At 49.5% G+C, this 140,664-nt stretch overlaps 4 protein-coding genes across 4 annotated transcripts; 3 read left to right on the top strand and 1 right to left on the bottom strand.

Annotated features, from left to right (window-relative positions):
* Nucleotides 1–24,959: 24,959 nt before the first annotated feature.
* Nucleotides 24,960–59,441, bottom strand: ANAPC1 (anaphase promoting complex subunit 1). The gene is made up of 47 exons (XM_075707237.1): nt 59,229–59,441; nt 58,899–59,060; nt 58,682–58,733; nt 58,379–58,482; nt 57,888–57,970; nt 56,667–56,740; nt 56,233–56,378; nt 55,460–55,680; nt 54,614–54,823; nt 53,877–53,972; nt 53,319–53,409; nt 53,135–53,200; nt 52,120–52,257; nt 51,645–51,785; nt 51,201–51,261; nt 50,480–50,667; nt 49,556–49,630; nt 48,277–48,542; nt 47,201–47,292; nt 46,232–46,380; nt 44,505–44,583; nt 44,361–44,397; nt 44,175–44,245; nt 43,870–44,048; nt 40,791–41,017; nt 39,422–39,540; nt 38,655–38,926; nt 37,585–37,819; nt 36,293–36,384; nt 35,991–36,125; nt 35,745–35,827; nt 35,511–35,589; nt 34,805–34,879; nt 34,047–34,123; nt 33,721–33,811; nt 33,581–33,634; nt 33,086–33,279; nt 32,605–32,691; nt 31,964–32,081; nt 30,880–30,957; nt 30,377–30,444; nt 28,611–28,749; nt 28,133–28,219; nt 27,454–27,549; nt 26,907–27,105; nt 26,303–26,437; nt 24,960–25,284 (listed from the first exon to the last, which is right to left on the bottom strand). Exons 1-47 carry the CDS (start codon nt 59,439–59,441, stop codon nt 25,169–25,171), a joined length of 5,850 nt encoding a protein of 1,949 aa, XP_075563352.1. The 3' UTR covers nt 24,960–25,168.
* Nucleotides 59,442–66,776: 7,335 nt separating this feature from the next.
* MERTK (MER proto-oncogene, tyrosine kinase) lies at nt 66,777–90,348 on the top strand. The gene is given in 20 exon segments (XM_075707640.1): nt 66,777–66,846; nt 70,503–70,866; nt 71,161–71,261; nt 71,510–71,683; nt 73,346–73,432; nt 74,119–74,234; nt 76,699–76,882; nt 77,188–77,339; nt 81,192–81,345; nt 81,698–81,851; nt 83,245–83,330; nt 83,438–83,533; nt 84,390–84,470; nt 84,754–84,846; nt 84,990–85,108; nt 86,395–86,504; nt 86,708–86,867; nt 87,256–87,392; nt 89,867–89,900; nt 89,902–90,348. Coding segments are annotated over 20 exon segments (2,919 nt in total).
* A 4,464-nt stretch (nt 90,349–94,812) lies between these two features.
* Nucleotides 94,813–99,984, top strand: FBLN7 (fibulin 7). Its single transcript, XM_075707641.1, has 8 exons — nt 94,813–94,899; nt 96,261–96,420; nt 96,982–97,152; nt 97,791–97,916; nt 98,015–98,152; nt 98,242–98,379; nt 99,279–99,417; nt 99,612–99,984. The coding sequence occupies exons 1-8, from the start codon at nt 94,813–94,815 to the stop codon at nt 99,982–99,984; spliced, it is 1,332 nt and encodes a 443-aa protein (XP_075563756.1).
* An 8,355-nt stretch (nt 99,985–108,339) lies between these two features.
* Nucleotides 108,340–139,586, top strand: ZC3H6 (zinc finger CCCH-type containing 6). The gene is made up of 12 exons (XM_075707244.1): nt 108,340–108,698; nt 120,896–121,076; nt 122,420–122,545; nt 123,563–123,818; nt 125,806–125,927; nt 128,447–128,563; nt 130,071–130,182; nt 132,774–132,883; nt 133,678–133,931; nt 134,554–135,074; nt 135,348–135,587; nt 137,161–139,586. The coding sequence occupies exons 1-12, from the start codon at nt 108,607–108,609 to the stop codon at nt 138,660–138,662; spliced, it is 3,633 nt and encodes a 1,210-aa protein (XP_075563359.1). The 5' UTR covers nt 108,340–108,606; the 3' UTR covers nt 138,663–139,586.
* The last annotated feature ends 1,078 nt before the right edge of the window (nt 139,587–140,664 follow it).

Here is a 140,664-nt window from a genome sequence, read left to right as displayed (position 1 = left end):
CTCTGCGGCGTGATTAAACACCCCGTCGGCCGCAGTAATATTTGCCGCTCGGCGAAGGGGAGCATTAAACCCCACTTGTAAGATTGAGAAAAAGAAAAAAAATCATTTTAGTTTGACTCATGCGGAAAGAGTGAAACACAGAGAGTTGCCCTGAAATTGGGCTACGCACCAGGCTTTTACTACACCATTTGCCACACGTGAAGAAACCAGAATATTGGACAATTTCAGCCACGAATTTGGCAGCATTTCTAGGCAGCCGTGGGCTGCAGGCTCTCCCCCTGCAAACGCACGCGGTTTTGCTGCCGCTTGAGCATCCTTTGGGCAGCCGGGCGAAAGAAGATGGGGGGAAAAAAAAAAAAAAAAAATAGAATTTGTGGTCTGATTTTGCTCCGTCATAATTTTTCAAATGATGCTCGGTCTGTTCGGGGAGGATCGCCTCCTACCTTGGTGAGAGATGGGTTTTACCCGGTGCCGATAAAATGGTAGCAGCTGGCTTGAAAATGAAACCCACCTGGAAAATCATATGGGGACTTTCAGGTGGGTTTGGCAATTTGCCTCTCTGAAAATTAATAAAAAAAAAAAAAAAAAATTAATAAACAAGCCCCAGGAGGAATTTTTGGGGCTCGTCACTGCGATGTGCTGGGTGAAACCTAAGCCTGGAGAGCAGAAAATGGGAGTTTTCTGTGCCCTGGCCCCCAGCAAGGAGGGCTCCCGAGGGAAATCCCATCCCTGCTCCGGCAGCATGACCGGGAGAAGCGATTCCCTTTTGGGCTGCATCCCGCCCGGACGCTCCCGGCATCCCTGGCGCATCGCCCGGCTCAGCCTCTTGCCGCCGCCTGAGCCAGGAGATGCCAATCTTTTCATCAAAGCTCGCTGAAAACAAAACTGAGAAACAGCTTGTGGTTTGACAAGAATGTATTTACATAAAAATATATATTTTAGAAAACCTTCGGGGACGGTGAGAGAAGGCGCTCGCGGTGTTTGTGAGGTCCCTGACATTTAAGCGAGGCTCGCCGAGCGTGGCGGCCTCACGTGTTACCCACGCCGAGCCCCACGCGGGAGCCGCCGCCAAAGCTCCTCCTCGGGCCCGGCTTCAATTTCGAAATATTCTGCCTATCTCCCCATCGCACCCCTGGCCAGGCGGGACAAACAGGGGCCATCAGCCGGAGCAAGGAACGAACTCCCGGGCATGCAGGAGATAAGGGAGCCTCATCCATTTCCTTACATTCCAGCCCCAAAAGCCAGGCACAGCTGAAGAAAAAAAAAAACAAAAAAACCCCCAAAAAACCTGCTGCATTTTTTGTGGCTGCTCCCCTTCTTTGCTCATTCGCTCGGCACCGCGACGGTACACGTCCAATACAAGCGTACGTGTATTTATTCGCGAGGCTTGCATTTGCTTGCAAGGTTTGTGTTGATTTGCAATATTGTATTGATTTGCGAGGCGTGGATTTGTCTGCAGTGCTTGGATTTGTCTGCAATACCTGGAGTCATTTGCAATGCCTGCATTTGCGATGCTTGTATTTGTCTGCGATGCTTGTATTTGTCTGCGATGCTTGTATTTGTTTGCAGTGCTCGTATTTGTTTGCAGTGCTCGTATTTATTTGCAATGCTTGTATTTATTTGCAGTGCTTGTATTTATTTGCAGTGCTCGTATTTATTTGCAATGCTTGTATTTATTTGCAGTGCTTGTATTTATTTGCAGTGCTTGTATTTATTTGCAATGCTTGTATTTGTTTGCAGCGCTTGTATTTGCAGTGCTTGTATTTGCTTGTGATGCTTGAATTTGTTTGCGATGCTTGTATTTGTTTGCGATGCTTGTATTTGTTTGCGATGCTTGTATTTGTTCGCAATGCTTGAATTTGTTTGCAATGCTTGAATTTGCTTGCGATGCTTGCCTTTATGTGCAATGCTTGCCTCGGTGTGCAATGCTTGCCTCGGTGTGCAATGCTTGCATGTATTTGCAAGGCTTGTATTTGTCTGCAATGCATGTATGTGCTTGCGCGCACCCAATTCTTTGCTTTCCAAAAAAAAAAAAGAAGAAGGTGAGAAGGTATTGCCTGATTCCAGCTGCTGCCCGTGCCATGCCTGCTGCCGCCCGGCCCTCGTAGCGTGGGGAGCACCGGCGAGCGCCCTGCCCTGGCTCTACAGCCCGGTGGTTTCTTTCGGCAAGCCTATTCCCTCTTTTCTGAGTCATTCTGAGATCACTCGACATCTCGAGCACAGAGGTGGCGAAAATACGCTTTTAGAGCACAAATCGACGCCGGCAGAGTCGCCCTGCGTGGCGGCACGCGCCGGGCACCCCTTTGCCGCCTGCCGCCACGGGCTCCCCGCCAAGCAGGCGCTGGGGTCTCCCCCCACCCCGGCAAACGCCCGCCGAACAGCGCCGAGCTCAAGGAAATACAAAAAAAATCAGCTTTGAGAGCCTCCCGTCGAGCAGCACCTCCGAGGGCCTGGCGTGCCAAGGGCCCTCGAGACATGCAGCCGCAGCTTTGGGCTCAGTGGCACCCCTCCTGCACCCCCGACACCCCTCCTGCACCCCCAGCACCCCTCTTGCACCCCCGGCACCCCTCCTGCACCCCTTGGCACCCCTCCTGCACCCCTGACACCCCTCCCACAGCCCTGGCACCCCCCACTGCACCCCCGGCATCCCTCCCGCAGCCCTGGCACCCCCCCTGCAGTCCCAGCACCACTCCTGCACCCCCGACACCCCTCCTGCACCCCCAGCACCCCTCCCGTACCCCCTACACCCCTCCTGTGCCCCCTGCACCCCTCCTGCACCCCTGACACCCCTCCTGCACCCCTCAGCATCCCTCCTGCACCCCCAGCATCCCTCCCGCAGCCCTGGCACCACCACTGCACCCCCAGCACCCCTCCTGCACCACTGACACCCCTCCTGCACCCCCGGCATCCCTCCCACAGCCTTGGCACCCCTCCTGCACCCCCGGCACCCCTTCTGCACCCCCGACACTCCCCCTGCACCCCTGGCATCCCTCCTGCACCCCCAGCACCCCTCCTGCACCCCCGACACCCTTCCTGCACCCCCGGCATCCCTCCCGCAGCCCTGGCACCCCCCCTGCAGTCCCAGCACCCCTCCTGCACCCCTGACACCCTTCCTGCACCCCCGGCACCCCTCCTGTGCCCCCAGCACCCCTCCTGCAACCCCGGCACCCCTAGCACCCCTCCTGCACCCCCAGCACTCCTCCCGCACCCCTCAGCACCCCTCCTGCGCCCCCAGCACCCCTCCCACGCCCCCAGCACCCCTCCTGCGCCCCCAGCACCGCTCCTGCACCCCTCAGCACCCCTCCTGCACCCCCAGCACCCCTCCCGTGCGCCCAGCACCCCTCCTGCACCCCCAGCACCCTTCCTGCGCCCCCGGCACCCCTCCTGCACCCCTTGGCACCCCCATTGCACCCCCAGCACCCCTCCTGCACCCCCGGCATCCCTCCTGCACCCCCAGCACCCCTCCCGTGCGCCCAGCACCCCTCCTGCACCCCCAGCACCCTTCCTGCGCCCCCAGCACCCCTCCCGCACCCCCAGCACCCCTCCTGCGCCCCCAGCACCCCTCCTGCGCCCCCAGCACCCTTCCTGCGCCCCCAGCACCCCTCCCGCACCCCCAGCACCCCTCCTGCGCCCCCAGCACCCCTCCTGCACCCCCAGCACCCTTCCTGCGCCCCCGGCACCCCTCCCGCGCCCCCAGCATCCCTCCTACACCCCCAGCACCCCTCCTGCACCCCCAGCACCCCTCCTGTGCCCCCAGCACCCCTCCTGTGCCCCGTCCCAGCGCGGGGACGCGCTCCCCGTCCCAAAGGGCCGGCAGCCTGCCCCAGCCGGGAGCTTTCGGGAAGCGGGCGACGATGCTGCCGGGAGCCGCTGGGCCCCGGGCCCTTTCGGGGGCACTTTGGGGCAGTGGGCGGGGGGACCCCCGTTGCCGCCATCATCGCCGCCGATGCCTCCGCCTCGGCGAGGCACCGGCGGCGATGATGATGATGATGGGCGCGGCGATAAGGGGCGCGAGCAGCCGCCTCCCCACTGCTCTGTCTGAGAACGTCGCGGCGGTGACTCGGCTCTGGTGGGCGTTTGGGATGCCGAGCCCGGGGGAAACTGGCCCGAAACGCTCGCTTGAGCCAAGGCTATGCAAATAAATGGTATAGTAGGCTAAACCCTCCCACCCGGGGTCAAACCGCAGCCCGTTATAGAGCAGCGCCGGCAGGCGTGCGCCGCGCTGGGCCCCGCTCCCCAAAAGCGGCGCCTTCCCCACCGCGCGGCCAAAGCGGGAGCGGGGCCATAGCGGAAAAGGGGGAGCCTGGAAAATGCGCCCTCCCCAAACCCCCCGCTGCCAGCGCTGCTCTGCAGCCCTCCCTTGCTTCAGCTCCCCGCAAAAAAAGCGCTTGCTCAGCACTTCTGCTTAGCTGCTGGAAGCTACGAGTGACTTCTGCCAGCTGGGGAGCGGGGCTCCCCGGGCGCTTCCCACCCCTTTCGGTTATCGGCGCAGGATAACGTCGCTGCCGGCACAAAAACCCTTGCAGCGAGCCAGCCGAAACCGCGTCGCCATCGATTTTTTCCCAGCGGAGCGCCGCGGCGGCGCGCGAGCGTTAACGGCGGCGCAGCTCCCGCGGGCCGAGCGTTTCCATCCCCGCCGCTCCCGTCCCCGCAAAGGGGGGATGGCAACTCCCGCGAAAGCACCCACTCGGTCTCACCGGGGTGCCAAGCACGCTGGTGACCCCCCCGTCCCCCTCCCTCTCTTGCCGGACGTCGAAAAGGCGCCGGGGATTGGGAGATGTCAGGAGCAGAAAGCAGAGCTGCCGCTGGCGGGCACAGGGGACGCGCGGGGGGGGGCGGCCGGCGAGAGCACCGGTGAGCAACCAAACCTCGCCATGCTGCCTGTGCCCAACAGACCGCTGAGCCCTAACGAATCACAGAGCCATCGACTCGCTGAGGCCGGAAAAGACCTTGAGGAGCATCCAGTCCAACCGTTGACCCAACACTGCCAAACAGTCCAAGTGTTGACCCAATACTACCAAACAGTCCAACTGTTGACCCAACACTACCAAACAGTCCAACTGTTGACCCAACACTACCAAACAGTCCAAGTGTTGACCCAACACTGCCAAACAGTCCAACCATTGACGCAACACTACCAAACAGTCCAACCGTTGACCCAACACTGCCAAACAGTCCAACCATTGACGCAACACTACCAAACAGTCCAACCGTTGACCCAACACTGCCAAACAGTCCAACCATTGACGCAACACTACCAAACAGTCCAAGTGTTGACCCAATACTGCCAAACAGTCCAACCGTTGACCCAACACTACCAAACAGTCCAACCGTTGACCCAACACTGCCAAACAGTCCAACCATTGACGCAACACTACCAAACAGTCCAACCGTTGACCCAACACTGCCAAACAGTCCAACCATTGACGCAACACTACCAAACAGTCCAACCGTTGACCCAACACTGCCAAACAGTCCAACCATTGACGCAACACTACCAAACAGTCCAACCGTTGACCCAACACTGCCAAACAGTCCAACCATTGACGCAACACTACCAAACAGTCCAAGTGTTGACCCAATACTGCCAAACAGTCCAACCGTTGACCCAACACTACCAAACAGTCCAACCGTTGACCCAACACTGCCAAACAGTCCAACCGTTGACGCAACACTGCCAAACAGTCCAACCGTTGACCCAACACTGCCAAACAGTCCAACCGTTGACGCAACACTACCAAACAGTCCAACCGTTGACCCAACACTGCCAAACAGTCCAACCGTTGACGCAACACTGCCAAACCGTCCAACTGTTGACCCAACACTGCCAAACAGTCCAACCATGAACCCAACGCCGCCAACTCCACCACTAAACCCATTCAGGGGAGAGCAGCAATTTATGTTTCCTGGCTTGGTGGCTGGATTATTTTTAATGAAAGTAAAAACTAGGAATCATTAAGGTTGGAAAGGATCTCCAAGATCATCAGTCCAACCATCAACCCAACACCCCCATGCCCACTAAACCATGTCCCAAAGTGCCACGCCTGCCCATTTGTTGAACTCTTCCAGGGATGGGGACTCGCCCACCTCTCTGGGCAGCCTGTTCCAATGCTTGACCACTCTTTCCATGAAGAAATTTCTCCCAATATCATAGAATCATAGAATAGTTGAGGTTGGAAAAGCCCTTTAAGATCATCCAGTCCAACCATTAACCTACACTACCAAGTCTACTCTAAGCCAATCAAGGGCAGACCAGACTGAACCATGTCCCCAAGTGCCACCTCTGCCCGTTTTTTGAACACTTCCAGGGATGGGGACTCCCCCACTTCTCTGGGCAGCCTGTTCCAATGCTTGACCACCCTTTCCGTAAAGAAATTTTTCCTAATATCCAACCTAAACCTCCCCTGGCGCAGCTTGAGCCCATTTCCTCTTGTCCTACCACTTGTTCCGTGGGAGATGTCGCCGTCAAGGCCTCGGCACTGCGGGCGCGCGGCGCGGTTGCTGCTGGGTCGGGGCGCAATCGGTGAAAAGCCCCTACGGAGAGGAGCGCCCGGTTGGCACCCGCGAGCCGGCACCGCAGCGCGGCGGCCGACGCACACGCCGCTGCTGGCGGCTCATCCGGGCGCGCCCAGCCTTCCTGTTTCCCAGTTTTACTCCCGTTTTACCGGCCGCAACGGCGAAGCCGAGGTTGGACCCAGGGCAGGTTTCGGGGGGCTCGGCTGCCGGGCGCGCTCCGTGCTTCCCAGCCCGGCCGGGGCTGCGGCGGGAGCGGGCGGCTCCTTCCCACTGCAGCGGGCGAATGCGGAAAATAAGGAGAATGTTGGAAATAGTGAAGGTAGGTTGAAAAGGTTGAAAATATTAAAAAATATTTTAAATGTTAAAAATGTCAAAAATGTTGAAAATGCTGAAAAATGTTGAAAAGACGGAAAATATTTAAAATATTTAAAATTTTTTTTTTAAAATTTTAAATTATGAAAATGGCGAAAATATTGAAGGTATTGGGGAGGCTGGAGTTGCTGCTGGTGCGCGGCTCAGCTGCTGCGCGGGGAGCGAGCGGCTCCTTCCTGCTGCTGCAATGGGCAAATAATGGAAACACTGAAAAATACTGAAAATAGTAAAGATATGTTGAAAATATTAATAATATCTTAAACGATGGCAGTGGTGAAAATGGTGAAAATATTGAAAACATTAAAAATGTTTAAATACTTAAAATGATGACAGTGGTGAAATTGATGAAAATACTGAAAATATGTAAAATATTTTAAATATTTTAAATGATGGCAATGGTGAAAATGGTGAAACTGTTGACAATATTGAAAATGCTGAAATATTAAAAATATTTAAAATGCTTTAACTGATGACAATAGTGAAAATGGTGAAAATACTGAGATATTAAAAGTATTTTAAACATTTTAAATGGTGAAAATGGTGAAAATACTGAAATATTAAAAAGTTTTAAAATATTTTAAATGATGACAGTGGTGAAAATAATATTTAAAATATTTAAAATGATGAGAATGGTGAAAATGTTGACAATCTAGAAAATACTGAAAATATTTTAAATCTTTTAAATGATCAAAATGGTGAAAAGATTGAAAAGATTGAAAGTATTTAAGATGAAGTAGTGAAAATAGTGAAAATGTTGAGAATTTTGAAAATAGTAAAAATACTAAAAATATTTTAAATTATGAAAATGGTGAGAAAGGTGAAAATACTGAAAACACTAAAAATATTTCAAATGATGAAAATGGTGAGAAAAGTGAAAATACTGAAAATATTTAAAATACCTTAAATGGTGAAAATATTGAAAATAATGAAACCTTAAAATATTTTAAATATTTAAAATTATGAAAATGGTGAGAATGGGGAAAATACCGAAAATATTTAAAATATCTTAGATGGTGAAAATGGTGAAAGTATTGAAAATAATGAAACATTAAAATATTTTAAATATTTAAAATTATGAAAATGGTGAGAATGGTGAGAATGGGGAAAATACTGAAAATATTTAAAATATCTTAAATGGCGAAAATGGTGAAAGTATTGAAAATAATGAAACATTAAAATATTTTAAATATTTAAAATTATGAAAATGGTGAGAATGGTGAGAATGGGGAAAATACCGAAAATATTTAAAATATCTTAAATGGTGAAAATGGTGAAAATTTTGGAAAATAATGGAACAGTAAAATATTTTAAATATTTAAAATTATGCAAATGGTGAGAATGGGGAAAATACCGAAAATATTTAAAATATATTAGATGGTGAAAATATTGAAAATAATGAACCATTAAAATATTTTAAATATTTAAAATGATGAAAATGGTGAGAATGGGGAAAAAAATGCTGAAAATATTTAAAATATCTTAAATGGTGCAAATGGTGAAAAGGCTGCAGAAAAGGCTGGAAACGGAGCAGACGCCGGCGCTGCGCCGCGCGCTCCCTGCGCGGCCGTGGCGGGGGGGGCGCGGAGCCGCGCGGAGCCGCGCGCTCAGCCCGCGCCGGGCCGTTCCCGCCCGAGCAGCGCCCCCTGCAGGCCCGCGGCGGGAACTGCCCCGCGCAGAGCGCGCGGCTCCGCGCCGCGCCCAGCGCCCGCGGGGAACCCGGGCGGCCCCGCGCCGCTCCGCGGCCACGTCAGCCCCTGCGTAAAAAAAGCATCGCCAAAAGAACCCTGTTGTGGAAAAATCATTGCCAAAACAATCCTTTTTTTAAAAAAAAATCATTGCCAAAATAATCCTTTTTCTTAAAATCATTGTCAAAATAATCTTTTTTTTAAAAAAAAGCATTGCCAAAATAATCCTTTTTCTTAAAATCATTGCCAAAATAATCCCTTTTAAAAAAAAATCATTGTCAAATTAATCTTTTTTAAAAAAAATCATTGCCAAAATAATCCTTTTTCTTAAAATCATTGCCAAAATAATCCCTTTTAAAAAAAAATCATTGTCAAATTAATCTTTTTTAAAAAAAATCATTGCCAAAATAACCCTTTTTCTTAAAATCATTGTCAAAATAATCTTTTTTTTAAAAAAAAGCATTGCCAAAATAATCCTTTTTCTTAAAATCATTGCCAAAATAATCACTTTAAAAAAAAAAATCATTGTCAAATTAATTTTTTTTTAAAAAAATCATTGCCAAAATAATCCTTTTTCTTAAAATCATTGTCAAAATAATCTTTTTTTTAAAAAAAAGCATTGCCAAAATAATCCTTTTTCTTAAAGTCATTGCCAAAATAATCCCTTTTAAAAAAAAATCATTGTCAAATTAATCTTTTTAAAAAAAAATCATTGCCAAAATAATCCTTTTTCTTAAAATCATTGCCAAAATAATCCCTTTAAAAAAAAAAATCATTGTCAAATTAATCTTTTTAAAAAAAAATCATTGCCAAAATAATCCTTTTTCTTAAAATCATTGTCAAAATAATCTTTTTTTTAAAAAAAAGCATTGCCAAAATAATCCTTTTTCTTAAAGTCATTGCCAAAATAATCCCTTTTAAAAAAAATCATTGTCAAATTAATCTTTTTTAAAAAAAATCATTGCCAAAATAATCCTTTTTCTTAAAATCATTGCCAAAATAATCCCTTTAAAAAAAAAAATCATTGTCAAATTAATCTTTTTTAAAAAAAATCATTGCCAAAATAATCCTTTTTCTTAAAATCATTGTCAAAATCCTTTTTTTTTAAAAAAAAAATCATTGACAAAATAATCCTTTTTAAAAAAAAAATCATTGTCAACATAATCCTTTTTAAAAAAAATCATTGACAAAATAATCCCTTTTTAAAAAAAAATTGTCAAAATAATCCCTTTTTTAAAAAAATAATTGTCAAAATAATCCTTTTTTTAAAAAAAATCATTGCCAAAATATTCCTTTTTAAAAATAATTGTGAAAATAATAATTTTTAAGAAAAATAATTGTCAAAATAATCCTTTCTGTAAAAATCATTGTCAAAAGAATCCTTTTTTTTAAACCATTGTCAAAATAATCTGTTTTTAAAAAATCATTGTCAAAATCATCCTTTTTTTCTAATATCATTGTCAAAACAGTCCTTTTTCTTTCAAAATCACTGTCAAAATAACCCTTTTTTTCCCAAGTAATTGTCAAAATAATCCTTTTTTTTAAAGCATTGTCAAAAGAATCCTTTTTTTTTACATAACTGTCAAAATAATCCTTTTTTTAAAAAAAAATCATTGTCCAAACCACCTTTTTTTTCCCGCTAACCCCCCCCCTCAGTGCTCGCCCCCGTCCCACGGCCACGCGCGGAGCCCAGCACCGCCCGGCCGCGTAATTCCCACCGGCTGCGTAATTAATTCCCACCGGCTGCGTAATTCCCACCAGCTGTGTAATTAATTCCCACCGGCTGCGTAATTCCCGCCGGCTGCGTAATTCCCGCTGGACGCATAATTCCCACCGGCCACATAATTCCCACCGGCCGCGTAATTCCCACTGGCTGCATAATTCCCACTGGCCACGTAATTCCCACCGGCCGTGTAATCCCCGCCAGCCGTCTAATTCCCACCGGCCGCGTAATTCCAGCCGCATAATCCCCGCCGGACGCGCAATTCCCGCTGGCCGCGTAATTCCCGCCGAGCCCTTCGCCCAGCGCAGCCGCCCGCTGCCCGAAGCCCCGATTCCCGCGGGAGAAAACAGCTGGAGGCGGCGTGGGGGCGAGCAGCACGGATGGGGGGAAAAAAAGAGGGGGGAAAAAAAAAAAAGGGAAATTAAAATCCGGCAGGCTGAGGCGAACGAGGGACATGCAGCCAAAGGCGCTTCGCTGCATTCCCCACCGTATAGAAATCGATATAATTGGAAAATACGCGCATCAGAATATATGTGCATCAGAAAACGTGTGCATTAGGAAATGTGTGCATCAGGAAATATGTGCATAAGGAAAAATGTGCATCAGAAAATATGTGCATAAGGAAAAATGTGCATCAGAAAACATGTGCATAAGGAAAAATGTGCATCAGAAAATACGCACGGAAGGAAAAATGTGCATCAGAAAATATGTGCATAAGGAAATACGTGCATCAGGAAAAATGTGCATAAGGAAATGTGTGCATCAGGAAATATGTGCATAAGGAAAAATGTGCATCAGAAAATATGTGCATAAGGAAATTGGTGCATCAGGAAAAATGTGCATAAGGAAATGTGTGCATAAGGAAATACGTGCATCAGAAAATACGTGCATCAGGAAAAATGTGCATAAGGAAATATGTGCATCAGAAAATATGTGCATCAGCAAATACATGCATCAGGAAAAATGTGCATAAGGAGATATGTGCATAAGGAAATGTGTGCATCAGGAAATATGTGCATCAGAAAATATGTGCATCAGAAAATATGTGCATAAGGAAAAATGTGCATCAGAAAATATGCACAGAAGGAAAAATGTGCATCAGAAAATATGTGCATAAGGAAATACGTGCATCAGAAAATACGTGCATCAGGAAAAATGTGCATAAGGAAATATGTGCATCAGAAAATATGTGCATAAGGAAATACGTGCATCAGGAAAAATGTGCATAAGGAAATGTGTGCATAAGGAAATGTGTGCATCAGGAAATATGTGCATAAGGAAATATGTGCATCAGGAAAAATGTGCATAAGGAAATACGTGCATCAGAAAATACGTGCATCAGGAAAAATGTGCATAAGGAAATATGTGCATCAGAAAACACGCGCATCAGAAAATACTCCCATCGGAACATTTTTTTATATAAATATATGAAAATGAAGGGAACCATCCAGGTATCGATCCGAAAACGCAGGGAATCAGCCAGCACAGCGCGCTGTTGCAAACAGGCTTCCCAGCCTGTGCAAATTCCCCCAAAAAGCAACAAATCTCCTGCAGGAAAAGCCAGATTTGATGCTGCGAGTCCCTCCGTCCTTCCCTGTTTTGGGATTAAGGAGCGGGGAGGCTGCGGGACCCGTCTCTGGCTGGCAGACGGATGAGCAGCCGGAGCTGGACGGGCTTTGCCGAGTCACGTGCAGCGTGCGCCTGCTTTTTTATTTTCACGAGCGATAATGAAAGCAAGAAAAGCGCTTTGGGGCTTTTGCAAAGCTCTGCCGCCGGCTTGCTTCGGGAACGACTTGCTGCGACGCTTTGGGAATTCCTATCCCAAATAGGACATTTGCAAAGTCCGCTTCTTCCCCCTGCCTAAACCTGCCAGCGGCAACTGGTGCAAAAAAAAAAAAACCCGATGTATTTTGTGCTTTGCTTTACCAAGCATCCCCAAAAATCCCCAGCCCTGCTTGCAAACGGCGATTTCTGCCGCCGGGGAAGACGACGCGCTTAAAAAGTAGCTTGGGCTCGCCGCTTTTCGAACGAGCCGCTGCGACTGCGGTGTCCCGGTTTTTCTAGCGAGCAAATTTCTGACGCAGCGACTGTCGCTGCGACGAATGCCAATTTTGCTCCGTTTAAACCCAAATACTCTGAGTGGGAATGGAAGTATTGATGCCCCTTAGATACCAGGTCACGAGGTCTGCCGCGTTCGTGGCTGATGAATGCGAGTTTCGGCAATACGGCATGAACCACTATTATGAAAACATGGAAAATTTTCTACATGGGTAGAAAAAAAAAAAAACCCCGTATTTCGCAATTGCTCAGAGCAGCGCAACAGTCAGGGGACAGCCCAGCCTTATTCTAACGCTGCGTGTGCAGTGCAAGAGCCCAGTGAGTTCGGGGAGGGGCACTTGTCCTGGTTTCGGCTGGGATAGAGTTCATTTTCTTCCCAGCAGCAGGCACAGTGCTGTGGTTTGGATTTAGGATGGGAATAATGCTGATCACACGCTGATGGTTTAGTTGTTGCTCAGCGCTGCTTATGCCAGGCAAGGACTTTCCAGCTTCCCATGCTCTGCCAGGGGCACAAGGAGCTGGGAGGGGGCACAGCCAGGAGAGTTGATCCCAACTGCCCCAAGGGCTGTTCCATACCATACGGCATCATGGGCAGTATGGAAACTGGGGGGGTTGGCCGGGGAGCAGCGATCGCTGCTGGGAACTGGCTGGGCATCGGTCGGCGGGTGGGGAGCAATTGCATTGGGCATCGCTTGCTTTGTATATTATTATTGCTATTATTATTATATTGTTACTATTATCATTACTATTTTACTTTATCTCAATTATTAACCTGTTCTTCTCTCACCCCAGGAGTGTTTCTCACTCTCACCCCTCCGATTCTCTCCCCCATCCCACCGGGGCGGGGGGATTCCGCGAGCGGCTGCGTGGTGCCGAGCCGCTCCCGGGGGCTGCACCCCGACAGCACTGCACGCCGGGATTTGGTCCCAAGTGGCAAATATTTAAAAAAAAAAAAAAAGAAAAAAAATTTCCAAAAATCTGGCAGGCCCCGAAGTGCTGGAAAGCCACACGGCGCGCCCCTTCCCAAGCGGAGCGCCCCGGGAAGGCCAGCGCGGCGCTGGGGGGCGAGCGGCTGGGTGGGCGCGGGGCTGCAGCCGCCCCCCTTCCCGCCCGGCTGCCTCCCGCCTGCTGGCGGCCGTGTGGGCAGGGGTGCAAGGCAGCGCGTTGGCGGGGGCCGGGCTGGAGCGCCGCTTCGACGCTCGCTCGGGGAGAAATCCCCACCTACGGCGAGCATTAGTTTCGCTTTCGAGGCGCGGCAAACGGCGGGGTGCCAGCTCTGCCCTCCGCCGCCGTGCCGCGGGGCGACAGGCGAAGGGATGGGTGCCAGGCCCCCGGCAGAGGCGGGCAGCGGCCGTGCCGGGGGTGCGCTATGGCGCACGCCGGGGGTGCACTATGGCACGTGCCGGGGGCGCGTGTCGGCACGTATGGGCGCAGGCAGGCTGTTTCCAGCCGGATGCGCTCCCTGCATCCCTGCGCGGCTCCCGGTGATGCTCCCCGGCACGGCTTCGCTGCCTTTACTGATGGTGACAACGCCAGAGGAGAGGGGAGCGGGGCGAGCCGTCGCCCGGCGCTGGGAACGGCGATATAAACCCCGCCGTACGGATTTGGCATCCTTGGAGGTACCCAAACCGGGGCTGGATACGGCCCTGAGCCCCCCGGCTCCGCTGGGAGCGGGCAGGGAGGCAGCCGCAGCCGGGGCTGCCCGTGTCTTCATCTCAAGACTCGATACCCTGGCTCGGTTTAATCCTTCGGCTCGTCTCAGTTCTTTAAACCAATTTCCCTCTAAGTTCTCACGAAGGAACAGTTCCTGTTTTTTCCGCCTCGGCCATGACCGTGCTTTTTTTCTGCCCAGCCCTCGTCCCCGCAGCTCCCCCGGGCGCCTCCGCTACAGCCCCACGGGAAACCCAGGGATTTAAAAAATACTCAGCTTCGCTCTAATTCAGAGCTTTTTTTTTTTTCTTTTTTTAAATTCCCCATGAGCTGAAATTCCCAAGAAATGCTGGGTTTGGATACCTGGCATCACCGACCCGCGCCCAGCCCCGGCGCCGCGGCGTGACTCGGGTGCTGGAGACCACGGCCGGAGCCGTACCCCGATTCTTTCACCCCAGAGGCGAGGGACGGGGAAGCCGAAAGCCGGACCCGTCGCTTTAGTCCCACAGGCGCCATTAACCCCTTTTGTCAGCACAACGCAACCGCCGTGCTCAGGCTTCAAAGTGGGTTTTGTGGTTGGTTGAAGGGCGCCGTGATTAACACGCGCCTGGGTTCAAAAATCATTTTTCTTCCTCTGCCACACAGGCACGGGGACACCCGCGTGCTTCCCGGTGAGACAAAACCGGGGCCACCCAAAGGCCACGGGGATGGGCACCCCCAACTTGCACCCGTGCCTGGGCGCGGGCGCCTCCAGCCCCGGGTTGCTTCTCCGCAGGAGGACCAGAGGAGAGTGGGGAAGGGGCAAAAGTTGATGCCCCCGTGAGATGCCGCATCCCCGCATGGCCTTGCACGGCAGCACCGGCAGCACCAGCAGTACCAGCAGCAGCACCAGTGCCAGCAGTACCAGCAGCAGCAGCAGCACCAGTGCCAGCAGTACCAGCAGCAGCAGCTGCACCAGCAGCAGCAGCACCAGTACCAGCAGCAGCAGCAGCAGCACCAGCACCAGCAGCTGCACCAGCAGCAGCAGCACCAGTACCAGCAGCAGCAGCAGCAGCACCAGCACCAGCACCAGCAGTGCCAGCAGTACCAGCAGCAGCAGCTGCACCAGCAGCAGCAGCACCAGTACCAGCAGCAGCAGCAGCACCAGCAGCACTAGTGCCAGCAGCACCAGCAGCACCAGCAGCACCAGCAGCACCAGCGCCAGCAGCGCCAGCAGCGCCAGCAGCACCAGCAGCACCAGCAGCACCAGTGCCAGCAGCACCAGCAGCACCAGCAGCACCAGCAGCAGCACCAGGAGGAGGGATGGCAGCAGCAGCAGAAGAGCATCCCGGGGCACCGCTCTCCCCTCTCCTGCCGCAGCCACCCTTGCTGCTGACTCATTTTTGGCCAACGAGCCCACGCGAGGCGCAGAACCTCCCGCCTCCCCGCCGCTCCGTGGGGTTTTTCCTTTCATCTTCTTTGTCGAACGGACACCAAGTTACCAAAAACCCTCGTCACGTGGCCCGCAATACAGCAGCCCTGCTTTCATTTACTGGAACTGCACAGCCTCGAAAAAACACAAGTTTCCAGCAGACGAGCCACGCTGCTGATGCTCTCAGAGGGCCCTCCCCGGCCCTGGGGCTTCGAAGGTAAGGAGCTCCTGCGCGGGTGCTTTCCCGGCCCGGGTGGTCCCCGCCGGCTCGGTGCCTTGCGGGGTGCACCGCACACCCCAAATGACCCATCCCGAAGCCGTGCTGCCCATCCCATGGAGACACTCACCCGAACCGAGACACTCACCCGAACCGCGGCTCCTTCCCTGCATCCTCCGGAAGCCGACGCCTGCGACAGGGAGAGAAAATATCAGAAGCTGGGTATGTTTTCATGGGAATGGGTTAAAAAAAACCCCCAAAAACCTAAAAGCGCTGGCTGCAGGGGCACAAATGTCACTTATTTCCCACCATTAAGCGATGATGAGTGAGATAATTGGGAGGGGGAAAAAAAACCCCACCCCAAACCCCGCCTGGGTCTCTGCTGCCAGCGGGACAGCCGTGCTCCTGACTCACCGCCGCTGCCTCCTCCAGCGCCCGCGCCGCAGGTTTCGGAGCACCACCAGCCAGCCTGGCTTAATGACACCTCACGGGGGGGAAAACAGCCTTTTTCTTTCATTTCTGCCGGTTGAAAAACCTCTTCTGCTGCTTCTGTTTCAGCAAAGGGCCAGGGAATCACCTATGGAGGAAGGAGATGGTCGTTAGCAGGAACGGCAACGCCGGGTGCAGGACCGGAGCGGGGCCCCACGCGTGGATTTTTTGCCTCCAGGTTTACGCCGGCGCGGATTTGTGCCGGCAGGGTGGAAATCGGCCGGGGTTTCGTGCCAGCTCGGATGCGGGCGCCCGGGGCAGGATGCTCAACGGCGGGGGCTTTGCCCCAGGGATTCATCCCTTCGCTTCCCGGGCTTCCCCTTTTACGGGTGTTTAATGACAAGGGTTTAATATCAGCCTCTCTGCTATTAAACCTGCGCAGTTCCTGCTTGGATGCCGTTAATGCTTAAATATGAAGCGTTGATGGAAGTAACGGGGGGAATGGCGGGGAAAGAGAGGAAAGCTGGGCTTTAGCGTCCTTCCCTGGGCTGCGAGAGCGCTCCGTACTGGGAAAAGGGCAGCGCCTGTCCTTCGGGAAGGTAAAAAGTCCAGCGGCCAGGGAAAATTGCAGCCCCTTCAAGTGCAGAATCTCACTTTGCCCCGAGGCCGGGGTATCGGCATCCCCTCTCGGCGCAGAGCCCCTCGCTTCCCGGGCGCGGGTGCATCCTCCCCTCCCAAACCCCACGCACCCCGGTTTCCGACGCCGGCAGGGAAAACCACCCGCGGATCCCCTGCACCTCTGGGACCGCAACAAATCCATCCGACGTCCTACCTGGCCTCTCCTCGCCGCAGCTCCCGGCCCGGGATGTGCCGGCGGGTTTATACGGCCCCGTCACCCCCACTGAGACGCAGGGAAGGGAGCGTTTCCCACGACCCACGGTGCTCCCGCTTCCCCCGAAGCAGCCGGCTACACCCATCGGGAAAGGCTCGGGGTTTTTTTTCTCATCGGAAAGGGCCTTTGCTGGGAAAGGTCTTGTTTCCCAGGGCTTGCAGCCAAACCCACGGGGACTGTGGCGGCAGCAGGGGGCTGGGGAAGGGATGAGATGCAGGCACCAAAATCCACCGTCCTCGGGGAGGTGGGAAGGCTCTTCCAGCGGCCGCCGGCTCTCCGGTCTTTCAGCCGGGCGATGCATCCAAAGCTCTCAGGCACCTGGATGCTCTTCCAGCCTGCCTGCTGGGAAGCGTTCTGGTTTTTTTCCCACCTCGTCCCCATCGGATGGGCTAAAAAAAGCCGCGACCTCCCTGCAAACCTCGTGGGAAAGGCTGCTGGCTGTGACACGGGCGACAGAAAGCGTCCCCATTCCCTAGGGAACAGCTCCGGCAAGCACCCAGCTGGGATCCTCCCCCACTCCGAGCCCTTTCCCTCCCCAGCCAAGGGACCCTTTCCCTCTGTCCCGCTGCGGGGCAGTGGCTGTCACCCTGCTTGTGTCCCCCGCCCCGGCTTTTCGCCCTCAATTTCTGTTTTGCATGATTTCGGCGAGGTCAGGAGCACGGTTCTCATGTGTTTCAAGAAAATGAACTGACCCGAAAATGGCTTACCGGCAGGTTTTTGCTCCCTGATTCAGCTCGAGTTCAGAGATGAGTCAAGCGGCGGCGAGCAGCCCCAGGAGAGGGTAACGCGGAGGCCGCTTTAATCAGCCTTTCGCAAATTCATGCTATTTAAAAAACAGGTTTACAACACCGGAGCGGCTGCAGCAGCGGCTCGGATCAGACAGGGTTTGGCAACGCCGGGCGCCCCGGGGCTGCGGCAGCCTCGCCGGGGCTCCTCCCGAGCATCCCAGGGAGCATCCACCACACCGGTCCCTCGACGCCTCGGCATCGGTGGCGGATTTAACCCTTCCAGCGCCCTTACCGCCAGCTCCTAACCTCAGCTTCACCGCCGCTCGCTCGCCGCCGGCCGTGCCCGCAGGAGCCGCCGCGGGGACGGCCGCCGGCTGATGCTCCGGCTTAGCTGATGGGCGCAAGTGCCTGCAGGCCAGGGAATATTAAAAAAAAAAGCACCAAAACACCAGCCCCTTCGTGTTCTCATCCGCAGCTTTCACTGATTTCTCATACGAGAAGCAAAAGTCACCCACACTGAGATGTCGGCAACCGCTCCGTAGAAGGCTGGCTGCGGTGATGATGCTTATTGCAATATGTAGAGGGAATTCGGGGGTTAATTACATATATTTCTACACATTGCCCCGTGGTGTTTTGAACTGCTCCATCCCTGCGGACCCCTCGGGCCGGTTCACGCCCCACCACCGAGCCTTGCACTCCTCACGCGTGAATTTATCCGCACTAAAGCGCCGGCTCCCGCTCTCACCGGCAGCTTTTGGCTTTTCCCAGCCCCAAAGGGCTGGGGCAGCCGGCGGGCGCTGCACGAGCAGAGCGGGAAGGGGGCGAGGGGCCGGCGCACGATCCCTCCTCCCTAAATATTGCCGTACGCGGCCGCAGGAGCCCGGCGCTGGAAGCGGCGTGTGGTTTCGCGGCCACCGTGGCTGGGCCTCGAGGGGTCACAAGCCCCCAAACGAACCCAGGAGTGGCGGAGGTCTGGAGGCGTCGAAGCCCGACACCGGCTGCCTGGCAGCAGCAGTGGCTGTGCTGCGGCCCCTCGCGCTTGGGTATCGCCCCGAAATCAAGGTGGTCCTCCTTATCCAGCGCTCCCCGGGGACATCCCCGGAGCTCGTGCCGGTGGGAAATGTCCTACCTGGAGGGAGGATGGCGGAAGAAATCACCCCACGAGCATCCCAGGGGCGGGAGGAGGAGGAGGAGGAGGAGGAGGGCTGGCACATGCGCACGTGGTGAGAAAACACTCGTCCCGCTCCCCTCCCACCTCCTTCCCCCGCAAATATTGCAACAAAACCGGAAAAATGTGCTGGCAGGCGTTAGCGTCTCCCTGGAAAAAGCTGCTTTGCTGGCCCAGCTTCAAAATCCAGTTCACCAGAACCCCCCGAACCTCTCCAGCGCGCGGCTGCGAGCTCTGTGGAAAGCCAGAGTTTTCTGCAGAAAGGGGGTTGCGGGAGCTTTTTTTGGTAAATTTTTGTCACGGTCAAAAATCCAATTTTCCTGCTAAAAATAAAATATGAAGCCCCAAAGGAGTGGAAAGTATTCCAGCTGGGCCCAGGGCAGTGCGGGGAGTAGCATCAGCAACGCCAGCTGCTCAGGGAAACTGCTGGATTCACAGAGCTTCAGCCCTCACAGTGCCGTGGGTCTGGGTGGGAATAAAAAAAAAAAAATAGCTAGAGAGGAAAATCTGAAAAAAGAAATAAACCTGGAAATGCTGCCTTGGCTTCATTTTTCTGCTAAACCCTGTTGCCACGGAGCAGGATGCCGGGGGAGCGTGGGGTGAAGGTGCCTTTGCGGAAGCAGCAGCAAGAGATTTGGGTTTCCTTTTTATTCTGGGCACTGGTTGTGCCTGTTTTTTGGAGCACGGCGCCCTGCGGATAAAGTCTTTTGAGTCAGATTTTTCCCGGTGGGACGGAGCAGCCGGCGGCCTCCCAGGGGATGCTCGGTCCCTGCCGCTGCCGCGCCCCGGGGAGACGCAGGTCCCAAGGGACCACGTGCCACGAGATGCCACCGCCTGCATCACCCGTGGGGGTTCAGCTGCAGAAATCAATACGGGCGAAAGCAACGACCCCGAAATGTCCCAGCAGCCGTACGGGACGGCCGGGATCCCGCAGGACGGCCGATTCGCTGGCCATGCAGGCACCTGCCTTCCCACGGAGCAAAAAAATAAGTCGCTAAGTCACAGCAAAACCATGAAAGCAAAACCACAGAGCCCCAAAGCGCCTCTGAGTCACTCCCCCGGCCGCCGCCGCGGCCCCACAGCCCTCCAAAACTCGCCGCCACCTGCAGCCGGCCCCAAACTGCTGAGCCGCCCTCGGCCCACCGGCGCGGTGCGCGGCAGGCTGCCGTATGGGTGCTGGCAGCATCGTCCGGGAGGAAAAGCCCCTCGGCCTGAGCAGGCAGGGGTGCAGGCAGCGGCGGCGAGGGGCAGCGGGCAGAGCGGCGGTGGCCAGCTCGACATCCTCCGCCGAGCCAAAACCGAGCCGGCAGCCCCCGCTTGCCGGCACCGCTTTGCAGCCGAAACACTTCCTTCCCCTCTTTCCTGTAAAATCAGCCGTATTTTTTATTGTTATTATTTTAAATTGTGAAAAATACTCAATTGAAATGAGAATGGAGATGAAACATTCACAGAAAGTGCTACCGGGATTAGTCACCGCTTGTAATATCTCTATTTACATGAGTCACGAATTGGCCGCGCGGCTCTTAAATTAAATCCCCGCTGGGTTTTCGATTTTTGGGCTGTCCTCAGGAGACCTTTTGGTAACTTTTCTCCGGTTCTGAGCAGAGCCGGCAGCTGCCTCCCAGCACGTGTGCTTACCGAAACACCGGCAGCGGCTGCAAAGGTCTTTGCCGTGCGATTACGCGGCGGCCGCGGCCGGAGGCGATGCTCGGAGGGCAGGATTTGCCCCCTCTACCCGAGGCATTTCCCCGCTTGTGCTGGCAATGGGAAGAGGGAGAGCGGCGGTAGGCACCGAGGGGGCGATGGACGGTGGGATGCAGCCGGGGGACGGCGGGGGCCAAGCCGGTGGCAGCGGGCCCCAGGGGTGGCGGTGCCGACAGAGGTCACTGTTGCCGAAAAACTGCGCGCCCCAGCCGAAAAAGGGAACTTGGTGGGGCAGGCAGCCATGGGGCAGGCCCGGTTTTGAACAGGCGCTGCGCTCCAGCGGCCACAGGGGACCCCCGTCCCCAAGCGCTGGCGGCAAAGCCCCGGGGCGAGGCGTGGGAGCAGCGGCGTGGTCCCTGGGATGGGCTGGAGAAGCCACGCTCGCCCGTCCCGGCCACATCGGGGACCTCCGAGGGCACCGATGGGCTGAGATGAAAAGCAAAAAAAAAAATAACGAGGAGGAAAGGAAACGGTGTCTCGTGGGGCTGGAGGGGGAACGCGCTGCCATGGGACGTCCCCGAGGCCGAAAGCGGAGCAAGGGATGGGGCAGGAGGGGGAACCCGGGGTCCGCAGGTGCCCCTCGGGCTGCTAAACCCCTCGCGGAGCCGCTTGCTCGCAGGAGGAGCTGTCAGGAAACACGAGCAGAGCCCGAGCAAGCAGGGTTTGGGATGAGCCGGGTGGATGCGTTTGCTTCCCATGGCGGCAAATGGCCGGTCCCGGCCGGCGGGACCCCCGGGAGCAGCAGCAAGGAGACCTCGCTTGCTGCTTTTCCTCGCCCAAAACCCAAGAGAGGGCACGCAAAGAGCTTGCGAGCGCGGCGTAAAAATAAAACCCCAGAAAGTGACTAAGCACTCTGGGTACCGAGGCATGACGCCAGAGGAGCCCGGCCTCCGTCGCCAGCTGCGCCGGGCTCCTGCTGGGAGCTGCCGCCCACGGTTATCCCGGCCCGGCGTGGGAGGGGGAACCCCAGGGGTGCTGCTGGTGGGCGGCAGAGAAGCCTCCCCGTCCCCTCTCCCCCCGTCTCCGCGCCCGAGCAGAGCTGCTGCCCTCCGCAAATCCCCGCGAGGGGTCGAGGAGCCCGGCTCCCACCTGCGACCGGAGCACGGGGTCCCGGGACACCCCCCCCCCCCCCCAACTCCAGGCTGGGGCTTGCTGGGGGGGCTGGCCAGGTCCCCTCGCCAGCGGGGTGCTCGCCCACCGGCAGCGGGGGCACGGCCGCATTTGCAAGGGAGCTGGGGGAGACGCTGGGCACGGCGCCACGGGAGGGGATGCCGCGGGGGGACCCCTCTGAGCCACGCGGATCGGGGGTCCCCGTGTGCCGAGCCTGCCCCCGCCTCACCCCCCCAGACCCCCCCCCCAACCCCACCGCGGCCAGGGCTCCCCCAAGCAGATCCCCGACCCCGAGCCGGGGGCACCACGCGCTCCACGGACGCTCAGGGACCCGCAGCGGGGCGAGGCAAAGCCCAAAAACCCAAGCAGCAGCCAGCGCTCGCCGTCTGAACGTGCAAAATTTAAAACGTGCACCCCGCGCCGAGGGCAGGCAGCCCAGCCCCAAGCAACACACACCGCAGCGCGAGGAGCGTAAGGCATTGCAAAATTTACCGCATGCGTGTGTATATATATATATATAAAATGTGTGTGTGTATATATATATATATATATAATTTTTTCTTTTTTTTTGCAATTTGCAATTCGCAGCTGGCAGCTAAAGTAACCAGAGTTTTAAACCGCTCGCAAAGCCTCGCCCGCAGCAGCAAATAGCACCTTACCCTGGCGTGGCGGGGGAGCCCGGGGCCTTGGCAGCCCTCCGGGGCCGGAGGGAGCGCGCGGGCTCCACGTGGGGCCCGGGGAGCGAGGCTGGCATTCGTAACGGGCGCCAGGCACCCCGAGCCGAAACTCCCCCGCCGCTCTACCCAGATCATTGGTCCAGGTTGCAGCGGCGGCTGCTTTCAAATTCTGTTAAACCTTAAAAAGGAAACAGGAAGCCTCTCTCGACTTCATGCAGCTCGAGAGGCTCGCACACACGCACACCCACACGCTCGCCTTCCTACCCCCCGAGGCTGAAGCCATGGCAGGCGGGGTGCTGCCGAGGCGGTAGATCCGTGCCCTGGGCACGCTCCGGGCATCGGGGCCGGACCTCCGAGCATCCCAACCCCGGCTGCGCGGGGAGATGCTTCCTCCGGCCCCGGAGAAGCTGCGCTTTGCACCTCCTGGCAGGGGGCTCGCTGAAAGCCCGCTTTGCTTTTTCATTTCGTTCGCAGTCAAACGCGGCGAATCTTCCAGCTTGCCGAGGCACCGGGCAGCGTCAGGCACGCGACGGAGCCCGGACCACGCGCCTCAGGCTCGTTGTCCAAAACTCCTCTGACCACGTGCCTCAGGCGCAGGCTCGTTGTCCAAAACTCCTCCGAATGTCGGACAAAACCTCTTTTATCTAGCAGGAGAGTGACGAGCATTAGCACACCTTGGGTTCAGGGGTCTCAGCTTTTCACTCAATATCCAGCATTTGCGCTGTCTGCTCTTCTCTTCCCCCCCACAGCAGGCACAGGGCAAAAAAGTAACGGAGATAAACCTGTGCCATTCCTTCCCTGTCTGTGGTAGGGGCTAAAAATCATTCATCCTCAGAAAAGTCAGGGTGGAGAGCTGGGGGAAAAAGCACCGTTTCATTGCTTTTGGCAAGCGAGCGCTTACTGCTTCACATTTCCCCAATTTAGAAGGAAGAAAGCAACTTCCCCAAGCTGCACCGAGGGAGGAGGTACGCATGCCCCCGAGCCGGCACAAGCCGCTGTCCCAGGGGAAGGAACGGCCAGGAGCGCACGGCCAGCCCTCATGGCTCTGCGTGGAAAACCCCACTTCTGCCACACTTCTGTGCTAAGGGGTTTATTTAATTCGCATAAAGAAGGTACGCTGGAGGAGGCGATTTTTGAGTTGTTGTTTTTTTTTTTTAAAAGACTAAACCCCGCTGTCTCTGCACCGCAGCGTGTTCCCTCTCCCTTCCAAAAATCTCCAGTGCAGACCCTTGCCCCCGGGATGGAGGCATCTCCTGTGCGCTCCGTGCAGGAACTTCCCTCAGGACACATCTGATTTCCTCTCGCCCTCCGCTCACTTCCCATCGCCAAGGCGGGAAGCCGCGCTACCCACAAAGGGGACAGCTCAGGGGGCTGGCAGCCGAGCTACAGCTGCAAAGCAGCTGCCTTGAGCTCTTTGTCCGTCCTGTTGGTTAAAGGCTTAACCTCCCCTGAAACAAAACGCTGACTTTCCTCTGTGGGTGCCCAAGGAAATTAGATCAACTTCCTAACAGCCTAAAAAAAAGGGGGAGGGAGGTAAGATGTAAGAACACAGTTGCAACTCAGGTCCTTGCTTCAGTACATCTTAAACCACTGAAAACCTTGGTTAATACACGTCAGATGTCATCTTTTTAGTAACATTTAGAAGGTTTGTACAATTTTTCTACTTTCGCTTTCTTCATGATCACTCCTAGTTGTCTTCCTCCATCCTTATGTCCCCTCCCTAAAACCCTTCGGCTCCCCTGCTTGAGGGTTTGGAAAAAAAGGGGAGCAAGATCAGCACAAGTCCCCACAGAGTAAGATTGAATTTGAAACTTCAGAATAAGCAGAGTCCAACAGCTTGGCTCTGGCTGTTTTTCTAGTAGCAACCATTCAACCTCTGGCTGCTTTTATTGGAGTAACTCCACCTGTTTTATGAAAAATTAAGTGCCTGGCCTGCCCAGAACAAATATGGAGCCAGCCACGCTCCGAGCTCGGTGCTCTGGGGAAACACATACGGCATCGTAGCAGAGATGAAGGAAACACAAACGAATGCCCAATTATTTAAATTGTCTGTAAGTAGTTTCAGTTCTTGCCCAGACATAACGTAACATAGTGGAGGCAGGTGTTTTCTCAGCAGCCACTGACTAATTGCAGAACAAAGACTAGAAAAGAAAAGGGGGAAAAAAAAAAAAAAAAAGATGTAAACAGTGCAGTAGTATGTCACGGATGAGACTGAGCAGAGCAATTTATACTTACAGAGTGTGGATGCTTATGGAAGAGATACACAGTAGCCTTTATGAGACCAAAAAAAAAAAATGTATTGCATGAATGAGACTGAAAGATCATGCCAGTTCTTGAAAAGCGTACTTGGCACGGTGCAAGCGGCATGGCAGGTGGCTTGCTTTCCCTTCCAGCCTGAGACCCAAGAGGAAAAGCAAGTTTGGCATCTTCTGGGCTGCCTATCGCCCAAGATCTACAGTACCTCGTGGAAGCCGATGAAGATATGTCGCAAGCAAAGAAGTTATACAAACAAACAAATTGTATGGTCCCCAGCCAAGGTCTTTTCAGAATTCACCATAAAAGACATATTTGTAAACAATCTTTAGTTACAAAAGTAAATTTATTATTAGTTCGCTTTTACATTTTTTTTTTTTTTTTTTAAATTCATTGTAACAATTTATAAATAACTCCTGGTCATAGCCACTGCATCCGGGGACAGGTTTGAAGTTTACGTCGTTTGAGAAGTTACAAAATCAAGTACATTTTACCTGTATGTTTTTGAAAAGCGTGAAACAACACACAGCTGGCTCTGCCATTCAGTAATGGCACGCAAAACAAATGCCGCAGACCTACAGCACCATGGACTGTGGATTTCTAAGCAACAGAGGAGCCAGCCTTAGCAACGCACGAACCGGCATATTCAACTGCTTGAACTTCAAAAGCAGCTCAGAGAAGTTGGTGCTTCCTAAAGAGATTAAAGAAAGAAGATGAGCACGTATTTGGTGTAACACTGGCCCAATAAAAGAACTGTCAACAGAGGAAGGGGAGTCAGCCAGAGTCATCTGGAGATGTGCTCACTGCTGCTCGTTTTGTTGCAACACCGGTTAAAAAGTAAGTTTTTATAAAACAGAGTTCGAAGAAATCCCAAATTCAATTAACATGGCAGGAAATCCCAGAATAGAGGCATGTAACTGGTAGAGAGGACACGAAAACCCAGGATTTCCATAAAGCCCTTTTGACCTGAGCAGATGCTCAGGCACCTGGCTGGAAAATGTCCAAGCCTGTATGCTGAGGGTGCCATCGCCTGCACGGGACGCCTGGGCCGGGGGCTGTGGCCTCTGCAAAGCCTTCAGCAAGAGATTCCTCTCACCGCTGAGGTGGTGACATTCATGTCACACCCCTAAGCAAGCCACAGAGTTCCCCAAATCGAAGTCCAGCTGCATTTCTTTTGCAACCGGAGAAACCTTAGGCAAATAGAGGAGGACTGGTATAACCCCAGGTTGGGCTGACAACATCAAGAGAAAAGCTGCCTAGTGAAAGGGCCCAGAATTTCCCTGGATCCCAAATCAGATTACTGCTGGAAACCTAGAAGAGCAGGTGATCGCTCCGACTAGGTACTTAGAGGAGAGATATTTAAGGATGTTTGGGACACAGTTAGCCCAACAAAAAGAACACTCTTCCTCGTCACAGCCCATCTTACCTGGTCCTGCTGCCTGCGAGAACATTGTTACCTGCAGGTCAGGGAAAAGCTAAGACTTTTTTTATATAGGCTAATTCTGGCTTCTTTAGTCCTGCATAAAGTTTCTACCTTTTCTGTCCAGACTCGAGACAATTAACAAAGAATAAAAATCGATGGAACAGCTTTCAGAGGAAATGCAGGCTGTCACACAATTTGCAGGATATATTCCTTTCGGTATGCAAGGCCAAACCCGGGAGCGTGCGTCCGCGCAAGTCCAGAGTGGTGTCCTGCACTCCAGTCTTACCTTCCAAGCCTCCAGCTGCCAGCTGCCCCGGCGTCGGGACAGAGTGGTAAATAAGGAAGCAAGCCAGCATGCTCAGTTGCGATTCCTCCGTGGGCTGCCCGCTTAGGTAGGAATGCAGCGAGACATCTCCTCCAGCTGCAATACACAAAACCCTCTGATGAAATTTAGAGAGCATTTGTGGGACGAAACAGAAAGGCAAGACAATGGTATTTCCACAGAAAAAGCCCGCTGAAAAGAGAGTCTCCATCTCCCCAGAGATGGGTTAGGGGTTTGTTTGCGAGCCTTCTTCATTCTGCTCTGGTCACCCCTTGCTTTTGCTCCTAGAAAATTCTCCCGGTGCAATATTAGGAAAGAATTTTCTCTGGGAAACATGATCTTCCACGTTAACTAAACTTCCCACCAATATAGGCAAACATAGTTCTTCAGTGAATGTTTCACACCAAACACACTAAACTGAAACAAGCTGGTTTATGCTAACATGCAAGTGCCTTCCCTGCAGTTACCATTTTTTCAGTACTTTTGAGGCTAAAGTCAACCCAAATCGGTAAGACAAGAACGCTGAACTGCGATCATGCCTGCAGGATTAAAATTATCTTCTCTATACCTTGAAGCCACTGATCCAAAGTGTTATCAATAGTGCACTTCATCACAGGCAGAAATTCAGAGTTCATGAAGAGTCCTCTGTTTGGATTCCTGCTCATCCTCTCCTGGTGACTTCTGGAACTGAAAAATTCTAACACCAGCTTTATCTGCCACAGCTCAAATGTCTCGGACATCTCTCTTCTTTCTAATCTCCTCACAGCCTAACAGAAGGGAAATACAAAGTGACTGTGAGAATGTGAACTGGAGGAGGAAAGAAATGTTGCCGTCATAAACATTCAGTAAATGAATCCTAAACTCCCCCTTGCCACGGGCTGCCCTTCTGAGCACCTACTGAGAAAAACTGCTGGCTAATGTTTCTGGTGTAGCTTCAGTTTTCATTATTTTCCAATTCGCTTTTAAAATCTCTGCTATCTCCCTGTAAGCTCCATAATACGTCTCCCCTTCTTCCTTTCTGTCTTCTACAGAAATCACACGTAACGAACAATACTCTTATGCCAAAGCGTAGCTTTAAAAAAAGGGGGGGGGGGGAAAAAAAGTGTTTACTCCACCTGATCTATTGCTATGTATGTGGGCAGCATCTCTGGATTTTCTTGGGTAACACACTCATAAAGAATTGAGGAGAAAAGATCCAGGATTTCCTGTTTCTGATAAAAGACACATGTTTAACAAAGCACACATGCTAGATACAACTTATTTACAGTTCTTGCATTGCTCGCATTTCCTTCCATTAAAGTTAACCCATGCACTGACATTACATAAATTAGCAATAGCTAACAACGCTACACAGCTTGCTTTCGTCCTGGGCTTACTAAAACTAGGCATAATGTGGCTATATTTTACTCCCCCCCACCCCCCCAAGTTATCTTGTGCAGAGAAATACGGTGCAAAACACCCTAACCCTTCTGCACTGACTTCACCTAAATGCTTCAGGACACCAAACAGGGCTCTCAGTATTTGTTAAACACATTCTGCAATGAGTACAACTGGTGTAGACAACTAGCAGCAACTGTGATGTAACCAGTGGGGAAAACAAACAAACAATCAAACCCAACAAAAACTATAGGGTCAACACTGGTTTACACCTCTGTATTACAAAACATCCCTTAGAATATTCCCTCTCCCCACTACTTGAAGGACTGAATTCTGCTCCTCAGTTTAACATCGGATTTTCCCACCTTTTATTCATGCAAGCAAGAAACCACGCTCATCCACATCTAGGCACCATACCTGGCCCATGTTCACCGTTGGTTTGCAAAAATAATCAGCGAATGAAAACAGAGCAGGATCAGAAGTAAAAGCTGAAATTGCTTCTGGCTAAAAAACAGATTAAAACACACTCTTGAAGTGAACTGTTTGGTTTTACTGCACGAGCGTAGTAGTAATTTATACCCAACCCTTCCTTCCCCAGCACACGAGCGAGAAAATCGTAACCTACATAAAGCACATCATGGGCAAAACATGTCCAACGCTTCTGTCTGCCCACGACAAACGTACAGTCACATAGCTGCTCTTAGCTCAAGCTCATTGCATGCCCTGTGAAAGCCACCAGACTTCCTTTCCCTCAAGCAAAGCAAGTAACTTCAGTACTCATGACCATGTGGCAGACCTAGGTACTGGAAATAAGTAACACAGCACAACCTGCTGTGCTTCCCTCAGCCTTTCTAGAGGCAGCATTTCTGGCAGGAAACCAGTTTGGGAGCGATACCTTGAATGCCCGAGCTTCAGAGTTCTGGTGAGTAACAGTCTGTGCTAAGAGACTGCGCCAGCCCATCGGGTCCTCCTTGTAGGAGAGCTGCCCAGCTCTCAGCTTCACGTACAAGACGCCACCCTTGGAAAGAATTGATCTGAAATAACAACACCCGTGCTTACTTTAAATTGATACGTCTACATAATGAGGAGGACCTGTAAAGGAAATGTGAACTCCAGCAGCTCATATATGGGCAATAATCCCATTTAGGCTTTGTCCTGATTATTTAAACCCTGCCCCGCTTGCATATATGTAAGTCTTGGTATCTTCAGGGCAGGCTGCTATCACACATGATGTGATGGCAGGCAACGGTGAAAAAAAGGGGCGAGCCCTACAGATATGAGGAATATAACTTCCTGAAGCCATTGCAGGTTCTTGTTAGACTCTTCAAGGATGAGCTCCCAGCACCAAGGAAAACCATGCAAATTGGCATCCACAGCTTTAAAGGCGTGCTGTGATGGTCCTTTCTCCACGTAAGGGGAAAAAAACCCAACCAACCAACAAAACCCCGCTATTCCTGACCAAGCCTACAAATAGAAGCGTGCAGCAGTTTGAAGTTACACTACTGCAAAGCAGCTGCATGTTTACCTCATTTAGAGTATCAGTTGTGCCATTAACTGCAGGCACTGGGCATCCTTAAAATAACTAAATTATCTGTATTGAAACTAACTGCTTAGCATAACAACACAGCAGCAGCTTGCATGTAGTAAGATAGGGAAAATTATTTCTCACACGTGCATTTATCTCCAGAACAATGCCCGCCAGGTCCCCACCATTTTAAAGGGCTGGGGACAAGGTGGTGTGACATGAGAGCTGACAGATTCAAAGCATCTGGAGACCCAGAGAACGGGCAAGTCCCAAAGGCAGCGAGTTCCTCAGTCACCCACGCTGGTTTCTGCTGCAGCAGCACAGGAAGGCTCTTTTGGACAAACAAGTGCTCGAAGTGTGGTAAAGGCTCAACCCAGAAGGACAAAGGCGGCTTCTGCCAGCTCTGGTGCAGCAGATGAATCAGTACGTGCCTCCTGATCCGGAGGAGGCTGCGCTCACCCCCGGTTGTTATCTTTAAAGGCACGGACCAATACAGATGCTGCATTGCAGCGCCCAATTTAAAGTAACTAGAAAAACCGTGTTCCTGATGAAAGATGCAGCTGGCTGCTTCTCTACTACTCACAGCAGCAAGTTACACTGCAGGCTGCTAAGCACGAAGATGAGAATGATTTTACCCACAGATTATGTATTCCGGTAAGATTTCTGTTTTTCACAGTTGCCCAACGGAGAGTTAAAATGCAGTAAGCAGTACTTTGTATACTTCACGTAACATGAGAAAAATAGTATTTCACAAAGCAGTAACAGTTAGCTAACTACTGTATCAACAGTCTGGGAAACATGACATCACAGCAACTCAAAACTGAACTAAAACCATGAGTTTAAGATGGTTTCTGGTACTGCTCAATCCCGCTGCCAATATCTGCGGTTTTTACTATCAGGTTTTCCCCTGCCCTGTTTTTGCATGAATTATTCACATCAACAGGTGAAACCAACTACGCAGTTTCTTTCTTCACCCTAAAGTGCTGTCAAATGCACAACAGTGAACCGATCAAAACCAGACTTCTTTCCAAACCGTAGGTGTTACAAATAGAGGAGGTTTTAAAAAAAAATTAAAAAAAAAAAAACCCTACTACTACAAGGTCATTATTCAGTTAGGCATTATAAAGAATACTTACTTTAGATGATTCGTTCCCTTGCTTAAATCTATTAATAATTCCCAGTACCGTGGTCCCTTCACTCTGATCTGTCAATGTAAGCATTTTTATTACTAGATATAACCAGAATCATAAAATTAAGAGTTTTCTACATAAGCCTACAGGTCTCTCTGGGCCCTTAAAAGGGCACATGCCCTTTGATAGTGCTCCCCACCCTGAAAACTCAGGAAGAGCACCTGGCTTTGGCTCTCCTACAGTGAAGCTTTCTGGCACAGGGAACTCCCTGTTACATTGGATCTTGAAAGCGTTATGATCAAGACCAAAGAGAAGCATGTGGCATAATTTAACATGTGCTCCATAGTGACACACTGATCTTCGGAGCCATTACTAGGGGACAGCGTTGTCCAGAGTCTGGCTAAAGCTGGACAGGGAATCAAAGAGAAGGCGCTAAGTCTCTGTTCATGCACTGTTTGTGCCACAAACCGGGTGATTAAATTCCTCATTAAAATGGAGACTTCCTTTACCTGCTTCAGTAAGTGAAGCTCTGGAAGAAGCGTAGGTGCCATCAGTTCCTCGGTGGCTTCTGCATACCATTGCGTGCCCTTCAAAATGCCCCCAGTATTCACATATTAGTAAAGCTCATTTTTGTGCAAAAAGAAAGAAAATGTGCATCTCATTTATAACAACTCAATTGGCAGAAGTCAGTCAGTTTCTGTTCCTGAGTTCTGAGTAAATACATGACTTCGCATTGCCTTTAATGTCAGGAAACAAAAGCCTAAATTAAAGGTATATTTCCCATGGATGTATCAACACATAACATTGTGTGAGTCAGGCACACTTCAACTGAAATCTGAAGATTTGAGAAGTAAACTGTATTATGAACATACAGAACTCTTTGCCAAAACCCCAAGGGATCCATGCTGCAACTCTTCTCCCCTGAAATCCCAAGAACCCTTTCTTTAGTCCTTTCATGAGCATCACCTGTCTCACCTAAACCTGTAAAAAAATCAATCCCGCAGAACGGACCCTTCCCCAAAAGACACATAATGCCACCAAGCCAGGAAACATGAAATTACTACTCTACCCTTAATTGCTTTAGTGGTGGACTTGGCAGTGTTAGGTTAATGGTTGGACTGGATCATCTTAAAGGTCTTTTCCAACCTAAACGATTCTATGATTCTAATGCAAGCACCCAGGAGAAACACTAAGTTGCCTGTTTCAGCAGAATTAGGAGAAGGCTTTTAAAACCAGAGATGGTTCCAACCGCCTCTGTGCCTTTGAAAGGCTGCCTTCTTCAGGAAGAGGACAACTACGACCCTGGGTCAGCCACCACACACCTGACTGTTTGAAGACTTTGTGGTGCCTGTTACTTGTCCTGTATTCCGCTCGCAAGGCGACATCAAAGCACATGCAAGGTGTGAGTGGGCTGAGCGCAACCCTTCAATTATTTGCGTAGAATTTGGCTTGTCTCTACCACAACTTGAAAACAAACCCAAGGCTGCTGGCCACAACAATGAAAATAGCATGCCTTTGGTATATCAGAGCCTTCAGCTGTCTCCCACACCTTCTCAAAGGCCTTCGCTCCCTATTGCCGCCCAGACACATTACCTTGTACGTAACCTCTATCAGCGCGTAACAAGGAGTGTTTGAATCCACATCGACGGGCGTTAAGAGCCTTGGTTCTGCCGCCAGCACGTACAAGTGACGCAGAGCCTGAAGGTGGTACCTGTGCGCGGGAATAAGGAATTCAGCACTGTGTAGTGCAGGCAGGGAATAACCCCCCAAATACCAAACTACACACGGCTCAATAACCAAACACAGCTGTTGGTTAAGCTAAAGAGAAAGTTGTAGTAATTTAGTAGGTTTTATATTGCTTTAACACGTACGTGTCAGCTAACAGAACAGGACTTCATGAATCATAGCTAAAACTGATTAAGGGCCGTAAACAGACAAATCTTGCATTAAAAAAAAAATATTTTCTGCTGAGCAAATTGGAACAGTCAAGCCACAGGAACACAGCGTAGAGCCTCAGGAAACCTGCTTGCATTTCCTCACTGATCAAAGATCACTACCATCATCCTATATCTTCATTTATTTCTTCTATTTTTCACTTCCCTTTTTCTTTTGAAAACCTAAAAAAAAATTATTTGCAGAGTACCCAGGTAAAAATTCTAGATCATTTGCCTCTAGATAACCTCTTTTGTAAGATGATTTAGCTCAAGGAAATACGAACCCTAGCAAACCCTTACCGATTGTCCGTGCTGTGAACAGGGAAGTGAGGGTACAGAGCACAAAGGAGAGCAGCAATTGAAGAATTGGAAGTGCTCAGTGAGTATCTGCAGAAAAACATTATCTATTAGTTTCAGTGCTAATAAAGGCTGGCCACTAGCAAAGGTGTTCAAAATATTTTGGTGTCCCAGGGAAGAGAAGGACAGTAGCAATGTGCATACAAGCAAGGAATTTACAAACGTGTTCCTACAGCAGTCAAAATAAACATGTAGCAGTAGGAAATAAACACAAGCCAAAAACATTCCTATGGCATTCAAGTAATGCAGTATCTAGAAAACAACAGAACTTTCCTTTGCAATAGAAAACATCTTTATGCATCCATATGTTATTAAAAAATTAAAAAAAAAAAACAAAAACCAACCCAGTTAAATTGCACATTGCTCCAGCTTTTGCAGGAGAGGTGAAAGAAGAAAAATTCTGCCTTTGGGAATGGCAAATTACCTTCCTCCCCCCAGGAAGAGAAGCCCCAAAGCCATGTGGTGAGCCAGGTGGAACCCATAGTTCATCTCTCCGCCCGTCTTCTTGTGCATGAAACGACAAAGCTGAAGGACTTTCAGGTTTCCAGAGCCAGCCATCACCATCGCGAGAGACAGCAGCAAGACGCTCAAGCATGTTTCGAGATTATAGTGACCTGTCTTCAAGTAGAATAGGGAAGGCATTATTACACTTCTGTGGTCAAATGCACACTTCTGGTGGGTCTAATGCGCTGCTTTCTACCCCAGAGTTCGAAAACCACATTCCACAGAAAGGAGAGCGGAGAACCAGCAAAGTCCTCAACAAAAATGATTCACAGCCCTGCCACATTCTATAAACGGTCTGTAATACAGAAAAGTAAAAGGGATGTTTTTGTTTCCATTAAGGTTTTGGTGAGGGTGATCAAAGTACACTACACCACAAAGCCTCCTTTTCACTGAGGGAAAACTAGAAAGAACTTACTATTGAAGCTGTCGGTGCTGACAAACACTTCAGGAAATCTGTTGCATATTTGTACTGGAAAGAAAAGAAACGCATACTAAATATAGATACAAAAGTTACAGCTCTATGGAGATTGAAGGGAAAAAATAAAAACCTCTTACCAAGCACTTAAATGCTGCCAGATTTTCTGAACCAGCAAATCGAAATCCCAGTGACAAACACGCTCCAGCAATGATGTAGACATGAGCTTGCCTAATAAGCAACATAAACAGGAAATGACTAAATATTTCTCTTTTCCTCACCTGAATATGCATCACAAACTCCTTTATAATTAAAAAAGGGGAAAACTGAAAAGACAGACTTATCCTTTACAGAAAACGGAGAAGAAAATTCCGTAAATATCAAGGGAGAGATTTTTTTTGCATGCTGATATCTCTATAGAGAGTTCAGCTGCATTTTTCAGAAGAATTTTTTACACATTACTTACGCTAGTGTTTCTAAACTCAGGTCTTCAGACGAAGGCAGCTCTGTTGCATGAAGAGATATACTGTTCTCTCTTATGATCTACAAAAAGTGTTAAGAGATAGAAAAATCAATCAGGGGAAACATTAATTAACTGAAACTCCAGGCATTGAGGGTTTGTAAGTGATACAAAACAGGTCTGTTTCACAGGCATAAGAGCTGTTTTTCCTTCCACATGCTACTGCTCCATCGTACTTCTGATCCAAAAGGGACACGTTTCCACGCTCCTGGATCTGGTCCCTTAGAGATATCCAAAACAATGGCAAGACTGTGTCAGAAGCACGATGTTACTGTATGTACTCAAATATGAGAGAAAACAGAACGTGATGAGACCTCAAGAGGCTGTGTAGTCCATCAGCATCCTGTATTGCTGATAGGTATCTAAGTTATTTGTAATGCTCAGCTGAAACCTCCTTGCAGCAATTTTGCACCTGGCTTCTTGCTCGGTCAACGTGGAAGAAAGTTTAATCCCTTTCTCTCTCCGGCACCATTTTATGTCTTGAACAGTTGCATCCCTCCTCAATCCTCTCCTCTCTAGCGTGATGGGATGGGAGTCCCCACTGCTCCTAACAGTTCAGGAATCCAATGCAACCATCACCTCTGTGAACACGATTCAACATACATTTTCTTGTGCAGCTCATGTGACTAAGGAAATGCTCGCGTGCAGAACAATCCAGTGAGACGTAACATTGGGAAGTAAGCACATTAAGTGTAAATACCTACTTGAGGCACGTTGCTATTAACCCACTTGGAATTGGGCAAGATGTCATCCCACAAAATCAGGCATCGTGCCAAGGTCTAAAAAAAAGTGAGAAAGCCAAAACATAAGGAAGAAACAAAACCCGACACAAACATCAGTGGTATTTTTTAAATGTACTAAATACGTCCAGAAATGCAGACAATCCAGCTACCCACTAGCCGCTTCTCCAGTTTCTCAGCCTTCATATCAGAAATGACAAAATAGCTTTTATTTTAAGAGATGCAAATTCTGCTCGCAGAAAGAAGAACCACAGAATACAGACCTTGCAAGGTCTGTATCTTTAGCTGGTAAACTGAGATGAAAATTCATTATGTACTTAAAACAGATGCTGAGGCCTAACTTGTTTTTTACCTGTGAAATTAATTTGGGAGAAGCTATAAAAATTTACCTAAACATTTAATTTAACATTCCACATAAAATGTACCATTCAAATATTTCTCACTAGATTTTGTCTCTAGTGCTGCACGACAAGCAAGCTGCCTTACTACAAGTAGAAACTGTTTGAAGGTATGAGTTTGGCTGGCAAGCAAGAGGGTTACCAGCTATCTAAAGGATGATGCGCGATAGGCATGTGGGCTGGATTAAAAATTTAAAAAAAAAAAAATTCAAATAAGATGCATTTTTAGTATCATTAAATAGATGGAGAAAAGAAACAAAAGAAAATCTTACCCTCAATAAAAGGAACTCTGGTTTTACAAAGTCCAGCAAATACATGGTATCCGGTGCTTGAAGCCAGTCAGCAATAGATCTGCAGAGCACAGTAAAGGAACGGGGTTTCCAGATCTTATTTCAGCAATGCACAAAATTGAATAAGCCACCCAAAGCAGAGCTGACATTACAGCAGTTTAAACTGCTATCACAAGTTACTGCAAAATGCCTGAGCAATTCCAAAGGTAATAATACCTGTTATTAGTCTTTAGGTAGATCATAGCAAGTGCAAGTGTGGCGCCCGGACAAGTAACATCCACATTTATGGTGTCTCCCTCCTGTGAAAACACAACGCGTACTGTCAGAGCAGCTGACTAGGAAGGCAACAGCCTGTAGCGATGATGCGTAGAGGCAAAGTCACTCGGTGCATCGGGACACACACCTCTCAGACTTCTAACTACTGCTATTTTCAGCTTAAGTGAGCAAAAAATCAACACGTACCTTGATTTGATAACTGGGAGACTTGTGCTTCTCTCTGTGCATTCCTGCTTGGAACCGCCTGTGACCCCCAACCATGTACTGGTAAAGCTGCTCAGGAACGTTGAGGTCTGACATGCCTATCAAATTACTGCCGTGCTAAGGAATGAAGAGGAGAAGAAATAATATGGCAGTGCCTTCCTGTATGAGGAAAAAAAAAATGCTTTCGGCCAAAGACAGTTGGGAGTCAAGGATGAAACAGCTCTTATTACCAATATATAACGATTCCTCTACTAATTGCAGCTGAAACGAAGAGAGGCACTTACCCCTAGGCAAACCATGCCTAAGGCTAGCCCAGATGCAAGGGAATAGGACTCTCTGTCTGTGCAGTACTCCATTTCTGGTCCAGGGGGACGGCCTGGAGAAAAACAAAACAGTGAAATTAATCTTTTAAAATTCCAGCTAGTAAACATTGTTCAATTAAGCATTATGTTTCTAGGGATATGAGGGAAAAAAAAAATCGGTCCCTTCTTAAAGTCAAGAAAGTTCTCAATGGAATTACAAACAATTGTCAGTTAACCCATCCATCACCAAACCCCTCCAGAAGCAGTATATAGTGCTAAACGATACGGTTGGAGTTCAGAGAGACAGTGAAAATGCCATGTTACAACTGTGCATACTTAAAGACATCTGAACCTATCCAAATGCTGTCAGCAGAGTTCAAAAGCTGTTGCTAGAAAAAAATTGCACATACCAAAATTACCAGAAACCTAACAGATACAATTTCACCCTTAAAATTTATCCCATTCTCTATTTAATAATCCATACAGCCTCTTCTAACTAAAGTTACATATAAACATGAGTAAGAACTCAATAAAATCAGAACTATGCACAGAACGAGGCCACAATTCAGATCAGAAATTTACTGTTCGGAATCAGCTCTTAAAGACTACTGTTTAGAAAGCCTTAAACAAAATTCGAACAGGAGAATTTAGGACATGATGGCTGCACTTCCACCAACCTAGCGAGCCAAAAAGACTGTCCTTGCAAGAGGAAAGCATTTTTCCCCACCCAGTGCCTTCATCTCTGGTTTTTACGGTGGCAGCTACCTCATGGACAGACATGAGAAACAACAAATGTCTGAGAAACAAGAAATGTCTGGGAAGCATCAGATGCATTGGGTATACAGCATGCAACAGATCTGCTCAAAAGCTGTAGAGGGTCAGGATCTCTGCAGACACGGCATCCGGGTCAGGAGGAACGTACAGTTACAGCAGTCCTTTTACCGAGCAGCTGGCAACCCTAAAAGTCCCCGACCAGCTCTCATAAGACAAAATTTCCAGATGGAAAAAGTATCTAGGTCCAGCAATGATGCTGCTACGTTTCTTCTACTAAATTAAATGATTGTTCTACGCTATACAAACACACAGTTCACAGTAACTTCTGTTCCTCTGAAAACAGAAGATGAGGTTTGGAAAATGAGAGGTGAATACTGTGGTGGGAGATGTACAGTTAAAAGAAGCGTTAAAATTCTCAGCTCCCTGATGCATTGTGCAAATCATTCACACGTCGTGACTCTCCCAGCCCATGTCCCATTTTCTCCAGTGTCAGCACCTACCGATTTCAGCTAGCAGAACCTCAGCTGTGTGCCTGTGAGCGGTGCCCTGATAGACAAGGCCTATTCCTATCACGGCAGCCACCTGCACGTTGTGGGGGACATCCAGCTCTGTTGAAGTTGGTGGCAGGAGGGCAGGTATGTGGATGCTCAGGAGGCGCGTAATGGCCATATCCATTGTGCCCAACTTGGCAGCAGAAACGCCGAGCAGCAGTCCAATACTTGTCATCTCATGGCCCTGAGAAAGGAAACACGTGTCAGCGGTCAAAGAAAGTGGCCGTGTTCAGAAAAGGAAAGACACTTCTAATACAATATATTCTATGTTCTCAAATATAGACAGCAGCTAAACTTCTTCGATCCGTCTCTTCAGGAAAATGAACACTAGCTGTTAGGGGTGTAAAGGTTATTTCCCAAATGTATGATCTTACTGCAGAGGCAGACTTCAATCCAAACAGAAATTCGACAATGAAATACTAAGCATGGTTACAATGTAGATGTTTAGTTTCCAAAAAACACCCCACAACACATTTGGGTTGTTCTAAAAACAAAACCTGAAGTTTTTGCTTTAAAAGGATCTTCTCTATCTCCTTGGTAGCTCTTTATTAATCCCTCCCCCAACACCACATGTATCGTTTCCTGGTGTTTAAGTTTCAAAATAATTATGTCTTCACAACTTCTTACAATTTAAGGTGAGATTTCAAGAGCGCATATGATTTTCAGCCTTTTAATGCAAAGTCCATAAAATCTTGAGTCCCTAGCTCTAACTCTGTAATGCAAAGATTAACAAGAACTTTATGGCAGAAATTGAGCAGAAGTAATTCAGAGCATTCACCTATCCCAATGAGCTGTGCACAACATGGAAAGATTTAGTGATAAAACTGCTGAAAAATCTTTTAAACAGAAATAAAGTCCTGCACTACTAATGTTAACGAAGCAACTCTGATACTCTCCCACGCTAGGAAACTTCCAATTCAGTGTTTCAAAGAAATCTGCTGACTTTTCTTTCTTGTTTTGTTTAAAGAATTCAAGTCCTACAAATATTTTTCTCTGTTGCCTGTGAAAGAAGGCCTCACCTTTGTTAGGTAGTCATGTATGTTGAGCGTGGCGAGTTTCGTGAGATGCCCGTTGAGACCCAGAGCCATGAGGAAGCCTGCATATTCATTTGCTAATTCAGCAATTTTGGGCTTGTTATAGACAATCCAAGCAGAGTCTATCTGTGAAGCAGGCGCTATCTTCAGGCCAGCAGCTACCCCGTTGTGAAAACTGGCCCAGCAAGCCATGTTAGGAGGCACATCGATGTTCCCGCTGTTCAGATCAACAGTGGTGTTCCTAGGAGGAGCACGGCCTGCCCATGACAAAATCATTAAAAGCAATTAGGTGAATCCAAACCACTTCAGAAACAGCTCTCAACTCAGCAGGGTGCCAAGTGAACAAACTCTGACAGCACGCTAGGTAACATTTCCGATCTGAAGACAGCCTTGGGTATCTTCAGGCACATCAGAAGACAGAAGCACAGCATAGTAGGTAAACCAGCGATGTGGACTATCTGTGACCTGTACGACACCAACACTGATCAGCTGCGTGCCCTTAGGCAATTTGTTTCACTTCTCTCTGCTTCTCAGAACGCACCTGATATAAGGTCTCAGTGTTAGATAGTAACAGCAGCCTAATAACAAGCAGCTAGTAGGTGACAGATTCAAAACAAAAAGAGCTATTTCTTCACAAAAAGCACACTTAAGCCATGGAACTCTTTGCAGGGAGACACAGAAGATGCTATAAAAGTTACGAGAGGTTCAGAAAGAAACTGGCTAACAACCGAAAGAAACCCTGACCAACGTACCAGTTAGATTCAGCTTTGGGATGGGCAACTGCTCTGTTGGAACAGGATGATACGAGAACAAAGTGAACATTCCTCGTCCAACAGGTAGTGCCATGGTTCGCTGGCACAGCTGTAACAGCCTGTTGAGACGACAGAAAAAACAAGCCCATTGCTTAATACAGAAAATTCTTCCAAATACATGATATAAAATGAACCTACAGACAACAGGCACTGGACAGACCATTTTTTCCAGACTATGAGATAGCATGATGTCTTTCCTTTTTTCTTTTTTTTTTTAGTAGGCTAAACTTTTGAACCAAATCTTTGGTCCTTACAAGATTAATCTCAAAGATATACTCCAGCTGACATCTTGTTGAAACTTGTCTCTTTCCCTTAAAGCTAGGTGCTAGTTAAAGAAATCTGTGCTACAGACAATTTAGCAGCCATATCAGAAACAACATGAAAGGAGAAAGCAAAACAAAGTTGATTGCCGTATGGGATCTTGCTATGACTAGTGATCACATCTAGTAATAACCTGTGTACAGAACTAATAACGTGCTTCCAAGAATGCTGACCACAATTCTCTATGATCTACTCTGGAAACACTTTCTAGACTTGTTAGATTACTCAGCTTGTTAGGTCAGACAATAATTTGATGCATTCCTTTAGCTTCCTACTGCTGTAGAGTGTTTTGCATGTTAATGATGTTCTGAAGTCTGTTTTTTTCTTCTGTTTTTTAAAGAAGATACTTCTGACACCCCCAAAATAAGTGAATAAAGAAGCAGGATGGGGACAATTGCGAGGCCACTAGGCATATAATGGCTCCAATAGGAGGTTTTGAAAGAGAGGGATGGAACAGTGAATTTGCTTTCTGTAGAATTAATTAGGTCCCCTGACCCAAGCCTTGCTTAGACCTAAGATCAGCCCTAAACAAAGGGCTCTCCAGTTTTAGGCAGGGGATGGATGATGCTTTGCTCTCTACAGAGGCATTTTCTCTACAAAGTAGGTCCTACTTGTATTTCATGCTTTTTAGGTGGGGGCATGGAGGGAAAGCTACAATCTGATTTCAAACCATAACTGATCTCAACGTGCTGTTTGGGGTTCAAACTAACAATCTTTCCCATATGCTGGTCCAATCCGGAGAGCCCTCCAACTCAAATACAGCAGGGTTTTAATGCACACTGAGCTTCAAAGACTTGGATTATGAAATCCAACACTCTTCTGCGTGTCCTTCACTTGGGCCTGCCTACTTGAATGTTCAGTTCAGACTCAAACACATTGCACTGTTTGGTTAGACATACTGAACTTTAAGCCACCAAAAACTTTCAAACTATTTTTCACCTGAGTGAAATGCTAACGAAATACTGCTAGAAAGGGAGAGAGTTTTTACCGGTTTTCTTTCTCTTCTATGTATTCGTGGTCACTAGCTTCTGGCATCTGCACCACATTGACACGTACAGGACGGGCACTCTGAAGGAGTCTGCGTACTTCCTGCACTCTCAAATCCTCGCTCCATATTAGCGACATCACTTCCTCATTCATATCATTCATGCCATCCTCATCCTCTTCCGATTCGGTTCCAGAGGGAATATCGGAGGACAGCACCGGGCCCACAGACTGCAGGGGAAAGAGAGAAGTCGTTCCCAGCAGTGCACGTGGATATTGCTAACTCTCAGAAAGCCAGCAAATACCAGCACCACAACCTGGATGCACTCAGCACAATTACTTGCACTGAGATGGGCCTGTGAATAGAACGGACTGAGATTCCTGCAATCATGAATGACACCGTTCACCCACTCCTTACATTCATTTAGAAGGCCGCGAGGAGTTTGAGCATTGTAACCAACTATTTCTGCACACCTAAATGAGATAACTAACTATCAAGAGAGGAGGAGATGACATCTCATGTATGTCAAAGGTGTAGCAAAGGCTGTTGAGCAAAGACTAACAAGCAGGAGCTTGACAAGGCAACATACGAAATAGTTATCTTTCTTTCAAAACTATTTCTTGTTTCAGAGCAGTAGTAGGAAAGGGCTTTCCCCTCCCTGCCTACACAATTGTCTATGACAGCTATGAAGACATAGGTGTTTTTTTAATTCAAGTTCAGCAGTGAAAAACAGAAACCTAGATGAGCATTTCGATGTATATTAAAATGGAGGTTAAACTCCGGAAGGCACAGACACAGTCCCCTGGTGACAACCTGCTTTTAGAAGTGCCACTACCCTCAACCCAATCAGAGCTGCTGTTCTGCATATTCTGTTCAGGAACCTGCTTTATTGTTCTAATCACTGATGTTTTCATGAATTAGGGCTTTAATCTAGATTCCCCCCTACAACAACCTTGGAAAAACTAAGCTACCTATTCAAATAAACAATCAGCCTGCACAGCAGTAAATTCCAAATGTTTGTTGCTGTCAGCCAACCTAGGTTTCGCCACAGTACCAAAACGTTTTTTGAATTTGCACACCAGAGCTACATGACCAGAAAAATACCGAAGCATTTCATTGCTGAGAAGCACTGTGGAATGGGATGGGCAACTGCTCTGTTGGAACAGGATGATACGAGAACAAAGTGAACATTCCTCGTCCAACAGGTAGTGCCATGGTTCGCTGGCACAGCTGTAACAGCCTGTTGAGACGACAGAAAAAACAAGCCCATTGCTTAATACAGAATCTGGCCCTCTTTTTATGCCAGATTTACAAAATCCTCCTTTAACGCTCTGTCCTCCCCTGTCTATTCACATCACACAAGCAATGCACAGGACCACCAACAAGAATAGTAAGGTCAGGATGCAACAGAGGATGCCCACGGTCTGCTTGCTCTACACTTGCTTCAGACAAGGCTGTCACTCTGCATGAAGCATGGTTCATTTTATTATTATGGAGTTCTGCAGAAATAAGCTTTCCTGCAGAACATACCATTTCCTTTTGGTCTGAAAAAATAATTTGGACATTGACTCTAAGGTGATATTGCTCTTTCTTTTCCCTCTTTCACAAATGAGGGATTAATTTTAAAAATAACAAGGCAAGTGGTGACAAATATTGGTATAAATCTAGGAGCAAAACACCCCATGCCTCCCTCTAAACTGGTCATTTTTCCTGTTCTATACCTCAGAATTTCAGCAAGCTGAAAGATACAGAATCACACAGACTAGCTCGAACACAGGGTCTTCCTAAGGCTCATTGGTAACACATGACACCAGAAGTGCAAGTAAATTAACAGCTGATGAATGAAAACCAATTTCTTCTGATAAATACGCACTAAATCTCAATACATAACTGCACCACCCATATAGCCAGCGTCCGTTTTGAAACAGGAAACTCCACCCTGCCCTCCTGAGAAATGACAAACAATTTGGTGTTTGAAGATCACTTTGTCCTTTTAAGGAAACATATATTCGAGGCATTGTTATAAAGTAAGTGATAAAATCAAATTTATCATCATTTTAAGATTCAGCACTGTTAGAGTTGGGCAAAACTTCACCAGCAGAAAATAAAATGGGTTTTTAATGAGTGGTGGGACATGGGATTTGAACATGTAGTTCGGTTACTTTTCTGCTAAATGAATTAACTTTTTTGATATGCAGTTAGTCGTGAAGCCTCTGTTCTAAAAAACTGGAATAATCTTAATATAACTTCCAAAGCTATGACAGCGAAAAGGATCTTGACCAAGATGTACTTGAGACTACAAATCCCTCTTCCTGACTTCTGAAAAGGCTACAGACAATCTGCTACTATTGGGTGCTTTTATGCATGCCACCAGCCAGCTTTCAAGAAGAGTTTTGGCTTCCAGAGCATCTTCAACAAAAGACACTTAAGTGAGCTACAACTCTATGAGATGCTAGTGATTCCCACCATCAGAAGAAAATGCTTAAGAGAAAAGACACCACATGCTTTTTTTCATTTTACTTCAGGATACAAATAACTAAACCCTCTTGGGGGGGGGGGGGGGGGGGGGGGGAGAAAAAGAAAAAAAATGAAACGTGTATTTCGGAAAGCAATCCAGTTCTTCCAGAGGAGAGGGAGATACCAGCTATGCCAATCCCAGAAGGAGCCAGACTGACAAATATGCACTTCGTTCTCCCTGTGCCATTGATGTCTTAATGGCAGAGTCTCTGGACAGAGTACCAAAACCTCTCCAACACCTCTCAAAGGTGCAGTCATTTCAGACAGGAGGAGGACTCAGAGGCAATCAAATAGCTTTGCAGGCAAAGCTTTCAAGCACCATGCCTAAATTAAGTTTAAAATCTGTTTTATATTGACAGTTTCCACAGCTATGCATGTACTCTTCCTGTGCCGGATGCTGGTTTTTATACTGAAACCCTCATATGCATGTAAACCCTGTGTTGCCCTCAATCTTGACTTCTGCACCTTCTGATGCCCTGAGCATCAGCAGATGGTGGGGAAGTTTCTGTTCAGAGTGCTCTGCCCAATACCCAGTATCGTGAAATCTATTTATGCCCATACTCACAGATTTACCCTTCTGCAGGTTCCCTTCACAGGCCTGTTTGGACAGATCCTGGCGCCCAATCAAGAGACAAACCGCTTCTGGCCAGTCTGAGGCAGGCTGCTCTCGGCAGTAATATATTGCATCTCTAATAGGAAGAGCTACACCAAAGGGGAGAGACTCCAGATCTCTTAAGGTGAAACCTTAAAATTAATGAGGAAAAAACCAACTCGTATCAAAACTAGATAAAGTGTATTTCATATTATGCAAGCACAAGATTATTACTTAGGATTGTTACCATTTTGCACAATGATAAAAGCTGCTCTTACCAACATTAGTCATCCAAATAACTAACTTTTCAGCCAGGCTGGAAACAGATGTGCTGTGTCTGAAACTGCATCTGTAAAACAAAGGGAAATAAAGGAGGAGCCAATAAAAGCTAGTCCAAAAGTCAGCAAAAAGTCAAACACTCAAGAGTTTAAAATAATACTAAAAAAAAAAAAAAACCACCATACCGATTGTCTTCCTGTTCTATTTGCTGTTTTCGTTGCCCTAGGAAAGACAAGGCCACATTACTTCCACATTCTCCAAGCAAAAGGACAGCACATAACAAGCACAAGGCACTAGGAGATACTATGATGGCACCAAAGCATCGTTACCTGATGTAATCTTGTACAAATAATGGGAGGCTTCGTTAGATACGGCGCTCTCATCGCCAAGTATATACAGAGCCACACTCTGGATAGGAAAGAGACACCATAATACAAAGTCACTTAGCGTGCAGCTATTGCTATCCTGCCTCCCAAAATAGGCAGACGATAACTGTAATAACTTAATCAGTGGGACAGGTTTATTATGAAAACATTGTTAGTAAAAGGAGATTGAAACAACTGAAGCAAGTAACAAACTCTTATGCTTTAGATTTTTATCTTGAAGTTTGGAAAAACTAAGTCCTGAAACAGTTAACTCAATTTTCCCTAATAATTCTTTCAAAGGTAAAAAGAGAAGATCTTCTAAACAGAAAAACATGTTCCTAGTATATTTCCCATGTTTCTCACATTTCATTTAATTTCTCTTGCAAAACACACACGTCTCCTACAGACACTATTTTTCACTCAGTTTTCTCCACATCTTGAATACTGGCTACTTTGTGAGGGCTCCAAGTGAAAAGTTGGTGAAAAGTTGTTCCCCGTTCAAAGCAAGGTCCACTTCAGCTATCTAGCCAGCAAAATCAAAGTGATCTATTTACTTTTTGATACCCACAGACAAGCTGGCACGCCAAAGGCAAAAAATCACAGGTACAAATCTTTTGCCTTCTCCATCAAGATCTTCCGGTAAGATACACTGCCAACACGCCAGCTCTGACCTCCGCAGAGGTAAGTCACGCAGAGGTAGGAGAAAGGACGGAGTTGGATGGACAGACAGATGATAGCCCAAAGGAAAGGCTGCAGTTCTTCAGAGCTTGAATGCAGAGGCAAGTTTTAAGTGAAAGCATCAGCACTTTAAACAGTCTCAGTGCTGCTGCTTCAACCCTCCACACTCTGAAGCAGAGGACAGGCTGACTCCTGGCAGCTCATATCGGAGACTCTGCAACTAATCTTGCATCAGAGCAGAGCCTCTCCTCCCTGTTTTGCTCTTCAGCCACCCCAGGCTCAACACCTCTGCTCCAAACCCTCTACTGGCAGGTTTTCTCTGTAAATGCTTTGCGAATAAGCCAGCGAGGCTGACCAGGAGATAACATCGGCACTTGTAACTACTCATGCGACTAAATATTTATGTTGACGCATGCCCAAGAAGAAAGCCGGGAAATTCTCACTCACAAAATACAGTTAACTTTGAGTTACATTATTACTTTGCACATGCCACTACTGCAAACCACAAAAAAAAACATAAGCAGTGAAGCATAGGCTACTCACTCTGCACTCACGAGCTTTCCTTCCCAACCTCAAATACCTCCTCCCACCTGCTAAAACCCATCCACACCCTTCAGTAATATTGAAGTAATAAAAGAGAAGACTCACAGGGATTTCTCTCTGCTAAATACATATTACACTCCTTGTGGAGAGGCTGCCACTGCAGTTTACTATATTGCAGGGATACTCAAGAGAATTTCATGCAGACAAATGAGGTCTACTTAGTATGAAGCAGCAACGCCTGGAGATGCTTAAGTCTCCGAAGAGTAGAGCTACAGCAGAGTTATTTATCACAGGCTTGATACCCCTCCAGCATGCCCCCACTGCTCCGCGCAGTACGATTAAACCCTCTGTTATTTGACTTGCCATTGGGGGTGCTTCACTCGCAGGAAATTAAGCAGCTGGGGCAAACCCTGGCCACAGTGCTGCTATGCTGACAGAATAAAACATATCCTTTTTACAAAAGTACGTACCAGTACTACCAGTTTGCTCCTTTCACAGATTCCTGGTAAGTAAGGATAAGGCTGCACTCCTTCGCCCTTCAGACAGGAACTCAGCCACTGAAAGATACTTGGAGGCTCAGCAGAAAAAAATGAGGGATGGTGCATGAAACCTGTTTGGACTGAATCATAGGAACAGCAATGGCACTGAGTTCATAGCAAATGCACAAAAATTCTCCACTATTCCCAAAGCAAGCCCTACAGTACTACTTCTGTTTTACTACAAACAAAGTATTTTCCCAAAATGTTGCAGATCGCATCTCCCTCCTCTTCCAGTCTTGGAATTCAACAACAATAAATTGCTTAAGTGAGAGGACAGCCTAACCTCTTGGCCTTTCCTGACCACAAACATGAGTAGCAAAGCCTGACCAATACTGTAAGATTTTTTTTTTTTTTTTTTTTTTTGTCAGGAGAAACAGTAGCATATCTTAGCATAACTAGCAAATTTCAGCTGCTAGGACACTAAACAGGTGCACAAACATTATATGACCTTATTTTAACTTTAAGGTTTGTGCTTTTAGCTCTGATTTAGTTGTTATGAACTATAAGCCACGAGCCTGGCAGCCTAGCACTACTTTCCACAAGAGAGGCACATTTCACTACCGGGCTTTTCCACCGTTGTCTGCTAAGATTTCTCAGCCAGCCTGAGCTGGGAGTTTGCCAAGATGAAGACATCGTTCCCTCCCAAATTCTTGTTCTGTGGAGTGTCTCGTGAGGCACCGGACTGGAGGCACCAGCTCATGACTATACTGTGCTAATTTCACCCCAGTCTTCTTAGGAAGCTATTAAAAACACGACAACCTCAGCACTGTGAGCAGTTTTGTGTATTGGGGTTAAGCCCCGACCAGCTTTAAAGAGAAGAGTTAGCAATGTGCTCAGTATTAGAGATAATTTGCAAGTCGTCATCACCGAATATGCAGCTTCACATAGCCTTAAACTCACCTTGATCAATTATGCAAGTCTGTCTGGAGGTTTTTACAAGGGCTGGATAGTCTCTGTAGTAATAATCTATATAAGCTTCAAGTTTTAAGTCTCTAGAATGAGAGAGATTTGAATCACATTAGAGGGGAAAAAAACCCCACCCAACCTTTCTGCATTTCCGTGACATTTTCTGTTGATTTTTTGGAATGTTTGTTTATGCACTAGATATAAGGAGGGAAGTCTGACTTTCTTAACTAAGGCTGTTTATGGGCATTGCCCCTTCCCTAAGCAGCAAATCTGTATGTATGTTTAATTTTCCCCGAGTATGCTTCTCTTGAGCTGTCATTCTGCTTTGTCCCACACCTCCACCACCGCCTAAGGTGTGACCACCATCACTACAGTTTCCTCTAAATTCCAATTGTTAAAGCTAGATAACCTGCTGACATGAACGTGTACAACAGCTGCCAGCCTCAAAAGACACACAATCTTTCGTTTCAGACTTGCTTGTTGGCATGACAGAATAGAGGACAGGCCAACCTCTTCAGCACTAGGGACTGGACGCCACTTCTGGGAACCATTTAGCTGGCCAGCCATAGTAGATGCTACTGGGGAAGAACCTACAGCCATAGAAAAAGTTTGGTAGAAATAGCAAAGAGAACTCAGGGAGACGTTACTGGACCTTTAACTTGAACACTGTATCTATCTATCTACATGCATGCAATGCAACTTGAAGGCGGCTGTGGAAGACACGAAGATGCAGTCACTGGCTGCAGTGAAGACGACACAACAAACAAGAATATCCGACAGATCTCATGAGCTGAGCTGTGACAATGCAGTAGAGAAAAAACACAAGCTGCAGCATCTAAGATTTGTCAATCACACTGATGTCGGGATGTGGCCAGAACCATGTAAGAGATTTGCTACAGCAAATATCTTTAAGCACAATAAGGTTTTAAACATTCATTCATTTTCTTCAAATACATGAAAAGTCTGCTCCACTTTGGGCAATCCCCAAATTCCCCACAAAAATAATACAAACGCATCCTCAAGAGACACTGCAAGATCTGTAATATCTGCAATTTGTCAGTTGGGCATACCTGGCCAGCTGAACCAGAAGAACAACAAGCGAACGGATTCCTTCTCCCATTAGACTATTCAGCTTGAGCTCCTCGTAGATGAGGTGAAGAACAAAGAAAATAGCAGGAATATGGGTGAAAAGGAGGGTTGAGGAATCCAAACTAAGGCTCTGTGAAAAGTCATCCTTCGGAGCCGAAACTTCCAGAGGGTCCAGTCGCAAAGCTTTGGCAACAGGATGAGACTCAAAATTCCTATGGTAATCAGAGCTCAAGAGATATTCCCAGTCCTAGACCAAACGAACAGGAAAGAGGCAGAGGTTCCACAGTGAACATAACCTTCCAGCAAGAGAACTCCAAAGCACTGTTACAGAGGTTTCCCCCCCTCCCTTAAACCAATACAAATGTGATTGTTGCAAGGTAAATGTGCTGCACAAACCCTGCAAGCCACAGAGATCCAACTGTTACCTTTCATCCTTACCCTCCCACCCCCATCGTGCATAAAAGAATCAAAGCTTTGTATTTAAGAGAACAAGGCAAAAGAAAGCTGAGAGCACCTTCTCTGCACCAGTATTCTGTGCACGAGACTTCACAGAGTATTGATGCAATTCACGGAATGCTCCCAGCCTTCTTTGTACCTCCCCTACCAAAGCACATCAGGCATTAGAACCTGACCTTTGTTCCATGTAGGCTGTAGTCCATAACCCCACGGGCTCTCAGCCCACAAAAAGCTAACAGCACGACTGGACCACCAGAGCTTGTAAAGCCTCTTATGATGGGATGACAGTAAGCCTCATCCACTTTACTGTTTGACCATGTGAATACTTCCTACTCCTGTCTAGGCAAAACCCAGAATCAATCTTAAACCCTAACCCTTTGGTGAAAATCAGCATGTTCAGTCAAGTATATAATTTGATGCTCCTAACGTGCTAAAGGTGCTGAGTAGCCATGGGAGTGAGACAACTTCATTTTCAAAGGATGAAGCATCTAGGAGAGATCTGACTGTGTCAGAAGGCTGTCTGGGATTGCTTTGTGATCCATTAAATTAATTCCTGCGTCCAACCTACTTCTCTGGAAGTGAGAACCCTGAGAAGCAAGGTCATGTGATGCAGCCACTGCACAGGGCAAAATAACTTTCCTTCCCCCAAAGGCTTGTAATCTCAGATGAGCTCAGATGAAATGCACTGCTCAGAGGGCATTTCCTCCGGTTTGCCTTTAAAAAAAAAAAAACAAACCCAAACCCAAACCAACCAAACAACCCCCCCTCCAAGGCTCTTATTTATAAAAGAAAACCATTTCTTACTTCATCTGACCCTGTTTCTGATGGTCTAGCCTTCTTTGGAGCAATAACTGGTGAAAGTGATCCTTCAAAATCAAGCTGCAAGAAATAAAAAGATCAGAAGCAGCTCAGTATTGAAATTCCCAACGTTGCATAAGTGAATCACCAATCATAACATCTGAATCCAAACCAAGCATTACAAGACATTGCTTTAAGTACTTCTATACTTTGCTTTCATATAAAACATATACTGCAATTAGATTATTCTATACACAGCTAGTTATTCTAGCGTACAGTGCATGATTTCAGTTTGACTGCCTAACATCTGGTATTTGCTAGGACAGAGGAAATACTGTGGATGAGCTAATGCTGGTAATGTAGAAATACTGTAACTGCTTTTACATCAGTTGTTGTGATGTGCACATATCCTTGCTGGCTTTTTCTTCCCCTACAAGCACTGCAAACATACTTGCTAGCAGGAAACCCGCTTACAGAGAACTCCAAATACATTTAGTAAAATAGTTGGAAAAAAAAAAAAATAGAACTTTAAACATGATGATTCAAAAACTACACAGAAAATCCTCTTTAGGAAACAGGAATCTGAGTTGTAACCTGCATTTCTAGTGAAAACAGGCTTAATATGGATTAGGCGAATCAAATCCTTAATGCATCAGTGTTAGACATGAACTGGAGTAAAATCTTCATAATCTATTTTTATTTGACCAAGATAGTTGGCGGTAAGTACCTTATCAATGTATTTCATGATAAACACAGACTAAAGCGTACACCTGAAATTTAGAAAGACAGAATTGATTTGATGGCATCTTGTGATTTAAGACAAGATAGGTTGTATCTCTGACTTCAGTGTCTCTCTAACCATTTTGAACCTTGAAGAATTATCAGTAGCGTTAACGTAAGCTAGGCAAACAAACATGTAAGATTGCTTACATGACGTGTCCAGGACAGTCTCTCTGTGTTGTAACCCATCATATTCATGAGACATGTTACAAATAAATTCCATTCTGAGTGATAGCTTGGTCCTCCTGGGGCATTATAAGCATTGTACCACTTGACAAGCATCTGTACCGCTATCTCCTTGGGCAGGATAGCTTTGATGCCCTGCAGACATCTTTTCACTGTTGGGGGAAAACAAACAAACAAATTTAGGTGTGCTTTCCATCTTACCTGCTGGTACTTCTTCCAATCAGTGCTATAAATCTTTACAGTTCTCGGACCTCCTTTTAACTCTCTGGCAACTCTTTCAATAAAAGCCACACACCACACAACCTCCAACAGCTGTTCCTTTAGTCCAGGTTAAGCACAGCCCCTCTAATTCACCACACAAAGGGGAAAAAATTTCCTTTTTACTCATTACTGAAACCACCTTGTGTCTGAACTGGCATCTCAGCCCTTCCTCAAGCAAGAACATACACAACAGTAGAGAGCAAAGGAACCTAAACAACAAAGGAAGTTTTAAGAGTGCAGCAGGTGAAGCACTAAAAGCAACAGAGCACACCTAAATAAATGGTAGCAGCTCTGGAAGATAAGTGAATAGAGCTTGGAATATATGGTACTGAATCATTACAGTCTAAGCTATACATAAACTACTCAAAAAACGAATGCTCGAAAATTATGGAACGTATTTCATGTGATGGATTCTGAATCATACCTAGTTCCGAAGTGGCGATTTCAGGAATTGTAATCCGAACCATTGTATTATTGCTGAGTTCCTAAAAAGGATAAAAAAAGGTAAGAGTCAAATTATGAAATGCATAAAGTAGAGCGAGGATCCTTTTCTATCAACTCAGAACTCATTTATGGATTAAGCATATTCCTAGTCCCTGGCTATTTGCTACACTAGAGATTTGCAACCTCAGATACTAGCTCCATGAAACGCTTGAAATAGATCTTGAGCTGAATCACTTGAGGGAATCAATCAAATTCTGTGACTTCTAGAGTATTCTACAGAGAGAAAAATGTGGAGCCACCAATGCAGCTGTGATATTTTGCTGTTGATCAGGAGCTGCTAGCAATGTCTCACTATGCAGTAGAAGCAAACTTGACCATCGCTTTGCTACCAAAGCATTGACTCAAATTACAGGATAATACCTACTAAAGTTACTCTGTTGTGGACAGGATCTCTCAGAGCATGAATGAAAGTCCCAAGCTGCTGAAAAGTACAGTCTTCAACATAAGTTGAGTCATGAAGTTTGGAAGAATCCCTTAGCTCTGGAACTGGTGACAAAAGCACACCCTGAAAAGTGGTAAAAATGATTAATTCGAATTGTTTGAATAAAAGGATCTGAGCAAAGGACAGCTAAAATTGCCATTCTTAATATACTAGTAAGGATTTTGAACACAACTATAAATATCTTCCCAACCTCTGCCTCAGACATTTTACAGAAATCATAAATAAATTAATAGGGCAGCACTAAACAGAACTTATTTAAACACTGTTTATTCAGGGGTTTTATAGAAGAAAAAGAAAAGATTTAGCTCCAAAAGATACCTTTAAAGTTAAAATCAACTAATCATTTGAAGCTGTTACCACTAAACCCTTTCCAAGGCAGGACTTATTTTCTTCTTACCTCTTCCAGGGGCCCCAGATGCTTGTTCAAAGGCTTGGATGGAGTGCTGACACTATCCAAGGGAGTACTCGGCCGAGGCATTTGGTTGGACATTGTCAGGGATGGAGCAGGCAGCCCAGGAATAAAAACCTTCCCCACCTTTTTGTGAACAATATATAGGAAAACAAATAGTTGGTTTTCATGCCTATGCTTCCATATACAGACATCATCAGGTTTTAAAATCTTAAAGGAAAAGTTTTAAGGAAAGTGGGCATGTACTTAAACTAAAATCTCTTGAAGAGATTAAAGATTACTTCATGTACTTTCTTCAGATGACAACACACTGAAAAAACTACCATATAAGGGCAGTATTGTACATTATTGCTACAAGTCTACTCCCACTGGGCTTCACTGAGAAAGCTCTACTTTCAGAAAGTATACTTTTTTTAACATACATATGTGCGTGTATATATACAGACACACACACAAACACGTGCATACACACACACATGTACAAATTGCACTGTCCAAGATTTCTGCATACACAGAGAGAACACAGTGCATCTCTACAGAATTTAAGAAAAAGTTTTGATTATCATGTCCATCCTAATAACAGCCCTCTGTAAAGCAAAACAATTTGACATCTAAAACTATCTGGCATGCTAGAGAGAAGCTTGAAAGTTTTTTGTTCAGGAACAATTCTTATTTTCCATATTCTTGAAGTTTTCTTTCTTTGAAAGCATTTTATTACTTTATACTTTACTATCACTGAAAATAAGCTCAAGAGATTATTTGATTTTACCACAAGGTGCCACTGATTCTTCAGAACCACCTTTTCAACACTGCACGTAAACTACACTTGGTACGTTAGCACAGAGCCACTTTTCCCAAGCAAGTCCCACGCAAGCAGCAGTCTACGGGAAGCTTAAAATGATACCTTGTAAGGTATGATGCACACAGGATCCCTCTGTACAGCCCAGTTTGTAATCAAAGATTCAAATGTTTATTTTGGGATAGGAAAACTGCTGCTACTTACCCGAACCACGCCAGAATAAAGCACTAGATTTCCACTGCCTTCCAGAACCAGCAGCGTATCAATGCCCTGCAAGAATCAAGCAGAATACTCAGCTTCTTGTATTTAAGTAAAGAGACAACAGTTGGACAACACAAGTGACAAAACAGGATACTCCACAGTTAAAAGTCCATTCAGAGGTACATACCTGCACTGGAGCTGCATCCTTTGCTTGAATATTGGTAACAGAACCAAAGATCAGCTGCGACTTATCGTTGCTCTCTTGAAATTTTACACACCTAGAGATTTGAGAAATAAACAGGACACATAAAGGACTGTCCTATCTGTGCTTACAGAAAGAAGATAGAAAATTAAAACTGTGTTGCACGGTGCAGTCAGTTTTGTTGTGGTATATCTGGTTGCTTCCTCCTTCCTTCACTTGTTTTGCCCTGCTAGTCAACTTATTTTTACTCTACTAGTCTAACAAAAACCCCCAACGTACTTCTAAAGGGTAAAGATGAGGATAAATAAGAATCCCGTTCAAATTACAGTGAATGTTCTCTCGCAACCTCATTGTTATTTAAATAGCCCAAATCATCTATGTCACCATAGTTAAAAACATGTCATACGAGAGCCAGTGACGTACCACATGTTGTCATAACAGATTCCACTAGCTGGAGGAATAAGTATGTTAAAACCCACATCTAGCTTGTAATTTCTAGAGTGCTCCTCTTTGTTCACTTGTCCCCAAGACAGGGATGCTCACCGCAGCTGGAGCTGGGATTCCACCAAAAAGCACAAGAACTTCTGCCCACAAAGGTCAGTGGTAATAAACACTTTTGATGCTTGGGAATTCTTCTCTCTGTAAAAGAGACACAATGATCAGCACACTGTTTGGTCTACCATAAAAATATTGGTGAAGGAAAACACAGTGTCCACAAGCTGTAAGGTCACACTGGACTTCAATTAGCAGTGCACCAAGTTGCCAGAATGCACCAGTCTCAGCTTCAGTCATTACTCTCAAAATCGATTTTCTAGCACTCCAACCTTCACATTCCCCACTTTTTGGCTTGCAGAGCACATGCTATTTGGCTTTGTTCTCCTGTTCAATCTGAGGTTTTATGCTGTGGTTTGCCCTTTTGATGGTAACACAGAAAGAGACACTCCCCCTGGAAGATCAAAGAAACCCCAAACGACCCCAAAGCAATGACCAGGTTAGAACCTACTTTGTTTTACAGATATCATTAAACCATTCCCCACCTCAGAGGGCTACAGATAACACAGCAGGTAAAACTGTTCCAAGCGCCCAATTCCCTTTTCAAGAGAGCTGCACGCTTAGTGGGCATCATTTTCCAAAAAAATTAGGAAGTGCAGGTCCACACATCTATTTTAAGGCAGCACCATTTACAGAAAGCACACACCAAAATAAACTGTTCTTTTATTTCCCCCGCCCACCCCCAATGGAAATCCAGAACTTCTCACATCCCAACACAAGCACCTAACCTCATGTTTGTGACTGTTTCTGTCCACAGGTGATCTATACACAGCTCAGGAACAATTGGTTCGGTTTCTGGAATAAGGAAGGAATCACTGGAAGTGCTGTTTGGAGAATGGGTAATACTGTGCCTCTTCGGTGACTGAGCATTACTGGAAAAGTTGAACCTCTGCACCCCCGAGAAAGAATGCACTCCCAGGGCAGGAGAATGAGAGCGGCTGCAAGCAAAGACATAAGACACCATTGAAGAGTGGATTTACAAAGTCAGATACAGAACTCCTGCTAAGCCAGGGAGTTCATACACTGGTAGAGACTTTAAAAAACAACACACAACCAACACCACCCTAAACCAGTAGCTAGTTCAGTATTAGCTTCCTTTAGCAGTACACCCTAGCACAGGAAAATATTAATTACTCTCCAGTCTTCTGTCAGAATCAAATAGGTGAGATTTCAAAAGCAAGAAAACTAACATTTTAAGTTGCGTGGTCCATTCCATCAAAAATCTCTCCCAACCTGTTCCCTCTAAATATGACTTCCTTTAGAAAAGCTAACTGAAAACACTCCCGAGACTCAAAAGACCTGCAGACAGTCCCCGACTCCACTACAGACTGACAGAACAGCCTCTTTGGCTCCTGCACACCCATTACCCGCTTGTGCTACAGGGACGCTAGCACACCACGTGTCACAAGGGCCTTCTCCAAGAGGGCTTTCAGATGCTGTAACAGAGGAGACACCTTAGATGGACAGACTTTTTTAACAGTAGAGAAAGACAGACAGCAATTCCAGATGTGCGTCCTATTCCATAGCTCGTATTCTTTGGTAAGGTCTGTCTACGCATCATGTTCAGCACCCACCTCAAAGCAGCCATGTTGGAGATAGAGGGCGAGCGGGACTGCATGCTGGGCGATGACACCGATCTGCTCTGGCTGTGGATAGACGAGTAGTTCTGGAAAGGTGAGCCCACAGGAGAGTCTCCTTTTGAGAGGCTTCTGAGATGAGCTGTCAAAGAGCTGCTAGTGGCCACGTGCTGCGGTGTGCCCATCTGCTCAGAGAACTTCAGCACCGTGTTCTGCTCCTGGGAGACAAAACAGAGCTGTCTATGCACAAAGAGCACATGGGCAATAACAGCCAGGAAGACGCTCAGATAGCTTGTTTCATCAATTAGGTGTTAAAAAAATTAACGCTTAGGTAGGTGGTCAGCCTAAGAATTCATTCCTACCAACCATGCTCTCTCCCTCAGTCACAGAAACCACTCCTATGGTTTTCAGGGCACTAAGTTGTTTGTCACTTTTCTTACAGAACGCAGCAGTTTAAGTAGAGTCAAAACCTTCCAGTACAACGTAAGAAATATCATAAGCATGGTATACTTTGTGACCATCACCATCATGTGATCTCCCTGACTGTGGTACAGGCAAATACCTGAAAGAAACTATTTAAAAAACAAAAAACCAAAAACAAAACCAAAAAAACCCCCACCAAACAAAAAACCCCACACCAACAAACATCTTACTCTTACAAATAAAATAAATCACAAATACCAGGCATTTCTATCACACACAGCCATAAGGGCATGTAAACACACACAAAAAAATTTTATAATTATATTTAGTTGATAATGAATTTGTACCTCTGGCTTTACTCTCCGAAGAGCCCAAACAGTATGTAAACTCTGCACAGTATCATATGTCATCACAATGGAAGGTTCAGCGTTGAGAAACACAATCCTCAAGGTGTAATCAGCAACGTACTGCACTCTAGCAGAACCAAACACGCCTGCTAAAGAAGTGGTTAACATCAGTTAAGGAGAAAGGATCATTTCTACAGCAGAGTTATCAGTTACAGGGTTAGCATTTACCCTCTTTCTTCCACGATTTGCATGATTTGTGTTTCTTTCCTGAACAGTTTTCCTGTTCATGAAGCAGCTAAAACGCCCCGCTTCTGAATTCTTGAAAGAGTGATTATTTGCAAATTTTGTAATACAGAAAACAATCAAGTGACACGTTAAGCATTTGATACCATACTGATGGACTCTGAATGATACATCTAAAGATGTAACCTTACCTCCGGACTTACAGACAAGAGGTGTTATCTCATCTAATGGGTGTAGCATGCTGAACATAGTAGGCAAAGGTTCTCTAGAAAGAAACCAAACAAAGCACGCTCAAAAACCACATGCTAACAAGCATAACTGTTCTCTCTTGTAGCTGGTACGTGTGCTGCGATCCCAAAGCTGCTCATCAGACCTTAACAAATCAGAGCCTGAAATCTAACAGTAGAGACATATATTCTGTTCACAGAAGCTTGCTGGATTAACTGAGCAGAGTCAAAGGCTGGTGTATCAAAGAGGATGATTAGGTTCTTGTTTTACATCTTGGAGCACTTGAGAATGACCCCACCTGGTGGCCACAGGACAGGCTTTGGCTGGCCCGAGTGAACAGAGCTGGCACCGGCTAAATCAGGAGGAGGAAGAGCAGGAAGAGGAGAAAGCCCTTAACCCAGACTCAGCTTAAGAGTTTAGGTTCCACAGCTCCCAGGTCCCAGACGAGCAGCCAGCTATCAGGTCATTTGTATCCACCACAGAGCAGCAATCAAGCCACCCATCTGTGGTGGCAGCAGCAAAAAGGAAGAATTTTCACAGAAGGCCAGCCTGAGTAGGGTCAATCATGATTTTTGCAATGTACCCTCTTGAAGATTTTCAGGACCTCTGTTTCTAATCCCAACTCTTCCGAGGGCTAGACAGTCACAAGGGCCTGGAAAGGACACATAAAGCCCAAGAGAGAGCAAGTGGCTGTATTAAAGCTGCTCATCAGCACACCATCCAACTCCTTACTCTGCTTCTCAGCTGTACGCCCAACCACAGAGCACAGGACATACGATCCTCACCAAACAGGTAACAGGGTGCTCCACACATTAAAGCATCCTGCAGCTGAGAGAAAATGCCTCAATGACAACCCCTCAGTGAATCTTCCAGTCGTCCATCACAGCCTGGAACCAATTCGCAGGACTAACCTTAAGGAAATCAGGCTAGTAACACACAGATCGTGCCTCCCACATCCTATTCCCAGGATCACCACTCCCAACTAGTTCTTAACACAGTATCAGAGGAATATCGTGATTGTCAGCATTCAGCCCCTTCCTGCTATTTCCTGATGTTTCACCTGATTTCACCTGTCCCTGCCATGAACACACAGATCCTTTCATTACTGCTCTTCAATTCTTGCACTGCTGTATTAGATTAGCAAACAGTCTGTAACGAAACAATCAAAGCCACTCATTACGTACCTGGGTGGACTTGGAGGTACTTCATGTGAAGAACTGCTGCGCTCAAATAACAAACCATATTTTGTTGGCCAGACATTTGCGACCTATAAAAAAATTACAAATAGATCTATGACCAAAAAAAAAAAAATCAAGTACTTACTATATTGATTATGTTTCACATTTGAGTAGCTCGCTATAGGAAAATAAGATGTTCAGGCCTTTTCTTGAGAAGAAAAGGGTAACGTAAATCGGAGCAGGTTCTCAGACTACAAAGCAGTCATACCCATACTTTCCCACATCACACAGCCAGCTGCCACTGCTTCCAGAAGTATTCAATGCCCTAACCACACAGCTGCACTTTCATCAGCTTTGTCGCTTTCACCCACAGAGCAAAGAACTCCAGCAGCCACCACCAGCAGTGTTTTACACACGCCGCCCCACCCCAACGTAGCATGCAACCAGATAACAAGCCCATTTGTGGATAAAAAAAAAAAAAAAAGTTCAGCACTTACCTGAAAAGGTAAAGCAGCAATGTAATCCTTTCCCTCTATGCTATGCACATTTATACAGGAATTCTGCAATATGCAGATACATTTTTCTACTATTTCATCACTGCCTGAAACCGGGGAAAAAAACAAAAACAAACCGCCACATAGTAAAGTTTCTCTCTTTCCTTAGACATCCTCTATATACAAAATATAAATTTGAGAGGGGGTGGCTGTCATGGTATGGCAAGTCTTGATGACTAAATTTATCATGCCAAGAGAGCTGAGCTCAAAACATCTGTGTGGCATTACAGTAAGCAGGAAACTTACCGTCAGCTTTTTCAGATTTTTCCTGGGGTATAGTGAAGTCGCACCACAAGGCCTAAAACCAAATACCATGTAATTATTTCTGGAGAACGTTGATGCTGCTACGCAATCTCATCTTTCTGTATTTCCCAAAATAACCCCACCTCAGAACACTGCTTGAAAACAGCCAGCGAGTATTTTTTAGCTGACGTGCATTCATTCAGCCACCACCTTTCCATACCTGCAGAACAGGGCTGTCGACAGTGAAAGCCTTATAAACGGTAGACGCTTGGTTTTTACTTCCTTTGCTCCAGATAACCATATTGCTGGCCACGTACAGCTCTTCATCGTAGTCCACTTCTTCCCCGACATCACTGACGCCTTTCCTCAACTGCCAGCTTTCCTGAAAACCGATATTTTTGGGGGTTTTGTTTTTTTGCTTAAGGAAAAGTTACAAGACCTGCCGGTGCCGTCACGACAGCCGGCCATAGCTCAGCAGTCACGGCTTGGCCAATTTATTTCGGAAGGCAGAAAGCCAGGCCAAGGCCCCCGCACCCTCGCCGCCTCCTACCCGCTGCCGCTCGTGGATCGTCACCTCCCGGAGGGACCCCACCAGGCCGGCCGCCCCGTCGGAGGAGCAGAGCTCGGAGGCGGGCTGCAGCCGCCTCAGCTGGAGGGTGAGGGCGCTGGGATGGCGCCGGCAGTGCTCGCGGCCCCGGGGGGCGAACTCCTGCAGGTCGCCGGCCGCAATCATCGTCGCCCTCTCGTCAGAGTGGTCCGACATGGGGGCCCGATATCCTCATTATTTCTGGGACGGACGCACACCCGTCCGCGACCGGGCGCTCCGGCTACCCGCGCCGCCCGGGGCGAGGGGGCAACGCGGGAAGCGGCAGCGCGGCTGGGGCGAGCGCGGAGGCCGGCGGCTCCTCACACGGGCGCGGCCATCTTGTCGCTCCCGCCCTGCCCCGCGGCGCCGCGCGGGGGCCGCCGGGAGGGAAATGGCGGCCGCGCAGGGGCACAGGGCGGCGTCTCCTGAGGGGAATCCTCCCCAAAATGCCGGTTTGGGGCGGCACGGTCACGTTGGTCTGTAAAACAGAAGCGCGTTAAAATCCAGGGCCTGGGCAGCAGAGCGCTTTGCGTGCCGCTGCTGCCGCAGCCCCCTGCGCGCCCCTCCCTTTCCCTCCACCCGAGGCAACTTTCCTGGTGAACTTGGGCCTGTCTCGCCCCTGACGAGCCGAACTGTGGCTCTGCGCCTTCTGACTGCGGCCCGCAAACAGCCAAAGGCCTGGCCTGTAAATTTTTGTGGCCTTGTGGTTCAGCCCCCGGCAGCAGCTCAGCACCACGCAGCTGCTCGCGGAATCCCCTTGCCCTGGTGGGATGGGGGAGAGAATCGGAGGGGTGAGAGTGAGAAACACTCCTGGGGTGAGATAAGAACAGGTTAATAATTGAAACAAAGTAAAATTGTAATGACAACAATACAATAATGATGATAATAATAATAATATACAGAGCAAGTGATGCCCAATGCAGTTGCTCACCACTTGCCGACCGATGCCCAGCCAGTTCCCAGCAGCGATCGCTGCTCCCCGGCCAACCCCCCCAGTTTCCATACTGCCCATGACGCCGTATGGTATGGAACAGCCCTTGGGGCAGTTGGGATCAACTCTCCTGGCTGTGCCCCCTCCCAGCTTCTTGTGCCCCTGGCAGAGCATGGGAAGCTGGAAAGTCCTTGCCTGGCATAAGCAGTGCTGAGCAACAACTAAACCATCAGCGTGTTATCAACGTTCTTCTGCTACTAAATCCAAAACACAGCACTGTGCCTGCTACTAGGAAGAAAATTAACTCTACCCCAGCCGAAACCAGGACAGGCCTGCAACAACCCACCACCTCACAGCCAGGCCTGCATTTCGGCAGTTCAATATTTTAACAGCTTCTACACTTGCTGCTTCAATGTCCTGAATGGCTGCAGGGACAGCCTGCCACGCTGGTAAAGGCTAAGGCTGAGGGTGCCGAAAGCTTCGCAGCTGCATCTCTGACAACCAGCGCTAGGTGTCAGGCAGTTAGCCTGGCTTTTCTGATGAGAACCGCCGGATTTTGCCAAAGGAACGACGCCTCGACGTGCATTTCTATATAATCAAACGTCACCCATGTGTAATCGTGCCATTTGGGTTCCAGCATCCTGCCTTGGTTGTGGTGTCGCAGCAAAACGTGCAGAATCAGTCCTCTGGGACGTACGCAGCTGCCAAAACCTGGTGGGACAATCAGATTATTTTTATTCTTTTAAGAGCAAGTTTCACTGATGAGATCAGCACCGTGCTGGTAATCTGCCCATCTTGCAGGCGCCGTAGCACACACAGGCATGGAGGTGTTGACAGCGAGCAAGCTTATTCTGTGGTCTTTTCAACTGTTTGTACGTTGCAAAATGAGCTCTTTTCTTTACCTCTCACCTCTGTAATTGCTCACCTAAGCAAGAGGGTGTTGCTGGCTACAGATCACAGCCAGTTACTAGCTTTCAGCATAGCCCTGTTCCTGCCGCAGCGTACTTTCTCTATTTGTGTCCAAGTAGCATACCAGAAAATGCCTTTTTTTTTTTTTTTAATTAGCACCTGTGGTGTGAAACACAAAAGGAGCCTGTGTTTGTCTGACAGGCAATAATAACAGAACAAAACCTGTATAAAGTACCCTGATGGGAACTGGAAGGGTAGTGCATTCTGAGGAGGATGATTTTTTTTTCCAAGGTATTAGAGTCACATGAGAAATCAAAGGAGGAGGGAGAAGCTGGCGAAGAATTGAAAATGTATTTGAAACCATGGTTCCGGCGAGTGGTTTGGGGAATCCTTGGTTCCAGTCCTGACAACAAGCACTGTTGTTTTCTCAGAAACGAGAAGCAGCCTGCTGGGGAAAGCCAGGTTTAGGAGAAGCAAGAATTCACTGAGCTGCAGAGTGCTTTCAAATTGTACCGCAGCTCCTGGCAGGAAGACAACCGGAAGAAATGGTAGCCTGGATCTACAGATCCAGCCAGGAACCAAATTTCCATATGGAGACAAATGGGGGTATTTACACAAATAAGACTGTGAAATACAAACAGCAATTTTGTGGGCAAGTAAGAATGCCCAGGGCTCAAAACAAGGAAGGTTCAAGCCAGCATCCAACCTTTGGAGATGGCTTTTTCTGCTTTTGCAAAATAATTTGCAGACCAGGAGAAATTGTCCTAGGGAGAAACAGCTGAGCCAAGGGACAGAATGTGCCCGGTAAGAGACGTAGCATGTCCCATGTGCCCAAAGAAAGCAGCACAAGGAAAAAAGGCATTTTGGTAGCACCACAAAATGTTCAGTTTTCCCTGCAAATTGTTTGCGAGCTGCATCCTATGACCGGGGGATAAAGTTTAACGCAAACGGGCCTTCTGCCTTGAGCTAAAAACATGTTGCCAAAAGAGTTTGGCATTTAAAAGAACAGGAGCCCCTGCAAACAAAAATAAAAATAGACATAAAGAGGAAGCAGAAATAAAAGAAGAGGTTTAGCAAAATGAAAATAAAAATACAGAAATAGCAAAGGGGGAAAAAAAAAATCTCAGCAGAGAGCAGCCCAAAGCCAGATTGCCGAGTGCCATTTCTGCTAAATGGGCCGATTTCACACAAATTACATTGCTTCCCAAGTCTTGTGAAGAAACGGTGTCAACACTCTGAAGTGAAACTGCAAAAAACCTAAAGGGTCAGGTTCAGGCCCTAGCCTGGCACCGCGGCGCTCCGGGGTGCCTCCAAGAGCACCTAAAGAAAGCTGAGAATACCTGTGGAGCTGCTGCTGTTATCGGAAGGGGTTGATAACTTCTCGCACAGGCAGGAGAAGCTGGTGCTGATAAAGATGGACACCTTTGCGCTCAGGAAGGCGCTCTCGCGGAGGGGAGAGGTGGGTGCTCCCTCCAGCGCGGTCTGTGCTGCGCTACGGCACCTGGAGAGCTGCGAGCACGACCGCTTTAGCTGCTTCAGGGTCGGGTCCTGGCGCTCAGACGGAGGAGACGGGCAGCCGTTGTTTCCGATGAAAGGTTCTCCCTTCGTTTCGGTCCTCCTTCCTTTGACATCAGTTTTTTTTTTCCTCTCCCACTGCCCTGTGAGGGCTGCGAGGTATTTCTAGGGCCAAATGCCGGCTGATGCCCAGCCCCAGGCAGCGAGAGCAAGGGATGCTCCTTGGGGAGACCTTATGACTCCGGCCACGCATGTACTTTGGGACCAAAACAACATGAGCTGTTTGTGTGCAGACCCCAGCAACTGTTGAGTTTGGGCTCTGAGGTATGGAAATAGGTAATCTGCTCGGAGGAAGGCCGTCGAGGCTGCTCCCGAGCCTATATTCCTGTGCCGTTGGAAGGAGACCGAGGATGGCAGTATGCCGGGCAAGGTGGAAGCGGCACATCACCAACCCAAGAGCAGCCAACGTGGTCCGGCTGTCTCCTGCCGGCTGCTTCCAGATCTTTCCTATCACAAAGCTGGCCTGAGAGTTTCTCCTCTGGTTTCTCCTCTCCCTGGTTCTTCCTCCACCTCCATGCACCAGCCTCTTCCTCACATCAAGCTGTGCTCAAATGAACTGCAACAAACCCTACTGAGCTGGAGACTACTTTACACCAGCACTGAGCAGAAACCAACCTACTGTAAAGAAATGACCCACATTTGGGGATTTTAGAGAGCTGCTTAAATCCTCTTTACGTGCCCACGTGTTCTCATTGTTTATTTTTTTCCCCCCTCTTTCGTAGAAATTGCACCTGCTTCCTCGCCCCGTGTTAGTGGGGCAATTATATGCCACTGTCCTGATGCGAGGGGCTGTTTCCACTCTGCAGCCCACAAAGTCCAAAGGCCTTTCCATTGCTTTGTTCCCAAAAATCGCAAAGCCAGCAGCAACGGGGAACGGAGCCAGATGAAAGCGCACCCGTGCGGCAAAGGCTGACCGCAAATGACAGCCTCGTGTCAAGAGCCAGCCTGGAAAGACAGAGGGACAAATGCCTGTCCCCCGGTCTCCTCCTACTCGCTGACTGACGTTGGATGCACGGGGAATGCACTCAAAATCTGGAGAAAAAGTGGCGCTGCTGGAGCTGCAGGGAAGGCGCTGGCTCTTAGGCACCGCCGAAGATGCTCAGTCTTCTTGCAGCAGCTTTAGTACATTTTTCTTCTCCCCTTTAATCTGGGCCTCTAGCGACACGTGCCCTTCCTTAGCTGCTGATCACTTCAAGATGCGAGACGCTGGTCTGGAGCGAAAGAGGCGGCGAGGGGGGAAATTCAATCTCTGTCACCAGGGCCTGAGAATATGCGGTGAATAAGCAGCTTTGCGAGTCAAAGAAGTCTGGGAGTGATTTGTTCTTTTTTTCATTGAACTTAAGACATTTTTTTTTCTTCCCAGTTGGAAAAGATTTCCAAACGGATTTCATATGGTTCTTTTCTTTCTAACAGCCTGAGAAGTGCACTGCCCTTCCCAGCTCTCATTATAAATTATACACAAACAGAAATGATCAGCTTCAACACAGAGCTGTCTTCTTGCTCCATCTCTGTTCCCATGGTGCTTACCTTGTGCTAATCGGACAAAATTTACATTTTTTTTCCTAACTTCAAGGCTTTGGGAAGACTACAGCAGGCTGCTGGGGAAAAAACTTACACTTGTGTCGTAGTTTCAGAGAATTTTGTGTGTGGGGAGCAGACTGGTTGCAGCAGAGAAATATACTGAGTCACATTCAAGTCAGACTGGCTGCTGGTTCCCCAGATCCCAGTCCCTTCCCATTTGCGGTGGGGGAAACGCTGATGGCCTCAATATGGCTCGCTCGCAAACCTCCTCAAGCACGGCCAGCGTTTGGGACAGGTTCTGAATACCCAGATACTCCTTCGTTTCCTTCCCGCGCCATCAGGAGACGCGTTCTGTTTCACTCCTTACATGAAACGGCTCGTGCTGCACGTTGGTTTCACTCGTGTCTTCCTCCTTTTCTCATTCTGCCTCGGTTTTGTCTCTGTCCCCTCTTGTCCTGCTGTCCTGGACCAGGCAAAGGAGGAGCGGTGCTTTCGGCACACCGTGCCCTTCCTCACCTGCAACACAGGGTCCTGTATCTGGTCCCCGGGGCAGCAGCAGTGTCCCCAACTTCTCGGTGTGGGGCTCCACAGGGAGGCTGGGGGGAAAGGAGCTGGTCCCCAGAACATGCAAACACAGCCCTAAAAGACCTTCCTGGAGATAAATCCAGCCACCCTGCATAAAGAATCACAGAATCATTTAGGTTGGAAAAGACCTTTAAGCTCATCCAGTCCAACCGTTAACCTAACACTGCCAAGTCCACCACTAAACCAATTCAGGGGAGAGTAATAATTAATTTCATGTTTCCTGGCTTGGTGGCTGGATTATTTTTAATGAAAGTAAAAACTAGGAATCATTAAGATTGGAAAGGATCTCTAAGATCATCAGTCCAACCGTCACCCCAACACCCCCATGCCCACTAAACCATGTCCCAAAGTGCCACCTCTGCCTGTTTTTTGAACCCCTCCAGGGATGGTGACTCCCCCACCTCTCTGGGCAGCCTCTTCCAATGCTTGACCACCCTTTCTGTTAAAAAATTTCTCCTAATATCCAATCTAAACCTCCCCTGATGCAACTTGAGGCCATTTCCTCTTGTCCGATCGCTTGTTACTTGGGAGAAGAGACCAACACCCCCCTCCCTGCCCCCTCCTGTCAGGAGCTGCAGAGTGATCAGGTCTCCCCTCAGCCTCCTCTTCTCCAGGCTGAACACCCCCAGCTCCCTCAGCCGCTCCCCACCAGCCCTGTGCTCCAGACCCTTCCCCAGCTCCGTTGCCCTTCTCTGGACACGCTCCAGCACCCCAATGTCCTTCTTGCATTGAGGGGCCCAAAACTGGACACAGTATTCCAGGTGCGGCCTCCCCAGTGCTGGGTACAGGGGCACAATCACCTCCCTGCTCCTGCTGGCCACACTATTCCTGACACAAGCCAGGATGCTCTTGGCCACCTTGGCCACCTGGGCACACTGCTGGCTCATGTTCAGCCACTGTCAACCAGCAGCCCCAGGTCCTTTCCAGCCAGGCAGCTTTCCAGCCACTCTTCCCCAAGCCTGGAGCGTTGCATGGGGTTGTTGTGACCCAAGAGCGGGACCCGGCACTTGTTGAACCTCATGGAATTGGCCTCGACCCATCGATCCAGCCTGTCCAGATCCCTCTGCAGAGCCTTCCTCCCCTCAGGCAGATCAACTGTCCTGGTTTCGGCTGGGATAGAGTTAATTTTCTTCCTAGTGGCAGGCACAGTGCTGTGTTTTGGATTCAGTAGGAGAAGAACGTTGATAACACGCTGATGGTTTAGTTGTTGCTCAGTGCTGCTTATGCCAGTCAAGGACTTTCCAGCTTCCCCTGCTCTGCCAGGGGCACAAGGAGCTGGGAGGGGGCACAGCCAGGAGAGTTGATCCCAACTGCCCCAAGGGCCATTCCATACCATACGGCGTCATGGGCAGTATGGAAACTGGGGGGGTTGGCCGGGGAGCAGCGATCGCTGCTGGGAACTGGCTGGGCATCGGTCGGCGGGTGGGGAGCAATTGCATTGGGCATCGCTTGCTTTGGATATTATTATTGCTATGGATATTATTATTGCTATTATTATTATATTGTTACTATTATCATTACTATTTTACTTTGTTTCAATTATTAACCTGTTCTTATCCCAGCCCAGGAGTGTTTCTCACTCTCACCCTTCCGATTCTCTCCCCCATCCCAGCAAGGCGGGGGGATTCCGCGAGCGGCTGCGTGGTGCCGAGCTGCTCCCGGGGGCTGCACCCCGACATCACCGCTCCTGCCCAACTTGGCGTTGTCTTAGGGCGCGCTCGATCCCCTCGTCCGGGTTTTGGTAAGGATATTCATCCAACACGACCGGCCCCAACCCGGGGCGCTGGCGAACACCCCCCCCGTGACCGCTCGCCCACCGGATTTGGCTCCGGCAGCCGGTTTGGCCCCCCGCCGGGACCCCCCCCCCCGCCTCCCCGGGGCCCGGCCCCGTTCGCGGCCCCGCGTCCCGCCGCTGCCCGCTCCCCGCCCCCGGGGCGGGGCGCTGAGGGCAGCCGAGGAGCGGCGGAGCGGAGCGGGGCCGGTACCGGGCGATGGGCGGCGGGCGATGGGCGCTGCTGTGGGCGCTGCTGGCGGCCCTGCGCCCGCCCCGCGGCGGGGCCGGTGAGTCGGGGGGGGGGGGGGCGGCCGGTTTTGGGGGCATTTGCGCTGCCGGGTGCCGGTGGGAGCCTTTGCCCCGCCGGCGTTTTTAGCTGCCGGGGCTGTTTCACCCCGCCGACGGGCGGGGTGTTGCAATGGGGCACCCCGGTGCCCCCCGCCGCGACCCTCCGCTGCTCGCCGGGCCTGCAGAGCTGGGAAGCTCCGCAGGGATTTCGCTGCGGGTCCCTAGCAGCAGCGCATCTCCGCCAGCCCCGGAGAGAGCGGATTGCGCTCTCCTGGCACGCAGCTGTGCCTCTGGAGCGTGGTCGGTGTCCCCAGAGCTCGGCTGCGTGATGTGCCTCTGCTTGCCGCCTTGCCGCGACCAAAAACTGCGACAGATCTGCGATTGAGCCCGTTGAGCTGCGTCCCGGCGCTGGGGAAAGCAACCAAAAAAACCAAACACCGTGGTTTGGGGCACAGGGATGTGCTTTGCGGTGCTGTCACTCCGCTGGCTTTTCAGCTCTGCCTGCTTAGTTGCCTGCAGAAAGACATGCAAAGAGGCAAAAGTAGTCCTGGGATTTAAAATGTGCCGTCATCAGGGCTGCCCAACACGGGCCGTGAGCTCCTGGGGTTTTACAGCCCGTGCCCAGGGATGCTGGGGGGTCTCGGAGTCAGTGTGCGGATGGGGTTCAGCAGGGAAGGCAGGAATGCCGGTGTTTGCTTTGGGCAGGGAGGAGTGAAAAGTCTTGGCTCTGTGGCAGCGGGAATCTGCAGTGAGGGGTAATCGCTGCAGATTTAACCAGGAGTCCTGGGCTGGTTTATACAAAAGGTGTTTGAACCCCAAGAATCTCTTTGGAAACCAGGTGTGGCCCTTGGGGAAATTCACTTCTGACAGCTCCAGGGGATGGGGAGGAGGGAAACGCCGCAAGCAGGGGCTCTTCATTCCTCCTGCCCTGTCCGGGAGCGAAGATACGCTCAACAAGTGCCTGCGCAGAAAGCTGTTGTCAGCAGGTGAATTACTTCCAGTAATGGGAAATCCAGGGCTGGGGACGTAGGGAGCTTTTTGGCAGACCTGGGTGTTTTCTAATACCTTCCTTGCTGGGACTGCAGCAGAACGATGCACTGTTTCGGTCCTGGGGTGTGCAACTCCCTGCTTTTTGCTTCTCATCCGTAATAAAGCGTCTCGCCTCTAATAGCAGGCAAGACTCTCTTGTTAAAACTCCCTTCTCCGGGCGAGTAACGGAGAAGGCGCGCGGGACCCGCCGGGCTGCGCCGTCAGGTCCGTCTTTGCTAGCGCTTTAGTTTTGCTGTGATCCCAGGTGTTTCAAGAGAGCGGCGGTGTGCTTGCAAGTGGATTTATTTCCACGCCAGCTTTTCCCTCAGGCCAAGCTGCGGTAAGCGAGGGGAGCTGCTCCGGTGCGGCAGGCACCCACACAGGCACGCCGGCTTTCAGCTCCTCGGCGCTAGCGTGGGCTTTTAGAGCCAGCCTAAGCAAATTGCTCTGGAGACGGGTAAGGGGTGTCCTGCCACACAGGGCGAATCCCTTCGAAGACGCCGTGAAGATATCTGCAGCCCAAACAGCTGGGGATGGAAGGGGTACCGAAAGGCAGCGCTAGATATGAGAAATTCCGGTTGTCACATGAGTCAGAGAGGAAAGTATTTCATCCCTGGGCCAGCAAACACCTCTTTCCACTTAATCAGTATAGAAAACGAGGCTAAGATCCTCTTTGCTCTTTGCTTTTTAACTTGAAGCAGCCCAGGGTGAGCTTGCAGGTGAGCAGAAATCATCCCGGACCAGGCGGAACGCTTGCCAAAGGCAAGGAGCGCAGGCGTGCATCCATGTCCTCCCCGGGCAGGGGTCCCCCCCCGGGGGAGCTGCTCCGGCCAGAGCCGAAAAACTTCGAAATGCAGCATGAAAACAACTCTTTGAGGTTGGATTCTGCCAGGCAACGAGTGGCTCCAGCCTGGGTAACCTCCGGGAAGAGCAGGGCAGGGAAGGGGGTTTGGGGTCTCTCGCTTGTTTGCGTTTGGCAAATCTTTTTTTTTTGAGCTGCGTGGCTGTTTGGGAGCTGGTGAGCCGGCCCGCAAGTCCGTGGCAGTCGGCTGCGTTTTGCAGCAGTCACATGGCCTTTGTTTGTGTTGGGATGGTAAAGCTTAGGAAGCAGGTTGGAAAAGCTTAGGGTCCCGTTTTGTTTGTTTTTTTTTTTTTTCTAAAAGGGAAACCCATTGTTTTGTGTGAGAGCCAGGGAGAGCCTTGCGCTTTTCTCCGCACCGCCAGACCGGGCAGAACTTAAAAACCCTGCTCATATTTCTGTCTAGAAGTAGCATTTCTCGAGGGTTAAAAATAGTGAGCAATTTAGCAAAGGAATATATTCAGCCTCAAAATTAGGTTGTGTTTCTTGGCTTTCGGGAAAGCACACCAGGCTCATGCCCCATTACTCACGATAGTAATGACATAGCTCTAAAAACTTGTTGTTTGATATTTGAGGACTAAGACCTACCTCAAAACTAACTCAGCTGAACCCCGGCTAAATAAAAAGGTCATGCTTTCTACCTGCGGTATTATCTTTTATATTGTGAATAGGAATTTTTTTTTATTATTTTTATTTTTTTTTTGGAAGAGGCAAGTTTATTTAGCTGAAATTCCTGTCTGGCACGACGCCTTTGCTTGCTGAAAGCAGCAAGGGAGATTTACCGCTCCACTTGGGATTTCTGTATGCCTGTGAAAGCCTCAGGAAGCTCAGAAACAGTTTGGTAAAGGCGTCTACTTGCGGTATATTGTCTAGATCTTATCTCTTCAAAAATATACAGTTTTATCTTGGGGGAATTGCTTTACATGGAGGTGCTCTTCATCTTGCTCGTGGCTGGGGTGGGAAGTTCTGGGAAGGAGGGAGAAAACACCATTACAGGACTGGGTATGTTAAGTGATTTGTTGATGGGGACACGAAACCCTCGGAAAGAACTGGTAAATAGCCTTCCCTTGGGAAAAGTGTCTGGGAAAAGACCCTGGGAGAACAACACTAAACAGCAGCTGGCTCCTACACACAGTCTGAAGGCATTTCTTCATCCATCTGCAGCTGTTTTCCCGAGAAAAGCAGCTTGGTGGAGGCACTTAGCTTAGCAAAAGTGTTTGTGGTTGACTCAGAGAGCATCTCCCTCTTTCGGAGCAGCGAACCCTGTCCTGGGAAGGGAGCAGCGTCACCAGTGAAGAGCCCAAAATCGGAGACATCCCCGCCAGGGACTCTTGCTCTGCCCCAGCTGAAAATGCTTGAGATGAGGCCCCGAAAGGGGTTCACCGGAGTAAAGTCCCAAATTCCTTCTGCCCAGGGATCCTTTTATATTCCGCTCCCAGGGCTGCGATGCAGGAGAAATAGCTCCTGCCTCTCTGCCCTGCCGAAACAGAAGCAGCCGAGCCCTTTCTTTAGCCTGGGCTGCCCTAGTTTGTTTTAAAAAGGTTTTTTTTTGGAGGTGCTGCTTGTACACAGTCAGTCTTGGGGCAGCCCCCAGCTCCGTGTTTCCTCCTCAGGGCTCTTATGAGAGGTCTCCTAGAGATTTTGAATTTTTCGAGCATCTGTAAATGAACCACCCTTAATTATTAAAGGCAGGGGTGTGGCTTTGCAGGGTTTTGGAAGGGGGCACTTGCTGGCTGGTGGTAGCAAACCTGAGTTTTTCTCTTGCAGATGGTGCTGACCAAAATCGAGATCCGAGGCCGTACCTGCTGGCAGAGTCCCACCGCTCCGAGCGAAGCGTGGCCGCTGTTGGTCACTGGCCTCACCGGAGCACAGAGCAGCCCCGGGAGGAGCCCTCCACCAGCTCTCTAGGACAGATTAAATTTAACCCCACGGTGCGACACGTGGTGATTAATGAGCACAAGGATGTCACGTTTAATTGCTCCATCAAAGTACCTCAGCTGCTGTTCAGGACGGACGCCCCAGGCATTTCCTTGTGGAAGGACGGGAGGGAGCTGCACGTGCTGGACCACATCTCCACCAGCCACTTCGAGATCTCCGATGGGGAGGAGGTGGCAATGACCTCCACCTTCAGGTAATTGGTGCCATCCTTCCTGGAGGGATGCCCTGAGCGTTGGCTCCCAGGGAGAGATGGGAGCCCAGATGGCTAGCAGGAGCTTGGGACTGGGACTAGGACGGGCGGACGCTCCCTAGCCCCCAAAGCCCGGCTCTGCAAGCCCAGCTTCTGCTTGGCGTGTGCTGTGGGGTGGTTGGCACCGATTGAAACTCACCCCCAGGCTGGCAGTATCGCCGTGTCCTCCTGCGGGAGCTGTGTGCGGGGCAAGGCTCCCCGCCAGAATCCTGACGTGGTCTCTGTTCTCTCTGGCAGGATCCGTGCCGCCCAGCGCTCGGATAACGGCTCCTACGCCTGCAAACTCAAGATCTCTGGCGTGGAGGTGGTGTCAGATCCCATCTTGGTGCAGCTGGAAGGTGAGCTGGAGGAGGGCTAGGGCGGAGGTGCCGGAGGTGTGGAGCGTTGTGCCCTGGCTGAGTGACAGCCCCGGGGACTGTGATCTGGGACCTGCGAGCTGTCCTCCAGAAATGGGGAATTCCTGGATGGGAAGGGGCTTGTTGCTGGAGCTGGGCACAGCCCCGGGCAGGACAGGTTGGGGTTGTTGATATAGGGCTGTGTTTCCAAGCTCTCTGAATCTCTCGCTCCTCTGACTGTGTCCGTGCAGGGCTCCCACACTTCATCCGTCAGCCCGAGAAGCTGAACGTCACCAAGAACAGTCCCTTCAACCTCACGTGCCAAGCCGTGGGGCCGCCGGAGCCTGTGGAAATCTACTGGTTTCGCAACAACGTCCAAATCAATGAGAAGCCCTACATCTCCCCGTCAGTCCTGACCGTGCCGGGTGAGCCATGCAGCGTCCTTGCCGCGGCCAGCTGGGACACCAATCTGTGGCTACCAGGAAGGGCAGGGTGGGAAGGCGTCTCGTGCCATCTCCCAGCCTGTCCCCTTGGCCTCGCACCTTCTGTTAGGCAGGGGCTGCGTTCCCGGGCGCCGTGGCGAGGCCGTTGCAGCCTGCTTGGTCTTCGTGTGGCACTGTGCCTTGCTGATGCTTGGCTGGAAAGCTCAGCACAGATAAATTTCCCAGGAGGTTAGGCAGAAAATATGGCCGTTAAATTGCATACAGTGAGACGTGGGGGTCCGGCTTTGCAAAAGAGGTACCACAGAGGTACCAGTTTGCAAAAATGACTCCCGGTCTGTTACTGCTCCATCCTCAGCGCTGGGAGCACGGCTCTGCCCACCACCTCTTGTGCTGCTTGTTCGGCATTCCCAGGGACCACTCTACCAGGAATGATCTGGGGGCAGGAACCCCCATCCGAACCCCTCTGGCTGCTGCCAGAAATTTCTTCCTCGGAAGAGGCAGGACACTCAAACCGCTCTTTTCTAAGCAAGAAGTGGATTTTTCCTCTAGCCTGTGGCCGTGCCAACAAGTGCACTGCTGCTCCTACGGGCTGCCTTCCTGGTGGTCCCCTCTTAATTTCTCTGGAAGACCTTGGGTTGGCCCCTGCAGCGTGTCTCCCTGCCAGCCTGCTGGAGCACAGGGAGAAAAGTCCTTCATGTAACATAAAGCCCATGATGGTTTTGCTGCAGAGGCAAAAGAGAGGAAGGATTTCTTGACTTGCTCATGGGGAGAAGGCCACTAGCTAATCAGCAGCCAGACTATAACTGACTCGTCTTGGCATCCAAAGGCAAGCTTTAAAAGGCAGTGAAAGCCGGAAGGAGTGACTCATTCCTCTTGGATGTTCTTGCATCCCGCTGGCACACGCTAGGTCGGGTCATTCAAACAGTCCCCTCTCCCGGCCCAGGAGCACTGAGAGGCACCGCTGCTGGTGGGAGCAAACGCTCGGCATGCCCAGCGCACCGTGGCGAGCCCTTCGCTTTGCAGCAGCAGCAAGCAACGTGCCCAGGAGGGAGAGCCCGGCACCTCCGGTCAAGTCCTTTGCATGAGACAAAAATCCTGCGCGCTGTTGCTGCCCGGGGTCATCTCACACAGGCCATGCCAACACCCCAGGGAAAACAAGCAGCCGTCCGCACTTGGGTATTTCCGTGGCCCCCAAAAGCAGTCATTCTCCATTATCAGCTGGGAGATTTCAGCAATCTTCGAAAAGCAATAGTCATCTGATTCAAGCCATGGTGGTGGGCTCTTCTGCTTTCTGCTTTTCCCTTTTTGAACGCAAACCAAATGCTTACTCAGGAGGTTGTGCAACGGTGCCGGAGAAGCGTACAGTCCTGCCCGCTGTACCGCGTCTTGCACCGACGGCACGCTCGTGCTCGCGGCGTGGAAGGTGGGTGAGCTGGGTCACCCCTGAGCGGTCAGCGCAGAAATGCCGCCAAGGGAAGCGATGAGTGCAAAAATAAAAGGTCTTTTGTGCCGCTGGAAAAAAATAAAGCGACAGTGCAGGAAAGGAAGCTGCCAGCGTTTTCTGTGAGCCGCGGGCGGAGAATTGGTGTGAATTGAGTGTTTTGTGCAGCTCCGGTGAACAGGTCCTTGTTTTTCCCCCTGCAGGTCTTAACGAAACGGCGCTGTTCAGCTGCGAGGCTCACAACAGTAAAGGGCTGACCGCGTCCAACCCGGGGCAGGTCAACGTGAAAGGTAAGCGGCAACTTGATGCTTGCTTTACCTGTTGCCTACACATGTCCAAGCAGGAGCTGTCCTCATCTCCACCCTTCCCAGCAGTCATTCTGCATGAGCTGAAGGAGATGTTTTTAGGACTCCCGTACTTATTTTTCCTCATTTTAAACCTGTATTTAAAATCAAGTGGGACTCATGTAGTAGCACGGTCACCTGGTGCGGTTCTGTCATCCCGGTATTGCTGCTGTGGGAGGAAGCACCAAAAAGCACATTTGAAAGGAGAACTGTCAGCCCCGGAGCAGGTTTCGGAAGGGCTGTATCACTCTTTTCCTTCCTTCACAACCAGGGCGGTGCTCGCAATTTTCCATAGGAAACGGTGGAAATTCTCGACATTCCTGACTGGAGCCACTCCGGCAATGTGAGGAAGGTGTTCCCCAAAATATGTCGTTGCCTCTAAGCAGCCCAGAGAGCTCACAAATATAGAACGTGATGAAAATAGTCCCGCAAATGACTTTTTTCTGCTTCCCTGCCCAGTGGTCTGAAGCATCCGCGGTACGCTGATAGAGGATGCCACCGCAGCTGCAGCCGGGGCGGTACTTGGGGTTCTTGCACGGTCGCTCTGAGCCCCGGGAGCTGCCTGCGGGAAGCCGGACGTGCCACGTTTGTGCTTAGGCCTCCAGCTGACTGCCCTTGGCTTTTCCCTGCAGGAATACCATCTGCACCCACCAGCCTGCATGTCCTCAACCGAACAGCCCACAGTATCGTGATATCTTGGGTGCCGGGCTTTGATGCATTCTCTGCCTTGAACAGCTGCAGTGTCCAGGTAAGCATCCATAACCCCCCTTTTTTCCCTGCAGCCTCCCCTCACACGGATGCTCTGAGGCAGGTGAAAATCCGTGTCGTCTGGCATGAGCCGCGTGGATTCGACCAGACTTGGTTTGAGTAAATTGAGCTGGACTTTCCCAGCGGCTTTGAAAGGGGAAGCGTCCCACCCGTACCGCCCTGCAGTCTGGGTGGCTGGGGAATTTGTGTGGTGTGATGTTGAGGAGCCCGAGTTGAGCAGCGAGCAGAGTTCCCAGGCTCTGGAGCAGCCGGAGCACCGCCGAGGTGGCCAGGAGGCTTGCAAGGAGCTGCTGGAGGCTAGCTTGGCGGTGTCCGCTCACAAAGAGCGGCTTTGCTCTGCCCGCTGCGAGGGGGGAAGGTCGGTGGAAGGGATCCCGCAGAGAAGCCGACGCGGGGAGCATGAAGCGGGCTTTTATCCCGGGAGTGGTGTGGTTGAGTTGGGGCAGAAACAAGGGGCGATGGGAACAGGCGAGTCGCCTGCTTGGAAGAGCCCATCTGGGCTCCTGCCTCTGAAGCGTGCGGGAGTGAGCTGCGAGAATCTCTCCCCTCAGGTGAGACAGTCAGGTTGTCGTGTCTCTTCATGGAGAAATGCTCCAAGTAGCTCTTTGGGAGACTTTGCAAGCCTTGAGTTGCTGCAGGCGCATGCCTGTCCCTACTTTTACCTCCTAGTCAAACACTTCCCAACCAAGCAGCCTTCCCACTGGGGTTTGGAGGTGGAGGTTTCTCTCGACTCCCTGCTCCTTGCAAGCACTGGGAAGGAGCTGAGGGGTTGCCTATCTCCTGGGCAAGTCAGGGAATGCCGTCTCCGTGGGTACAGCCCTGCAAGTAGTTTCCACCTGCTCTGTCTGTTTAATGTTGCTGGGTTTCACAGTTCAAACCCATCGCTTGCTCTCTTGTGGATATGTTTTTTATACTGGCTAATCTATACTCCGGCTGAGATAATGCGTGGAGAAAGGCGATGTTTGAAGCCAGGTAAAAGTGAAAGGAGTTACAGGGAGGAAAGGTACGAGAGCTAATATTAGCACCGCGTCCACTGCTGCCTTCCAGCTGGAGCTTGGGAAGCGGGGTGGAGAGCCAAGGAATTTCCTATGACTTAACGTTCACGGACTGTCATTAGGAAATAGCCCTTCAACTTGGAAAACAAGACGTGATTTCTGGCAAAAACACAGCTGTGACTAAGCCTTTTTGCTCCTGTCCCCTTTGATAATCCCCTCGCTTGGGTAGCGTGGCCCACCGACCAAGTGACTCATTTCTGAGCACGCTGGTGCTTAAAAGGCAAGCTGTTGCTGTCACACCTGCCAAGTTCAAAGTGTTTAAGTGTTTTTTTTTAAAAACACATCAATTTGATGGACTCTCTCCAGAAGACAAGTTGAGGATCGAGACAGCTGAGCTGGGCTCTATGCTCAGGAGAACAGCCAGTCCCAGCGGTGCTTTCAGGAGCGGCTTGCACGTTCGTCTGATGGCTGCTCACCTCCCTCAAAGCATCTAGCGATGGCTTGGGGACCTTCTCAGCTCTCTGTGAGGCTGAAGGCTATTCTCTTTCATTTTCGTTGGAAAATACTGCTGGTGTTGATGCTGAGACCGTCCTGAGCATCCTGGGCTACCCAGGGGGGTACTCTGTCGCTTAAGCAGAAGGGCGGGTCGTCTGCCACCCCAAAACCATGCATGGAGTCTTTTGAGAGGACTGTATGACTTTCTGCTTGTGGTTCACGCTGAAACGCGTCCTGTGGGTTGTCTTCCGAGTTAACTGTCTCGTTCGTACTGGCGGCCCTCGTTCTTGCTCTTCCCTCTTTCCTTCCACCGTCCTGGCCTGGGCCACTCCCGCGGTGCTTCCCATGAAATGCACTTTCCAGAGAGCTGCAGGGGCTGTGCGGGTGCTCAATAGCCAGCCCTTTGGGGAGAGAGCAATTTCTCTTTGTGTAAAAAGCGTGGCTTGTTTTTAGTACATTGAATTCATCCACGCTGCTAAATGTAATGCTGGAGCCTGACGAGGTCTGTGATTAGTCCTGCAACATCTGATGGCGATGAGTCCTGTGGTCTAATGATGTGTTGCACGAGAAAGGACTTTTCCTTTGTTTGTTTGAAACTCGCTGCCTGGTAATGTTATTGGATGCTCCTTTTGCTCCATGCCACGAGAATGAGCAAATCATCCCTCCCTCCTCCTTTCCGCAGCAATGGCAATTTCACACATCTCTGCCATGTCCCCGCTGCAGCTCTTTCTTCTCCGCGTGTGTTGGAGCCCTCGCCCTGGGCCCCGTGAACGGCCTGCCGTCAGCTTTCCGCTCGGCAGAGACCAGCCAGCATGCAGGAACAAGGCCCTGCCGGTATTTGGATGGGAGGCAGGGCTCGGGATCCTGTTTACAGATGTAAAATTCCTGCCACACGTCTCACCCTGCAGGTTGTTGCTGACTAATCCCTGTTTGTGAACTGATTTTTCAATTAAGGTCAAGGAAGCTGTTCCACGAAGCAATGTCTCACTTCTGCTTTTCAACACCTCGGTGCCTCCCCATGTGTATCACATCCAGCAGCTGGGGCCCATGGCGGACTATAACATCCGCGTTTCCTGCAGGAATGAAATTGGCTGGTCGGCGTTTAGCCCCTGGATAACCACCAGCACCACCGAAGGAGGTAGGAAATGAGTACTGAAGACTGAGGAGGGTTTCCCTGCCTTGATTGCGCAGCCGTGCTTTGTGCAGGACTCTCTGGATGAGATGCTGGTCCGGAGTCATGGTTGCTTATGGGTGGGACATCTCGACTCTGTTGATTGGGGAAAGGAAATTTACCCACGGGTGGTCACCTGCTGGAAATATTAAAGGCTGTAGGAAATACTGTGTGCTTTCTGGTTGAGCTACAGCTCATTTTCCATCAGCCTACCGTGCCCCTGCACCCATCCACCCAGCTCCCCTCACCTTTTTTCTCTTTGATTCCTGCAGCTCCAACCACCCCGCCACTGAACGTCACGGTGTCATTCAATGAATCCAGCTCGTCCCTGGAGATCCGATGGATGAAGCCGCCCCTGGGGAGGATCCACGGGGAACTGCAGGGCTATCACATCTGGTACAGGTGGCAGGACTCCAAGGGGTTGGTAAGTCACTGGGGAAACAGGGAAGAATGGCTAAAGCCTAGGAAAAATCCTGGCAGGCTTCAAGCAGGGATGTCCAGTTTGGTCTTGGTGCTTCCATACAGAATCATAGAATCATCGAATCGTTTAGGTTGGAAAAGCCCTTTAAGATCATCCAGTCCAACCATTAACCTACACTACCAAGTCCACTACTAAACCAATTCAGGGTACAGTAATAATTAATTTCATGTTTCCTGACTTGGTGGCTGGATTATTCTTTAATGAAAGTAAAAACTAGGAATCGTTAAGGTTGGAAAGGATCTCTAAGATCATCAGTCCAACCATCAACCCAACACCCCCATGCCCACTAAACCATGTCCCAAAGTGCCACCTCTGCCCGTTTTTTGAACCCCTCCAGGGATGGTGACTCCCCCACCTCTCTGGGCAGCCTGTTCCAATGCTTGAATATATTCTTTCTGAGCTTATTTGTCTGCTGCCTTGTGCTTTCATCTGGGCTTTTTTGATACAAGTGGTCTCTCTCTCGTGTGTTTATGTAACTCACAGTAATGCCCTAAGTCAGTAATATTGGGAAGAAGCAGTTCTGCTTGAAGGAGACAAGAGGTTTGCTACTGCAGCTCTTATTCTCTAAAATAGAAGCGAGATACTCTTCCTGGTGTTGACAGTCTTTGCTATGGCCTTTGGAGTGGCAGTCAAGGTTTGGCACTTTCAGCAATGGAGTCAGTTGTAAGGTGTTTGGAAGAATTTCTTCCCTGGGTTTTGAGTCGTTCCTTACTCAGATGGGATTTATTCCGTGCATTAACTCGTCTGCAAACCCATGGCACAGAGTTTCATAGCTCCAGGAACGTTTTGGGGCCGGGGGCCTGTCCATGAGCCTATGAAGTCATCTGGCACAACCTTGCTTACCTTTCCCAGGATTTGGGAAGTAGCCTTCAGGAATTTGCTAGGGCGAGGTTGGCCTGACCTCTCGGGCAGGCCTGGCTCATCTCAGCTACTGGGCCAAAGAGCATCCCCTCCAGGCTCTGCCAGTGGTCGAGGAGCCTCGGGATAATTGCGCAGATGTATCCAGCTGTCGCCTCTGCCCTGTGGTTTTGCCTTCCTCTGTCCCGGGCTGAAAGCACAGAGAGGCACCGAGGGCCTGAACCCGGTGTGGAAAAAGTGACTCACACCCTATTTTTTGTAGGATGCTGCATTTTCTGTTCTCCTTTTGCGCGTCTGAAAAAGAGCATGTATAGATCCAGACCAAATGAAGTCAGGGAAACAATAGTATGGTCTTGTGACTAGCACGGAAAAAAAAAAAATGCTGACATATTTGTCATCTCTCAAGCGGAAAGCAAAAAACAGGACTTGCCCTTTAAGCCCTGGGAGACTATATTTTGTTGTTGTTGTTGTTGTTTTTTATAAATTTCCCCAGTCAAATGCTTATGGGGTGAAATTTCTGCTTGGGTTCCTGGTCAGTAACTGTTCTCATTAACGCTGGCTTTCAGGAGGCTCAAAAAACCCCTCAAGTGGGGAGCGAGTTGAGGTGGGAGGTCGCTGTGCGAGGGACCTCGGCTCTTTGGGGACCGAAGGAACCAGTTGTGTTTGCTGCTGATGTGTTTCATCAGCCTCCAGGTTTTATAGAAGGCAAAACGCGTCAGAGGCAGCCGAGGGCAGGCTTGATTGGGGAATTTTTATGAGGGCTGTCGCAGAATCGAGAGGCACGGGAACGGCTTGAGCTTGCGCCGTAACCTTTCTGCAGAGCACCGTGGGCTGGTGCGGTGCCCGGTTCTCCCACGCGCCCCCGAGGATCTCCCGAGCCGACGGACAGGCAGCCTGAAGCACAAGAGCAGCGTGCTTGCTGTCGACTGGAGCTCTGACTTCTCAGAAAGAAAGTCTCTGAGTTTTGGCCCTGGACGGGCTAAATATGAAAAGTCCCAAAATAACCATTGGTTTAACAACCCCACCACGATAAAGGCGTATTTCTGTGTCAGCAGGGCCACCTGCAGGCCTCTTCTTCTCCACAACGAGCTTAAAAACTGTTTGAAAAACTTCAAAAAGTTGGTTTATTTTATTCTTAAACCAGCAGTTCTTGTTTGAGCCAAGGCTGACGGAACTGGGACGTGAAGAAATTCCTCAACTACCGCAACGCTCATAAAAAGCCATTAACTTTGGTAGTTCTGTCCTGCCAGAACGGCTGTCTGCTTTGCCAATGCGCTCATGCTCTCCACGCTCTGTTTGATATCAGCTGGGCTCTGTCCTCAGATGACACAGCAGAGCCGCCTGCGATACGAAAGGATCCGGGTGCGTTTTTGGGCTGGCGGTAGGGAAAGGCTCTGGTGTGAGTTCGTGCCGAAGGATGCCGTGAACGCGGGGCGGGAGGGAAACGGGTGCGGGAGCGGAGGCAGCAGCGGGTATCAGCTCATGCCGCTGCCCGATGGCACAAACACGCTCCTGGGACTGAGGCATGTTTCACATCCATTTCTGCGGCTTTTTTATGACTGTGAGCAGAAACCCCTTCCCTCTGAGCGGCTCCAATTTCCTCCTCCTTGCCCACCGATCCCCCTCGGCTGCTGCTCTTGCTCGGCCGCGTGACATTCAGCCAGGGTAAGGAGCTGGGCTCTGCCGGCCGCAGCAGCCTGCCAGATGTTTTGGACGCCACTGGGCAGCTGTTTTGCAGCTGGAGGACGGTGGAGAGCAGCACTTTCTCAGCTGAAGAAGACTGGGAAACAACAGGGAATTTGCAAGGAAAGACTCGCTTATTTTTTTTACCCTGGGAAAAGGTCTGTGCCGTGGGGCACGCTGACTCCTGCCATGTCACCGGGCGAGGAAACGTGCCCTTAAAACTGGAAATATTATTAGCTTGACACAAAACCACAGTCAAAAAATATCTGCCCTAAGATCTACTTTCTGTGGCAGGGCACTTGAACGATCAAACCAGGAGCGCTGTGGTTGAAAGCGGTCGGAGATGCTCTGCGGAGGAGCGGCGGTGGCGAGCGCCGAGGCTCTGCGGGTGCCGAGGCTCGTGGGGCTGCCTGGCACGAGCCACGGGCAGCCGTGGCCAGCAGCGAAGAGGGGTGCGAGCCTCCGCTGGCCAAGCCGACCGCAGTGAAGGCTGCGGGTCAAAATCCATGTGACTGCCAGTGCATGAAATGCCTTTCGCCCTTCCTTTTTTAAAAGGAAAAAAATCTTTTTAGCAAGGATAAAATCTTTTAGCAAAGATTTTTTTTTAAATCTTTTTAGCAAGGCCTGTTGTGTCAGGACAAGAACTAATGGATTTAAACTAAAGGATGATAGACTTAGACTGGATATAAGGAAGAAATTTTTGGTGTGAAGTGGTGAAGCACTGTAAGGGGTGCTGGTGAAAAGTGGTGAAGCACTGGAAGGGGTTGCCCAGAGAGGTGGGAGATGCCCCATCCCTGGAAACATCCCAGGCCAGGTTGGACGGGGCTCTGAGCACCCTGCTCTGGTCAAAGCTGTCCCTGTCACTGCAGGGGCTGGGCTGGGTGGCCTCTAAAGGTCCCTTCCCACCCAAACCATTCTATGATTCTATGATTCCTTGCGAGATCGCTTTCCTGCCTCTTTTCTGGCTCAGGCTGCTGGTCCTGCCGCTGTTGACAAGCAAAGAGCAACAGCGGCACGAGGTTTGACCGGGAAACGCTGCTCAGCCCCTTTCCAGATCCCATCCGGTTCTTGCAGGCAGGGCTATTATTCTCCATAAATAGCTCGGCGCTGCATTTCCTCCATGTTGCTTTGCTTTCACAAGCCCAGAAGTTTGACAAGGGGATAATTCTCAATAAATCTCCAGGTTTCCCTCCTGCTGGAGGGACAGGCCGCTGTCTCCCCCAGCCCAGGCTTTTCTTCCCTTCCTCTCTCCAGCAGAACGTCTCCGCTGAAGCCCAGCAGAACGCCAGCGTGGCCATCCTGCCCGTGGTGGCCACCAATGCCACCTGCTCCATCCGTGTGGCTGCCATCACCAAGGGGGGAGTGGGACCCTTCAGCAGCCCCGTGGAGGTCTTCATCCCTGGCAGCGGTAAGGAGATGCCCGTCCCTGCTCGTGCGGTGTGGGTGCAGGGGAGGATGATGAGGAAGCACACAGGGCGTGCTTTCCTTGCCCGGCCATGGCCATTTGCATCCCTCCATCCTCCTTCAGACGCTTTCCCCGTCGGCCAGGCTATCGGCCAAGAATCTGGGATCTTCAGCATGCTTTGGTAGCCAGGAGAGACTTGCTCTCCACGTACAACCTTGGTCCTCATGCCCTCTTCTCCCGTGTAACCCTTTGGGCTTTACTGGGTTTGATTTCAGCCCCTGGGAAATCCTGCCCCAACCCCTGGGTGCTGCAGGCTGACCCCTTCACCAGCTCCATTAATGGGATATTTTCTTAGGATTAATAAACTCAGCCCCGTCTTCAGCTCCAGCCTTCGGGAACGCGGACTCCTTTATCATAGCCCTGGGCTTTATCTGCGGGACGATTGCCGTCGGGCTGATCCTCTGCTTGTCCGTGGTCATCCAGAAAAGATGCGTGGAAACAAAATACGGGTAAGCCGAAGGGAAGACAGCTTGCAGAGGTGCCCCGAGCTGGGCAGGTCGCAGGCACGTGGGGCGTGGGTGGGCAGGCAGGGTGGGCAGCCAGCAGCCCACGCTGGACGCGGGGAGAAGAGTTCTGGCGCCTGGACTGATGTCATCCCCACAAATGGCATTTTTTTATGCCTATGGCGAGGGACTGAGTGTATTTTTACTGTGGCAATGGTACTTCCCCTCCTTTCCTTAGCCCAGCAGTTCACCTTTCGCTTACTATTCCTATTTTTAAAGGGAAGTAAACTTGTGCAACTTGGCATGGGAGGGTGGCCTCAGCATTTTGACGCAGAGGTGAGAGAGCAGACATGTGTAATATCCTGTGGCCTAGAGAAGCCCCTCCTGCCTCGTCACACACCAAATACAGTCCTGGCACCAGCCCTGCCAGGCAGAGAGACTGCCACTGGGCTGCATGAGTGCTGTTTTAATGATGCGGGCAAAGGACTGGTTTCTGCTACAACAAGCCAACGCTACTCACTCAGCCTTGTGACTTTCTAAGTGGTATTTAACTGCCCTGTGCTACTGGTTTTGTTCAAGAGTTGTGGTGCTAGCAGCTTTTCTTGCAAGCGCTATCGCTTGGGTGTCCACTGCCAAACTGGATGTGTGATCTAATTAACTCCTTTGGAAGAATATTGTTTCGGTAAGGGGGTTTATTGAGCTGGTGAAGGAATCCCACCTGCTCTGATCTCCCACGCCACCACCCCCATCCCAGTTTGAAAACTGGTAGTATGTAAGGATCCCGTTCCTAACTGGTGTAGCATTGTTGCTCTTCCCTTGCGATGCTAGCACCTCGGGAGCTCTTGAGCGTCTGCTGTGTTTTCGTTTCCCAGAGCCGGACCTCTGCGCGGCCCCGTACCGGAGGGGTTGCACAGCATCTTGCAGCAGCGTGCCCGTCGCCACCGTTTCAGGGCCATGGTGTGAAGCTCCCTTTAGTTTCTTTTTGGCTAACAGATGGGGGTTGCACATGCTAACAGAGAGGACTGACAGGCTGGAGTTGTGCGTCGGGCAAAAGAGATGGCTTTAGAAGGTGGTAGATCTGGGCACCGTGTTCCTACTGGTACAGACTGCTCTCTGAGTAGGAAATGAGTATCCCATTTCCTCCCCAAAACCCCTCTGTGACTCACTCCTTGTCAGCTTGGCCTTGTTTATCAAGTGGCTGTTTTGCTCAGACGTTGTAAGCGATGGCACTGCTCCAGTAAGAGGGAAATGAAAAAGATCAGCATGAATGTGCTTATTTCCTCCTTTACTACCGATACCCCTGGTAGGGCTGTGGTTGCCCACTCGTGCAGCGGCGGTTCCTTCATCGGAGGAGAAGCAGCCGCACGTGGCCCAGCAGAGTCTGTTTCTGTCCCACCAGGAATGCTTTCAGCGGGACCGACTTGGAGCTGGCAGTGAACTACAGAGCCAAGAAGACCTACTGCCGGAGAGCTGTTGAACTTACGCGTGGGTATATTATTTTATCCCTCTGCAAGGAGGTTGACGGGGATGTCACAGCAGCGATATGTCTGCAGGTTGGAGGTGACCTGAGCTTCTGTTCCTCTCTCCTGCAGTGGGCAGCCTGGGCGTCAGCAGCGAGCTCCAGCAGAAGCTGCAGGATGTTGTTGTGGACAGAAAAGCCCTCAGCCTGGGGAAGGTCCTGGGAGAGGGTGAGTGCTGGGGTTGGAGAGCTGGGGATGGACACATGGGGCAGTGGCTGCCACTGTTACCTACACCATCCCCCAGCTCCAGGCGACGTGGGGGAGATGGTGGGTCAAGATGACCAAGTGCCAGGACCCCTGGGCTCAAGTCTGATGAGGAGTGGCTGAGGGAGCTGGGGGTGTTCAGCCTGGAGAAGAGGAGGCTGAGGGGGGACCTCATCGCTCTGCAGCTCCTGACAGGAGGGGGCAGGGAGGGGGGTGTTGGTCTCTTCTCCCAAGGAACAAGCGATAGGACGAGAGGAAATGGCCTCAAGTTGCATCAGGGGAGGTTTAGATTGGATACTAGGAGAAATTTCTTCATGGAAAGAGTGGCCAAGCATTGGAACAGGCTGCCCAGAGAGGTGGGGGAGTCCCCATCCCTGGAGGGGTTCAAAAACCATGTAGATGTGGCACTTGGGGCCATGGTTTAGTGGGCATGGGGGTGTTGGGTTGATGGTTGGACTGATGATCTTGGAGATCCTTTCCAACCTTAATGATTCCTAGTTTTTACTTTCATCAAAAAATAATCCAGCCACCAAGGCAGGAAACATGAAATTATTACTGTACCCTGAATTGGTTTAGTAGTGGACTTGGCAGTGTTAGGTTAATGGTTAGACTGGATGATCTTAAAGGTCTTTTCCAACCTAAATGATTCGATGATTCTATGTCCTCCTTCTGCCACTGATGAAACACAAGCCTCCCCCCCGTAGACTTTTGGGGACGAGGTCTCCGTCTTAGAGCATTTCAGATCTTCGAGGACATAGTGGTGGCTTCAGGTGGTGCTTCAGGCTGTGGATAAAGTGCTTGCTTCTTTCCCATGGTGCAGGGGAGTTCGGGTCAGTGATGGAGGGGCATCTCAGCCAGCCGGAGGGCAGCCCGCAGAAGGTGGCTGTGAAGACCATGAAGCGTAAGTCATCACCCTGATCTCGCAGAACTTGGTGTTGTTTCTCCCAGTGGGTGCCAGCGCTCCTGCTACCCGTCTCAGGTGGTGCTCTCTCTGCATCCTGGCACCATTTTGTGGGGATGTCAGGAAGGGGCACTCATATCAGACAGCCAAGGATAGCAGAGACATCCCGGTGGTCCCTTCCCCCTGACCCAGGCTGGAGCTGTGCTGTGAAGGCAGATGGCAGCAGTGATTTGGGGTGTTAAAGCTCTTGGGGTTTTAAACCTCCTTTTTCTCTCCTTCCCAGTGGATAACTTTTCCCAAAGGGAGATAGAAGAGTTCCTCAGCGAAGCGGCATGCATGAAGGACTTCGACCATCCCAATGTCATCAAGCTCCTAGGTATGGGCTGTCACTCCCCGCCCTCCAGCTGGGATTTTGGCTGGGGAACCGGACCGGGGATTGCTTGGATCCTGCATAGATATCTGCGGGGGTAGTGTGGTGCCTTTGCCCACGGGGCTCTGCAACCTGTCTGCGTTTTCCAGGCGTGTGCATCGAGCTGAGCTCCCAGCAGGTCCCCAAGCCCATGGTGATTCTCCCGTTCATGAAATACGGCGACCTGCACAGCTTCCTGCTTCGCTCGCGGCTGGAGATGGCTTCCCAGGTAACGAGCGCAGGGAGCAGAGGGCCTTGCATCCGTGAGGAGCAAGGTGGGACTGTGCTGCTTCTGCAGACAAACCTGCCTTTATTTTTCAAGAACATCAAGAGGACTTGGTTGTAGTCCTGCTTCCTGCCTTTGTCAGGTGGCAGCGGTGGGATCCAGCTCCACAGAAGCCTGTGGGATTCTCGCCTTCCCTTCCCCAGGCTGTACAAGCCCAGTTATCTCAGCTTCTCTTTCAGAGAAGTTAGAGAAGCTTCTCTTTTCTTTTAGGACGAGAGGAAATGGGCTTAAGCTGCGCTTAAGCTGCGCCAGGGGAGGTTTAGGTTGGAAATTAGGAAAAATTTCTTTACGGAAAGGGTGGTCAAGAATTGGAACAGGCTGCCCAGAGAGGTGGTGGAGTCATCATCCCTGGAAGTGTTCAAAAAACGGGTAGATGTGGCACTTTGGGACATGGTTTAGTCTAGTCTACCCTTGATTGGCTTAGAGTAGACTTGGTAGTGTAGGTTAATGGTTGGACTGGATGATCTTAAAGGGCTTTTCCAACCTAAACGATTCGATGATTCTCCTTGTACACCATCTCCTCCAGCCTCATCTTAGCGGTCTCCTCTGGGCTCGTTCCAGCATGTCTTTCTCCTACTGAGGAGCCCCCCATGGGACACAGCATCCAGACGTGGCCCCACCAGTGCCAAATTAAGGGGAAGAATAGTTTCTCTTGATCTGCCCGCTGCTCTCTTGCTAATGCAGCCTGCTACCAGGTTGGCCTTCGCTGGCACCAAGGCGCACTGCGGAACCGCGGTCAACTTGCTCTACGCCAGGGTCCTTTTCTGCAGAGCTGCTTCCTAGCCAAAAACACGTGAAGGTAGCCAGTGGGAAAGGCAAGAAGGAAGCCACATCTAGTTGCAGGCTGCACTCCAGGGACACGGAAGGAGGAGGCAGAGGTGGGAGGGGTATCCACTGCTACGGCAAACCCCAGCGAGATGCGGTTTGCCAGGATGGGCTCTTCTGGCCAGCGGCACAGCCTGGCAGACGGTGCTTGGGGTTATTTCTAAAACAACTGTCCCCGCATCTGCAGCTCCTGCAGGCTTGTGATTCAATAAATCTTACGCTCTGAGGGCGTTAGCACAGCGGGGAAGAGAGGGGCCACAGTAGTTGCTGCTTTGGGCTCCTGGTGCTCTCCAAGGCCAGTGAGACCACTAGGATGTCAGCCCTGGACAGGGAATCCTTTCAGATCAAACCAAACGTGCTTCCCAAAGGGCTTGCGCTGTCTAACCCACACCTTCCCTTCCCAGTTTGTGCCCCTGCAGACGCTGGTGAAGTTCATGGTCGATATCGCCCTGGGGATGGAGTATCTGAGCAGTCGGCACTTTCTCCACAGGGATTTGGCAGCTCGAAACTGCATGTGAGTTTGTTTTCCTCTGCTTCGTCCCGGATAGATGAACACCAGTGGAAGCCCTGTGGTTTTACAGCACAACTTGGCTTCCTTCAATAAATCCTCCCTCGGTCTTGAGAGACGTGGGAAAAGAGCTCAGCCTCAGGTTTCCGCTTCAGAATTCGGCACCTCTCAAACTTTTCTATCTTGTCACCCCCATTTCCACCTGACAGGTTACGGGATGACATGATGGTGTGCGTGGCAGACTTTGGTTTGTCGAAGAAGATTTACAGCGGCGATTACTACCGTCAGGGCCGAATAGCAAAAATGCCGGTGAAGTGGATCGCCATCGAGTCCCTGGCTGACCGCGTCTACACCACCAAGAGCGACGTGGTAGGTCCGCGTGGCTGGGCAGCCAGGCGGCAGGAGGCGAGAGCCGGGGACCGATCCCCGGGTCGAGTCGTCTGCCCTCGCTGTGCTTTGTGACGGCTCTTGGACCCTGGCAGTGCAAAGCCAGAGGAGCGGGAGGCTGTCAGTAATGGGACGCGCTGACCTTTTGCTGCCTGCCCAGCGTCGTGGAATAGGTTTACTGAGTGGGCCGCTCGCCTCTTCCGTGGCGTCGCTTATTATTTCCAATTTTGGGGAGGGCAGGACTGGAGCGACAACTCTTAGCATTGTGCGAGGGCCCAGCGGACGCCGGGCAGTGACCTTTCCCCATGAAAAGCCTCATTCATCCCTCCTGGAAATGTCCCTTCAGCGTGCTTTCCCTTTGTCCTCGCAGTGGGCATTTGGCGTTACCATGTGGGAGATAGCGACCCGAGGGATGACGCCCTACCCAGGAGTGCAGAACCACGAGATCTACGAGTACCTCTTCCACGGGCAGCGCCTGAAAAAGCCCGAGGACTGCTTGGATGAGCTGTGAGTATCGTACCCCTCTTTCTGGGCTGTAGCACAGCCCTTTTGCTCTCTGCCCTGCGGATCGCCTGCGCATCGCTCGCCCTTAGCCGAGGTGCTTTCTGCGGGGTGCTGCTCTTCGTGCTTTGTGGCTCTCAGTTGCTGATGCCCTTTCTTTAAGGACGCAGCAACTCCTTGTGCTGTGGATTTGCGGCTTAGCGCTGAACGTGGCCGAAAGCCTGCGAAGCTGCGCATCACAGCGCCATTAAAAACCGTGCCGGTCTGCCCGCGCTCCCGCCTGCTGCAAACCTGCCTCCCGAAGTGGAGTGAGAGGGGTCTGTACCGGAGGGGGGGTCACCTTCCGCCTCACCCCCTCCATTTCTCCCACAGCCCCCAGAAACAACAGTTACGAAAGATTGGATTTTTTAAAAAATGGCAGGGATTTCACCTTTCCTTCCTTGTGGGGCTGACAGGCAGGGAGCTTACAAGAATGCGCGCGCAGGTTAGCTCAGAGGAAAGCTGGCCAGAGTGCTGCGGGTCAAATTTTAAGTGAAGGTATCACAGAAACAAAAACTTCAAACCCCTTAATATTTGCAGAATCTCCCGAGTTTTGTCCTGCCTAATAAAAGCCAGATCCCGGAGCAGGGCAGCGTATCGCGCAGGGAGGAAAAAACATCTCCTTAACTCCAGGCAAACTGGCGCAGAGAAATCCCAGCGAATATCCCGGGAGAAAGCGATGCGTTTGCGGAGCTGGGCTGTTGGCAGCCGGCAGCACGGGGAGGGTGGGAAGTGCCGAGGTCGCCTCGCTGGTCCTGCGGGGACAGGAGCAGTGCCCTCTGCAGTTTGTGGTGGAGGAATCGGGCTTTTTAGTACTTCATTTATTTATTTTTCTGAAGATAGTATGTTTTCACCTGAAGGTCTCGGCTGGTGATGCTCTTCTCCGCCCCACAAAACTCCCTCCAGTTACTCAGGGCCCTGCGGTGCCTAAAATCTATGAATTTAGAAAGGGAAAATGCAGAAGCCTCAAAACTTTGCATTTCTGCGCAGCTCGGTGAGGGTTTTTCTCCTGAGTTTTCTTCCTGAGTTTTTCTCCGGTGCCATTACAGCTGAAAATGTTTAACCCCCCCGCACGGCAAAGAGCTGCAAACACAAAACCGGTTAAACTAGCAAAGCTGCTCGGAGTCACACGAGGGTTCCTGCAAGGCCCCTCTCCAACGCCTGTCCCTGAAGGAAGCGGCAAAGAAAGCTTTTATCGGATCCAGCCTGCTAGAGGGCAGAGGAGACGGCGTGCGCCCAGCAGCGACGTGCTTGCAGGGATGCGCCGGGAGTTTCCCTGTGTGCCCTGAGATCCAGCCTGGGAACGGGCACCTGCGGGACGGACAAGAGAAGGATTCAGTGTCCCGGGAGCAGAGCTGGGATGTTCCCGGGGGCTGATCCCAGGGCTGCAGCTGGCTGCCTCTGCCTGACCCTCAGCGAGCGCCAGGCACTGGAAGAGATTTCCAACAGCAGCTTGGGCTGATAAATCCCTGCCGCTGGGCAAACAGCCTAAGCAGAGGGAGCTGGTTTTGCTTTGTTTTAATGCAAAGCAGCTCAGGGCTTGCCCAGCTTGGAGAGAGTCATGGAATCACAGAATCGTAGAACCGTTGAGGTTGGAAAAGACCTTTAAGCTCATCCAGTCCAACCATTAACCCAACACTACCAAGTCCACCACTAAACCAATTCAGGGGAGAGTAGCAATTTCATGTTTCCTGGCTTGGCGGCTGGATTATTTTTAATGAAAATAAAAACTAGGAATCATTGAGGTTGGAAAGGACCTCTAAGATCATCAGCCCAACCATCAACCCAACACCCCCATGCCCACTAAACCATGTCCCCAAGTGCCATGTCTACACGTTTTTTGAACCCCTCCAGGGATTGGGACTCCCCCACCTCTCTGGACAGCCTGTTCCAATGCTTGGCCACTCTTTCCGTGAAGAAATTTCTCCTAGTATCCAATCTAAACCTCCCCTGATGCAGCTTGAGGCCATTTCCTCTCATCCTATCGCTTGTTACTTGGGAGAAGAATCATAGAATCATCGAATCGTTTAGGTTGGAAAAGCCCTTTAAGATCATCCAGTCCAACCATTAACCTAACGCTACCAAGTCTACTCTAAGCCAATCAAGGGTAGACTAGACTGAACCATGTCCCCAAGTGCCACATCTACCCGCTTTTTGAACGCTTCCAGGGATGGGGACTCCACCACCTCTGTGGGCAGCCTGTTCCAATTCTTGACCACCCTTTCCGTAAAGAAATTTTTCCTAATTTCCAACCTAAACCTCCCCTGGCGCAGCTTAAGCCCATCCCCCGCTCCCTGCCCCCTCCTGTCAGGAGCTGCAGAGCGATCAGGTCTCCCCTCAGCCTCCTCTTCTCCAGACTAAAGCAGCAGGGAATTAGCCCCCTGTAGCCCAGTGCCTGGTGACAGCCTCCACGATAACCACGCTCCCCTCCCGATTTGCAGGTACGAAATAATGTCTGCGTGCTGGAGAGCCGACCCCCGCCGCCCGCCCGACCTTCTCACAGCTGAAAGTCCACCTGGAGAAGCTGCTGGAAAACCTGCCCAATACCAGGGGATCCGGAGACGTCATCTACATCAACACCAGCCTGCCCGAGGAGAACCCAGACTCCACCCAGGATTCGGGCTTCCTCCAAGCGGACTCTGATTTGGACCCCGGGGACGTTGCCGAGCCCCGCTGCCCCGGAGCGGAGGCGGCGCAGGTGGCCGTGGATGTCCACCACAACGAACGATGGGAGACGAGGTACGTCCTGGAGGAGCAGCTCGGCGGCCCGGCGGAGGAGGCCTACGTCCCGCTGCTGCCCGAGGCGACGGCCGGCGAGGGCTCGGCGTGGACCCAGGCCAGCACCTTGCCCGCCGGCGGCTCGCTTACGCCGGGGCTGCCACCCGCCGATAGCTGCGCGGAGGGCTCCGAAGTGCTGCTGTGAAAAGGGGGTGCGAGTGGGCTCCGAGAAAAGGACAGAGAGGGTATATTTTAATAAACAGTCATGCGTTTCGTTTCTTCCTGCGTGATTTGCGTGGCAGAGTCCGGCTCCTCCCAGGAGCTCTTCCCTGGGCTGAAGTCAGGAGGGTTTGTAATTAAACGCTGTAAATGGTTTTTCCCTGTTGGGAGGCTTTGGTATTTGAGCTCCCCGCGGCTCACAGGTGAGGGGGCAGCCCCTGACCCCCCCAGGTGCAGGTATGGGGGTACACAGGGGGCACAGGCGAGCTCCCCTGTGCCACCCCGCCAGGGCTTGGCTTCCCGCTGTCCACACCGGCACCGAACGGCAAGGGTGCAGCCAGCCTCACGGGGCTTTTTTTTTTTTTTTGCTTTTTTTTGCTTTTTCACCATTTGTTGTGGCTTTTGTGATCGGCGGCCCTATGGAGAATCCGGGCCCCTGCTCCCCAGCCCGCTGAGGGATTTCATGCCACGAGACGTCCCCACTGAAAATCACGAGCGATAACCCAAACAGGAACAGTGGGTCCTTCAAAATCCCCTTCTCCCAGACAGCAGGTTTCTGTCTGTCCCGGCCATGTGCCAAGAAAACCCTCAGTCCTGTTGCAGCGACGGGGAAATGGGACTCTGGAAGGGGGTGCCGGGAGGGTTGGGGCCACCCTGCGATGGCTTGGCCTGTCCCAGCCGCCCCTTCCCCGTTCGAGAGGATTTCTGCTCGTGCGGTAGCAGGGGTTGCTCTGCGGCAACCAGCAACCGGCCACCCCGCCGTGCCCAGCGATGGGGCAGGGACCCTGCACACTGCCCGGCTGCCTCCCGCCTCTGCTGGGGGTGCAGGGGCTGGGGAGGGGTGCAGGAGCTGGGGATGGGGGTACAGGGGCGAGGAAGGGGTGCACAGGATGAGCAAGGGGTGCAGGGAACGAGGAAGGGCTGCAGGATCTGGGAAAGGGGTGCAGGATCTGGGAAAGGGGTGCAGGGGACGAGGAAGGGATGCAGGAGCTGGGGAGGGGGGTGCAGGGGTGGGGAAGGGGTGCAGAGGATGAGGAAGGAGTGCAGGATCTAGGAAAGGGGGTGCAGGGGCTGGGTAAGGGGTGTAGGGGATGGGTAAGGGGTGTAGGAGCTGGGAAAGGGGGTGCAGGGGATGGGGAAGGGGGTGCAGGAGCTGGGAAAAGGGTGCAGGGGATGGGGAAGGGGTGCAGAGGATGAAGAAGGGGTGCAGGATCTAGGAAAGGGGGTGCAGGGGCTGGGTAAGGGGTGTAGGGGACGGGTAAGGGGTGTAGGAGCTGGGAAAGGGGGTGTAGGGGATGGGAAAGGGGTGTAGGGGACGGGGAAGGGGTGTAGGAGCTGGGAAAGGGGGTGCAGGGGATGGGGAAGGGGGTGCAGGAGCTGGGAAAAGGGTGCAGGGGATGGGGAAGGGGTGCAGAGGATGAAGAAGGGGTGCAGGATCTAGGAAAGGGGGTGCAGGGGCTGGGTAAGGGGTGTAGGGGACGGGTAAGGGGTGTAGGAGCTGGGAAAGGGGGTGCAGGGGATGGGAAAGGGGTGTAGGGGACGGGGAAGGGGATGCAGGGGATGGGGAAGGGGGTGTAGGAGCTGGGAAAGGGGGTGCAGATGATGGGGAAGGGGTGCAGGAGCTGGGAAAGGGGTGCAGGAGCTGGGAAAGGGGTGTAGGGGACGGGTAAGGGCTGTAGGAGCTGGAAAAGGGGGTGCAGGGGATGGGAAAGGGGTGTAGGGGACGGTGAAGGGGTGCAGGGGCTGGGGAAGGGGGTGCAGGAGCTGGGGAAGTGGTGCAGGACCTGGGAAAGGGGGTGCAGGGGAGAAGGAAGGGGTGCAGGGCCTGGGGAGGGGGTGCAGGAGCTGGGAAAGGGGGTGCAGGGGCTGGGAAAGGGGTGTAGGGGACGGGTAAGGGGTGTAGGAATGGGAAAGGGGTTGCAGGGGATGGGGAAGGGGTGCAGGAGCTGGGAAAGGGGTGCAGGGGACGGGGAAGGGGTGCAGGGGCTTGGAAGAGGTGCAGAGGAAAAGGAAGGGGTTGCAGGGGAAAAGGAAGGCGTTGCAGGGGACGGGGAAGGGGTGCAGGAGCTGGGGAAGGGGGTGCAGGGGCTGGGGAAGGGGGTGCAGGGGAGTGCAGGGGAGAAGGAAGGGGTTGCAGGGGATGGGGAGGGGGTGCAGAGGACGGGGAAGGGGGTGCAGGAGCTGGGAAAGGGGTACAGGGGACGGGGAAGGGGTACAGGGGAAGAGGAAAGGGGTACAGGGGCTGGGGAAGGGATGCAGGGGCTTGGAAGGGGTGCAGGGAACGGGGAAGGGGTGCAGGGGCTGGGGAAGGGGTGCCAGGATGGGGAAGGGGTGCCGGGATGGGGAAGGGGTGCAGGAGCTGGGGAAGGGGTGCCGGGATGGGGAAGGGGTGCAGGGGCTGGGGAAGGGGTGCCGGGATGGGGAAGGGGTGCCGGGATGGGGAAGGGGTGCAGGGCGGGGGAAGGGGTGCAGGGCGGGGGAAGGGGTGCGGGGGATGGGGAAGGGGTGCGGGGGCTGGGGAAGGGGTGCCGGGCGGGGGAAGGGGTGCCGGGCTGGGGAAGGGGTGCCGGGTGGGGGAAGGGGTGCAGGGGCTGGGGAAGGGGTGCAGGGGATGGGGAAGGGGTGCCGGGATGGGAAGGGGTGCAGTGGATGGGGAAGGGGTGCCGGGCGGGGGAAGGGGTGCCGGGTGGGGGAAGGGGTGCAGGGGCTGGGGAAGGGGTGCCGGGCTGGGGAAGGGGTGCCGGGATGGGAAGGGGTGCGGGGGATTGGGAAGGGGTGCTGGGCGGGGGAAGGGGTGCCGGGATTGGGAAGGGGTGCAGGAGCTGGGGAAGGGGTGCCGGGATGGGGAAGGGGTGCCGGGATGGGGAAGGGGTGCAGGGGCTGGGGAAGGGGTGCAGGGGATGGGGAAGGGGTGCCGGGATGGGAAGGGGTGCCGGGATTGGGAAGGGGTGCGGGGGATGGGGAAGGGGTGCAGGGGCTGGGGAAGGGGTGCAGGGGCTGGGGAAGGGGTGCCGGGATTGGGAAGGGGTGCCGGGATGGGGAAGGGGTGCCGGGATTGGGAAGGGGTGCCGGGATGGGGAAGGGGTGCAGGGGCTGGGGAAGGGGTGCAGGGGCTGGGGAAGGGGTGCCGGGATTGGGAAGGGGTGCCGGGATGGGGAAGGGGTGCCGGGATTGGGAAGGGGTGCCGGGATGGGGAAGGGGTGCAGGGGCTGGGGAAGGGGTGCAGGGGATGGGAAGGGGTGCAGGGGCTGGGGAAGGGGTGCCGGGATTGGGAAGGGGTGCCGGGCTGGGGAAGGGGTGCAGGGGCTGGGGAAGGGGTGCCGGGCGGGGGAAGGGGTGCCGGGCGGGGGAAGGGGTGTAGGGGATGGGGAAGGGGTGCCGGGATTGGGAAGGGGTGCTGGGATGGGGAAGGGGTGCCGGGATGGGGAAGGGGTGCTGGGATGGGGAAGGGGTGCCGGGATGGGGAAGGGGTGCTGGGATGGGGAAGGGGTGCCGGGCTGGGGAAGGGGTGCCGGGCGGGGGAAGGGGTGTAGGGGATGGGGAAGGGGTGCCGGGATTGGGAAGGGGTGCTGGGATGGGGAAGGGGTGCCGGGATGGGGAAGGGGTGCTGGGATGGGGAAGGGGTGCCGGGATGGGGAAGGGGTGCTGGGATGGGGAAGGGGTGCCGGGCTGGGGAAGGGGTGCCGGGCGGGGGAAGGGGTGTAGGGGATGGGGAAGGGGTGCCGGGATTGGGAAGGGGTGCTGGGATGGGGAAGGGGTGCTGGGATGGGGAAGGGGTGCCGGGATGGGGAAGGGGTGCTGGGATGGGGAAGGGGTGCCGGGCTGGGGAAGGGGTGCCGGGCGGGGGAAGGGGTGTAGGGGATGGGGAAGGGGTGCCGGGATTGGGAAGGGGTGCTGGGATGGGGAAGGGGTGCTGGGATGGGGAAGGGGTGCCGGGCTGGGGAAGGGGTGCCGGGCTGGGGAAGGGGTGCCGGGCTGGGGAAGGGTGCCGGGCGGGGGAAGGCGGTCCCGGCCCGGGCGCAGCCGGAGGTGGCGGCGGCTCCCCGCGGTCCCTCCCGTCCCGGCAGAGCAGAACCAACATTTCTGCCCAAACCCCCCGAAGCCCCCAGCCCCGCGCCCGGCCGCTGCGGGGAGCACCGGGGCGGTGCCACGCGTGTCCGGGGGGTCGCCGCGGGATGCTGGGAGCGGCACCGGGCGCTTTCCCGAGGGGATGCAGCGGTGCCGGCCGGGACCCCCGCAGCATCCCCAGCCCCCCATAAACGACCGGGGCTGGGGGGGGGGACCCTGCTCCCCGGGGCGGGGGAAGCGGCGAGGGCTCCACGGGGGAGCGTGGCCACGCGTGGGGCGGGGGCGGCGTGGGAGGGAGAGCTCGCCCGCAGCCGGGGCGGGGAGAGGCGGCTGCCGGCGCCCGCAGGAGCCCTTCCTCGGCGGACGAGAGCCCCGCCGGACCATGCCGGGGGCTCGGTGCCCCCTCCCGCTGCTGCCGCTGCTGCCGCTGCTGCTGCTGCTGCTGCTCCCGGCAGCGCCGGCGCCCCAGGTGAGCCCGGAGCCGGAGGGGGGGGCCGGGGAGGGCCCGGGGAGCACGGGACCCCCCCCCAGGGAGGGTTTTCCGTGGCGGGGGGGGGGGGGTCTCTCCTCGCCCTACATCCGAGCGCTCTGCGGGGCTGCCCAGCCTTAGGGGCCGGCCGTGCGGGGAGCGCTCCCGCCCCACAGACAGGTGGGGAAAGGGCCGGGGGCAGCTTCCGAGGGGCTCAAACCGGGCCCCCTCGCTCCTGGGCTCCCATTCCCCTCCTCACCCCGCACCTGAGCTCGGCACAGCGCGGGGCAAAGAACCCCTCCCCGGTTTTACGGCGGAGCAAGGGTCTCGCTCCGCTTCAGCATCCCGCAAGGAGCTCACGCTGGCTCCTGGAGTTAAAACCAGCCCTAACAAAGAGCTGTTTATTCAAGCCAGCTACATGCCAGGCACCGATTTGCTTTCGCCTCCCTCCTTCCCGGCGCGGGGCACCCCAGAGCTGCAGGCGCAGACCGGCTCATCCCCCCCCGCCAGCCCGTGACCCCCCAAAACTGCGCCAAGGGAAGCAGAGGACAGCACGCCCCTCGGGCCGGCTTGTATTTTTTTTCTTCGTTAAACCCTCAGGAGCTGTTTGGAAAGGAGAATAACTTCACCCCTGCACAGCGTGGCTGAGAGGGAAAGAAATCCCTTGGGCTCGGTGGGCCGGTGCCCGGCAGCTCTGCTCACATTCCCGGAGCTCCGCTTGCCCCCGGCCCCGTGCCACCCGGACCAGACCCTGCATGCGCTCTCCCCCGTGCGCTCCACCAGCCTCTGAGCTCTAAAACCGGCTTGGCTTTGCTCGGCTCTTGCTCTTTTTCTTGGGTTTTAAGTCAATTCCGCAGGAAACCTATAATAACGATGCCCATCTCCTGCATGAGTCAGTCCCGTGGTAGCGATCGCTTTGCAGGCAGGAGTCCCACCAGTGTTCCTGGCCCCAGCAGAACTCACAAGACAGCTGTTTTCCTCTTATTTTGTAATGTGGAAGTGGGACAGGGCTCTAGCTCCAGCAGGATGAAACATGAGTTATGGCATCTCTCCCAGGGCTAACAAAGTGATTACAGCCCTGCTCATAGCGCTGCGTTACCCGTTTAGATGTCGGAGAGCGGGCCTGGGCTGGGGACTTCTTGCGCGGGCTAAAAAACCTCCTGCATCTGGGTAAACGGGGGAAAAAAAAATATATATAAAATCAGATCTCTCGGGGTGGGGGGGAGCTTTGGTGCTGCAGAGCTCCCGCACGAGCATCCCGCCGGGGCGGGCTGCGTGCAGCGGGCTGGGTCCCGGGCGGCACGGCAGCGCGGGGGCCGGAGCGATGTCCCCCTCGCTGAGCGGCCGCCCTGTCCCCGCAGAGCTGCCTCAGCAGGCAGCAGCTCCTGGCCGCCATCCGGCAGATGCAGCAGCTGCTGAAGGGGCAGGAGACGCGCTTCGCCGAGGGCCTCCGCGTGATGAAGAGCCGGCTCAGCACCCTGCACGCCTCCCTGGCCAAAGCCGCTCCCACGCCGCCGGCCGGTGAGTCCTCCCCGGGTCCCACCGCTTGCTTTTACGGCCTCGGAGGGTGCTGGGGTGGGCAGCTCAGGGTGCTGGGGTGGGCAGCTCAGGGTGCTCAGGACCGTGGCAGGTAGAGGTTTGGGCATCCTCACATCTGTGGAGATACCTGTTCCCGTGCTGGCAATTCGTGAGCGTGAATTCGAGCACTTCTCCAGCCTGCTGAGACGTGGGGAGGCTCAAAAGCCGCTCGCTGCAAAGCAGAGAGCTTCCTGGCAAAGCACCGGAGGCAGGCGGGCTGCAAAACCGTGCCTCCAGCAAAAGAGCCGCAGTCCTGTGCTCGGGAGCACGAGAGGGGCAGCAAAAATGCCACCAAACCCCTTGCCGGTGATGCTCAGCCCCGCTGTGGGGCTGGATGTGGCTGATGAACCTCAGCAGGCCGATATTTGAGGAAAAAAACAGTTAAAGAGGTGGTCTTGGAGGAACTGGGCGAACCGCGGTAGAGCTGGGGACAGGAAAGATAAATCAGCGCTCCCCCAAAGCGCCCGCCCGAGTGCTGACCCCCTCCCCGCGGTGCCCTTGCAGCCTCCTGCCCGGCCCTGCAAGCCCCGGCGGATGGGAAGAAGTTCGGCACCAAGTATTTGGTGGAGCACGAAGTTCACTTCACCTGCGACCCGGGCTTCCAGCTCCTGGGCTCCAGCACGAGGACGTGCCAGGCCAACGGCAGCTGGACGGGGCAGGAGCCCCGCTGCGCAGGTACGGCGGGGCTGCCGGGCAAGCGGCCACCGTCGTAGGGCTGCTGCGTGCCCGCGGGGATCATTCGCAGGAGCGGGATGCAGTCGGGGTGTATTTAAACACGGGGGATTAGTGGGGTTCAAGGAACAGGGAGGTATCGCAGCCATCCCCGAGTCCCAGTTAGCCAACATCCCCCGGATGCTCCAGCCGGTGATTTGGGGTTTCTCGTCCTCGAGGAAAGCTGGAAACGACAGTCGGAGCCTCACCTGCAGCGCAGCAGCCGACATGAGGGGGAAAGGCGTCGGCGCCACCACGGCTCCCTGCGTCGTGGCGAAACAACCCGGCGTCCGAATTCGGCAAAGTAGAATCATGGAATCGTTTAGGTTGGAAAAGCCCTTTAAGCTCGCCCAGTCCAACCATTCACCCAACACGACCAAGCGCGCACTAAACCAGTGTAGGGGAGAGTAGCAATTTCGCGTTTCCTGGCTTGGTGGCTGGATTATTTTTAATGAAAGTAAAAACTCGGAATCGACGTTTACGATGTGCTGCGGGGGTACCAACGCAGCCCGGTGCGTGCGGCGTTCCTGCGGCTCGCTTCCCGAAATAAAATGAAATAAAATGTGGCGGCTTTTTTTTTTTTTTTTTTTTTTTTTTTGCAGAGATCAGCGAGTGCTCGAGCAGCCCCTGCCAGAATGGCGGGACGTGCCTGGAGGGGCTGAACCAGTACAAGTGCCTCTGTCCCCAGCAATGGACTGGGACCGCCTGCCAGTACCAGGCGCAGACGGGTGGGTGACCCCCGGCCGGGGTGGGCGACCCGCCACCCTCCGGGCATATTTCGGCCCCCCGCCTCATTTCAAACCCCATCCCGCCGTGTCCCCCTCAGCTCCCCCCGCCTGGAGCGTGACGGACGACCCGGCCTTCAGCCGCCAGCCCCGCTGCGCCCAAATCGACCGGACCCAGCACTGCAGCTGCGAGCCCGGCTTCCACATGAGCGGCACGGCCGCCAATGGCCTCTGCCAGGGTGAGCCGGGCCGGGGGGGGGACGGACACGCGGCGGGGTGGGCTGCGGGGCTTTCGGCCGAGCAACCCGCTCCCCTCGTCTCCCCGCAGACCTCAACGAGTGCGAGGTGTACAAGCGGGACGGGGGTCCCCGGCTCTGCGCCCACGCCTGCGTCAACCTCCCCGGCTCCTACCGCTGCGCCTGCCCCGCCGGCTACGTCCTCCTGGGCGACGGCAAGAGCTGCGAAGGTGAGGCGGGGCTGCAAAGCCGCGGGTCTACGGCTTTTCCCAACTGGCGCGACGGCTTTTTGCCATTTTCTTCCCTTTTTTCGCCTTGTTCGCACGCGTCTCCGCGCCCAAAAACCTCGGCGGGTTTGCAGGGAGAGGCGGTTCCCGGGCTGGGAGGGTTCAGGCGCCGGCGAACACGTGCGATGCTTCGGGGCTACGTGGACGGGATGTCCCCGAGAAGAAGCAGAAATAGTGTTAAAAAGCAAGAATTCGATGGCGAGGGGTCAGCTCGGAGGCCGGCAGCTTCTCCTCCAAAAACGGGGGAGCTGGGGTGCAGGCGGAGAGCAGAGCAAAGCGGCAGCGGGTAGGGAGGGTGGGTGGCCAGGACTGCTCGCGCGAAGGTCTCCTCCTGAAAAAGAGGGATTCGTTTTGCGTTATAAAGCATCGATTACTGTGGGTCATGGCGAAAAAAAGGCTCGCGCTTTCTCCTTTTCTCCGTTTTCTCCTTTTCTCCCCCGTTTCTGCGTGGTTCCATGGCGTCTTGCGAACGCTCCCAGCAAACACCTGCCTGCAAAGCTCCTGAGGTTATTGCCGGGGATCTTAGTGCTTACACAGGTGTTTAGCAAATAGAGAGAGATGATGTTTTCAAACAATTTAGCAGAAAGTTAGCAAAATAAGCCGCCCTCCTGCTGTGAGGGTGCTGCCGTTAACCCTTGCCGGCCCAGGGCAGAGCTGGGGCAGAGGAGAGCCGGCGCAGCGTGGGATTTTAGGCGACTTAGGCGTTTTCGGCCGTACTCCCGTACTTTTTGGACCGCCGTTTCGAGGCGCTTTTGCCTATTTTCTGCCAAAAGGAACCCCTCGGTGGGGTGGGTTTGAGGTCCCCGCTGAGCTCGACCCGCCGCCCGCCCCTTGTTTTGCAGACGTCGACGAGTGCGCCCTGTCCCAGGACAACTGCACGGGGGGGACCACCTGCATCAACACGGGGGGCGGCTTCCAGTGCGTCAGCCCCCAGTGCCCCCAGCCCGCCGGCAACGTCACCTACATCAAAACATCACCCTTGTAAGTGCGGCGGGGTGCAGAAGCTGTCCCCGCTTCGGGTTTTGTGGGTTTTTTGGCGTGCTGGGTCCCAAAACCACGTGCATAGCGTCCGTATGGATAGCATCCACGTGGACCCAATGCCACCGGGGTGGGGGACACGGAGCCGGCATCCCCGGGGACGCCTGCAAACCTCCCTCCCACTTTTGCCTTGGCAGCCAGTGCGAGCGCAACCCCTGCCCGATGGAGAGCCGGTCGTGCCACCAAGCACCCAAGACCATCTCCTTCCACTACCTTCCCCTGCCGTCCAACCTGCTGACGCCCACCCCGCTCTTCCGCATGGCCACGGCGGCGGCGCCCGGCCGGCCGGGACCCGACAGCCTACGCTTCGGCATCGTGGGCGGCAACAACCGCGGCCACTTCGTGATGCAGCGCTCGGACCGGCAGACCGGCGAGCTCATCCTGGTGCAGAGCCTCAAGGGCCCCCAGACCATCCAGGTGGACGTGGACATGTCCGAGTACCTGGACCGTGTCTTCCAGGCCAAGCACGTGTCCAAAATCACCGTCTTCGTCTCTGCCTATGAGTTTTAGGGGAGGCGGCAGCCGGGGCGGCTGCCCTGACGGCGACGGTCTCTGCTCAGCACCCTCCACCCGAAAGCGCCAGCCCCGGAGGTGGGCGCGAAACGGGAGCTGCAGGCGACATCCCACGCCACAGCCCCTCTGCAGCCCACCATCCTCCCCCTCTGCGTTAAGGTTATTCTGCCCGGGGCGGCTTTTACACCCACCTATGTGTGTTTATGGGGGCGGGGGAAAGAAAAGCAAACGAGGTGCAAAAGAAACCGGGTGCAGGGGTTACCTGCTCGCCGGGGCGCGGGAGCAGAGCATCGTCCCCAGCCGAGGCTCCAGAAGGACGATGTCCCGCAGCCCCGGCGCCTACGCCGCGCAGGAAACAGCAGACAGAAACCACGGCCCTTATTTCCTTTTTAATTCCTTTGTTTTTGGTGTTTTTTTTTTTTTTTCTTTAGGGAGGAAGTTAAGCTGGTGCATGCAGGAGGAGGGAGGCGCGTAGCAGCGGTAGCTTTCCTCCCCGCTGGCCCAGGCTTGCTTGCGCTGACCCCAGCCCCGTAAAATCATTCCTCCGCTCCCCTCGGGATGCAGAGAAAACCCACAGCAGCCTGCGGGGAGGGGGCTGGTCCGGCATCTCAATCCCCTGGGATTGACCGGGACGGGGAAAAAACCCCTCAACATCCATCCCTACGAGACGTGGCAGGCTCTCGGTGCCCTCCTTGGCAAGCGGGACGCTGCTGCCGGGCGAAGGAGGAGCCCCAGGGCTCTGCAGACGAGCGCTGGCGATGGGCTGGGGCCGTCCCGTGCTTTGGCTCGCGGGCAGCAGCTCCGTAAATGTCCTGAATTGGGTTGCACGTGTGCATCCCCCCCCCCCAACCCCGGGCTTCGGCTTGCACGCGTGCATCCCCCCGCCCCGGGCTTCGGCTGCGCTTGGTGCTCGCGTCGAGGAAGCTCGAGGTGTGAATATTTCATTTTTTTTCAATCGGCCGCAGCCTCCGCCCCGCTGCGTGCAAGCGGCTCCAGGAATTGCTGGGCTTCGGCCGTAACGCGTGCCGGGGGGGAGGACACGTCCCCCCTCATCCCTTCCCCCTCGGAACCCGTTCCTCAGTGCAGCGCTTGTGCATGTTAACCACAAAACCTCGACGTTATGCATGTTTCTTCATTATGCTGGTTTTTTAGTACCATGGAACGATGATTTTAGTACCATTAAACGATGATGTAGCCTCTGAGCAGGTGCAGAGCAAAGCACCCCGTGCGTGCGCGGCCGGGGGGGGACGATGCTCACCCGGAGCTGTCCGAGGCGGGGGGCTCAGGCTCCGTGGGGTGAGAACCTGCCTTCAAATTTTTATTTTTCTGCCTGATGTTGCTCATCCCCGAGCATCCTTCCCCCCCGAAGCAGTGTCCAGAGGCCTCGAGGAGCCCTGCTGCTGCCCCCCCAAAAAAAGGCAGCGGGGCAGAGTCCCCTCGGGGGGCACGCTGTGTGCGCTGAGCTGCACCCACTAAAATCCTTCCCACTCCTTGCCCCCGGGGAAGAGAATTCCCGACGAGACCAATCCGTGCTGCATCCTTTGGGGGATTGAGCTGCCGGATTTTTTTTGGGGGGTACGGCTTTTCCGTGGGAGCTCGGAAGGGGGGCAGGAGCTCTCCCCACAGAACAAGGAGGGACATTCAGTGCTTGCTGCTCGCCGCTGTCGGCACGGGGCTGCCGCAGCCCGGGCACGGCGGATGGAGGATGTTTGGGTTGGCGGGCGCTCCGGCTGGATGGCGGAGCCGGGCAGGAAAATGCATCCCAGGGTGGTGCTGGGGGAGGAAAATTAAAACCTAACAGGCTCGCTCCTCCACCCGAGTGCTTAAAAAAAAAAAAAAAAAAAAAAAAATTAAAATAAAAATGCTTTTCTGAAAGCGTAGCTGCTTCCAAAAGCGGGTGGTGGTGGTGGAGAGGGGTGGCCCGGCTCCGGCGGGAGCGCGGGTGCCTGCGGAGCTGGGGGTTGCCCACCTTTAGATGGGGGTGCTGGAGATCCGCAGGGAAAAGACCCGCAGGGAAAGACCCGCAAGGAAAAACCCTCGGGAAAACCCAGGAGGACTGTCAGGAGAGGAGAAAGGAGCGGCTGGTGGGGCGGCTCAGCGCTGCCTCCCTCGAAGGGGACCCAGATGTCCTCTCCCCTCCTCTCCTCCTGCTGAGGACACCCCCTTAATCCTTTTTGGATTTTTAACGCTTTTTGGATCCGGATGGGGAATCCCCGCAGGAGGTTGCGCTGCAAGAGAAACCGGGTGGCAATGGGGACGGCGGGGACGTGCCCGCTTTTATTTCCTCAGCGTACACGGGGACGGATGAAGCCCGCCGGGGGGGAAATGTCCTTTAAAGCTCCGCGGTGTAAGAGCAGAGGTAGAAGCAGATGCACCCGCGGGCGTACGGACTCTGCCAAAGGCAACCCAAAGGCTCTCAGGATATGGGGAGAAGAAAAACCCGCGGAGAAAATGTGGTCCGTGGGGGTACACCCGGGGAAACCCAACCCTACCTTTCCCTGCCGGGATGCCGGGGGTGAAATCCGTCCCGCGCCAGCTCAGCGTGCAGCTGGGGCTGCCATCGGAGGGAACTGGGATTGTTCGGAGGGAACTGGGATAGTTCGGAGGGAACTGGGATTGTTCAGCCTGGAGAAGAGGAGGCTGAGGGGGGACCTCATCGCTCTCTGCAGCTCCTGACAGGAGGGGGTAGGGAGGGGGGTGTTGGTCTCTTCTCCCAAGGAACAAGCAATAGGACGAGAGGAAATGGCCTCAAGCTGCGTCAGGGGAGGTTTAGATTGGATATTGGGAGAAATTTCTTCATGGAAAGGGTGGCCAAGCATTGGAAGAGGCTGCCCAGAGAGGTGGGGGAGTCCCCATCCCTGGAAGTGTTCAAAAACCGTGTAGACATGGCACTTTGGGACATGGTTTAGCGCGCATGGGGGTGTTGGGTTGACGGTTGGACTGATGATCTTGGAGATCCTTTCCAACCTTAATGATTCCTAGTTTTTACTTTCATTAAAAATAATCCAGCCACCAAGCCAGGAAACATGAAATTGCTCCTCTCCCCTTAACTGGTTTAGTGGTGGACTTGGTAGTGTTGGGTTAATGGTTGGACTGGATGATGTTAAAGGGCTTTTCCAACCTAAACGATTCGATGGTTCTATGATTCAATGATTCTATGATTCTATATGATGCCAAGCATCGTCAGAGGAGGGACGGGGAATGGGCAGGATGCGCCGCTGGACCTCTCTGCCACGCGCCCGCATCCCAGGATGCCCCCGAGCAGCAGGCGACGAGGTTTTCCTCGGAACAACCCGGACCCGTCCAAGTTGCCTTTCATCCAGGAAGGCGAGCAGTCATCCCCGTGAACCCAGCCCGGCGTGTGTTTCAAATTAGCGCCTTAGATAAGGGAGCAGCGCTGCGGAGGTGGCTGGCTGCATCCTCGTACGCCACCGAAAATCGCCGCTGGAAGACAAAAGCGAAAAGGAGCTGAGCTGAAACGAGGAGGAGTATTTTATTTCATTTAATTCTATTTTTTAGGAAAAGCTGAGGATGAACGGACGGCTTTGGGGAAATAAAACACAGTTATGAGAAAGAAGGCAGCCCAGAGCCTGTGGTTTGCTGGAGCAGGGTCTGCCCGGCCGTGGTTGCCCAGCGTGGTCGGACGTGCTTCTGCGACGCGCGTGTTAGGGGTGATAAAAGAAATCCCCGCGCGTGGGGACGTGCTCCTCCGTGAGACGCAGAAGAGGAGGCCGGGGACGTGCCAGGAGCCCCTCCTGGTGCCTTATCTCGCTGCGGTACCTCTGACGGGGTGAATGATGTGTTTCATCATCCTTGAACTGACTGCACTCACCCCCCCCCCCGCGTCTTCCCGGGCTCTGGGAGCCAAAAAAAAAAAGGAGTCAAAAAAAAAAATAAAGGAGTCCAAAAAAAAAAGGAGTCCAAAAAAAAAAAGGAGTCCAAAAAAAAAAAAGGAGTCCAAAAAAAAAAGGAGTCCAAAAAAAAAAAGGAGTCCAAAAAAAAAAAGGAGTCCAAAAAAAAAAGGAGTCCAAAAAAAAAAGGAATCCGTAAGAGGATAAGTTCCTGATGGGGCAGAATAGTTTCCATCTGATGCTTTCACCGGCTAACGAGGCTGGAGCCGGGCGTTTGGAGCTTTGCACTGGAGGCTTTCCCTCGCAGCGCAACCCTGGACTGACGACATTTTCCCAGTTCCCCAGGCCAGGGTGAACTGGTTTCCCCTCTCCGCGGCCGGCTGGCACGCTGCCGCCGGGGCTTGGGAAGCCATGCCTGTCCTCCCAGCCGCTTCTCGCCCGCCTCGAGGGCCAGGACCGGAGCCGGGAAGCGCAGCCGTCTCTCCCAGCCGTAGCTGGCTGCAGATCTCCCTTTCAGCCCCAGAAACGTTTAAGGTCTGCTCTCCAGCGCCTGGACCGGGCTGCAAACCTCCGGCCAGCATTTGAGCTGACTAAAGGAGATTTTTTTTTTTTTTCCCCCCCTCCCAAAGCAGCCGCTCCGGCATCTTGCAGACTTCCCGAGCCTGGAATGTGCAGAGAGAGGCTCTTCTGGCCCTGGTAAATACAACTTTTCTTTGAGATAATAATATTTTGGAGCTCAAAAAATAGCCGGTTTGCCTCTGCTCGCCTTCCGCGGGCTGAAAGCAGGTGGTTCCCGGCGCTGCTGACTCCAGACGCGCTCTGCGCGCCCCGGGAGGGGTTTGGCCGCCCTGCCCGAGCCCCAAAGCCACAACCTCTTGCCCCAAATGGCCGGGAGGTGAGGATGCAAAGGCTGAAGGCCGCGGAGGGAGGCTACGCAGCGCCCGCCGAGGCGCCAGGAGATCAATACAGTGCCTTCGAATTTCCAAGATCCGTGCGGGAAAGCGTTCCCTCTCCTCTTCCCCCTGTGCAGGGGCGAGAGGAGGCGACCACGGCTTCGTGCCCCTTTTTTTCCTCCTACTCATCATCCTCATTCCAAAATACGTTCCCGATCGGCCATTCCCTGCCGAGCATCCCGAGTCCCAAGCATCCCTGTGCTTCTCCTCACCTTCAGTCTAATGAGATACATCCCTGCAAACGAAAGAGTGACCATTCTCTCTTTAACACACAAGAGAACGCCAGGTTATTTTCAACTGCAGGTTAAAAATCTGAATTTTATTACCTAGCCAGCATCCCTGAGAAGTCCACGCCCGGTGCGCACCCATCAGCGCTGCCGCGTCTCCTCCCACCCCGCGGATCCGTACCGCGGTTCGAATCCTCGCCGAAGCGAAAGCAGGAGCACGCACGCCAAAGCGCTCATTAATCCTGTTACGGGCTTTAATGAAGAGCTGAACCACAACATTTTTATTTGTTATGGTTGCTAGGTATGTTGCTACGCTCTCCGCACCATACCCCAGATCCCAGTATATTTGTGATATCCGAGGGAGCGTACTGGGGAATTTGTTGAGCTGCGATTGCCAAATTTAGTTATACTTTGGAAAAAAAAAAAAAAAAAAAGAGCCGTTCAGGAGCTTCTCACAAGCGTACCTTTTTCCCTGACAACGCAAACACATGTAGGGATATTTAAACAAACAGTTGCACCATGCTCCTGCCGACACGTTTTTTGGGTGTTTAAAAGGGATTTTTGCACCTGCCCGCACTGCAAGAAAAGCAGGAGCCAGGCTTTTAATCTCAATTTGAAGTCCTTTTTTTTTTTTTTTTTTTCCCATCACCTGGGGAGACGGTGCTGAGCCCTGCGGGCTGCACACCACACTGAGATGCACATGTGCACAGGCACTAATTAGCCTTAATTAGCCCTAATGGCCCTCACCAGCCCCACCTGAGGCCACCACCCACACCCCTCCCATGCTCCCTGGAGCCTTATTTCAGTCCCTGAGCTGCAAAAGTGCTGGTTTCCAGCTCAGGTTGGTTTCCTGCATTGAATTTTGGATTTGTGCGATGATCTGGACCTTTGGTTGAACTTGGCCGTGATCTCCGGCCCTGCTCATCTTGCTCAGGTGCTAGCCTGGTGTGCGAGACCATGGAGAGATGACTCTTTCTTCATGGATGTGAGGCCACGCTTTGCCTTTGTGTAAGAGGAAAAACCTCCCTCCCGAATGGGACTCAATGTGGGTGTTCTTTTTTTTTTTAAATTTTATTTTTTTGCTCTGATTGCTGGCACTGGAAAAAGAGAGTCATATGTCCCGAAAAGCCTTACAAGCCAGGGAGACTAGCCTGTAAAGGAAAATAAGTTGATGTAACTTACTTGGGATTTTTCCAGAAACTTTCGACAAAGTCCCTCAAAAGACAATGTTAAAAGAAATATTGTTAAAATGGTTAGAGAACAACAGACAAGATTCTCCTGGGGACTATGAAGTGCTGAGAGCCAGGGTAGGAATAAGCGGCCAGCTCTTGGCGTGCAGAGGTCTAGCAGGTGGGACGTCTCCATCTTGGTGCCAGTGTTGTTGTAAATAGATACATAAAAGTTTATGGAAGAAAGGATGAGCAATGAGGTGACAACATTTGCCGCTGACGCTATTTATTTGAGTTGGACCAGCCCGTCCCCGAGGTGAAGGTACTGAACTTGGGAGCCGCAGCCGAGGTTGAAATTCACCGAAAATGCAAACACAACGGGCGCAGAAGGGGATGCCGAGAGCTGCCGCCCGCGTCGCCGGATTACGGAGCGGGGAAGAACATGGGAAGCATCAGCCTGCGGTGGGCTGTGATCCAGCGAGAGCTGCTGAGGGCACGGGTCGCCCCAGCCGCTGCGCCGGCTACGGCACAGAGCTAAACTGATGATAGAATTATCGACGCAAACGCTGTAAGTTTGGTGGTTTTTTTTGTTATTAGCTTCAGTAGCACCCTTTGGCATTTTGTTCCACGGCTCCGTTAAGGATTTCTTAATGGGTTTTGGTTTTCCTGCCTTTTATTAAGAGTAGTCGTTGAAGGGATGCTGACAACTGTGTGTCTTCCCTTAATGTACCCTTAATTTCCCTTTTAGGTTGGAAATTAGGAAAAATTTCTTTACGGAAAGGGTAGTCAAGCATTGGAACAGGCTGCCCAGAGAGGTGGGGGAGTCCCCATCCCTGGAAGTGTTCAAAAAATGGGCAGAGGTGGCACTTGGGGACATGGTTTAGTCTGGTCTACCCTTAACTGGTTTAGTGGTGGACTTGGTAGTGTAGGTTAATGGTTGGACTGGATGACCTTAAAGGCCTTTTCCAACCTAAACGATTCAATGATTCCCTTAATGTATACAAAAGTCTACCTACCTATACAAAAGTCTGCCTTAACCTCTCTAACACCGGTTTTTATCATTCCCTGGGCAATGACCCCTTCTCTAAGCAACAACTTTATTACCTGTCTGGGTTAAGGCGCAGATTTCTCGAGGCCCCCTCCTTTTAAAGGCTTCCCAGCCCGCAGCGGCCTTTACCTCGGGAGGAGGACAGGTCCTGCGGCCGGATTTTTTTTTTTGGGGGGGCGGGGAGCCCTTGTTTTAATTAACGCGTCAAGCTGGGTACTAATTATTCCCCCGCGGGCCGGGCCCGGAGGCCTAACGCTCCCCGGGGGGCAGCCAGGAGGCCCGGCCCCCTCGGTGAGCGGAGAGGCGGCGGGGGGGAGGGGGCCGGGGGCCGGGCCGGGCTCTCGCGAGGCGCCGCGGGGCGGAAGCCGGCCCTGAGGACCGCGGCGGGGGGGGGAGGGAAGGAAGGGAGCGGCCCGGAAGCAGCGCGGCGCCCGCCATTAAGGGGCCGCCCGCCATGAGCGGCCGCCATTAACGGCGGCGGGGGCGCGCCCGTGACGCCAGCCCGCACGCGGCCTGAGGCGGGGCCCCGCCCCCCCGCGGGCGCGCGCGCAGCCCCCTCCTCCTCCTCACGTCGCCCGCGGGGCGGGGAGGGCGGGGCCCCGCCGAGCGCTCGCGCGACGTCACGGCGGCGTGACGGGCGGCGCGGCGCCGCCAATGGGAGGCCCGGGCGGCGCGGTGACGCGAGGCGCCGCCAGCCAACGGCCGGGCGGCGGGGGCGGGGCGGCGGCGGCGGCGGTGGGAGGAGCGTGCTCGCGGGCGGCGGCGGCGGCGGCCAGCGGCGAGGCGACGCCATCGCGGCCCCGACGGGCGCGGAAGACGCAGTGGTGGCGGCGGCGAGTGCGGGCCGCGGCCGCTGAGCGAGCTGGGGGCAAGCGCCGGGGGTCGCTGCCGCCGCCGCCGCCGCCGTCCTCCTCCGCCGCCGCTGCCGCCGCCGCCGCTGCCGCCATTTTGTGAGAGTGCCTCGAGCGGGCGCCATGTTTGTAAGGAAGAATTAGGGCAGCCATCTCCGGCCACCAGCACCTCCCTTCCCCCGTGTGTGTGTCCTCTCGTTCTCCTGTGCCCCGGGCCTGCTCCTCCGAGCCGCCGCCGCTGCTGCCTCCTCCGCCTCCTGCCCGCGCGGGGCGGCCGGGCTCAGCCTGTGCAGCCTCGCCCTGCACTGAGTGCCCGTTAGTGTCTCACTAAGTAACCGTGAGTGAAACCTTCATCATCTCTCCTCACTGAGGGACCCGACCCTCCTCCTCACCGAGCCGCCCCCAGAGCGGCTGTGCGCGCCGCCGCCACCTCCTCCTCCTCCCTCCGCACCACGGGCAGCGGCAGTGTCCTGCCTTCTTCCACCTCCCTCCTCCTCCTCACCACACCACAGCCAGCACAATGGCCTTTGAAAGCCTGTTCTCCAAACCCCCAAACCCAGTTCTTGACCCAAACATGCCCGACTCTGACAGGCAACATGCAGGGGACGAAAGGTCGAGTAACATTCTTCTCTCTCTCCGCTTCTCATAATGGTGATACTAGTGGGGTGATGATGATGCTGATAATGATGATGATGATGATGCTGTGTGTTAATGTGCCTAGGGGGTTAACGATGTTTTTGTGGGGGCAGGTCACCTTCAGGCTGGAAGACCGGGGTGAGGACTTGGGGGGGGTGGGGGGGGGGAATGCAAGGAGGGGGGGGGGGGGTGTCACTGAATTAGAAGTGCATTATTAGCAGGGTTTTATTTTTTGGAATGCATGCATTTTACATCTTCATTTATTTATTCTGGCTGGGAAGGGGGACTGTTTTCCATTTCTTTCCATAAATTGCACTTTCCAGCGGGTGTCTGTTGAATGTCACCATTGTTCTTTTTCTCCCTTGCCCTGGTGCTGCTAGTCAGGTAGGAAAGGGTGCTTTGAGTTGTGGTTTTCTTTCTTCCCCCCCCCCTCCCGTTGTTTTTGTTCATACAAGAATCTCTCACTAGATCCATATTTAACGTCATTTTCTTGCCAGATTACACCTTACACATTTAACTGGATCTTTTTTTATGCAGATTAAGGTCTGACTGACGTTATCTTTGCCACCTCTCAATCCCCATGCGCAGAAAACCAGAGTCCTGTTCCTGGTGAAAGGACCTCTGTTCCTCCCTCCCTTTCTCTCCTGCAGCTGCTGGAAATTCAAATCCTTTCTCCAGGCAGCCCTGGCCTTCCTAACTAGCTCCGAAAATACTGTGCCAGGGTGACAGCTACCAGTCCTTCAGTCTACATCATGTACTCAGAGCATTTGTGACACCACTGCAGGAGTTAAAAAAAATGCTGGTTTTCAACAGCTGGGCTTCAGTCTGTCCTCCCCACACAGCTCCACAACCATGCTTGGTGCTTGCTTCAGAGGACTGAAAAACACGGGGTGTGGGGGGGGGGGAGTCTTGTGAGCGAATGTAACTGTTCCCTTGCTGGAGAAAGAGTCACTAATTCTGTGTTACAAATTGGGAAGTGGAGGGCCACACGAGCTGACTGACTGGTCCAAAAATCGTACTGAGATTTAGTATCAGGTTCAGGGCAGACCCCAGAGCTGCTGATTCTTCTTTTCACCTTCCTGCTTTTAATTGTGAAATGGTGTAAGTTGTGTCATGCTGTATGTTCCAGAAAGAGTGCCGTGTAAAAAGCAAACTAGTAATCCACTGGGATTGCTGAAGATAGGGCATAACCACTTATTAAAACTGTGCAGCAGTAGCCGGCAAAGTGTTTTAGAGTTCCTGGAGTTAGTAAGTCTGTGACTTTTTACTGTTTCAGGGCTTGAAAATACTTTGTGTTTTAAAGTCCTCCTTGAGGACAAGCCCAAGTTACCCACTGTTCTGCTGGAAGCACAGTTTTTCTAACTTGGAGTTACTCATGCGATGTTGACAAGTAGAGTTCCTCTAACCAGCTGTTCTCACCAGTATGCCTGTTGTTACACTGGTAAATTACGAAATAGAATACTACCTCATAGTCTAATGTACTTTTAATATAGGTTAATTTATACACATTGCTTATCAGGTTTTAATTCCAGAAGAGCAGAAGGCTAGCAATAAACACATTTACCTGTTAAATAATACTTTCTGTAAACAAGACTTTATAAAAAAAACTTCTGCTCCCCTCTGATCAGAGACGTGTGTAGTACAGTGCAGTCTTAATACACCTAGAGTGTTGTTAAAAGAAAAAAAAAAGCCCCAAACGTAAGTCTTTGTATTATATTAGGTCTGCAAATGTAATGCTGTCAAAATGTAGTATTTTAACTTTCTGAAGTTTATAAAGATTTCCCTACCTGCTGGTGACTGGGAAGGCCTGAAGAGGAACAGGGTCTTTCCCATCCACAGAAAACATGGTTGACTCGCCGAGGGGAGGGGCAGGACAGCTTGAACTAGGAACGATTTTCAGTCCTCAGTTGGTTTTGTCCAGTCTCCGTTGTAGTCGGTTGAAAAACCAGTTTTAAGTTCTAGAGGAAAGATGCAAGAACCCGATACACTCGTACGCTGAGTTACCTTGAATTGGGTGTCTCACTGCAATACTAGTTCGGTATTTTAAAATTAACACGCCTAGTTTCAATTCATTTTATCTTGCAATCGATTTTTTACTGCATTGGTAGCTCAGTAGGACTAGTTTACTGTAGGTACAGCCCATAATAGGAAGCTGCTGAAATAATTTAACAGATTAGATCAATTTGTTCCTGTTAACATTTTGTCAGTTTGGTTTTGAACTGGTCTGTAGAATTATAAGGAAGTTGGTTAGTGTTTTTGAGCAGTAGAAAATAGTAAAAAACATTGTCCACACTTGGAATATTCTAACTCGGAAGATTGTTTTAATCCAAAGTCTTTGTTTTCTTGGTTGGGGCACCTGATTAAGTGAGGAAGGTTTCACATTCTTTAAGTATGTTTAGTTAAGTCATTGTGGAGATGTTCTCTTTGAAGTATTTGAGACTTCCCATACACACAGATAACGGGCGTCTTTTTAAAGCCTTTCCTGTAAGGCTAGGTTTTATTAAGGACTGCTTGTTATGTAGGTAATCTTTGATAGGGTAAGAAAGAAGGCCGAGGCGGGGTGCAGGCAAACTCAGTTACAGCAAATAAAAACACAAATGTGTATAAATGTGCAAGTTATTGATCTCTTCCGGAGGTCAGCAAGGTCTGATTACCACTTGCGATAGTTTGTGGTTGCTGTTACCATCATCTGTAGGACTGGGCGCTTCATATTTCTCTTAAACTTTAATTTCTCTTAAATGTTGTAGGCATTGTCCCACCTATACATCATGCTGTAGATGAATGTACATGCCTAAGAGAGCTAAACACTTGTCATGAGTATAAAGAATCCAGTCCTCATGCAGACTTCTGTAGACTCTGATTTTTCTGACTAACACTGAGCTATTACAGGCTTGAGGAGGACTTGTTTGCTACAGTTAATTCTGCATTTGAAATCGGTGCCAGATTTACCACTGCCAGGAACTTTAGAAAATAACTCGGCGTTCATTTATTTTTTGAATCTAAAACGTTAGGTTGGTACTGGCACTTTCTGTTGGCTGTCTCTGCTTTACTGTCATTTAATCTCCCGGCTTGGGGATTTCTTAAACCATTTTCTGCTGTAAAAATAGCAGTGACCTAACGATAGGTCTGAACATTGAGATGCCAACTCTCGGATCACAGAGGTGCAAGTAATGCTTCTGTAGCCAGCGTGGTCTTACGTGTTGCGTTGCAAGTGTAAGTATCAGGCCCCTTTTTACGTGCTCGTGGTACAATAAAGGAAATTCTACATTAGAGACAGCTCTCCGACAGACGCCCGAGTGGCCTGTGCAAAGCTTCTTTAGAAAATTGTCCTGATTTTTGCAGAGGGTGTTTGGAAATGCCACTTCAAAGCTGGGCTTGTCTGTTGCGTTTCAGGTTCCTTTTCCCCGAGAATCATGCTAATCCTTGTTGTACGCTTTCTCATGTACTTGATACAGTTTTTACAGTTTAAAAGGAAGTTGGTACAGTCACTTTCTTATTCAAGACACACTGATTTGAGTTTTATGAAGCATAGCTGAAGCGTTTGATTATGCCAGTCTGCCCGCTTCTGGCTGTGGTGCTGCTCTTCCAAAGCCTCTCCTTCGCCAGCTACGTGTGCCTGGTGTACATCCCGATGAGCCAGGTGAATAGAGACTCCATCCAGCCACCCCTTTGCTTTTATTTTATTTTCCCAGTTTCCTCTTCCAGCTGTCGTAGGGATTGCCTGCTCCCTTTCAGAGTACCAGTTTCGCACTCCCGTCCTCGGCGAGCACGATTTACACTCTGCTGCTCTAACAGGTCTGTCTGGTTCACCATAATGGAGACCTGCTCTGCTAAATTACAGCCGGTGGCAAGTAAAGGGGAAAATGCAAGTGGCGGATTGTAACCAAGGCGAGTGACAGCAAACTGCAATCTGTATTATATGTACCTTAGCTGTACGTTTTCTCCGTTACTACTTAGTCAACATTATATTGCGAGTGGCTTTGCCCGTCCCTTGTCTCGCTCCGCGTGGCTCCTCGGCTCCGTGAAGCGCCACAGCCTCGCAGATCGGGGAAGCGTTTGTGGAGCAGAAGGGCTAAAGATCTCGTCTAATCCGCAGCTGCTATTGTCCGGCCTGACTGCTCTCCCAGTCTCCCTTGCCATAAGGCTTCTATCCATCTTTAGTTAAACTTGATGACTTAAAATGCATCTCTTTTATTCTGCCTGCTGCTTTAATGCCCTCTGTCCACGCGTGCATAATTCAGTTTGAAAACGTTTACTTATAGCTGTTTTTAGAGATTTTTTTTTTCAGTAATAGTTAATCACCAAAGAATGTGTTCATGTTAAGTTGAAGTTGTTTGTGATCACTGGTTGCAGCCTTGTAAGCGATTTATTGTTTTCGAGTGTGATTTCAAAACTTGCTTTGACATTAGGAAACTAGGAAGTGAAGCGATAATGGCTCCCAAATATGCCCTGTGGGCAAACAAGGCTTGCCTGCCATCCAGCAAACATTGCAGGAGTGGCAAAACGCAGCTGGCTGACGTAGCTGTTACTCCTCATCCTCCTGGGACGGAGGAGGAGGTGGCCTGTGTGAATTTCTGTCATTTCTTCTACAGTAATAAACCCCAGAGACTGGAGATAGTTAGGTGGCAGGGTGAGAAGGTGGCCTTTCCAAAAGTTGCTGGTTGGCCTCTAGTACCACCACAGGAAGCTGTTTTTTGGCCTGTTTGTTTGGCATGCCTCACTGCTGTCTTTCTCACTTCTTTTCCCCCACTTTATGGGAACAGGGAATCTGTTAAAGCCAGCCCTGGGGATGAGAGCAAAACAGAGGTTAAAAAACCCGAGCAATTTGGTCTGTAGCTTTTCATGATGCAATTTCACTGCCTGGCTGTAGATTAAAATAACTTCATATTTGCAGAGTGGTCAAAACTAACAGGCAGCTGAAAAGTGCTGTTAAGCGACCTGCATAACGCTGTCAAAGGCCAGCTCTAGGTAGGCACTGGCTTGCGTTAACTGCAGCACCACCACCTAGTTTTGTACGTCGTCTTATTTATTAATAAATTCTGTAAAGCAGCAGCGCACTAGGACAAATTCATTTTGTGACTTTTAGCCCTCTAAGATCTTAGTTTAGATGTCTAGTTTTCATGTCATCGAATTGCGTCCAAGTTATAGTCCTCTTCATAATTTTTTAAAACCAAAATCTTACTCGCAGGAGTGTTAGGGGTTGATTGCATGGAAGCGAAAAGGACGGAGTAAGCACGTAGTGATGAGAAGTGATAGCCGCGTACATCTGTGCAGTCACGAGCGCTGCACAGCACCATGTTTTTCTAGATGCATTGGGTGTGGAAAATATGCGCAGGAGGGTTATTTCAAGCAGCAGGAGTGTATGAGGAGCTAGAATAGAGGGGGCTGAGGGAGAAATCTAGTTTGGGATGCTAAGGAAAACATGCCCAAAGGAAGTTAAGGAGAGATGTATCCGGGAGGGGTGTAAGGCTTTTCCACTAAATGAGTCTTGAGTGGTACCAAAACCACTCGGGTAGTTTCCCATCGGTTTAAGCTCTCTCCCCTGCATTATATGTCCTCATCACAGATATTCAGAGGTCGGCAGGACAGGTGTATGATGCTGTTGTCAGCCCCTGTAAATTAAGGGCTGCTAATGTGCTGTTCCTGTATGAGAAGATGAGTTTTTGACATCCTTGCTGTTCTCCGATGAACCTGTCTCTTCTAGAACTAATTGCAGAACAAAGAGGTTAAGGTTTAACCATGCGCTCACTTTAGGAAGAAACAGAATTTATTTTCTTTTTGGAAAGTAATATTCAGTTATCACCAGGAATCAGTAGCTTCTTCAGAATAATTACTTAATATGTTAGAGTTCTGCTCATGTATAAAGTTTGCATTCTTGTTACTGTATCCTTTCTCGGCAGCAAATCTCCGTGTACAAGAAGTAAAAGGGAGAGGTTTGCAGCCTTTAATTGTTATCCACTGTATACTTTTTCTGTTCTTGGTAATGCTTTCAGAAGCTCTTGGCTCTTTATATTCTCTTTAAGGCTTACTCTAATAAAGTCAAAGGCATCATTTTGCAAACCAAAATGTAATTCTTTCTAAATGAGACCTTTCCTCACCTGTAAAGCAAACCTACCAAAACCGGACTTAACATAAAAGAATGTTTGATGATAGAGATTCTCATTTTGGTTGTACTATTTTGTTCATGTAAATTCTTAAAACATTCAGAAATACGATTCTCATGTAGCACCTGCAGTATCTTGAAGTATGCTAAGTAGTTCTGTTAGGGAGATTGGAAAAAACAGTCCTGCAGGGAAAACCCTTTTAGTTTTCTTAAAATGTTTCAGTGCTACAGTCTTTAGTGTACTGAGAAAAATGCATCTCGTTTTTGTATCTTGGACTTCAGGAGCTTGAGTTGTAAATCTTCTTTGAATGTAAAGAATGCTATTTTTAAAAATGACTTGGACTAAGGGCAAGAAAGGTAAGTTAAAGCCAAGTTTGAATGTTAGAAATTAAACTGGTAAATGCTAGAGTAATGGTGAGTTACTTTATGGGTGAATTTCTGTTTTTCCCTAGCCAAATATTTGCATAAATGCTCTTTCAGTGATTTCAACAGACTCATTCTTGCTGAAAAATAATTTGGCTTCTGTGCCTTTCTAATGCTTTTTGGAGATGCTCTAGAAATACACTTGGGACGATGGAAGCGCTTTATGGTTTTGTTTTCGCCTATCCATCAGGCTCTGAGTGTCTGGAGATTGCGGAAAAGGGAGTGATCCATCAGTGATTTTAGTTCTTTCTCTTGCATTTGGAGATGAACCAAATTTTTTTTTGTGCGGACCTAGTCCTTGTACCGGGCTGACAGGAAAGAGCACGGCCAGTGTGCTGCCTTTTGTTTAGTTAGGATTTGTTTAGCTCGTACAGTCTGGGTGATGATACTTAATTTTGCATCTCCTGTGTTCTGGATTGCAAGATTGCATTTGCTGTCCCTTGGGTTATGAGGAAACGGTAGTACCATATGGCCACTTATTTTAATCATTCGAGTCATCCAGGGCTCTGTATGAAGGAATTTCAGTAGGTCAGGCAGCAGTAGCCAAACACCTCTAAGCAATTTAAACTGGGTGTTTAACGAAGACGCTTTTGTTTCTCTTCCAAGAGGACTTTAAATGCAGTAGGATGGGAAGGGCTTGGTAATGCTAGCTGAGATCGCTGGTTGGAGGTGAGGAACCTCTCGCTGTTTTCTGTGACAGAAACTTATACTGCAGGGTCTGCGCTGTAATAAATCAAGGATTAACTTCTGTTAATTATCTTAATCTGAAGATGCATCAGATTTAGTTCAGCCTTTGCAAATACAAGTATAGAATCCAAGCAAATAACACACGACAGAAGTGAAAAATGTGTTACTTTGCCAGTGTTTGTTCCTTCAGTGCAGAGGCTGTCTTTTTGACTCCTGAGGCACGCGTTGTGTAGGCATCGTAAACTGTCCCCCCCCCGCAGCTTGTTGGCATTATTTCAGCGAAGGTTGTTTTTGTGGTGTGCTGTTTTGTGGGGTAGGGTAGTTGAAAGAGAAGTGAATCTTGAGAAAGACAACAAAATTATTCTTCCTTGCTTTTCTAGAACAAGAAAATACTGGGGTTTGCGCATCGGGCATTTCCAGCAATAATAGAAGCACGCTAAGATACTGTGCAAGACTATTCTGTAAGCCAGAAGCTGTACTTTGCAAAACAAAAGTTCATATTGTCTCTTGTTAGATCGCTGTTGGGGTTTGTTTGCTGTAGATACCTGCCAAAGGGAAAGCAACCGAAGACTCGGACCCATTTCCTAGAAATCATCTGCTAGCTGTGTTTTTTTCCACATCTGTTTGTTGACTTTTATTACTCATAGTGGAAAAGGAGGTAGTCTTGGTTCACATCGCCAAAAGCCCTTCCCAGAGCTGCTTGCTGTAGTTAAGTCTGTGGAATAAAATTAGGAAGTAAACTTCTAAAAGGGGGTAGGTTCTGCACTCGCTTTCTAGCGTACAGCTCCAGTTTGGATTTTAAATGGGGGGAAAAAAGCCCAGAAGGTAAACAGAAGGTAATTCTCCACTATCGCTTCTGTTAAACTTTCTTTGAAGTATAATTAAATTATTGCCAAGAAATGATACATTTTTGACCATTGTCTTTGCAAATCATATTTATCTGTGGGTTGGTTGTGTTTGGGGGTTTTTGGTTTTGAGTTTTTTTTTATATTCTTGAAGGTCAGTGCTTGGAACATTCTAGGATGTTGTGGAAAGAATTTAGGCATTTGGGGATTAGAGGATTTTTGTAATCCTACCTCCGAAATGCAGTCCAGAGGATAGTATTACTGAGATTCTGCCTGATTGTTTTACCTAGAAAGTTATTCAAGTCCTGGATGCATCCCAGAGTGTAAATATATGACGGCAGTTCCTGAAAGAACTGGTAACTGGTGAATACCTTATTTCCCAAGGAGCGTTTTCAGTAGGCATTTTACTTAAGAGGGTATTTTAATTGAGTAGACATCCTTGAGACAGTGAGTTTAGCTCATGTTGTCAAAATAGTAAATATTTTTTCAATAGCTGCAGGTGTTTCATAAATACTTGCATTTCAGTTTTGTTAGGCACACTTTATTGACCACGTATCTTCCGGAAAGATGTGACAAATGCTTTCTTGGGATATTGTATGAGGTGCTTTAGAACTTGTCAGGGAATGCTGGAGATAATGGACGCTGTGGTGTTTGAAGCCAGGATTTATTTTATGCTTGGGATACATATTCTGAGGATCCTTTATTTCTTCTTAAGTATGGGAGTATCTTGGCGTTACGTTCTCCTTTGCGAGGCATTGTAAGGATTGCGTATGAGCGGATCTCCGTGAGCACCTTGTAAAAATCACATAAAAATGGGTTCTGAAGCCGCCTCTCTACTTTGTTTGGTGCCCACTTAGTAGTGGGCATACCTTTATTATTATTATTATTTTCTGTTACTTGTTCCAAAGCTAACTTTGACTTCATAGCTTCCTATTGTTTCATATTTGCGCTAAAAGATAATGTCCTTCTCAAAATGTGCCCAAGTAAACGTTTAAGGCCATGTGGAAAACCAGCGATGATTGCATTTGCGGTGTAGCTGAACTTCAGACATAGCAGTTGAGCAGTTTTTCTTACCTTCTTTCTGAGTTCTTTTTTGTTTTCCTAGCATCACGGTTATATTCAGCGTGCTGGAGGGAACAGCCATTGCTTTAATGCGCTTGGTTTTGGTGAATTTGTCCAGTCCCTTTCTGCAGCTGCTGCTCTCTGCTTCAACAACTGCTTGTGGCAGTACGTCCTCCCAGTTCACTCGCTGCCTGCCGTGAACTTTCTTTTACTGCCCATCAGTGTGAACGATGGTCTTTAAATGACACCTTCCGCAGCAGAACCTTCTAATCAGATTAAATCTGTCTTTTTATGCCCACTTTTTAATGTTTTGACATTTGAAAGCTTCTTATGAACTTTCCTTCTTCCAGTCCTGCTTGCTTCATGCTACTTAGCAAGACAAAACTATCCTCAGTACCTGTCTAAAGATGATTTTCTCCCATATTCCAGAGTGCTTTTTTCAATCTCTGGATAGGCTAGCTGCCCTTGTGCATTGTTTACAAATGTTCTTCGAGTCCCCTTCTCGATCGGGTAATACAGCAAAGCATCTTCATGAAGCTGGGATGTACATTGCGCCAGGGGAGGTTTAGGTTGGAAATTAGGAAAAATTTCTTTACGGAAAGGGTGGTCAAGCATTGGAACAGGCTGCCCAGAGAGGTGGGGGAGTCCCCATCCCTGGAAGTGTTCAAAAAACGGGCAGAGGTGGCACTCTGGGACATGGTTCAGTCTGGTCTACCCTTGATTGGCTTAGAGTAGACTTGGTAGTGTAGGTTAATGGTTGGACTGGATGATCTTAAAGGGCTTTTCCAACCTAAATGATTCTATGATTCTATAACTTGTCTTTACGTGGTTGCAGTGGGCTGCCGTGAGGTAATTGGAAAGTGCTGATAGGCTTTGGATCCTACAGATAGGCTGTAGGATCCTACCAGTGGTTGAGAATTAAAGGTGAAGAGGTGGTACCTCGAAATGGCTTGATTTCCTTGGTTTTTCTCTAAAGCCTTTATGCAAGTCGATAGTCTGATTGTGGGGGTGGTCTTCTTCCATTTTTTTGGCTGGGTAGTGATCTATAATTGTATCTTGGTGGTGGGTTTTTTGTTTAGTTTTGTTCCATTTTGTTTGTTTTTTCTTTTTTTTTTTTTTTTGCATTGTGGTTGCTAAGAGCACTTGGTTCTAAGAAGTTCCAGGACATACGAGGTGACAAGACGGAAGTCATGTCTTCTCCCCTTTTCTTCTCCCTGGCATACCCATTTACTCCTCTTACACAAAATCACAACTTTGGGTTGCTTCTAACTTCTTAACCACTTTTTTTTTTTTTTACTGGGGAGACTCAGGTCTTTTACTTCCTGGTGAGTTCTTTCCCCTTCCTACTATTTGCAGTCCCTTGTAGGCAGAGTTGATCATCAGGTTAGCTTAATACATTGTGAATACAGGACTGAGGTGGGCAAAGTGTAAGGCAATTTAATATAGCCTAATTACCACTTCTGTCCTAATACCTTCTGCTGCCTCCAGCACTAGTTTAGTCTTGTTTTAGGGTGCATTTTTTTTATATATATAGTTTTCTAGTATCTACAGGCTTCTCCCCTTGCTGCCCCCACCATCTGAATCTGGTACATTCACAGTGGGGGTTTTGACACCCTAGGACTGATGGCATTTTCAAGCAATCTCCATGTAAAAATTCAGGACTGAGCTTCTATGAGGTTCCACGATGCCTGCAAAGGCTGAATTCCTGAAGCAGTGGTAATGTAGAAATAATTATATAGAGCCAATTACAAACGTTTAAAAGCAGTAGATTCTTCCACAACCAAAACGCAGCAAATACCAAATAGTAGAAGGGAAGTTGAGATTGCCGCAGCAGTACGTCTGAAATAAGGATGAGAAATAGGTTAGCTGGTGTTTTGTTGAAATGTTTCTTTCATTGCAAAATATTTTCAGGGCTGTTATTATTTGGGTCAGTAGACAAAACTTTAAATAAAGTCTTACGTAATCACAGAGACTTTTTCCCCTACTGATGGAGATAAGCATGAGCCTTTCTGTTATTTAGTCTACAAGCACCGTATTACACTTTGTGGGTTTTTTTTTTTAATCATCCTTTGGTGTTTCCGTTCTGAAGTTTTTTGAGACAGTCACATTCATATGCAGAAGTTACATTCATATGCATATTGTTCCATTTACAGTATTTATTGATGTATGAAACAACCCCCTACAAATGTCAATGTTACAAATTTTAAAAAGAAAAACCCCCACCCTGGGTAGCTTAGAAAAATAGCATCATCAGATGTCTCTTTTCTGGTGGTTTTTAGATTCTAGCAAGTGATATTCAAATGTTAACTACTGCTTTCTTGTCAACTACTACGACTGATTTCTTCTGAAGAATCCACTTAACCGCTAAATTAATTCTCCTTTTCCGAATTGCTCGTGGCTTTGGCCATTACACCCTAGATACTACAGACCCATCTTTAGTTCCAGGAGCTGGTGTGTTGAAGGAAATGCGTTTGTATTACTAGGCAGTTTTTCCTGCAGTGCCCAACTACTTCTCTCCATTATTGCTGCTCTTTAACTGTATGGTTTTCAGAGAGTTTTAATTGCCTTTAATTTTGATCACATCTGTTCTGCAACTACAGCACTGTAAAGGCATGTAATAGCGGTGTAGCAGAAGTATTTCTAGAAATGGTTAAACTACCTCTTCAGTTTGAAATGTGTTTAAGGGCAGCAGAGTGCTATATGTTGAAGCAGGTTTTTATATCTAGGTTGGAGAAAGCTATGTAAGAAGAGAAGACCTTTGTTCTGAGGAGGGGAAAAAAAAAAAAAACAACTCAGTTTTTAAACTTCTTAATTTTGCGGTACAATTCAAGGCCGTTTAATGGTTTGCATTCCATTTTTCTTTAACTATGAAAGAAAATTCTAAAATCCTAGTAGTTCCTAGGGTGTTACATGTATTAAAAAGCATATGCGCATGTATAAAAATTTAACTGGTGGAGAGAAATACTGGGTGTGTTTGTTTTTACTGTGCTGTTAGACAGATGAGATGGATAATAACATGTAATTTTATTGTATTGATGTTTTTCCTCCTACAGAGAAGATGGAGAGCTAGAAGATGGTGAAATAGATGATGCAGCATATGAAGATGTGAAAGAACATGGTACAAAAGGTGATGATAAACAGAAAAATGAAAAAGGACATAGAAAATCACGGAAGAAACGCAAAAAAGAGAAAGAAAAGAAAAAATCAAAGAGGAGAAGACGGGATAAGCATAAGGTTAGGAAATGCAAACCAAAATATTGGAGGTGCTTGTTTTAATTCCAGGTTTAGACAAGAATCCAGGGAACTAGAGAAGAAAACTAAAATGGTTTTATTACTGTTTAGGCAGTCTTTGGTCTCTGAGGGCAAGTTCTGGGATTCCTATCTTACCAATGCACTTCAGTATTAAGGAATTTGTTTAAATAGGCTTTCGACACGTGGAAGTGCATATTCACACATTTCAGTGACAGTTTATGTGGGGTAAGAGGCAATAAATCATTAAACAATCCAGCCATAGCATGCTCCAAATGAGAGCTTGGAAACTTGCTTGTTAGCTTTGCCTAAATGCATTTTCATAAACTTGGTTTTCATGGGGTTATATTTAAAGTAGTACAAAATCAGATTGCGGGTGTAACTGTTATTTGTGATATACATCTTCATTGGATACTTATTCCAATATTTCTTTTAATAATGGTTTACAAAATACTGACATGAGCATCTTACTCTCTGCCATTGTCAGTGGTTGTGGTAGTTCTGACATGAAAGGCTGAAGTGTTAAACTTCTTAAATTGTTTAAATCTTAAGCAGCAGTGAAAGTTAAGTACTGGCCATGGACAATGATAATGGTAGCTGAACCATAGCGAGTGAGAGTTTTTTAGGGTAAGAGGCAAAATGTAAATCTATCAATTTCACTTTTATGTCCTAATTATCATCTTTATGGAAAGAAAAGATTTCAGGCTAGTTAAGTGAATTCTTCAGTAAAGTTCATTAAGATAATGTTTCTAATATATATTTTAGTCAAATACGTGCAAGAGATTTGCAGAATTTTAACCTAGAAAATTAAACCCAATGGTCCTTTCCTAAAAATCACAGAAATAGTTTTCTCGTGTGGTTTCCACTCTAAATTTTCTGCAAAACAGTGCATCTAAAAAACACTTGTAATGAAGTAACGCTGAGTTTTCTCCCCTCAGCAAATGGCAGGATGCTAATTGTTTCTATGGTCACATGCAAGTTCCTAGCCATCTCCCAGATTTGTTAGCCTCCCAGCAGCATCCCTGCTATGTCGTAAGGAAGCAGGGCTCAGAGAGACCTGGAGGAAGCTCATAGAACCCCGAGAAACCACATAGCCCTCAATGTTTGTGTTCGGAAGTCTCATTGGATCAGATCTCTTTCTCTGATAAAAAGAGCAGGTCATCAAAGAGTGTGCTTGCTTTAGCTTCCCCCTGAAGCAGAGGTTTGTGAGAGTTAAAATACTTTCTTTTATTTATTGGGCTAATGCTTCCTTTAAGTTCATAGACAGCAGACCAGTTAGGGAATTCTATAACAACGTTTCAGAGTGCTATTTTCTTCCTTTTTTTCAGCATAACTCCCCTTCCAGTGATGACAGTTCAGACTACAGCCATGACTCTGATATTGAGCGTACAGAAAGACCACATAAAAAGAGTAGCAGCTCTTCATACAGAGATTATGATTCTTCCTTCAGTCAGGTAGTACTTTTTTTTAAACTGATTTCTCATGTCTTTGTTTAGGTGTAATTTAAAAAATGCAAATGTAAATGATGCGGTTTTTGAAGGCCGACTTGATCACAGTGGCCATTCTGACAGATTTCAGGAAACGCATCTAGTTCTCATCTTGGGTAGATTTCCAAATGTAAAGCATTATCCGTGGCATGAATGTAGGTGGCATAAACAAGCCTGATACTATTTTTTCCTCCATCAGGCAACAATTAAGATACCTTTATTACTGCCTGCATTAGTTTTAGACGGTACTAAGAAGGAGCAGCTCTTGAAAAGCCACCTTTAAATATGTAGAGTTGATTCTGCTTTCTGATAGTTCAATTTGCCCTGGTTTTGCTCAGTCTGTGCGGCTCGATAGCCCTCCGGGGACCACTGGGTGAAATAGAATGCTGTTCTCTAAAGCTGTGATAGAGCAGCTAGAGGCTTAATGAGGTACTTCAGAGGAGAGGAGGCTTTCCTTTAGCCTGAAACCATTCCAGAAACCTCCAAGCCAGCCAAATTTATTAACTGAAGATCCTGTCTGCAGAAATGGGAGAAGGGACAGTGCTGGCTTAGGAGTAGCAATAAGCAGTATTTCATCCTGACTGACAGAGGGAGGACAGGTTGTTTCATCTGTGTCCAAGATCGTCAGGATGTGGAGATCATGAATGGAAAAAATTTATTTTGATCGTAGGTCATCTAAGTGGCACTTAGAACTGCATGCGTTAAAATGCTTTGTCAACCCCACTGAAAAGTTTTCTGGAGTGTAGATGCTGATGCTGTTCTTTTTAGCCCTGTTTCCTGTTTTGATGCATTCAGAATCAAAAGTACTAATTTTTACTAAGTAACTGATTTTCGCTGTTTTATTATTAATGCTTGTTTGTGGAAATCTGGTAGACAGCATGACAGTAAAACAGGGTGAAAACAATTGGTTTTGTAGAGCAGTTTAGAGGGGTGTTTTTTTAAAATACTGAGTTGCTTCTGAACAGTGCACTCCCTTTCATACAGCATGGACACGTATCAGGAAATTACATGAGTTCGCAGAAAATGCAACATAAAAAAAATGTAAAAAGTAAGGACTATGACGACTATAGTCATTACAGTGATGAAAACTTTGGTAATTATAACGAGGAAGAAAAGGATGAAGATTTTGCTGATCAGCTTAAACAATACAGGCAAGCTAAAGAGACCTCCAGTACTGATTTAGGACCTCCATTCCCGAAAGAACCAGTGAAAAAACAGGGGATGAAAGGGATCCAGAAAGGTAAGATCATTTGAATTGTTAACTGTAGTCATGGACGGTGGCGGCAGTTGTATCATGCATCATTTCAGGATGTTTGAGAGCTGAATGAAGAAAGCTGCCAGCGGTGGCTTTCCTATGAGCTTGCAGTCTGCCATCAGTACAAGTGATAATGCTGTTCCATCGTGAAGGAATCGTATCATACGGTCGCACCGATGCATATATTGAAGAAAAAGATCAAGTGTTGGGTAACGTGTACGTAGTAAATAAAAAAAAAACCCTATTACAAAGCCAAGATCTTTGTTGTGGAACTGCTTGAGTAAGAAGTGGTAGGGCTGTAAAGTGACTTTCTGGTGATAGTTCTTGAAAGTTTGAAATTGGACTCGACTGGGGTAAATATGTCAGTTCCAAAATCTAATTTAGTCCCACCCAAAAAAAAAATTAAGTACTTAGAAATTTTGATAGGTGCCTTAATACTTCTATTAGTATGCCCCACAAGTATGCTAGTATCCTTTTATTTTTCTTTTCACAACTTTTTTCTTGCATTCAAAGCTGGGCCGATACAAATGCTGGTGAAAAAGTATTCTTCTTAAGCACTGTATTCCTGAAAGAGTCCTGCTGCCCTTATTTCATGCCTGCCTTGCATAAGCCTAGTTACGCAAGCGCTCTTGTTTGCACCTTTCATTTGGTGTCTCATCATTTCCTTACCATCCTAATGCACTCACTGAGTGCATTTTATTCGCTGGCCTCTGCATTACGAAGGGACTTCTGACTCCCCGGTTGCCTCGTAGCACCGTGTATTGCCGTGGGGTGCGGAAGGTTAGGCAGTGGAGACGGTGTGCGGCATTGACAGAGACAGCCTGCTCTGCCATCTAGAAATGCTTAACTTGTTCTCATCCCTTTGTCTGTGAGATCAAGTTCTGATTTCAGAAACTCTTGATTCAGTTTGCAAATTTTTCTCCCTTTAATCATGGCTAAAAGTTTGTCTCCCAGGCAAAATTTGAGCAGGGCTTTGTGTGACAGTCTGAATACCTTGGTAGTTCTCGGGAAGAGACTGTGTGCTACACAAAGGTACTAAGCTGTCTTTCATTTACTACAGTGAAGATTTATTGTATTCTGGTTTGGTTCACAATAAAATAAATTGGCAAAAGATTGGCAGAATTTTTTTAGCCAAGACAAAAATGGCTTTTCACGTGCTGCTTGGCAGTAGTGCTTCAAAACCTCTGTCTGCAAGTCATCTGAGATGAAGTCATAGAATCATAGAATTGTTTAGGTTGGAAAAGACCTTTAAGATCATCCAGTCCAACCATTAAGTCAAGGCGTTTTCACTGGAATCAGCCTTGCTGTTGCAGAGTGGCTGCCACCTGAAGCGGGTGCGATGTCCGCAGAACTTTCGAACTGGTTTTCTTTGGTTTTAAATTGATGAGAAAGCAGATACTCTGTCTCAGTGGTTTTAGTTGAGACCAGGCCTCCTGGCACGCTGCTGGCTGGATAATTACTGTCTTGAGGCTTCCAAACAGTTACCATTAAACAGTTTTATATTCAGAGCTGTTCTGTCATACTACTTAGGTTCTTAGGTTATGATCTCAGGTTTCTTGCATGTTGTGACAACGAAACCTATGCGCACACCTGGGTGCCAGTTGTGCTGGTTAGTTCTGTGTTCAGCAAGCGACCAAGCGGCATGAAATATTTCAAGTATTTGGGCTGGTTAGAAGTAACATGTCTGCACTTCTAATTGTGAGAAGCTGCTTTGAACAAGATTAATCTGATAATTCAGTTTGTCAGTCTGCTATTGATTTGAAGAGCTTTTCAAAGAGCAGGCAGCTGCACAGAATTACAATTGGCTGGTGCAGTTGTACTTGCCAACTCGTGATTCAAGATAGTATTTAGGAATCCAGACTGCAAAAAGGTAGATATTTAGTTTGTTAGATTTGTCTGTATTTGATGTCACTAGATAATGATTTTTCTTTACTTCCTGAGCTCACTTAAAGAGGCTGTTGCTGTTTTTCAGGTATTTCTCAAAGAGGTAATAATTACAATGTTGGTCGAGGGCGTGGAATGCAAAAGAAATTGAAGCGTAAAGATCGTGGAAGGGGAAGAGGGGGCAATAAAGGATCTGATGGTTTTCATGAGGTATGTGGAATTAAAGCTGAATTCCTGATGTAGTTGCTTCAAATGGCTGGATGCTTTTCTTTAACAGAAGAGTATTTAAAAATACATATCTTAAATTTTTTTCTCTTATCTAGGACATTACTAGAATTTTCCAACACTTGATGTACAAAGTGTAATTGATAACTTAAGCTAATACATAGTTTTCTTGTTTTTCTTGGAAATATGAAAAACTAGCGGAAAGTGGTTTCTGAGCTTTGGTTTTGAATGGTGCCTGAACTTCCATGTTAACTGTATCTGAAATAAGATGGTTTGCTACTACTGGTTCACCTCGGATTTTTCAGCAAAGAAAATGGGACAGCTTTTTCCAGTTTCCATCTGAATCGTGAAGAACTCTCCTTCTCTTTTCCATAGCTGTGACTGTGGACATGGAAATACATGTGACCGTGGTTTTCATTCAGTAATTTTTTGTATGGGAACTTAGAGAAAACAGTGTTCAGTATTTGCATGGCATTTGTAAATTTCTCACTCCAGTCTTCATTGAAATGAAAACCAATACAAAATTGATGATGAATGGATCAAATCCATCCATGGCTGAAAAACAGTATTTAAGCCGAATCACATTTAAGTCTGTATACTGCAACTAAAACGTCTGTGGTTCTCCTCCCTCCTGCACTCAAGAACGCACACGGCTGGCTTCTCGCTAATGCGGTGATGTGTAATTCAGCCACGTTAATTTTTCCCTGTGTTCTCCAGCTGGCCTAACTCTCTGGGGCTCCTGGGTGGTCCCGATCAGATGTTCCTTTCCCTGCCCTGCATGTGGTAGGGAAAAGGGCAGCCGTTTGATCTGTTAGGACGATGCCTCATTTATGGGACTCCTCCTTCCTGTTGCTGTAGAGCGTGCCCTGTCCTCCCGCGCTGTCTCCCAAGCTGCGGGGAAGGGTGGAGGCGAGGAGGCAGCTGCAGGCAGGTCCCAGCAGGGCTGGGAGGCAGAAAACAAAAAGCTGGGCTCCTGGCTACAGCAAAATAACGAACTCAGCAACGCAGAAGCTGCGCGGTGTGGTGGGGTAACCGCCCAGGCTCCTGGGCTGCACAGCCCCATCCCTGGGATTCTCGGGGACACGGTGGGAGCGTTTCAGCCTTCCTTGGGCCGTTGTTTCAAGTGCTTTGTGGTGTGGGATGGTTGCTGGTTTGCAGTGCTCCCGAAGAGGCTCGGAGCATTGTGTTTATGTGATATTTGCATTAACCTTGAAGCGGATCATGTATTAGATTCAAAGCTGCTTTGTCTGAAGCAGCTGAGATTTCTCTGGATTTCACATGTTCAGAGTAGAAAATGGCTCTTGACTGATCCAGGAGTGGCGTTTCTAGCTCGACAATTTCTGCTTCTCAACGTCAACAAAATCCGCAAATCATTCTTGGTGTTAATGTTTTGTGACACTGCTTAATCTGCTGAGCAAAATGAGACCGGACGCTTGATGTGCCGGATGCTCGTGTGTGCTCATGGTGCAGTGTGATGACTGTGGAGAGCCACATCCATTCCTTTTCAGAAGTTCCCACTCAGCAGTCAGATCCCTGCTCATTTTTGTGAACATCGGAAATTGGAAAAGCCCGTTCATCCCCTCTGTTGTCAGATCAGCAGGCAGCCACCGAGCGCTGCAAAGACGACATTTGTTTCTGCCCTCTGTTGCGGTGTTGTAGCCAGCAGTTCCTTAAATGCCATCTACTTCCATGACTTCACTAGCTCTGCCAGGCCCCCTCAACACCTCTCCCAGACACTCTAGTTAGATGAGTTTACGGCGGTTTCTTTAGTTTATCTCAAGTGCAGATGCCACATGGGAATCAAATCATAAGAGGGAGCAATTACTTGCCTCACCGGCTACACAATAATTCTTACGTGTTGGGTCATGATTGAATTGTGCTTCCTCTCTGCTTTGCCTGATGGTATTAGCAAACAGGTTATTTTTCTTCTAATGGGAGAGAAAAGAAGATAGATGATCTGGAGATGACAATCGCGTGAGAAGCACGTAGAGGGGAAGGATTGGCAAAGCGTAGCCTTGTGGCTAAGATGGTGGTCTGGAAGCCTGGATGATTGCTCAACTCCCGGCCATCTGCAGAGGTGCCCTTAATCAGGGGCGGCTGGCACTGACTTAGTGGGTGCCCTGGCGTCAGCCTTGTTTTCCAGCCCTGTCAGACGAAGACGTGTGACATAGTCTGCCCATTCAGTGAAGTTATTTGTGTCTGTTTTGTTGTAAAAAGTTTCCGATTTGGTTGCGTTGATAAAAAAAAGACTGTATTAAAGCAGCTGAGAAGAAGTATGTGTGTTTACCTCTACTTTCAGCTGTGGGTATAATAATTTTAAGAACTTAAATCATGGTGTAGTTAATTACCTCTACTTTCAGCTGTGGGTATAATAATTTTAAGAACTTAAATCATGGTGTGGTTAATCACATTTGGGGGTAACTAGTGCACCACGTATGCTCTAGTATTTTTGCAACCGCGTGCTTAATAAGTAAGCATCAGTAGGATGTTCGTTTTTCTTACAGGACGGCAAACCAGTGAAGAAATGGGTTAATATGAGTCAGGAGTTCATAAATCAGCACACAGTGGAACACAAAGGCAAACAGATTTGTAAATATTTCCTTGAAGGGAGATGTATTAAGGTAATTGTGCACTGTGTCTGTCGGTCATCGTCTTTGGTGTGAGGGAGGGGGCAGCATGCTCTGTGCTTTTTTACTTCAGCTGATGCGAAGGGAAGTTGTATGTTGAAACTCAGTGTTTTGATTTCTAATGTTTTGCATATTTATAGATAAATGCCAACAGAAGCACTTGTGGAAAAATATCCCCTTCTGTTACACCTTTTGAATTATAACAAATTCTGTTAAAAAGGGTTGTGTTTACTTATTAGTATGTACAGTAAAAACATCTGTGAAAGTATAGTAAACTTATTGACAAGGTATCATATGTAAATATACAAATCTTACAAGTACGGAATCTGTAAATAGGCAATGATTTCTGAATGCGTTAGATTATTTCTTTTATGTGCTACTGCTAATTTTGAAACGTTGAAGGAATTGCTTAATTATGTGAAATTATTTCTTTCTCTAAAGTAAAAAGTGGGGTTGTAGTAATAGTTCCCCTACCAAAGAATCATCTTCCTTCAGCCAGCAAGTGGAAGGCAGCAGAAAGAAGAGAATACTATTCAGAGCAGTCAGCTGTCAAGCAAAAGCCCTAGCAAGACAGTCTCTTTTTCCATAAAAAAAAACCCTGGTATTGCTTCATTTTGAAGCTTATGCTGCTGTGGAGTTGAATCCTCTGATGTGAGACTAGTTCAGGCAGTTACAAAACACACTTAAGAAAAACTGCATGCTTCTCGAATAAGTGAGTGCGTCATTTATATTTGGTTCCTCTGTGTATTTAGAGATAGAACGCTATCTGTTTCTTTTTCAAATGGTCAAAGTAAAGGTGAAAATTAATATGCTTTTTTCCCAAATCAGGGGGGAATTGAAAACAATGCATTTGTTGGTGCCTCTATATATTTCAGTATGCTGTGCTCAGCAAGATGACTATTTGCTGCCACCTTCAGTTTTAAAACAAGTGGCTGAAAGAGCACTCAGTGTATTTTTCATGAAAATAAATATAAAAAAATGTGCAAAAAACCTCTACAGCGAAGTAATCCTAATGTTATAACATATGGTTGATATAAACTTGGTATTATTTGAATTCTCTTTCCTACGTGGAAGAGTCTTAATACTTTGCTTGCTGGACTTTAAGTTCTCCCACACACCCTTAAAACAGAATCAGGTTTTCTGATCAAGTGCACAATTGTTTATATGGAAAAGGATTTCAGTAAAGTATTTGTTTAAATGCCTTTTTAATGCAAATTGCTAGGTGGAGACAGAGGAGAGAACTGGTACTGTAAGGCCAGCTTGTTTTTTGTGACCACTGCATATATTCCCGCTTGAATCCTGATTCAGAAATTGTTTCTCTTATGTCCAGGCCCTCCTTATTCACAGTTTTTAGGGACATGCGTATAATGCTATTCTGTGTTAGTAAAGATAAAAAAGTTAAATTCAGCTAAGGAGGATGGGGTTTTTTTTTTAACTATGAAATGGAATTTCTCAGCATTTCAGATTGATAATGCTTTTTCTTGTTTTTTTTTATTTATAGGGAGAGCAGTGTAAATTTGATCATGATGCAGAGATTGAAAAGAAAAAGGAAATCTGCAAGTTTTACATACAGGGTTACTGCACCAAAGGAGAGAACTGCATTTATTTGCACAATATCCTTTTAAAAAAAATACTTGAATTAAACTGAAAGTTTATATTTACTTTTAATTGATGTAAGTGATTTTTAAGGGTAGCTATTTCTTTTCTTAAGAAACTATACCAAAGACACTGTAGATTTACTACAAGATGATTATTTTTCTGCTCAAATACTTAGGAGGAGAAAATATGTATAAAATTACTGGTTTGTTTTCAGTTTTAAGGATTTTTAATGTTTTAAAAGATAAAACCCCTTGAAGTTGGACACATTTGTCCACATGCTTTTAAAACCCTGATCTGTTCTCGTTTGTTGTAAAGGACTTGTGTTTTATTCTGGAATCGAGACCTTCATCTTTTCAATCACAATTTTAGAATTGAGTCAAAAATAATATTCATAGAATCATAGAATGCTTTGGGTTGGAAGGGACCTTTAGGGATCATCCAGCCCAACCCCTGCAGTGAGCAGGGACAGCTTTAACCAGATCAGGTTGCTCAGAGCCCCGTCCAACCTGACCTTGAATGTTGCCAGGGATGGGGCCTCCACCACCTCTCTGGACAACCTGTGCCAGTGCTTCACCACCCTCACTGTAAAAAATTTCTTTCTAATGTCTAGTCTAAATCTATTCTTCTTTAGTTTAAATCCATTATTCCTTGTCCTGTCACAACAGGCCTTGCTAAAAAGATTCTCCCCATCTTTCCTGTAGGCCCTCTTTAAGTACTGGAAGGTCGCAATAAGGTCTCCTTGCAGCCTTCTCTTCTCCAGGCTGAACAATCTCAACTCTCTCAGCCTGTCCTTGTAGGAGAGGTGCTCCAGCCCTCGGATCGTTTTGGTGGCCCTCCTCTGGACCCGCTCCAGCAGGTCCATGTCCTTCTTGTGCTGAGGGCCCCAGAGCTGGACGCAGTGCTCCAGGTGGGGTCTCAGCAGAGCAGAGTAGAGGGGCAGAATCACCTCCCTCGACCTGCTGGCCACGCTGCTTTTGATGCAGCCCAGGATACGGTTGGCTTTCTGGGCTGCCAGCGCACATTGCCGGCTCCTGTCCAGCTTTTCATCCACCAGTACCCCCAAGTCCTTCTCCACAGGGCTGCTCTCAATCTCTTCATCCCCCAACCTGTACTGATACTGGGGGTTGCCCCGTCCCAGGTGCAGGACCTTGCACTTGGCCTTGTTGAACCTCATCAGGTTCACAGAGGCCCACCTCTCCAGCTTGTCCAGGTCCCTCTGGATGACGTCTCGTCCTCCTGATGTGTCAACGGCACCGCTCAGCTTGGTGTCATCTGCAAACTTGCTGAGGGTGCACTCGATCCCACTGTCTATGTCATTAATGAAGATGTTGCTTGGGGAGGAGTGGCTGGAAAGCTGCCTGGCCGAAAAGGACCTGGGGGTGTTAGTAGATAGCCGGCTGAACATGAGCCAGCAGTGTGCCCAGGTGGCCAAGAAGGCCAACAGCATCCTGGCTTGTATCAGGAATGCTGTGGCCAGCAGGAGCAGGGAGGTGATTGTCCCCCTGTACTCGGCACTGGTGAGGCCGCACCTGGAATACTGTGTCCAGTTTTGGGCCCCTCACTACAAGAAAGACATTGAGGTGCTGGAGCGTGTTCAGAGGCGGGCAACGAAGCTGGTGAAGGGTCTGGAGAACAAGTCTTATGAGGAGCAGCTGAGGGAACTGGGGTTGTTTAGCCTGGAAAAGAGGAGGCTGAGGGGAGACCTTATCGCTCTCTACAACTACCTGAAAGGAGGTTGTAGTGAGGTGGGTGTTGGTCTCTTCTCCCAAGTAGCTAGCGATAGGACAAGAGGAAATGGGCTTAAGCTGCGCCAGGGGAGGTTTAGACTGGAAATTAGGAGAAATTTCTTTACGGAAAGGGTGGTCAGGCATTGGAACAGGCTGCCCAGAGAGGTGGTGGAGTCACCATCCCTGGAGGCGTTTAAAAAACGGGTAGATGTGGCACTTCAGGATATGGTTTAGTCTGGTCTACCCTTGATTAGTCTAGAGTGGGCTTGGTAGTGTAGGTTAATGGTTGGACTGGATGATCTTAAAGGTCTTTTCCAACCTAGATGATTCTATGATTCTATTCTATGATTCTATGATTCTATGTTAAATAGCACCGGTCCCAGTATGGACCCCTGAGGGACCCCACTTGTCACCGGTCTCCATGTGGACATCGAGCCATTGACCACGACCCTCTGGATGTGACCATCCAGCCAATTCCTTATCCATCGAACAGTCCACCCATCAAACCCATATCTCTCCAATTTAGAGGGAAGGATGTTGTGGGGGACTGTGTCGAACGCTTTGCAGAAATCCAAGTAGATAACATCCATTGCTTTTCCCTTGTCCACTGATGCAGTTACTCCTTCATAGAAAGCCACTAGGTTGGTCAGGCAGGACTTGCGCTTGGTGAATATTAAGGCACAGTAATGTAACTGTTATGTTAAATGGAACTAGGAGGTAAGTTGGTTATCAGCTTTCAAAATTCTTAACATATTGCTTTGGAAAGATTAAGTACTGGTGAAGAATTGAAGGATAGTTGACAGCTGAATTTCATAAACTTGCCAAACAGTGCAAATGAGAAATCGACCTTTGTTAGGAAACCTTAATACATTGCTTACATGAATTCCCTTGCAAGTTCTACCACACAGGAGCGAAATGCTATCAAGGAGATAAGTGCAAATTTTCTCATGCTCCCCTGACTGCAGAAACAAAAGAGCTGTTGGATAAGGTGAGCAGCACTTGGTCTGTAAACGCAAGGTTTGTTGCTTGAAAGAATAGGGGGGAGGTTGCTAGAAATTTCCATGGGATTCTCGGGGAATGTGATGCTAAACAGTAACGATGTTAAGCTTCCCTGTTGCTTTTTAGCACAGTAAGTCTGTGACCAGGTTCAATACCAGGAATTCCCCTTGCCATCAGTTATTCAGTTATTTTTTAGCTATATCACTCATTTATTTTCACAACTCAAGTTTCTGCTCTTGAACTTTTCTTTTGCATCCTTTTCTGTGGAAATTTTCATGTACTCTGTAACAAGAAGCGTGGCTTTTATGTTGTTTTCCTTTAGCTGCCTAGAAATTAGATACCATCTGACTGACTTCTGCACTCGGGGTGGAGAAAGGAATGAGGTGCCTCCTCTGAATGATTCATGAAATCTTGACCTTTGTGTTAACTTGGATATTTGTCTCTCTGCAGTTACTGTACAACAGGCCTTAACAGAAAAGTGGCCTGAATTTAATTAAGTTAATGAATCTTAGAATAAGTCCTTCAGTTTCTCTTACTTAAAATTACTGTCTGAAGGAAATGGACTTGTGTGAAATTGTCCCTTCCTGATTACAGAAATAGTTTGCTTCCTGGCTGTGAATCTGTGTCCTGCAGAACAAGTAATACAGAGTTATAATTCATCTGAGTTTGATGTCAATATATAGTAGTATTTTAGCAGGTGATTATATGTAAGCGGAAAGTGCAAGACTAAATTGAATTGCGTGTACTGCGAAATTAAGTGTTTGTTACGTTGCTTTGTTCTAGGTTTTGAATACTGAGGAGGAACCACAAAACGAAGATGAGAAAGAACTGGAGGAACTCAGAAAGCGTGGCATTGTTCCTCTCCCTAAGCCACCACCAGGTGTTGGGCTTCTGCCAACCCCGCCAGAGCAATATCCGTTTTCCGAGTCTGATATAGAAAATTATCAAGATCCTTCAGGAGAATACAAGAAAATCCCGTCTCTCTTTGAAATAGTTGTGAAGCCTACCGTGGATTTAGCACACAAAATTGGAAAAAAGTAGGTTTTAGAACTGTGCGTAGAACTCTCCTTAAAACATGGCTGCATAAATATTTAAACAAATATTTTTGTTTGTCAGAAGTATATACTTCCGAGTATATTGCTAAGTTAATGATCTGTCAAATATTGGCTGTCATAATTATTTACTTATTTAATGCTTTCCATAGAAGAGAACTTACTGAGCCTTGACCTTCCAGAAAGCCACTCCATTGGCTTTTGTTTTGGCTCTGTGCCTGCCTTGCCTATCTCCATTTGCAGGTTGAGCAAAGTTCATTCCTTCTGAATTCTTTTTATAGTTAGCTTTTTCTTGACCGAAGCCAGACAGTCCTGATGGAGATGGTTGGCCTTGGGATGTTTAAAACTCTTAGTGGCAGCAAATGTCCAGTTCTGCATGTGCTAATACTGGAAAAAATGTTCTACTTCCAGACAAGCTCTGCCATGTGTAACGTACATAGTTATTCTCTTTGAAAATTATTTTGCTTCTTTCAGATTTTTATCCAACTTAAGATCAAATAAGTACGAACAGACATCTGTAAGAGTGAGGAGGGGGGAGGAGGTAGCCAACAGGCTGTTGATCTTTGTAGGTGCGAAATTTGAGTCGCCAATTTTTTTTCGCCTACAGGCCACCGACCTTCTATAACAGCGCATCACCACCAAGACCACCGTTTCAGGGAAATGACCCCCATTCTCAGCATATGTATAATCCAGGTTCAAGTCCAGGGCCGGGACCCGGCATGTCACAAGGACATAACGGGCCGCCGATGCACCCAGGTTCTCCTGGACATCATCCATGCGCGGGGCCTCAGGGCCCAGGGATGCCGCAGAGTCCTCCTATGCAGGGTGTTCCGCCAGGCTTTCTGGGACCGCAGAACCAGACTGGTATGCCTATGCAAGGACAGCAAGGTGGGCCACCTCTCACGCCGCCAGGTCTCGGTGGATCTTACAATGCCCCAGGAGTTCAAGGACATATGGTGAATATGCCGAGAGAGAATCATTGTCCTCCGGGGCCACAATACCAGCAGATGCCTGGTGAACGGCAGCCGAATATGAATTACGAGCCTATTCAGAACCCAGCTGATTTCTATGACAATTACTATTCTCATCAAGCCGTTCATAACTTCCAGCCAGCTAATAACTCTGGTGGTAAGGACATTTCAAAATCCTCGTTCCTTGATATGGTGCTTCGCAGTTGCGCGGCATTAAAGCATCACGGCTCCAAAGCGGAGCAGCTGCAAGAAGTTTGGATAGAAAGCCAAACCTCCTGGAACGTCTGCAGTGTATAGGCTCTTTTGTCTGATGCTTTCCAGTCATGTAATATAAGTCACATTAGTTTTGCTTGATTGTGTTTTATGTTTTATCTCCTCTGCTGTAAAAGCTTGTATAGATTAGCTGCTAACTGTTTTTTTTATATTGCAGATGGAACATGGCATGGAGAATTTACAGATCACCAGGCTCACCTCATGGCTCAAGAGTCGCATCAAGGTGGAAGCGAGTCGGACTGCATGAGTAGCCATATGGGCCATAAACCAGCCATTAACGTACCGGATTTTCTTCCAGCAATGCAGAAAGCCCTTTATGTGAGACTTAGTCAAAAGCATCAAAGAGACGGAGACTCTGTCAGCAGCCAGGGTCAGAGGGCAATGAGCAAAGATGAAGGTAAAGATAATTTTGTTACTGTTCTAAACATACTTATTGACCATGTATTAGCCTGGAACAAATGTGTTGACTTGGCTTTTCATCACGTTACCATTCACAGTTGTTGTGAACCTGCAAGTACCAACTCAAATAATATTTTCAGCTGAATATACTTGCTTTCCTTCCCAGCTTGTTCCAGGATTTTAGCATACGCTTAGTTGCTGCATTCCAGTTCCAAGTAGAAAGATCTGTGGGTAATTTTTGGATATAGTTTGTACTTTTAAAAGGTTCTGTTAACTCAGTTACTTCTTAAAATCCCTGGTTGAAACAGAAAGGTTGTTATTTCTAACTGCCAGTACAAGTGCATCTTTGGTTCTGTTTATTCAGTTGTGCCTCTTGATCGTTTCTGCATATTCTGTTTCTCTAGAGGAGTATTTTTTTTCCTCTGTGATAACCGAAATTTGCAGTGTTCAGTCTGCGTGTCTCTTCTGTCACCTGGACAATGGAGAGCAGTGAGCCTGCAGATCAGCTTCAGCCCCGCAGAGCACGTTTGTCCCTTGGCTTGCTCCCTGCCGCACCCTTTTCTGAGGCTGCTAGGTTCTGTGACCAGAAATGCATCTTCTGTCTGACCAAAAGGCAGTTGCTGTATCAAATGATTTCGAGGACATTGCCAATATAATTCTGATCAGATGATGAGAGAAAGCTGGAAATGCTTCAGGGTACATACAAAACCAGAGTGACCTCTGCAGACTTCTCACCAGAGCTTTGGAGTGACTGGTCCTCCCGTCTAGAGGGCTTTCGGAAAGCAGTGTAACGGAAGAATATTCCTATTAGCTGCCTCCGACAGCACGCCACTCCCTGTCGTTGAATACTTGTGTGGTACAAGAAGCGTTGAGGAAACATGCGTTATTGTGCATTAGACAGTGATGGTGGTGGGTTTCGCCTTCATTTCTCGTTTTATTGAGCCAGAGTAGACCACTAGTCTCCTTCAGCGAGTAGGCAAGTTTAGGATGTGGACCTGAGCACGCAGCTGTGTTGATAAGGCTTGCCAGTAAATTGCAGAAGGTAGTTGAGAATTTATCCTTTAAAATGAGGTATTCGTATTTCTTCCCTTCCTGAATCTTGACCTCTCCCCAAAACCTTGTGATTTGGATAGTGATAAGGCAGCAAATTCCACATTTGTAATTTATCTGTTTTTAAGACTACTGTAAGGTGCCACTTTACTTTTTGTTCTACCATCCCACAATGAAGGTCCCTTTCATCAAGACTGAGATTTTAATTTTTTTTTTTACTAGTACTGGTAGAAATAATTGTTTGAAAGCAGGTTATTTTCCCAGACTCATATCAACAGAGATATGTAGGCAGAATGCAGCAGAGTTTGGGAGTATCTCAACTAGCTACAGTTTCTTTGTGTCAGTTCTTCATTCAAATTGATTTTTATCATTTTAGATTGCAGTTGTTATAGTACAGGGAGTGATGGTGTAGTATCAGGTCTTTTCAGTTTGATTTTACTGAGAAGTTACCTTTTATTGTGAATAAATGTGTTGTATTCCCTGGTGATCATTTGCTTGAATAATCTTTTTTTTTTTTTAAGATGACAATGTCAACTGGTATTCCAGTAGTGAAGAGGAAGAGGGGAGCAGTGTTAAATCAATACTAAAAACCTTAAAGAAACAAAGCGAAAATTTTAGGAATCGGCAACAACATTCCACGGAGCAGCACATGCTTGGTATGCCTACTGATCCGAGGCTGGCAAAAGAAAAAGGCGCAGGGCCTCAGGCTGCTGACCCGAGACTGCGGGCCTCTCCAAGGTCCAACCCCAGAAAGCCTTCCGAATCCGCGTCCCTGGACCCACGGCTTGTACGAGATCCCAGGATGCACAAGGTCAGCGAGGGCGGTCACGCCAGCTCCTCCCTTGGGGGAGCAAAGCTAGATTTACACCACGCGCACACTGGAGTCAAGGTCAAGCAAAAAGGGATGGATGATGACGAAGAGGACTCGGAAAGAGAGCTGAGAGAGCGAGCTTTCCTGATACCGTTGGAACCTTTGCCTGGTGTAACGTTAAGAGATCCCCGATCTCAGCTTAGGCAGTTCAGCCACATAAAAATGGATGTTACCCTGATGAAACCAAACTTTGCTAAGCATATTGTATGGGCACCCGAAGACTTGCTCCCAATACCTTTGCCCAAGCCGGACCCCGTCTCTTCAATCAATTTACCTCTTCCTCCACTCATCGCTGACCAGAGACTTAATAAACTGCGGAATTTGAAAAACGATCCCCATCCAAATGCCATGCCAGCTGACCCGCGGCTAGCTGCGAAGGCAAAAAACAGCTTAACGGGCAGGAGCGGCTACTTGGATCCATCTGCGGATTCGCATGCCAGTAGCTCAAGCAAATTAGGAGATCCTCGCTTACAAAAAAACGTCGATCCCAGACTCCACAGACTGTCGAGCGCAGATACGCATCACGGAGTCGCGAAGGATTCGCACCCTCCGAAGTTTGACCCCCGCCTGGCCAGATCTGCTGCCGCCTCGTCGCAGCCCTCGGAAGCCGCGACTGCTAAACCTGACCCGGATGCTCTGCCTCCGTACGCACCCAAATTATCATCGAGTGGCGTTAGGCTGGGAACTCCGGGCTCGATACTGAGCGGGATTAGTTTGTATGATCCGAGAGATCACAGCTCGGCATTGGACACAGCTCCAGCTAGTTCAGGAGAGAACGGAGAGAACCAGAAAAAAAGTATTTTGAAAAACTCTGGTAAAAATGAACCGAGTCTCTCAGAAGATACATCGCTGCAGAAGGCTGCCTCGAACGTGGAAAAAAATACTGAAGGATCGGCAGAAGCTACTTCAGATAAAGCAAATAGCACCAGTAAATCTCAGGCTAAACACTCCAGCGCCGCACCGGCGGTGCATAATCTTCCTATCCAAGCTTTATCGGGATTAATCAGACCGCAGTACAGCGACCCGAGGCAGGTTAGGCAGCCTGGACAGGTAACTCAGACGCAGGAGAGCGATCCGAATGGGGAATCAGATGATAAGTCATTAAAAGATGTTTTCAAGACTTTCGATCCAACCGCTTCACCGTTTTGTTAGCAATTGATTTTAAGTCTTTTTACTGTTGTGAATATTGCAGTTTTCTGCTGTTTTGTAACTGGTTTACCTCTTTGCTTTATTTATTTTTAAATTATAATTATCAACACTTTTCAGCTGCTAATCTCAGAACCACATGCAGTTATACAGTATGCTATAGTGTTTGCAAAGCTGTGGTATTTTCTATATAATACTTTTCCAATTTCAGGGAGACTAATAATTGACATGTAGAAAACCCCCCATGTATCGTGTTAGAGCTGATAAAAGCACTTTCATTGTAAATAAGTCATTAAGAAAGTCTGAAGACCTGTATATGTGTGAGCTGTCTCTTTCATAAACAACATTTAGATATGATTGCCACATTTGTATGATTGTATAGATACAAGCAATATTATGTACATTACTGTGAGAGACACTGTTTGACAAGGATTGTCTGACGCATCAAGCCAAACCTACTAACTGATTTAAAACCTGCGTAAATGATTTAAGAGGAAAACGTTGATCCTCCTTTTCCGATCAGTTGATGTAAGACATTGACAGTTTTTATTCATGCAGTCAATATTCTTAGTGTAAAAGAGACCTATATCGCATATTGAGGATTAAAAATGTCATATCTTTTAAAAGTATTTTATTCTATGCTGTATATAGAAGAAATTGTGAAGTACCTAACTAGAAGAAAGTTACTGTTAAAAGTGGAGAATACCTAAGTTGTCTAATACAAAAAAGGGTTTTTATTTAATTTTTTCACGCATACACAATTCTGATTAGTGCTATAAGTTACATTGTGGTGTTCATGTATTTCAATGTATTTTTGTATTCAGCTGCTTAATTTGTATTGCTTTTTTTGTATTGATGTAACTGCAGTACTTGTATTCATGGTGTCTTTATGACATTTTTAACAAAAAAATTAAAAAGGGTACAGTTCAAGTCTGGTAATGACTGTGATGTTGACACGCTGGCAGCTAGTTCAGCCTTGGGGAAAGAGCAGGAGTAGGGGTGTCTGCAGGATGGAGGTGACTAAACCCGTTTTTGGTACGGTCGCTACGCTGCTTTGCAGTCAGATGGTAGCGGGTTTTCAAACTAGCCTTGTACCGAATCCAAACGGAGTTAGCTTGCTGCGCGCTTCCAAGCTCAGACCGCCGGTTTGGAGAGAGTCGTCATTTATCAGCATTGCTGTGAGAAATGTCGTGCATGTTCTTTAATTTCTGAAGATGTTGCATGCCGAGAGCACAACTGTCCTCAAAGCCTCTCTTGTTTTGCCTTTTGGGTTGCTTTTTATATAGAGGAAATGTAGTCATACCTAGCTAGCTGCGTTTACAATAAAAATTTGCCGTCTGCTCAATTGCCATCTGGTTCCCGCCCACTTGGAATGTTTCTTTGCATTAAGTCTCTTCCTTGGTGGACCTTTTCCTCTTTGTTTTTGTTTGTTGGCCTGAGTAATGCTTGCGACTGGGACAGTATAGTGTTTATTGCAAATTCTGTGGGTTTGGTTGCTTGCGCCTGTGAGACAAAGAGGCAAGAACACCTGCGTCTTGCATTGGTGAGTAGAGCTTGGGTGAACAGAGGGAAGCTCCCGATTTCTACGTGTGCAAAACCTGTCAGGGGAGATGTTGCTGAAGGCGATAATGGTTTCAGTTTGCCTAATTTCCCAGAGTGTAAATTGTATTAATTTTATGATATAACTCAAAATAATTGAAAACTAGGTAACAGGCATGAAACTCTGTTGTTATTTTGGAGTAATCTTAGTCCTACGTGATTACTTCTTGCTACTTCTTCATCTGATGATGAGTTTAGCTGTTCAAGAATTTCATCAAAAAAACCCCAAGCCAGCAGAATTGGACAGCAGGGAAAAATAGAAATAGTTTGGAAATAGCATGTGGGTTGATAGGGGAACAAAGAGGAAAAAGTTGCAGTACTGGAGCCAAATGCGTGGTTTCACATTTAGATGTGGAAAGTACTCGTAGGATGCGCAGCTCTAACCTCAAGTTACAACTTCTTGTGGGGT

Source organism: Pelecanus crispus, chromosome 3, assembly GCF_030463565.1.
Source record: "Pelecanus crispus isolate bPelCri1 chromosome 3, bPelCri1.pri, whole genome shotgun sequence".
NCBI lineage: Eukaryota > Metazoa > Chordata > Aves > Pelecaniformes > Pelecanidae > Pelecanus > Pelecanus crispus.
The sequence above is the reverse complement of the archived record's forward strand: the minus strand, read 5'-3'. Positions and strand labels throughout refer to the sequence as shown.

Coding starts and splice junctions, on each gene's coding strand:
- ANAPC1 (XM_075707237.1), bottom strand. CDS start 59,441: ATGTCGGACCACTCTGACGAGAGGGCGACGATGATTGCGGCCGGCGAC. Junction 52,258..53,134: donor TTTATTCTGGCGTGGTTCGG/GTAAGTAGCAGC, acceptor GTTCACAAAAAG/GTGGGGAAGGTTTTTATTCC. Junction 25,285..26,302: donor GGCAGCTGGAGGCTTGGAAG/GTAAGACTGGAG, acceptor TAATCTCTTTAG/GAAGCACCAACTTCTCTGAG.
- FBLN7 (XM_075707641.1), top strand. CDS start 94,813: ATGCCGGGGGCTCGGTGCCCCCTCCCGCTGCTGCCGCTGCTGCCGCTG. Junction 97,153..97,790: donor GCAGGAGCCCCGCTGCGCAG/GTACGGCGGGGC, acceptor TTTTTTTTGCAG/AGATCAGCGAGTGCTCGAGC. Junction 98,153..98,241: donor CGCCAATGGCCTCTGCCAGG/GTGAGCCGGGCC, acceptor GTCTCCCCGCAG/ACCTCAACGAGTGCGAGGTG.
- ZC3H6 (XM_075707244.1), top strand. CDS start 108,607: ATGGCCTTTGAAAGCCTGTTCTCCAAACCCCCAAACCCAGTTCTTGAC. Junction 125,928..128,446: donor GATCTGATGGTTTTCATGAG/GTATGTGGAATT, acceptor TTTTTCTTACAG/GACGGCAAACCAGTGAAGAA. Junction 133,932..134,553: donor GCACACAAAATTGGAAAAAA/GTAGGTTTTAGA, acceptor TTTCGCCTACAG/GCCACCGACCTTCTATAACA.